At 36.8% G+C, this 144,179-nt stretch overlaps 2 long non-coding RNA genes across 9 annotated transcripts; one reads left to right on the forward strand and one right to left on the reverse strand.

Annotated features, from left to right (window-relative positions):
* The first annotated feature begins 3,749 nt into the window (after nucleotides 1–3,749).
* On the forward strand, nucleotides 3,750–85,045 carry LOC123594665. Of its 6 annotated transcripts, none has more exons than XR_006710829.1 (4): nucleotides 3,750–3,893; nucleotides 4,366–4,471; nucleotides 20,183–20,283; nucleotides 84,872–85,045. It is a non-coding gene; the product is annotated as an uncharacterized LOC123594665 (long non-coding RNA). The 6 variants fall into 6 exon arrangements; XR_006710830.1 differs by lacking the exon at nucleotides 84,872–85,045 and adding an exon at nucleotides 38,225–38,247; XR_006710828.1 differs by lacking the exon at nucleotides 84,872–85,045 and adding an exon at nucleotides 34,280–35,445 and having other exon boundaries at nucleotides 3,751–3,893.
* LOC123594666 lies at nucleotides 72,964–77,133 on the reverse strand. 3 transcript variants are annotated; one of them, XR_006710831.1, is made up of 3 exons: nucleotides 76,585–77,133; nucleotides 74,827–74,962; nucleotides 72,964–74,114 (listed from the first exon to the last, which is right to left on the reverse strand). It is a non-coding gene; the product is annotated as an uncharacterized LOC123594666 (long non-coding RNA). The 3 variants fall into 3 exon arrangements; XR_006710832.1 differs by lacking the exon at nucleotides 74,827–74,962; XR_006710833.1 differs by lacking the exons at nucleotides 74,827–74,962; nucleotides 76,585–77,133 and adding an exon at nucleotides 75,572–75,624.
* Nucleotides 85,046–144,179: the final 59,134 nt, after the last annotated feature.

Here is a 144,179-nt window from a genome sequence, read left to right on the forward strand (position 1 = left end):
TCTCTTTCCACACTCAAACATCACTTTTATTCCCACCTTGTACCGAGTATAGTGTCTGATACACAAATACTGCTTATAATTCTTTTAAAACCCCTTTTATTTTCTGCTTCCCAACTTGAACCTAATCTTCTTGAGGACCAATACTGGGTTTAATTCACATTTGTATTCTCTACCATCCTCTCTTGAATAGCCCTATTCTTTACATGCAAGTTCTGTTTTTTTTTTCTCTCTTCCCAGTTTTTATTTAAATTCAAGTTAGTGTAGTATTCACTACACTACACATACAGTGTAGTATTGGTTTCAGGAGTAGAACCCAGTGATTCATCACTTCCATATAACACCCAGTGCTCATCCCAGCAAGTGCCCTCCTTAACGCTCATCACCCATTTAGCCCACCCCTCCCACTTCCCCTCCAGCAGCCCTCAGTTCATTCTCTACAGTTAAGATTCTGTTATGGTTTGCTGCCTCCTCTGTTTTTATCTTATTTTATTTTTTCTTCCCTTCCCCTATGTTCATCTGTTTTGTTTCTTAAAATCCATGGGTCAAATCATATGGTTATTTGTCTTTCTCTGACTTATTTTGCTTAGCATAATACACTCTAGTTGCATCTATGTCATTACAAATGGCAAGATTTCATTCTTTTTGATGGCTGAGTAATATTCCAATACATGTGTGTATACATATACATATATATATCATATATCATATATCATATTTAAATCACCTTTTCTTTATCCATTCATAATTCAATGGATATTTGGGTTCTTTCCATAATTTGGCTATTGTTGATAGTGCTGCCATTAACATTGGGGTGCATGTGCCCCTTTAAATCAGTATTTTTATATTCTTTGGATAAATACCTAGTCAGGCAATTGCTGGGTCGTAGGGTAGTTCTATTTTTCACTTTTTGAGGAACCTATATACCGTATTCCAGAGTGGCTGCACCAGTTTGCATTCCCACCAACAGTGCAAGAGGGTTCCCCTTTTCTCTGCATCCTCACCAACATCTCATGTTTCCTGAGTTGTTAATTTTAGCCATTCTGACAGGTGTGAGGTGGTATCTCATTGTCATTTTGATTTGTATTTCCCTGATGATGAATGATGTTGAGCATTTTTTCATGTGTCTGTTAGCCATTTGTATGTCTTCTTTGGTGAAATGCCCATTCATGTCTTCTGCCCATTTTTTAACTGGATTATTTATTTTTTGGGTATTGAGTGTGATATGTTCTTTACAGATTTACATGTAAGTTCTTAATGAATGAATAAATTGTGTTATATCTGCTCTCCCGTTTGCCACATCAAATTTTACTTTTTCCCAACTCATGTTTTAAATGAATGTATTCTAGTCTAATTATGCATGCATCTATCATTTGGACTGTCATTATAGGTTCATGACTCATTTATTTGTCTTAAAAATAAATGCAAAGGTAAGAGAAACTCTTGTCCCAGGGATCATTGCCTGTGCAATTATCTTTGTAAATTCTCTGAGAGTTTGCCAAATATGGCTTAATGATGGTGAAATCCCAACTCTTCTTTTGTCTCTTTGGATTTTATATTGCGGGAGACAATTTTCTTACTTTTGAAACATTTACAATGAGAGAGGAAAACTGGGCTCTCACAGAGAATGGAATAGGAACTGACTGGACCAGGAGTCCAGGAAACCAACAGGATCAGCCTCGAAGAGCAGATATTGTAGCTTGGCCGTCAAACTCTGTCTCTGTTGTTTTCTGGAGGCATTTTTCTTGGGATCAAGGAAGTTAGACTAGGAGAAATGTGAATGGTAGAGGCAGGGATATGAAGTTTCTACCTTTGCTATCAATAGAGCTTTTCTCCGCTTAGGTCTCTGGGTCCAGCACCTCTCAATCTGAAACACCACTAAATAAAACAGTGCATCAGGTTTTCCCCCACTAAAATTGACTAGAAGCGTCACAAGCCTATTCTTCTAGTAGTTCTTCCTCCTGATTATTTATTTATATGTACTTCTTTAAAATCCAAATGGTCCTGGGGCACCTGGGTGGCTCAGTAGGTTAAGCGTCCAGCTTCGGCTCAGGTCATGTTCTCGCGGTTCAGGAGTTCAAGCCCCACGTTGGGCTCTGTGTTGACAGCTCAGAACCTGAAGTCTGTCCTGGATTCTGTGTCTACCTCTCTGCCTCTCCCATGCTTGCTCTCTCTTTCTCTCTCAAAAAGAAACATTAAAAAAATTAAAATCCAAATGGTCCTTTGTTCCAGGCATAAAAAGTCCTGAGAGTCATCAGAGCAAAACTGCAATAGATTTCACTCAATTTTCTCTACTTTTCTATTTACAATTAAATCACTGCAGAGAGATGTTGTGTACCTAGCTTAAAATAAATACACTTTGTTGTACAACCAAATCCCCTGCAATACTCAGAATTGATTCTCTATTTACCCTAGGTTGTCTGCCTGACTCCCTCCTATCTTAGGATAAGTAATTTCTCAAGAGGTCAGCAGTTCCTTCTGCAATTGACTTCTGGTGTCTGCCCTACCAGTTTCCAAGATGTGCTCAAACTTGTCTAAACTCCAGGCAATGACACACTTTAAGCTTAAGATAAGACCTCTTCATTTCACTACACAGGTTACTGACAAGACAGATTGGCTGTATGTAGTGTTTTACACAAGAATGGCCATAAATCAAGGCCCAGAAGTTTACACATTCTCTACCATTAACCTCTATTTGAAGGTAACAATTTTGAAAATAAAGAAAGGAAAAGTAATGATGCAAATAAATAGAATAAGAGGTGTTCTGTGCTGGGTTCTTGTAGAAAGCTAGAGATGACATTAGAATGTAGACAGAAATTATGCCTTTGGAAAGGGATTAGGACCTCTAAATTGTCTTTTCCTTACTTATGCAGCACAAACCTTCCCCTACTAATCTTTCACACCATTCATACACGATGCTTCACAAAGAAGTTTCAGCTCCTCCAAAAAATGTTTTGGGAGCTGGCATCCAGCTAGTGTATTTTTCCCTCATGGAGAGGGATAGAAAAAAAGATAAAGGTTCTGATAAACATAAAGGCTTCTTAAAGGAGTCACCACTTGAGCTGAGTCAAAAAAGAGGAAGGAGTTTTAGGATGGAGAAAAGCATCCCAACACCTTTATGAAGATGTTTTCTGTTACAGAATTAAACAAGGAAGCAGATTGTTTTGATTCCAGTTTTGTCACTGACTCAATGTGTGAATTTAGGCCCAAACTCTTCCTATTTCTGTCTTCAGTTTTCCCATCTTTTCAATTAGTTGAAGTACACCGTTATCTCTAGCAGCACGAGGCTCACTGGAGCAAAAAGAAATATGTTCTGTCCACTTTAACACCAGCTGTTGCAGCTTTTGGAATACTGGTTCACTATATATGGGCTTTGGTTTCCTCATTTATAAAATTGGGAAATTCAGTCCCCCAGCTTACCTTACAAAGTTGTAATAATTAGGTAAAATAACAGAAATACAGTTTTGTCTATTATAAAATTCTGTACACTTGTGAGGTAACTGATAGTCGAGGAGAACGAGACATCCAGAAATGTAGAAGTAAGAAAGGAGTGGAGGCAAAGGTAAAAGAAATCGAGGGGGGGGGGGAAGAAAGAAAAGGACGCAGAAAGCAGCAATTCCGTTGAAGATAAAGGCAGAGAGAGAGAAAGCGCAAGCTCTCTAGAAGCCTGGGGGACGGGCCACAGTGAGGCTGGGTCACGTTGCCGGCGGAGCCATTTGAGCAGTGCACGGCGGTTGGGCGCAGGACCTATTTGGCTGTGACGCTCACTCCAGGTTTTTAGCGCCCTATCCCCTAGGGCTCATCTAAGACCTAAGATGGCGGCGTTTGTACCGAGGGAAAGTCCCGACCAAGTACTGGGTGTGGAAAGCAGCTAATGGACAAATCTATTAAGGAAGGTACAGAAACCCGCTAATTTTTTGTTTTGTGGTGAGTGCTGAGTTTCACGTCAGCTAGAAAAATGTCCGTTAATAAGGCTGCATACTTGGGGATCGCGTGGCCTGCCTGAGTGGGGGAGGAGCTGGCCTGCTGTTCATTTTACTCTCTTGCCTCTGTAAAATATCGAAGAATAATTTCTCTATTTTTTTAGTCACTTACCACCACGGATGAAGTTAGACGGTTGCGGATACTAGCTCGTAGGGATTCTGAGCCGTTTTCCTCTCTTTTTAACTTGTTTAAATGGGTTTTTATTGACACCACGCCGACGCCAGAACGCTTTCAGGAACAGCCTAACCCGATGGACCTACCTTTCCTTATTTCCTTTGTGTTGCATTTCGCGTGCAAAGGTTGTTTTGATAAACTAATCAGTTTGTAGCATACTTATTATGGGCTAGATTTAATTTTTTTTTTTTTTTGGTATCCTTTGTATAGGTCTCAGATGAGGACTTCTGGGCATACATTTATTCTGGAAGCACATTGTTCTGTTCAGAAGTAGGGGTGTGTGTGTGTGTGTGTGTGTGTGTGTGTGTGTGTACAGGTAATCTCTTGAGGAATTGTTACATTATTTTGTGGATTATTACCTTGATGATTCACTAAGAAAAAGGCTAGATTTTTCATGTTCATATCTTTTGGTGAAAATATGTTTATGTTAAGCGTAGCATATTTGGGGAAGACTAAAACGTTTGCAGCTTTATTTTTATGAGGAGTAACTGAAAACAACCTGTATATCCATCTATAGTATGTTTGAATAAATTGTAGGACATTCATGTTATGAAATATTTTGCAGCTGTGGAAACAGATTTACCTCTTCACACACTTTTGATCTAGAGAATGATATAATGGATTGTTATGTGAGAAAAGCAAGTTACAGAATATCTAGTATGCTGTTTTTGGTGGGAGGAATGATGAGGGAATGTAAGATTAACTTTCTTTGTCTTTTTTGGGGGGGCTTTCCACATATGTTATGAAATACTTAAGATATACAAACATATAAAGAATAATACAATGAGAGATGCAAAAAAAAAAAAAAATACAGTGAACCTCTGTTTTCACCATCCAAACATAAAAATAAAATATTACCATCATAGTTGAAGTTCTGTGTACTCATCCCTGAATGTGTCCCTTTCTTCCTTCATCCCCAGAGGTAAGTAACTATTATTTTAAACAGTGATTATATTTCCCATGCATTTCTTAAACTTTTGTGACATGTGAACTTCTAGCATGGATTAGTTTTTTAAATAAGTTTTGAAGAGAAATTTTAAAAAGAAAAGTCAATAAAAAAGAGGAGTTTTAAAGTGCCTGTTACCTGGATTATAGTAACAGGGGCCATTTGAAATTTCTTTTAAGTTTAGGGCAGAATCTAATTTAAAAAAAAAACAAAAACAGGAAATAAATGTTGGTAAGGACTGGTGTACATTGTTTTGGGGATATATAATGGTGCAGCCACTGTGGAAAATAAAAATAGATTGCCAGTTTCTCTATAGGTTAAACACGGAATTACCATGCTTCCTTGCCAGCGCTTGTTATTTCCTGTTTTTGTTTTGTTTTGTTTTTTAATTCAACCATATTAGTGTGTTTGAAGTGGTGAGTCCTTATGGATTAGATCTGTGTTTTCCTAAAGACTGATTTGGGGTATGTTTTCATGTCCTTGTTGAACATTTGTATGTTTCTTTGCAGAAATGTCTATTCAAATCCTTTGCCCATTTTTTAATTTAGGTATTTTTTTTTTGTTGCTGTTGTTGAGTTGTAAGAATTCTTTATATATTTTGAACTGTTATATATTTGATTTGAAATGTCCCATTCTGTAGGTATTTTTCACGCTTTATTGATAATGTCGTTTGGCGTACAATTTTTTAAAAGTTTGAAGTCCAATTTGTTTTTTTCTCGTTTGTGCTTTTGGTGTCAAATCTAAGAATTCTTTGTCAAATCCAAAGTCATGAAGTCATACATCTCTATGTATTCTTTTAAATGTTTTATGGTTTTAACTCTTGTATTTATGTCATTGATCCATTTTGAGTTCATTTTTGTATATGATGTGAGGTCCAACTTCATTCTTTTATACGCACATAGCCAATTGACCCAGCACCATATGTTGAAGAGACTGTTTATTCCCTATTGAATGGTCTTGGCACCCTTGTTGATATCAATTAGCCATAGATGTGTAAGTTTATTTCAGGTCTTTCATATTCATTCCATTTGTCTCTGTATCTGTCCTTATGCTAGTACCACACTGTTTTGCTTACTATAGATTATAGTAAGTTTTAAAATTGCAAAGTGTCACTCCGCCAACTTTGTTCTTCTTTTTCAAAATTGTTTTGGCTATTCAGGGCCCCTTGCAATTCCATATGAATTTTAGGATCAGCTTGTCCATTTCTTTTTAAGTTATACAGAAAAAAAATAAGAGGAGCTACAAACCAAAAATACAATAATAATGGCATTTATGTTTACCTATGTAGTTATCTTTACCAATGTCTTTTATTTATTCATACACTTTTGAGTTAGTCTTTTATCCTTCTGTTTTAGCCTGAAGAACTCCCTTTGACAGTACGTGTAAGGGAAATCTATTAGCAACGAACTTCCTCAGATTTTCTTTATCTGGCAATGTCTTAATTTCTCTTTTCAGTTCTTTTGGTGTATATATTGAAATATAGTTCACACATCAATTACCTGCTTAAGGTGTATCGTTCATTGGTTTTCAGTATATGTGCAACCATCACTACAAACATTTTAGAATGTTTCATCACCCCAAGAAGTCCATGCACTTTAGCCATAACCCCATACCCCTTGAGCCCTACCTGCTCAGCCCTAGGCAACCACTAATCTACTTTTTGTCTCTACAGATTTCCCAGTTTTGAACATTCTGTATGGATGGAATCAGAATATGTAGTCTGTTGTGTTTGGCTTCTTTCACTTAGCATAATGCTTCAAGGTTTATCCATGTTGTAGCCTGTATCAATACTTCATTCCATTTATGACTGAATAATGTTCCACATTATGGATATACCACATTTTGTTTATGCATTCATTTATTAATGTATATTTAAGTTGTTACTGCCTTTGGCTATTAAGAATAATTCTGCTGAAATATTCATGTACAAATTTCTTTCTAGAAATGTTTTCATTTCTCTAGGTATATATTTAAGAGTGTTTTTGCTGGGTCATATGGTATCTATGTTTAATTGGGAAACTGTAGACTTTTTTCCAAAGTGGCGGCACCATTTTACATTCACAGCAGCGCGGTATATGAGGGCTCTAATTTGGCTACATTCTCACCAACCATGTCATCATCTGACTTCATCCAATTCTAGCCATCCTAGTGGGTGTGAAATGGTGTCTCATTGTAGTCTTCTTTCCCACAAGGTTAGTCCTCTGACGTTGGTCCTTAGGGAGGGGCAATTTGAATATGCCCCCAATCACCCTGGGATGGCTGGTTTTGTTAGGGCTGTCTTTCCCTGACCACACCCAGCAGCCAAGATCCACTTACTGGGAACTAATTAATTGTTTTCCACAATGCCCTGGAGCATAAACTACTTTGAAAGCAAATGCAGTCAAAAAGTGTGTCCTTTGAAGAAATAGTTTCTAAGCTTATTGTTTGATATTTGTTCTGACCCCAGGAGGGCCCCTCCCAGTTGTTTTAGTCTCTAGTTCTCTCCTGCAAACTGGTTTACCTACAGTTTAGCCTCTGTATTTTGAATGGGCTATTTGGCTTTTGCTACAACCTCACTTTTCTCACTACTCCTGTCGGCTTGACTTTCTCCAAGCTCTTACAAATGAAGTCAGTCCCTTTGGGAAGAAATTAAGAGCTATCTGTTTTAATATCTGCTTCTTCCCTCAAACAGAAGCTCTGAGCCTGGTCTCTGGAGGTGGGGTGGGAACAGTGGCAAGTTTCTGAGTGACAGTAGTACTTCTTGGAGGGGAGGGTGCAGCCACAGGTCATCTGGTTTTGCTTTTCTCTCCTCACAATCCAGGGCAAGGATGATTAGGGTCCCAGGCTTTTCCATGCACCACACCCAATAAAGTATACATTCTACCAGTGGGGGCTGGAAGGCCTGGAACCCCTGCCTCTCAAGCACACTTGTCTAGGACTCAGCCCTAGCAACAGGCAGCTGGGGGTTGGATGAGAAACTCTGTTCCTCCTGGGAAGAAAGCCCTCTGAATGAGACCTGTGGGGGTAGGGTGGGGACAGAACCCTGTGTTCTTGGTTGCAGGAGTCTTGAGTGGAGGTTCCCCTTCCTTGAGCTGGGATGGGAGAGGGAGGGAGTGGTCTTGGTTCAAATACAACTCATCTTTCTTAGTGAATTTTTGAAGTTGTTCTTGAATGTAGGTTTCTTCATTTGCCTTTCGTCTTTAGGTCAGTTTCCAGAGGCTTTAAATGGCTTAAAAAAGTAGTTTTCATCAGTTTCAGTGCAGAGCAACAGGTCACTTGAGCTCATGCTATCATGCCATAAATTGTTCTCTTTCCTTTATTTTTGAAAGACGTTTTTGTTAGAGATTTGTTGGTTGACAGCTTTTTTCTTTCAGCACTGTAAATATGTCATTGCACTGCTTTCTGGCCTCTGATGATGGGTTACTTTTCTTGCTTTTAGAATTCTGTCTTTTTTGGGGGAGTTTCAGCAGTTTGATTATACTACATCTCACTGCATCATTTTGGGTTTATTCTCTTTCGGGTTCATTGAATTTTTTTAAGATATGTAGATTGGCCACTGTTCAAATATTCTTTTTTTTTTTTCTTTTTTAAGTAGGCTTTATGCCCAGTGTGGAACCCAGCACAGAGCCCAACGCAGGGATTGAACTCATGACCCTGAGATCAAGACCTGAGCTGAGATCAAGACTTGGATGCTTAACCGACTGAGCCACCCAGGTGCTCCTGTTCACATATTTTCTGTGCCTCTTTCATTTTGTTCTGGACCTCTCATTTTGTATATGTTGGTATACTTGATGTCGTCACTTAGGCTCTTTCCATTTTTCTTCATTTTTTTTTTCTTTCTCCACTCCTCAGACTGGATAATCTTTTTTTTTTTTTTTTTTTTTTTTTTTTTTTTTAGTGTTTATTTTTGAGAGAGAGCAAACGCGTGAGTCAGTGGGGGGAGGGGCAGAGAGAAGGGAGACACAGAATCCAATGCAAGCTCTAGGCTCTGAGTGGTCAGCACAGAGTCTGATGTGGGGCTTGAACTCAGGAACTGTGAGATCATAACCTGAGCTGAAGTCAGAGGCTCAACCGACTGAGCCACCCAGGTGCCCCAGACTGGATAATCTTAACGTTTTTATTTATTTTTGAGACAGAGAGAGACAGAGCATGAACGGGGGAGGGTCAGAGAGAGAGGGAGACACAGAATCTGAAACAGGCTCCAGGCTCTGAGCCATCAGCACAGAGCCCGACGTGGGGCTTGAACTCACGGACCGTGAGATCGTGACCTGAGCCGAAGTCGGATGCTTAACTGACTGAGCCACCCAGGCGCCTCCAGACTGGATAATCTTAATTTACATATCTTCATGGTCATTTTTTCCTTTTTTGGCCTATTGAAATCTTATGTTGAACCCCTCTAAAATTCAGTGAATTTTGAATTTCAGTTATTGTGCTTGCCAGCAACAGGATTTGTATTTGGTTCCTTTTTGTAATTTTTGTCTCTTTTTTTAATTAAAATATTTTTTTTCCTATTATTTATTTTTGAGAGAGAGACAGAGTGTGAGCACGGGAGGGGCAAAGAGAGAGGGAGACACAGAATCCAAAGCAGGTACCAGGCTCTGAGCTGTCAGCACAGCCTGACATGAGGCTCGCTCGAACTTACAAGCTGTGAGATCATGACCTGAGCTCAAGTTGGACGCTTAGCCGACTGAGCCACCCAGGTGCCCCAGACTGGATAATCCTGATTTACTTACCTTCATGGTCATTTATTCATTTTTTTGGCCTATTGAAATCTTACGTTGAACCCCTCTAAAATTCAGTGAATTTTGAATTTCGGTTCTTTTGCTTTTCAGCAACAGGATTTGTATTTGTTCCTTTTTGTAATTTTTGTCTTTTTTTAAAAAAGTTTTTAAATTTTTTTTATTATTTAGTTTTGGGGGAGAGAGAGAGAGAGAGAGAGTGAGTGAGTGAGGAAGGGTCAGAGAGAGAGGGAGACACAGAATCTGAAGCAGGCTCCAGGCTCTGAACTGTCAGCACAGAGCCTGACATGGGGCTCGAACTCAAGTTGTGAGATCATGACCTGAGCCGAAGCTGGATGCTTAACCGACTGAGCCACCCAGGCGTCCCAGTAATTTTTGTCTCTTTATTGTTATTTTCTATTTATTGATACGCTGTTTCCTGGTTTTCTTTAGTTTTTGTCCATGGTTTCTGTTAGCTCTTTATCATATTTATGATAGTTGATTTTTCTAGTAAGTAATGTCTGGGCTTCCTCGGGGACTCTTTCTGTTAACTTTTTTTCTTTCTGTGAATGGGCCATACGTGTTTCTTTACATGCCTAATAATTTTTTAATGAAAGATTTTCTTGAAAAGTAGGTACTTTGCATCTTGAAGTATGGTGGCTCTGGAAATCAGAGTATTTCCCCCCTCCCCAGGGTTTGTGTTGTTCCATATTGTGGGTTGCAGCCATCTACTTGTTTAATGACTTTTCTAAATGATTTTTGCAGACTATATTCCTTGTTATATGTGAGGAGTAAAGTGTCCATTCCATTATCTTAGCTGTCAGGCAGAAGCCTGATAAGATTTCTTTAAATGACAGAATGGCAGCCCTTTTCTTCATTAAGCACTGTCCTGATTAGAGTAAGTTTCTGGTTAGGTTCTGGAGTTCTATAAAAGATTCTTACGTTTTTTGCTAGCTTAATAATTTCAGTGGAAGAATGGATCCTAGGAGTTCCATATTCTCCCATTTTTGGTGTTGTCCTCAAATGTCATACATTTTGGTTTGTGATTTCATTATAATTCAGTTCACAGTAATTTCTATTAATTTTGCTTCTGATTTCTTCTTAGTTTCATGGGTAATTTAGAAATGTAGTGTTTAATTTCCAAGTATTTGTGGAATCCTGAATTTTTGTTTTGATTTTGGATTTTAAAAATTCCACTGTGTTAGGGGTATCTGGGTGGCTCAGTTGGTTGAGTGTCTGACTTCAGCTCAGGTCGTGATCTTGTGGTTTGTGGGTTTGAGCCCTGCATCGGGCCCTGTGCCCTCAGCTCGGAGCCTGGAGCCTGCTTTGGATTCTATGGCTCCCTCTCTCTGTGCCCCTTCCCTGCTCGCTCTCTCTTTCTGTCTCTCAAAAAATAAATAACAGTAAAAAAAATTAAAGATAAAAATCTATCATGTTGGAGAACACACTCTGTATGATTTCAGTCCTAAAGTTCTTCAAGGTATGGTTTGTGGGTGAAATTGGCCTGTTGCCTGACTTTGTATGGCTGGTAAACTATGAGTAATTTTACGTTTTTAAGTGGTTTAAAAAATTTACAAGCAGAATCGTATTTCTTAACTCGTGAAAATCATGTAAAGTTCAAATTTCAGTGTCCATAAGTAGTTTTACTGGTATACGATTATACTTACCTGCATACATATTGTCTATGGATACTTTCATTCTACAAAAACAGAATTGAGTAATTAAGACAGTGTCCATGTGGCCTGCAAAGACTAAAATATTTACTGGCTCTTTAAAAAATAATTTTTTTATGTTTATTTTTGAGAGAGAGAGAGATAGAATGTGAGCAGGGGAGGGTCAGAGAGAGAGAGGGAGACACAAATCTGAAGCAGGCTCCAGGCTCTTAGCTGTCAGTTCAGAGCCTGACATGGGCCTTGAACTCAGGAATGGTGAGATCATGACCTGAGCTGAAGTTGGATGCTTAACCCACTGAGACACCCAGGTGCCCCTGACTCTTTTTTTAATGTTTATTTTTGAAAGAGGGAGAGAAGGGGGGGGGGGGTGGACAGAGAGGGGAGAGACAGGAGACAGAGGATCCAAAGGAGGCTCTGTGCTATCTGCAGAGGGCCCTACTGTGAGATCATGACCTGAGCCAAAATCAAGAGTTGGACACTTAACCAACTGAGCTACCCAGGCGCCCCTTACTGACTTGTAATGAAGGAGTTTGCTTACCCTTAGTTTATTTTTTTTAATGTTGATTTATTTTGAGAAAGAGAGACATAGCGAGCAGGGGTGGGGCAGAGAGAGAGGGAGACAGAGAATCCCAAGCAGGCTCCTCACTGCCAGCATGGAGCCTGATGTGGGGCTCAAACCCATGAATCTCGAGATCATGACCTGAGCCAAAACCAAGAGTCTGATGCTTAACCAACTGAGCCACCCAGGTTCTCCTACCCTTAGTTTAAACAAACATCCCTTGTACCTGTTACTCTATATTATGCTATCACCACAGTAGCACTCAACAATAATTGAGAAAAGATTTTATGCTATAGCATTTCTCTTAAACATGAGTAAATATATTCTTTCTGCATCTTACCATTTTGCCCATTTGAAAGGCAGAGATAAAAGCACACTGAACAAAAATACTGGTGACTGATATATGAGGAAAACTACAACTATCTTATGCAAATAATTTTTTTTGTATTAGAACTTTCTGTACATCTCTTCCATTCTGATTTCTTTCCAAACTTAAATATACCAAAGGTAATAAATATTAAACCATTTTTATTCAAACTAATCTGTCTTTACTAATGTACACATAAGTATTGTGTGTAGTTATAATCAATCTGTCTTAAAAATACCATTTTATATTTCACTTTTTAATGTTCTTTCTTATAGTGTTATTTTATATCTATCAATATGGGCCCCAGAGCTGTAGTTTCAAATAGGTTTTTAGTATTGAATTTCTTTTTTCTCTTTTTTACTCTTTGACCCCTTTGCCCATTTGTCCTCCCACTCCATTCCTCTGGCAACCACTAGTCTGTTCTCTGTATCTGTGAGCTTGGTTTTGTTGTTTTAGATTTTACATATAAGGGAACTCAATACAGAACTTGTCTTTCTCTGTCTGATTTATTTCATTTAGCATAATGCACTTGAGATCCATTCTTGTTGCAAATGGCAATATTCCATTCTTTTTTATGGCTGAATAATATTTTATTGTATAATATACACTACACTTTCTTTATTCATTCATCCATCAGTGGACACTTACATTGTTTCCATGTCTTGGCTGTTGTAAATAATGCTTCAGTGAACAGGGAAATTCATATGTCTCTTGGAGATCCTGATTTTAATTCTTTTGTATATATACCCATAAGGGGAATTGCTGGATCATATGGTAGTTCTATTTTTAATTTTTTGAGGAACCTCCGTACTGTTTTCAATAGTGGCTCTGCCAGTTTACATTCCCACAAACAGTGCACAAGAGTTCCTTTGTCTCTACACCCTCACAGACACTTGCCATTCCTTTTCTTTTTGATAAAAATCATTCTAATAGGTATGAGGTGATAATCTCATTGTGGTTAACATTGTTATTTGCATTTTCCTGATGATTAGCGATGTTGAGCATCTTTTCATGTACATGTTGGCCATCTGGATGTCTTTGGAAAAAAAGTCTATTCAGATCTTCTGCCCAATTTTTAAGTTGGATTTTTATCTATCTTATGACAGTAATTTTTGACTACCAATATGGTGGAAAAGAGTGGCAAGGTAACAAACGTTTTTACTTTGAAAAGTGAATAAAGTAGATTAAAAAAATAATATTACACTGGCATAGATCTGGAAAATATGAGGAGAGAAATCTATCAATTGAAGCTGACTCCAGAATGATATAGATGATGGAGTTAATGGTTTAAAGACTTTACAGTTATTATGAATATAGAGGAAAGACTGAAAATGTTAACTTGTATGAAAGATATAAAAAAGATTTCAACTTCTGAGAATTAAAAGTGTAATTTTTTAAATGTTTATTTAGAGAGAAGGAGAGAGACAGAGCACAAGTAGTGGAGGGGCAGAGAGAGAGGGAGACACAGAATCTGAAGCAGGCTCCAGGCTCTGAGCTGTCAGCACAGAGCCCGATGTGGGGCTCACACCCACAAACCACAGTTGGATGCCCAACTGACTGAGCCACCCAGGCACCCCTGGTTTTTAAATTTTAAGATGTCGAGAGAGTTTCTCATCATCTTCCTGTTATTAATTTCTAGATTAGTTATATTGCAGTTTGAGGTAATACTTTGTATACTTTCAATTTTTCTATGTGTATTAAGCTTTGCTTTATGTGAGTATTCTGTATGTACTTAAAAAGAATGTGAATCTTGCTGTTGTTGGATTGTTTATAACTACTGAAAACATTTCCTTGGTTGATAATCTTGTTCAGTCTCCTATACCCTTGCTGATTTTCTGCCTGTTAATTCTACTACTCACAGGAAAGTGTTGAAGTCTTTATACTTGTTGATTTGTATTTCTTTTGTCAGTTTTTTTTTCATGTATTATGAGGCTCTATTAGGTGCATATACGTTTAGCATTGCTGTGGCTTCTGGTTGAATTGACCCTTTTATCATATGTAATTCCCCTCATTTTCCCTGGTAATTTTCTTTGCTCTGAAATCTGTTTTTGCATTTAATGTATAAAATAGCCAGTCCTGTTGTTTGGTTGGTGTTTGCATGGTGTGTATTTTCATATTCCTTTACTTTCAGTCTTCCTGTATAAATATATCTGAAGTCTTTCTTGTAGATAGGATATTGTGTCATGGTTTAGGCTCTTTCTTTCTTTCTTTCTGTCATTCTCACAATTTCTGTGTTTGAGTTTTAGTGCTTAGGTAATTTATATTTAATGTAATATTGATATGTTATATTTGGATTTAGGTTTACTACTTTATTCTTTGTTTTTTCTTTGTTCCTTTTTTGTTTCCCTTTCTCCCCCCCACCCCCTTTGTGCCTTCTTTTGGGTTATTTGAATACTTTTTAGTTTTCCTTTTTAAGTATTTGTTTTAGGAATTATACAATACTTATTTAAGTTTTCACTGTCTTTTACCCTATAATTTGGAATGTAGAAACCTTAACATCTTTTAGGTTCCTTAACTCTCTTTCATGCTATAATGTCATGTATCGCATCAGCATACATTGAAAACTATCAGATGTTCATATTTTTTGTTTTCAACCCTAAAACGATTTTAAAGAATTCAAGAGAGATAAATAATCTATTGCATTATCCAGATAAATGTTTGTTGCTCTTTATTCTTGATGATTCAGAATTCCTTCTGGTGTTTCCCTTCTACATGAAGAACTTTTAGCAATTCTTTTAGATAAGATCTCAGGGGCTATACATGCTTAGTTTTCTATCATCTGAGAATGTCTTTTATTTTCATTCTTACAAGTAATTTTTCTGGATAGATTATTTTAGGCTAACATTCCCTTTCTTTCAGCCATTTAAACATGTGTACCACTTCCTTTGGCTTCCCTAGTTTCTGATGGGAAATCAGTTAATTGAATCATTATTTCTCTATGTGGTAACGTTTTATTTTTTTTCTTACTGCTTGTATAATATTTTATTTGGCTTCACTTTTTGGCAATTTTATTATGATATATCTGGCTGTGGATTTCTTTGTGCTTATCCCTTTTGAAGTTTTCTTAGTTACTTGAATCTGTAGGTCTATGTGTGTTGCAAACTTTAGAAAGTGTTCATGCATTAATTTTTTCAAATATTTTCAGTCCTACACGCTTTCTCTTACCTTCTGTTATTGTCTCATAGTTCCCTGAGCCTTTGTACATTTATGCTCATTTATGCTGTTAGCATTGGATGGTTTCTATTTATCTCTTTAAGTTCCTTTGTCATTTCCATTGTGCTTTTGAGTGTGTCCATTTATTTATTTTTTAATTTTAGTTATTATATTTTTAACTTTAAAATTTTCACTTTTTTTGATATCCTATTTATTGACAAGATTGTCACTTTCAATATTTGTTGCAAAATGTCTGTGGTTGCTTTTCTCAGCATTTTTATAATAGTTATTTTAAGGTCTTTATCAGATAGTTTCAAGAACTGTCGTCTTGTTGGCATTTTTCATGATTTAATTCATGTTATGCAGCCTTGGCAATAATGCAGTAGAAGCAGTGCTGTGCCATTCTCTGTGCATCATGTTGTACATGTTGTCAGTATATCTTAATACATGTGATGGTAACTTTCATCTCTTGGTTAAAGTGTACCAAAGTTATAAAGAAGATGTGATATATGTATACAGTGGAATATTACTCAGCCATAAAAAAGAATGGAATCATTCCATTTGTAACAACATGGGTGTATCTAGCAAGTATTATGCTAAGAGAAATAGTCAGAGAAAGACAAATACTGTATGATTTCACTTGCATGTGGAATTTAAGAAATAAAAGAAATGAACAACAGAAAAACAAACTGGGACACCGGGTGGCTCAGTCTGGTAAGTGTCTGCTTTGGCTCAGGTCATGATCTTGTGGTTCGTGGGTTCGAGCCCTGCATCGGGCTCTGCTGACAGCTTAGAGCTTGGAACCTGCTTCAGTTTCTGTGTCTCCCTCTCTCTGCCCCTCCCCGACTCGTGCTTGCATGCTCTCTCTCTCAAAAATAAATAAATATTTTTAAAATATGTAAAAAAGGAGACAAACCAAAAAACAGACTCTTAGCTATAGAAAACAAACTGATGGTTACCAGAGTGGAGATGGAATGGGGGGATGGGTGAAATTGGTGATGGGGATTAAGTGTACACTTATTTTGGTGAGTACTGAATGATACATAGAATTGTTCATTATATTGTATACCTGACAGTAATATAACACTGTGTGTTAACTATAATGGAATTAAAATTTTTAAAAAAGAACAGCAAAAAAATAAAGTGTTACCAACGTTTTCCACTGTAAAGTTGCTGCTTTTCCCTTTCAGTTTGATATGTTTCTTGTGGGGATCTACTTTGAGATTTTGCATATGTCATGTTTTTCATCTTACTTTCACCCACTGAAATTATCTATCCATGCCTCTTAACCTGCCACAATGATTATATTAGTGTTTATTTCAAGGTTATTCATTCTATGTTTAGTAATTAAAAGTCTGTAAGGAATAGCTGTGCCTTCTCTCCACTTTATTTAATTAAATATTTATTAATTAGTATAGACTCATTGATACTTCATTCTTTGGTTGTAATCTAATACTATCATTTTGTTGTAATGGCTCTGAGGTTTTGCCATTGGGCTTTTCTTTGGGTTAGCTCCTGTGTCCTTTTGATATGCCCCCATGGATTTTGAGTATTGCTCTACTTTCTCACATCACAATATGTATTAGGCATAACTTGTTTTTTTCCCACCCAACTCTGGAATCAACCATTTTGCTAAGGGATCTTGGTTCCTGTGCCCATTGTTATTGGGGTATCATTGTTTTTAGGTCCTCTCAGTCAACAGAATTAGGAAGTGTAAGTTTATAGTCACAAACATAGACATCCTTATTTCTGTAAGTATTCTACTATACATACGTGTTTGTGCGGTTGTGTGTATGTAAAACCATGAATTCGTATTTATATGTGTGATTCTAAATAAAAGCACAGGGTTCATTCTCTTCTAATCTTCCAATTTTTCTTTTCTTTTTTTTAAGTTACTAAATTTGTTTTGAGAGAGTCAGAGACAGTATGAGCAGGGTATGAGGAGAGAGAGAGGAAGAGAGAACACTAAGCAGGCTCTACATTGCCAGCACAGAGCCCAGCACAGGGCTTGAACTCACAGAACCGTGAGATCATGACCTGAGCCAAAACCAAGAGTTGGACACTTAAGCAACTGAGTCACCCGGGCACCCCTAATCTTCCCACTTAAAAAAAAAAATTTTTTTTAATGTTTATTTATTTTTGAGAGAGCATAAGTGGGGAAAGGGCAGAGAGAGGGAGATACAGAACCGAAGCAGGCTCCAGGCTCTGAGCTGTTCGCACAAAACCTGATGCGGTACTTGAACCCATGAACTGTGAGATCATGACCTAAGCTTGGTTTTAGCTCAGGTCATGATCTTGTGGTTTGTGGGATTGAGCCCCACATTGGGCTGTATGCTGACAGCATATAGCCTGCTTGGGATTTTCTCCCTCTCTCTCTGCCACTTCCCTGCTCATGCATGTGCATTCTCTCAAAATAAATAAACATTTTAAAAAAGTAAAATGGGGCACCTGGATGGCTCAGTTGGTTAAGCATCCGACTTCAGCTCAGACCATGACCTCACGTTTATGGGTTCAAGCCCTGCATCAGGGCTCTAAACTGACAGCATGGGGCCTGGAGCCTGCTTTGATTCTCTGCCTCCCTCTCTCTCAGCTCCTTCCCCACTTGTGCTCTCACGCTCTCTCTATCAAAAATAAACTTTAAAAATATTAAATAAAAAATAAAATCAGATCTTAATCTGTATAAATACGGTCTGTGTATTTTTTAAAAATTAAACTTTTATATTGAAATAATTGTAGATACACATTTAGTTGTAAGAAATAATACAGAGATAACCCATGTATTGTTTACTGAATTTTCCCCAATGGTAACATCTTGCAAAACTGTGCAAATGTAACAAGGAAATTGCTTTGATATGGTTCTCTAATCTTTTTTAGATTTCTGAATTTTCACATATTTTTTATTTTAATTTTTTCATTTTCAAATTTTTATTAAATTCCAGTTAGTTAACATAGTGTAATATTAGTTTCAAATGTAGGATTAGTGTCAGATGTAGAATTTAGTGATACATCACTTACATTAAACACTCAGTGCTCATCACAAGTACCCTCCTTAATACCCATCATCTACTTAACACACCCTATACCCACCAACTCTCCAGTAACTCTCATTTTGTTCTGTATATTTAAGAGTCTGTTTCTGGGGCATCTGGGTGGCTCAGTCGGTTAAGCATCTGACTCTTGATTTTATTTTGACTCAGGTCATAATCTCAAGATTTGTGAGATCAAGCCCCACCTCTGTCTCTGGGCTGACAGTGCAGAGCTTGCTTGGGATTCTCTTTCTCCTTCTTTCTCTTCCCCTCCCCTGCTCACTCACTCTCAAATTTAAAAAAATTAGAAAGATGGGGCACATCTGGTCCCCAACCCCCAAAAAGAGTCTGTTTGCAGGTTTGCCATTCTCTTTTTTTCACTTATGTTTATCTGTTTCGTTTCTTAATTTCCACATATGAGTGAAATCATACAGTATTTGTCTTTCTCTGACTTATTTTGCTTAGCGTAATACCCTCTAATTCCATCCATGTTGTTGCAAATGGCAAGACTTCATTCTTTTTTATGGGTAATATTCCATCTCTTTTTTATCCACTTATCAGTTGATGGACATTTGGGCTTTTTCCATAATTTGGCTCTTGTTGATAATGCTGTTATAAACATCAGCGTGCATGTATCCTTTTGAATCACTGCACAATACCTAATAGTGCAATTGGCTGGATCATAGGATGGTTCTATTTATATATATTTTTTTGTTTTAAGTTTATTTATTTATTTTGAGAGAGACAGCATGAGTGGAGGTGGGGTAGAGAGGGAGTGAGAGAATCCCAGGCAGGCTCCACACTGACAGCACAGAGCCCAATGCAAGGCTCAAACTCACAGAACCTGAGAGTTCATGACCTGAGCTGAAACCGAGAGTTGGACGCTCAACCAACTGAGCTACCCAGGCACCCCAAGATAGTTTTATTTTTAACTTTCTGAGGAACCTTCACACTGTTTTCCCAAGTGGCTATACCATTTTTCATTCCACAGTGTTAGAGGTTTCCCCTTTCTCTCCATCCTTGCCAACACCAGTTGTTACCTGTGTTGTTAATTTTAGCCTTTCTGACTGGCATGAGGTGATATCTCATCATAGTTTTGATTTCTGTTTCCCTGATGATGTGTGATTTTGAGCATCTTTTCATGTGTCTGTTAGTCATTTGTATGTCTTCTTTGGAAAGAATTTCTATTCAGGCCTTCTGCCCATTTTTTAACAGGATTATTTGTTTTCTTGGGTGTTGGGTTTTATAAGTTCTTTATATATTTTATTTTATTTTTAAAAAATATTTATTTTGGGGGAGAGCACAAGTCAGGAGAGGCAGAGAGAGGGGTACAGTGGATCCGGAGCGGGCTTTGCACTGACAGGCTGGCAGCAGCAAGCCTGATGTGGGGCTCAAACTCATGAATCGCGAGATCGTGACCTGAGCCGAAGTCGGACACTCAAGTGACTGAGCCACCCAGGTACCGCAGTTCTAACCCTTTATCAGGTATGTCATTTGCAAATACTGTATCTTCTCTCATTGCAGAGGTTTGTTTTGTTATGCAGAAGGTTTTTATCTTGATGAAGTCCCAACACTTTATTTTTGCTTTTGTTTTCCTTGCCTCAAGAGATGTATCTAGAAAGAAGTTGCTACAGCCTGGCCCCTGTCAGAGAGGTTACTGTTTGTATACTCCTCTAGGACTTTGATGGTTTCCTCTCCCACACAAAGGTAGGTCTTTCATCCATTTTGAATTTATTTTTTTGTATGGTATAAGAAAGTGGCCAGTGTCATTCTGCATGTTGCTGTCCAGTTTTCCCAACCCCATTTGTTGAAGAGAGTGTCTTATTCCCATGGGATATTCTTTCCAGCTTTGTGGAAGATCAGTTGACCATATAGTTGTGGGTTCATTTCTGGGTTTTCTATTGTTCCATTGATGTATGTGTCTATTTTTGTGCCAGTTCCATACTGTCTTGATCACTACAGGTTTCTAGTATAGCTTGAAGTCCAGAATTGTGATGCCTCGAGCTTAGCTTTTCTTTTTCAAGATTTCTTTGGCTATCTGGGGTCTTTTGTGGCTCTATATAAATTTAAGGATTGTTCTAGCTATGTGAAAAATGTTGGTGGTGTTTTGATAGGTGTTATATGAAATGTGTAGATTGCTTTGGGTAGTATAGACATTTTAACAATATTTGTTGTAATCCATGAGTGTGGAATGTTTTTTCATTTCTTTTTTTTTATTTTAAAAGGTTTCTTTCTTTTTTAATTTTTTTTTTAAATTTATTTTGAGAGAAACAGAGAGTGTGCCAGCAGGGGAGAGGGGCAGAGAGAGAATCTTAAGCAGGCTCAATGCTCAGCACCAAACCCAATGTGGGGCTCAATCCTACAACTGTGAGATCATGACCTGAGCAAAAATCAAGAGTTGGGCGCCCAGCTGACAGCCACCCAGGTGCTCCTGTTTTTTCATTTCTTTGTGTCATCTTCAGTTTCTTTCATCAGTGTTTTATAGTTTTCAGAGTACAGGTCTTTCACCTCTTTGGTTAGGTTGATTTCTGGGTATCTTATTATTTTTCGTGCAATTCTAAATGGGATTGGTTCCTTGATTTCTCTTTCTGCTGCTTTATTATTGATGAATAGAAGTGCAACAGATATCCGTATGTTGATTTTGTATCCTGTGACTTTACTGAATTCGTGTTATCAGTTCTAGTAATTTTTTGGAGTTTTTTGGGTTTTCCGCATAGAGTATCATGTCATCTGCAAATGGTGAAAATTTGACTTCTTTTCTTGCTGATTTGGATGATTTTTATTTCTTTTCTCTGATTGTTGTGTTTAGAACTTCCAGCACTATGTTAAATAACAGTGGTTAGATTGGACATCCTTGTCTTGCTTGTGACCATAGAGGAAAACCTCTTAGTTTTTGCACATTGAAGATGATATTAGCTGTGGGTACTTTGTAAATGACCTTTATTATGTTGAGGTGTGTTCCTTCTATCCCTACTTTCTTGAGGGTTTTTAAAAAGAAACGATGCTGTATTTTGTCAAATGCTAGGTTGACTAATTTGTTGGCATATAATTTTTCATAATATTTTCTTGTAGTTGTTTTTCTGTGGTGTTGGTTGTTCTTTTGCCTCTCTCATTTGTGATTTATTTATTTGGGTCCTCTTTTTGATAAATCTGGCTAGGGGTTTATTGATTTTATTAATGTTTTGAAGGAACCAGCTCCTGGTTTCATTAATCTGTTCTACTGTTTTTGTTAGTTTGTTTTTTAGTTTTTGTATCATTTATTTCTGCTCTACTTTTTATTTCTCTTCTGCTGTCTATATGCTTTGTTTTTTGTTCTTTTTCTTGCTCCTTCAGGTGTAAGGTTAGGTTGTGTATTAAGATTTTTCTTACTTCTTGAGGTAGGCCTGAATTGTTAAATACTTCCCTCTTATGACTGTTTTTGCTGTATCCGAAAGATTTTGGACCAGTATGATTTTATTTTCATTTGTTTCCACAATTTTTTAATTTCATTTTCCTGGTTGACCTATTGTCTACTCACATGTCGTTTAACCTCCATGTATTTGTGCTCTTTTCAAATTTTTTCCTTGTGCTTGACTTCAAGTTTCATAGTGTTGTGGTCAGGAAAGATGAATGGTATGATCTCAGTCTTTTTGTACTTTTTGAGGCCTGATTTGTGACCTAGTATGTGATCTATTCTGGAAAATATCTCATATGTACTTGTAAAGAATGTGTGTTTTGCTGCTTTAGGATGGAATGTTCTGAATATATCCATTAAGTCCATCTGGTCCAGTTTGTCATTCAGAGCCATTGTTTCCTTGTTGATTTTCTGCTTAGATGATTTGTCCATTGATGTAAGTGGGATGTTAAAGTCCACTGCTCTTATTATTATGAATGATGTTCCTTTATGCTTGTTAATTGTTTTATATATTTGGGTGGTTCCAAGTTAGTGGCATAAATATTTACAATTGTTAGATGTTCTGTTGGATAGACCCCTTTATTACAATATAGTGCCCTTTTTCATCTTATGTTACGATCTTTGGTTTCAAATCTAGTTTGTCTAGTAGAAGTATTGCTACTCTGGCTTTCTTTTGGCATCATCTGCATGGCAAATGTTTCTCCATTTCTTCACTTTCAATCTGTAAGTGTCCTTAGGTCTAAAATGAGTCTCTTGTAGGCAGCATATAGGTGGGTCTTGCTCTTATTTTATCCATTCTTACACCCTGTGTCTTTTGTTTGGAGCATTTAGTTCATTTACATTCAAAGTAATTATTGATAGATATGAATGTAGTGCCATTTTATTACTTTTTACATTGGTTTTGGAGATTTTATCTTTCTTTCTAATTTTTGTTGCTTTTGGTCTTCCTTTGTACATAAGAGTCCTCTTTAATATTTTTTTGCAGGGCTGGTTTAGTGGTCACAATGTTCTTTAGTTTTTGGTTGTCTAGGAAACTTTCTTTCTCCTTCTATTCTGAATGGTACCCTTGCTGGATAGAGTGTTCCTGGTTGCAGATTTTTCCCACTCAGCACATTGAAAAATCATGCCACTCCTTACTGGCTCACAAAGTTTCTTTGGAAAGATCTGCAGTTAACCTTATGGGTTTTCTTTTGTAAGTTAGGGACTTTTGTCTGGCTGCTTTTAGGATTTTTCCTTTATCACCATATTTTGCAAATTTAACTACAATATGTCTTGGTGTTGGCCTGCTTTTTTAAATTTTGTTGGGAGTTCTTTGTGTCTCCTGGATTTGGATGTCTGTTTCCTTCCCCAGATTGGGGACATTTTAAACTATTTCCTCAAATAAACTTTCTACCCTTTTTTTGTCTTCTTCTGGAGCTCCTATGATATGAATGTTACTATGTTTGATGGAGTCACTGAGTTCCCTGAGTCTACTCTCATGATCTGTCATCCATCTTTCTTTCATTCAGCTTCATTATTTTTCATAATTCTGTCTTCTGTATCACTTATTTGCTCCTCTGCTTCTTGCATCCTTGTGGTCATTACAACAGTTGCTTTCAAATGTCAGTTATATTGTTCATTTCTGCCTGATTTTTTAAATTCTTTTATCTATGTTGTAAGGATCTCCCCAATGTCCCCTATGGTTTTCTCAAGCTCAGCAAGTATCTTTATGATATTTGTTTTAAATTTTCTATTAGACATATTACTTATATCTGTTTTGATTAGATCTCTGTGACCTTTTCTGGTCTTTCTTTTGGGATGGATTTCTCCATCTTGGCATTTTGTCTAGGCCACTGTCTTCTGTGTGTTAGAAAAGCCTGTTATGTTTCCTGGTCCTGAAAATGATGGCTTTATGAAGAAAATGTCATGTAGTGTCCAGGGCCTGGCACTTTAGGGAATGTCTCTAGTAAATGCTGCATGCACTCTGGTGCTGTGTTTTGGCCGCTCTCTCCCTCAGGTCATTCTTCTGTAGTGGTTCTCCTTGCCTTCAGTGGGCAGTGTTTGGACCTTGGGCAGAGTGTGGTGGGTTTTAATTAGGTATGCTCTGGTCTTGTTAAATGAGCCCTGATGCTACTTCCACTAGAACTGAAGCCTTGCAGAACTCTGTGGTTGGTACACTTGGTGTGTTGGGAGTTTCTGTTGGACTTTTGGGATAGGAGCCTGCTGTACTGGTCATTAGGCCCACTTGTTGGAGTAAAACAGTACCAGCAGAGTGTGGGGGAGGGCAGGGGGATGGGTGGGACTTGGTATAAGCAGTTTAGGCAGCCAGTGTTGGTGCTGTGCTATTTACTGAAGTTGGTTCATGCTGATGGATGGGGGAGAGAAATGGCTCCAGCCAGCATTTTGTCCTCAGAGGGAGAGTTCGTGCTCGCTGCTCTAGGGAAGCACTCCAAAAAGAGCAAATAATTTTCCCTCCTGTGTTCCAAGTGTTTTTCAGATCACTGTTTTCACACTATCTTTAGGTTTGCCTGCCTGGAGCAGTGCAGTGCACTTTGGGCTCTATTACATGCAAGTCTGCTGACTTTTAAAACTCCAAACTTTAGGAACTTGGTGTGGCAGGGACATGTGCTGATCTTCTGGGGAAGGGTCTCTCCACACTGGGACTGATGAAGGTTTGACAGAGAAAGGCAGTCACACCAGAGTCCAAGGGTGTGGGATTTGGAGCAAAGCAGGCAGGCTCAGAGGTGTCTTTGCATCTATGCTGAAGGGCGGGGGAGGGAAATAGCGCCTGTTGGCTCTTTTGTCCCCTGAGAGGTAATGCCACCTCTCACAGATATGCTCTAAGAACAGCGAGACTGTGCACCATAGGTGATCCTCAGATAACACCGTGTGCCTGAGGGTTGCCTATCTGCCTTTTCTTCAGGAGTAGGGCAGTAAGATACCCTCAGGTCTCTGTCCCAGCCAAGTCCATGGACCTCTGAAACTCCATCCTTTAACCCCCACTGATTTCAAAAACTCATGAAAATCAGCCCCTTGGGTTTAGCAGCCAATAGCTTTGGAGAAGTGTTCTCCTTGTGCATATACCTGTGTACTCCACTCTTCTCTCACCTTCCTCCACAATCAGCACTCCCTCCCCTCTGTTGCACCCATGATCCGTTTCTCCCTAAAACTGGGTGTTGGCACTTCCTACTTTCCCCAGCATGGGCTCTTCTCTTTCTCTGGTTGTGCAATTTTTTCTGTCAGTTCTCAGGTCGATTTCTTGGGTATTCAGGATGATTTGATAATGATCTAGCTGAGTTCAAGGGATGAGGCAAGCCTAGGGTCCTCCTACAATGCTGCCATTTTAGCTTTTTCTTTTTCTTTTTTCCCAGTTTTCATATTTTAAAAATATTGCCAATCTGGTTGGTGAGGAGGAATGGCATTACAGTGTTTTTTAAATTTGTATTTTTAAAAATTTTGAGTTTAAAGTTTTTCTTATATTTAAGTATCATTTTTATAGGCTTTTCTTTTTCAAGTAATTGCTTCTTTTCCCATTTACCTGTTAGATTTTTGATACTTTTTCCTGCAATTTTAAAGATTTCTTTATATATTTAGTAGGATATAACCCTTTGTGGAGATAAATTGCAAATATTTTCCCTGGGTTTGTTAGTTACCTTTCTTCCTTTTTCTTTCAATTTAGATATAATTTACAAATAAATTAAAATTGACAGTAATTTATTCACTTGTTGAAGGGTTTTTTGGTGATGAATAAGGCCTCTGAATGTTTGCATACCAGTTTTGGTATAGATATTTATTTTTATTTTTGTCTTAGGTAAATACCTAAGAGTAGGATTACTGACTCCTATGGTAAGAGTATATCTAACTTTACAAGAGACTACCAAATGATTTTCTAAAAAAGCTTTACCGTTTTACATTCCCACCTGAAATGTATGAGTTTCCAGATGTTCTACATTCTCACCAGCACTTCATAGTGTTAAAAAAAGCCATGCTAATAGGTGTTTAGTAGTATCTTCTTGTTGTAGACTCTAAGTCTAAAGTTCTCTTTTGGCCAGCAAAAGAGCAGGATGCAGGATTAAAGCGATCGATGGCTAATGTCTGGAAAGCGACAAGAGCCCTGAATGAGGGTCCTTGCCCCGTATTTATTCAGATCAGAAGGCTTAGAAACGTGATGGACGTGCATAAAGAGACAAACTGGGAGCATTAACTTGGGGATGTGAGGGGAAAGGGGGGTTTTGAAGGTACACAGTGTTTGGAGTTTGGGTCAATATAAAGCAAAATCCTGGTGCTGGGCAGATGGGCGGGTCGTTGTTAACCGCAGACAGGAGGCCCCGTGTCTGTTTGACTTAGCTAGCCTATGAGACAGATAGGGGAAATGACCTCAGGGTTAACAAGGCACCTTGTCTTTTTTTAACCATCTCCACGCTGGGCTGCTTCACCTGCAGCACAGCCGTCTTTAGCCCAATTTGCCTGTTTACCTAACTTGGTCCTTTCTTCCTGTGAAAGCAGCTTTCTGCTATAGTACTAAATTTGGGGTGCTTCCACCCTGAATGTATAATCTTATTTATTTCATATACCTATGTATTGGACACCTTTGTGACCCTATATTTGGGCCTTTGCCCCTCCCTCTCTATTCGGGGGGCTCTGCACCCCTTTCTATTTTGGGGTGTCTTTGCATCCCCTCTCTATTCTGGGGTGCCTTTGCTCCTCCATGTTCTTGGGGTGCCAATCTGGTTTACCCAAACTGGGTGTGAGCATTCTATGGCTTTGTATTTCTTTATGCCTTGTTAACCCGTTGGTGTAAGCCTGGGGGATTCCTAAGCCTATCCCCCACATCTTGTCATTTTAATTTGCATTTCCCTAATAACTATGATGTTGAGTATTTTTTCATGTGTTTTTGACATTTATATCTTTGGTGAAATGCCTGGTCAGAATTTTTGTCCTTTTTAAATTGTGGTGCTTCTCTTAGTATTAAGATAGAATTTTTTTTTATATTTTCTAGATATAAATCCTTTGTCAGATGTATGTATTGTGAATATTTTCTCCCATTCCCTGGTGTGCCTTTTGGTTTACTTAAGTATGTTATTAAGAGATCAGAATCTTTCTGGTGAAATCTATTTCATAAATTTTTTTTCTTTTTGGTATGTACTTTATGTTTTTTATCTAAGGAGTATTTACTTATGCCAAAGTATGGAAAATACTGTATATTTTTTTTCTAGTTTTATCATTTTATTTCTTACATTTAGGTCTTTAAATCTATTAAAGGTAATTTAACTTTAATTTTACTCATAAAACAGTTTTCAACTTACAGAAAAATTGAGCAAATAGTACAGAGAGTTCCCATAATACTACTCCTCGCCCCCCCTCCCCCCATCATACACAGTTTGCCCATCTTCATTAGTGTGGTACATTTGTTACAGTAAATGAATTAATAGTCATATTATCATTAACTGTAGTCTGTAGTTTATATTAAGGTTCACTCTTTGTGTCCTACAGTTCTAAGGGTCTTGACAAATGTGTGATGTCATGTATCTAACATTGTAATATTACACGGAATAGTTTCCCCTCTGCACCATCTATTTATCCCTTCGTTTCCTCTGCCCTCACCCAAGTCTCTAGCAACCACTAATCCTTTTGTCTCTATAGTTTTTCCTTTTCCATATCATATTGTCTGAATTACATAGTACGTAGCCTTTTCAGATTGGTTTCTTTCACTTAGCAATGTGCTTTTATAGTCCCTCCATGTCTATTCATGGTTTGATTGCTCATTTCTTTTTAGTGCAGAATAATAATCCATTGTCTGGATGTACCATAGTTTCTACTGAAAAACATCTTAGTTCCTTCTAATTTTTGGCAATTGATGTATTATTAACTAAACCCGTACCTTTATGAATAAAACTGCTATAAACATCCTTGTGCAGGTTGGTGTGTAGACATAAATTTTCAGTTCTTTGGGATAAATACCAAGAAGTGTGATTGCTTAATTGTATGTTTAGTTTTGTAATAACTGCCAAACTATCTTCTATAGTGGCTGTGGTAATTTTGCATCTCACTAGCAATGAATGAGTTTCTGTTGCTCTTTGTCCTTGCTAGCATTTGGTATTACCAAGTTTTGTTTGTTTGTTTTGGGGGTTTTTTGATTTTTGTTTTTTGTTTTTGTATTTTAGCCATTTTGATAGGTGTGTAGTGGGGTTTCATTGTTTTAGTTTGCAGTTCTCTTATCACATATGTTGCACATCTTTTCATCTCCTTATTTTCTTTGGGTGACTATTCAGATTTTTTTTTTTTTTTGACTAGGTTTCTTATTTCCTAATTGTTGAATTTTATGAGTGTTTGCATATTTTGGATACAAGTCCTTTATCTGATATGTGTTTTGCAAAATTTTCTCTTAGTCTGTGGATTGTCTTTTCAGTTTCTTTTACAAAGCAGTATAACCTATCAGTTATTTCTTTCATGGATCAGGCTTTTGGTGTATCTAAATTGTACTTAAAGGAAATATTTAAGACAATTATGGTATATATGGGGGAGGGTGAAGGGTCATAAAGGAAGGGTGGTTTCTACACTTGATTTGAACTAGTAAAATGTTGACAGTAATAGTGATATATATAGAGAGTAGTCCCTAAAAAGCCATATAAAAAACATACTCAGAAACAGAAGAGATAAACCAGAATTCCAAAAGAAATGTTAAAGTAACCCACAGAGAGGCAGGTTAAAAGAAAAAAAAAAAAAAGAAAAAAAGAATACCAAGAGAACAAAGGAAAAATAAAATGCCAGATGTAAGCACTAATACATTAGATTTAAATGGTCTGACTGTACCACTAAGAAGAGACTGTCAAAATATTGTAATAGCTCTGACCCACTTATATGTGTTAATAAGAAACTCACTTCAAATATGATTATATAGGCAGATTGAGGGTACAAATGTAGGCAGAGATATGCCATGCAAACCTTAATCAAAGGAAAGCAGTAGTGACTATTTCTTAAAAAAAAATTTATTGTTAAGTAATCTCTACATCTAACATGCTGCTTTGAACTTATAACCCTGAGATCAAGAGTCACATGCTCTACTGACTGAGCCAGCCAGGTGCCCCAGTAGTAACTATTTTAATATTGATTAAGTAGGCTTTAGACAAAAAAAAAAAAAAAAAAAAAAAAAAAAAAAAATTGCTGAAGGGGAGGATACTTTGTAAAGATAAAATTCACTTAGATTATATGACAGTCCTAAAGTATGTGTACCAAGCAATAGAACTGTAAGACTTAAGCAATCTTTTCACAATTGGCAGAACAGTAAGGCAGAATATCAGTAAGTATATAGGAGAACTCAATAGTGTTGTTAACCAATAAGATTTAAGTGGCATTTATAGAATATTTTACCTAATAAATGAAGAATATACATTATTATTTTTTAATTAATAAGGGTTCATTTTTTTAAAGTTTTAAGTTTACAGAAAAATTGAGAAAATGCAGATGGTTCCTATATATCCTTCACAACCCCTCCCCCATAAAACCAGTTTTCTCTGTTACTATCGTGTATTGGTATAATACATTTATCACAATTGAACCAATATTGATGTATTATTAACTAAGATCTATAGGTTGCATTAGGGTTCACTCTACATTATACATTATATTTGTTTTTGTCAAATGTTAAATTATATCATATTACAGTATCACATAGAGTAGTCACACTACTGTAAAAATCCCCTGTACTCCCAACTTTTCATCCATCCCTCCCTTCAAACTCTAAACAACTACTGATATTTTACTCTCCTTATTTTTGTGACTTTTCCAGAATGTCATACAGTTGGAATCCTATATTATATAGCCTTTTCACTTTATTTCTTCACTTAGCAACATGCGTTTAAGGTTCCTCTATGTCTTCCTGGCTTGTTAGTTCATTTCTTTTTATTGCTGAATAGTAAATACAACTGTTTTGTAGTATTTTCTGTACTCTTTGGACCAAATATTAGCCATGAAACAAACCTCAACAAATTTGAAATAATTTAAATCATACTTAGTGTGTTCTGACTTTAATAGACTCAAACTGAAAATTCAAAGTAGAAAAACAACAAGGAACTTTCTAACTACTTGGATATTAAATGTCTCTTTTAAATAATCCATGGGTCAAAGATAAAGTCTCAAGGAGGAAAATTTTATATATATGCATCTGAAAGAAAATGTAAGCACAGCTACCAAAATATGTGAGACAAAGTATTAAAGCATGGTATGGAGAAGAATTTATATCACTAAATACTTTTGTTAGAAATGAGGAAAGTTCTCAATTCCATAATTTACTTCCCACTTCAAGAAAGTAAAAACTGGGGGGGGGAAGGAGTATAATTAATCCCAAACCAGCAAGACGAAGGAAATTAATGAATTTGAGAGTAGAAAACAATAGAGAAATCAGTGAAACAAAAAATAACGTTGGTAAACTTCTAGGAAGTATAACAAAGATAAAGAAGACAAGTCACAGTATCAGGAAAGATCCTATAGCCCTTGAAAAGATAGGGCATAATATGAATGAGTTTATACTCATAAATTAATCACCTTAGAACTTAAAGACCAGTTCTTCAAAATCAACAAACTACTTAATCTAAACCACAATTAAAAAAATGTTTTTGTTTTTTTTGAGAGAGTGAGAGAGAGACAGAGTGAGAGCAGGGGAGGAACAGAGAGAGAGGGAGACGCAGAATCTGAAGCAGGCTCCAGGCTCTGAGCTGTCAGCACAGAACCTGACGTAGGGCTCGAAACCACAAACCGTGAGATCATGACCTGAGCCGAAGTCGGACACCTAACCGACTGAGCCACCCAGTCACCCCTTTTTAAAAATGTTTTTTAAATCTTTATTTATTTTTGAGAGAATCTAAACCACAATTAAATGCACAACTTGAATAATCCCATAGCCATTAGGGAAATTGAATGTGTAATTTGAAAGATTCTAAATAGAAATCTTAAGACCCAGGTGATTTCAATGTTATATACTGCAAATTATTTAAGAATAATTAAAATCAACTTTACATAATCTCACTGAAAAAAATAGAACTCATTTTGACCCTAATATTACCCTAATATGAAAACCATTCAAAGTTAGTACAAAATCCCCACAAAAGTCCAGACCAATGTCTTTCACTACCTTAGACCCAAAATAGTTTTGACATATTAGCAAATTGAATCTAGTCCTGTATGAGTAGAATTATACACCATGACCAGTGGAATTTTCCCAGGTATGCAAGGCTGGTTTAGCATTTGAAAATCAATCAGTATAATGCACCTTAATAACAAATCATGTGATTATATTAATTGATGCCAAAAAGGCATATGACAAAATCAAATGCCTATTTGTGATAACTTTCAGAAAATCAGGAATATAGCGTAACTCTGTTGACTTGATAAAGAGCATCTATAAAAAAACCTACAGGTAACATCGTATATAATGATGAAAGATTGAATACATAACCCTTGGGTCAGGAAAACGGAAAGAATGTTACTCTTACCTCTCTTACTCAGCATAGTACCAAAAGTTCAAGCTGTAGGAAGGCAAGAAAATGAAATAAAAGGTATCCTAATTAAAAAGAAAGAAATTTGTCCCAGGGTGCCTGGGTGGCTCAATTGGCTGAGCGTCCGACTTCGGCTCAGGTCATGATCTCGCGGTTCATGAATTTGAGCCCCACATCGGGCTCTGTGCTGACAGCTCAGAGCCTGGAGCCTGCTTCAGATTCTGTGTCTCCCTCTCTCTCTGCCCCTTCCCTGCTCATGCTCTCTCAAAAATGAATAAATGTCAAAAAAAATTAAAAAAAAAAAAGAAATTTGTCCCTATTTGCAGATAATATGTATATGTAAAAATTTTCAGAGTCTACAAAAAAGCCCCCCAAACTCCTTAGAATTAGTGATTTTAGCAATGTCACAGGCTCTAAGATCAATACACAGAATCAGTCATATTTCTGTATATTATTGATTTATATATGAAAATCAAAATTTATAAATACAATTTATAGCTACTCTAAGGAAATATAATACTTAGATATAAACTTAATGAAACATGTATAGGATCTGTATTCCAGAAATTATATTTAAATCCTAGGGTGTTTTTGTAGATATAGACAAGCTTATTCTAAAATTTGTATGAAAAAGTAAAGACCCTAGAATAGTTAAAACAATCTTGAAAAAGACTAAATTGTTGGAATCATTCTACTCGTTATTAATGCCTACTGTATATCTAGAATAATCAAGGTAGTATTGTACTGGTAAAGGGATGGACACATATCAATGTAACAAAATTGAGAAATGAGAAATAGACACAATTATGCTCAACTGATTTTGACAAAAACAGAAAAAGTTCAGTAGGGAAAGAGAGCCTTTCAACAATGGTACTTGAGCAACTGGACATCCATAGGGGAGAAAAAAGACTCTTGACCTGAATTTCATACCTTATACAAAAATGAACTGAAAACAAATTATAGACTTCAGTATAAAATGTAAAACTTAAAACTGTAAAACTTCTAGAAGAAAACAGGAGAAATTCTTCAGAATCTTGGCGTAGACAAGGAGTTCATATACTTCAAAAGCATGACCCATAAAAGGAAAAATTGATGAATGAAACCTTGTGAAAATTAAAAACTCTTATTCTGCTGAAGACGCTGGCTAAGAGGTTATAAAGAGAAGCTACAGAGTGGCAGAATTTATTTGTAAACCATGTTATCTTGCATGTAAATACTAGCATTTACAATACATAAAAAAACTAGAGAATAGTAAAAAAAAAAAAAAAAACCAGACCACCAATCCAATTAGAACATGGACAAAAGATATGAAGGGATATTTCAAGGAAGAAGATATGCAGATGGCACATTAGAAAAGGAAGAGCTGTTTAACATCATTAGCCATGTTTGAAATACAAATTAAAACCACTGGGAAATATATCTACCTATTAATAAAATTAAAAATAGTGGTAACACCTAAGTATTGGTTAGGATGCAGAGAATCTGGATTACTCCTGCGTTTTTGATTGGAATGTAAAATGGTATAGCCGTTCTAGAAAAGTTTGGTGGTTTCTTATAAAAAAACCTGTAACTGCCCTGTAATCCAGCAGTTATACTCTTGAGTGTAAAAAATAAATCCCAGAGAGATGAAAACTTATGCTTACAGAAAAACCTGTGTATGAGTGTTCATAGCATCTTATTCATAATAGTAAGAATGGAGAAATGCCCAGATGTCTTTTAATAGTTAGATGCCTTAAACAAATTGTGGTGCATTAATTGCAAGTTGTTGTTACATTAACATTTGTTAAGTAGGGCCCCTTAGGATGTTTGATTGTGAGCCCAGGTTCTATAAGAGACCACAAGGGAAACTGAAATAAGAGTTTATTACTCACTGGTCCTTGGAAGGAAGTACACAGCACATCCTCAGGGGCCACATGAAGTCAAGGCAGGGTGCAGGCAGACAGCAGGTCAGGATTTGGGGTACATGCCTTTGTTAGGGTCTGTAGGTAGTACTTTGGGGTTTTGGGGCTGAGACTGGATTGATCAAACCAGAGAAAGCAAGGTTTTGGTAAGCTTTTCAGGGGTCTAATATAAGGAGTACACAAGGGAAAAGCCCTGGGAGGCAAGGGAAACTGTCACAAGGGCCATTGGGGAAGTTATATCAGGACTTAACATACAGTTGTGACTCTGCAGGCTATTAACTAGGGCATGTGCTTGCATGAAGAGCCAATGTCAGTTTAGGGCCCCTTCAGGCTTATTGGCCAAACAAAATGGATGCTGAGGTAGCAACACTATGGGGGAGCTTAGCTAAACTCTTGACACATGTAATACCACTTAGGAATAAAAAAGAATGAAGTTGATAAAACAACCTGGGCAAATCCTCACAGAATTCTGCCAAGTGAAAAAATCCAATTGTGAAAGATTACATATGATTTATATAATATTCTTAAAATGACAGAATTATGGCAATGGCAAATAGAGTAGTGGTTGTTAAGTTCAGGGATGGGGTTGGGTGCAGGAGGGTGATGGGTTATGAAAGATTACATGAAATATCTTTGTGTTAATGGAAATGTTCTGTATCTTGACTACCAATAAAGTATCTTGGTGGTGACGTTGTAATATGGTTTTGTAAGCTGTTGTTGGAGTAATGTGGTAAATAGTAAAAGGGTTATCTTTGTGTTATTACAACTGCATACGAATGTGTACATTTATCTTAAAATTGAAAATTTAATTAAGAATACTCTGGTCTTAAGTAACTGATTTATCAGACCTCTTTTTGTGTAGATTTCATGTTATCTGGGTAAGCCTTCATTGTCTTTTCTGTTTTTAGTTTTTGTTTACTTATTTTTTAAAGTAGGCTCAGGCTACATGCCCAGCGTGGAGTCCAACATGGGGCTTGAACTCACGACCCTGACATCAAGAACTGAGATGAGATCAAGAGTTGGATGCCTAACCACCTGAATCACCCAGGTGCCCCTAAGCCTTCATATTAAATGCAAGTACGATATCATCTTAATGTCTGGAACTCAACTGTTTAGCCAGTGAACATGTTTTGAACACAGCTCAGGAGTAGAATGAAAAGTATTTTGAATATCTAAAAGAGGTACAGCAGTGTCTGTACTAGAACTTACGTTGAATTCATTTCAGTGTATCTCTCACTTGAATAAGTACATAATTCTAATAAGTCTGGTTTCCAAGTCTATGACAGATTTAGAAGGTAGAAGAGGAGTGATAGCATGATATATTGATCGTTACTACAAATGCAGCTCATAACCTGACTGCAGGTGAGGAGACAAACATATAAAATAGAGTAGTCCGGGACAACTAGTAGAGGGCATCCAGAAAAGGTGAAGTTATATTCTCTGTTTGTCAGGCAGAAATGTATGTTATACATTTTAGGATTCTCTTCTAAAGTTAAAAAAAAGTTTGCATGTGGTGTAAACCCTCAGCTCATTGGGGAAACTCAGCTATTTAGAAGACAACAGTTTTTGTAGTTCCTGGGAGGGGTGGAAAATCCTTATTGATTTGGAAATGAAGTGTGGGTGTGTTGTTTTTTTTTTTTTGGGATCCCTTGTTTTCTACAAAACAGTAGGCTAAATGATAGTGAAGTTTTCATTGTTTAGATTGGTATCAATATCAGGGAAATACCAATATCTGTTGGGAAAGGGCAATAAGCTGAAATACAGTGGGAGCAGATCTAGGGGGACATATTTTCCTGAGGTGATGGCCAACAGTATAAAACAGTTTTCAGTGTGTGGGCTTCTCAGGGGAATTGCAAAGTGGAAAAATATTTTCAGAATAGTACTAAGTTGTTACTTTCACTTTTACTGTGTTGACATCTGTACTGATGGTGTCAAAGCAGCAGAAAATAAATCTGTTTCTGCCTGAGTACAGAGGTAGTGGTACCAAACTGTAGCAGTAGTCATTGTCTTCTTTACCATGCGCTTGTACTAAAAAAAAAAAAAAAAAAAAAAACCCACAATTTTTCTTAAAAAATGTTTTTGAGCAATAAATGTTACTAATTATATTAAACATAGACCCTTGAATACATGTCTTAATATAGTGTGATAAAAAGGGAAGTAAGCCCAAATAACTTCTGTAAACTGAGTTATGGTATTTGCCTTGAGAAACGTGACCTATAATACAAAAAACAGTGTTACTCGCTTTTTTCACTTACAACAGTAACTTAGCAGAATAACTGATAGACAAACAATGGTTTTTTATAATTGGATATTAGGCATATTTTTTTCCTAAATAAATAAGTGAGCTTATCCCTTCAAGGAAAACAACTGATAGTATTTGTTGCTCATTTAAAATTTTAGCTTACAAACAAATTTTAGAATGTTTCTAAACTTAAATCCACCTGTGTGAGCTTTATAGCTTTCACTGGTACTTAAAAGACTTTTATGATGACAACTTAATGAACATGATTTTTAAAATATTGTCCAATGAAATATGCCAATATTTTGAAGATCTACATTGCTCAGTGAACCAATATTTTTTTATATGAAATTTATTGTCAAATTGGTTTCCATACAACACCCAGTGCTCATCCCAAAAGGTGCCCTCCTCAATACCCATCACCCACCCTCTCCTCCCTCCCACCCCCCATCAACCCTCAGTTTGTTCTCAGTTTTTAACAGTCTCTTATGCTTTGGCTCTCTCCCACTCTAACCTCTTTTTTTTTTTTTCTTTTTTCCTCCCCCTCCCCCATGGGTTCCTGTTAAATTTCTCAGGATCCACATAAGAGTGAAACCATATGGTATCTGTCTTTCTCTGTATGGCTTATTTCACTTATCATCACACTCTCCAATTCCATCCACGTTGCTACAAAAGGCCATATTTCATTTTTTCTCATTGCCACGTAGTATTCCATTGTGTATATAAACCACAATTTCTTTATCCATTCATCAGTTGATGGACATTTAGGCTCTTTCCATAATTTGGCTATTGTTGAGAGTGCTGCTATAACCATTGGGGTACAAGTGCCCCTATGCATCAGCACTCCTGTATCCCTTGGGTGAATTCCTAGCAGTGCTACTGATGGGTCATAGAGTAGGTCTATTTTTATTTTTTTGAGGAACCTCCACACTGTTTTGCAGAGTAACTGCACCAATTTGCATTCCCACCAACAGTGCAGGAGGGTTCCCGTTTCTGCACATCCTCTCCAGCATCTATAGTCTCCTGATTTGTTCATTTTGGCCACTCTGACTGGCGTGAGGTGATATCTGAGTGTGGTTTTGATTTGTATTTCCCTGATATGGAGCGACGGTGAACATCTTTTCATGTGCCTGTTGGCCATCCAGATGTCTTTTTTAGAGAAGTGTCTCTTCAAGTTTTCTGCCCATTTCTTCACTGGATTATTTGTTTTTTGGGTGTGGAGTTTGGTGAGTTATTTATAGATTTTGGATACTAGCCCTTTGTCTGATATGTCATTTGCAAATATCTTTTCCCATTCCGTTGGTTGCCTTTTAGTTTTGTGGATTGTTTCCTTTGCTGTGCAGAAGCTTTTTATCTTCATGAGGTCCCAATAGTTCATTTTTGCTTTTAATTCCCTTGCCTTTGGGGATGTGTCAAGTAAGAAATTGCTGCGGCTGAGGTCAGAGAGATTTTTTCCTGCTTTCTCCTCTAGGGTTTGGATAGTTTTCTGTCTCACATTCAGGTCCTTTTTCCATTTTGAGTTTGTTCTTGTGAATGGTGTAGGAAAGGTGTCTAGTTTCATCCTTCTGCATGTTGCTGTCCAGTTCTCCCAGCACCATTTGTTAAAGAGGCTGTCTTTTTTCCATTGGATATTCTTTCCTGCTTTGTCAACGATTAGTTGGCCATACGTTTGTGGGTCTAGTTCTGGGGTTTCTACTCTAATCCATTGGTCTATGTGTCTGTTTTTGTGCCAATACCATGCTGTCGTGATGATTACAGCTTTGTAGTAGAAGCTAAAGTCTGGGATTGTGATGCCTCCTGCTTTGGTCTTCTTCTTCAAAATTACTTTGGCTATTCGGGGCCTTTTGAAGTTCCATACAAATTTTAGGATTGCTTGTTCTACCTTTGAGAAGAATGCTGGTGCAATTCTGATTGGGATTGCATTGAATGTGTAGGTAGCTTTGGGTAGTATTGACATTTTAACAATATTTATTCTCCCAATCCATGAGCACAGAATGTTTTTCCATTTCTGTATATCTTCTTCAATTTCCTTCATAAGCTTTCTATAGTTTTCAGCATACAGATCTTTTGCATCTTTGCTTAGGTTTATTCCTAGGTATTTTATGCATCTTGGTACAATTGTGAATGGGATCAGTTTCTTTATTTGTCTTTCTGTTGCTTCATTATTAGTGGATAAGAATGCAACTGATTTCTGTACATTGATTTTGTATCCTGCGACTTTGCTAAATTCATGTATCAGTTCTAGCAGGCTTTTGGTGGAGTCTATCGGGTTTTCCACATATAATATCATGTCATCTGGAAAAAGTGAAAGCTTAACCTCATCTTTGCCAATTTTGATGCCTTTGATTTCCTTTTGTTGTCTGATTGCTGATGCTAGCACTTCCAACACTATGTGAAACAACAGCGGTGAAAGTGGACATCCCTGATGTGTTCCTGATCTCAGGGAGAAAGCTCTCAGTTTTTCCCCATTGAGGATGATATTAGCAGTGGGCTTTTCATAAATGGCTTTTATGATGTTTAAGTATGTTCCTTCTATCCCGACTTTCTTGAAGGTTTTTATTAAGAAATGATGCTGAATTTTCTCAAATTCTCTTTCTGCATTGATTGACAGGATCATATGGTTCTTTTCTTTTATTAATAGGATGTATCACGTTGATTGATTTGCGAATGTTGAACCAGCGCTGCAGCCCAGGAATGAATCCCACTTGATCATGGTGAATAATTCTTTTTATAAGCTGTTGATTTTGATTTGCTAGTATCTTATTGAGAATTTTTGCATCCATATTCATCAGGGATATTGGCCTGTAGTTCTCTTTTTTTCTGGGTCTGTGTCTGGTTTAGGAATCAAAGGAAGGCTGGCTTCACAGAATGAGTCTGGAAGTTTTCCTTCCCTTTCTATTTTTTGGAATAGCTTGAGAAGGATAGGTATTATTTCTGCTTTAAAAGTCTGGTAGAATTCCCCTGGGAAGCCATCTGGTCCTGGACTCTTATTTGTTGGGAGAGTTTTGATAACTGATTCAATTTTTTTCGCTGTTAGGTCTGTTCAAGCTTTATATTTCTTCCTGTTAGAGTTTTGGAAGTCTGTGGGTGTTTATGAATTTGTCCATTTCTTCCAGGTTGTCCCGTTTGTTGGCATATAATTTTTCATAGTATTCCCTGATAATTGCTTGTATTTCTGAGGGAGGGGTGTAATAATTCCATTTTCATTCATGCTTTTATCTATTTGGGTCATCTCCCTTTTCTTTTTGAGAATCCTGGCTAGAGGTTTATCAATTCTGTTTATTTTTGCAAAAAACCAACTCTTGGTTTCATTGATCTGCTCTACAGTTTTTTTTTAGATTCTATATTGTTTATTTCTGCTCTGCTCTTTATTATTTCTCTTCTTCTGCTGGGTTTGGGGTGTCTTTGCTGTTCTGCTTCTATTTCCTTTAGGTGTGCTGTTAGATTTTGTATTTAGGATTTTTCTTGTTTCTTGAGATAGCCTGGATCGCAATGTATTTTCCTCTCAGGACTGCCTTCACTGCATCCCAAACAGTTTGGGTTGTTGTATTTTCCTTTTCATTTGTTTCCATATATTTTTTAATTTCTTCTCTAATTGCCTGGTTGACCCATAAATTCTTGAGTAGAGTGTTCTTTAACCTCCATGTTTTTGGAGGTTTTCCAGACTTTTTTCTGTGGTTGATTTCAAGCTTCATAGCATTGTGGTCTGAAAGTGCGCATGGTTTGATCTCAATTCTTGTATACTTATGAAGGGCTGTTTTGTGACCCAGTATATGATCTATCTTGGAGAATGTTCCATGTGCACTCTAGAGGAAAGCATATTCTGTTGCCTTGGGATGCAGAGTTCTAAATATATCTGTCAAGTCCATCTGATCCAATGTATCATTCAGGGCCCTTGCTTCTTTATCCTGTGTCTAGATGATCTATCCATTGTTGTAAGTGGAGTGTTAAAGTCCCCTGCAGTTACCACATTCTTATCAATAAGGTTGCTTATGTTTGTGAGTAATTGTTTTATATATTTGGGGGCTCCTGTATTCAGCGCATAGACATTTATAATTGTTAGCTCTTCCTGATGGATAGACCCTGTAATTGTTATATAATGCCCTTCTTCATCTCTTGTTATAGCCTTTAATTTAAAGTCTAGTTTGACTGATATAAGTATGGCTACTCCAGCTTTCTTTCGACTTCCAGTAGCATGATAAATAGTTCTCCATCCCCTCACTTTCAATCTGAAGGTGTCCTCAGGCCTAAAATGAGTCTCTTGTAGACAGCAAATAGATGGAGCTTGCTTTTTTATCCATTCTGATAGCCTATGTCTTTTGGTTGGAGCATTTATTCCATTTACATTCAGTGTTATTATAGAAAGATATGGGTTTAGGGTCCTTGTGATGTCTGTAGATTTCATGCTGCAGTGATGTCTCTGGTACTGTGTCTCACAGGATCCCCCTTAGGATCTCTTGTAGGGCTGGTTTAGTGGTGAGGAATTCCTTCAGTTTTTGTTTGTTTGGGAAGACCTTTATCTCTCCTTCTATTCTAAATGACAGACTTGCTGGATAAAGGATTCTCGGCTGCATATTTTTTTCTGTTCATCACATTGAAGATTTCCTGCCATTCCTTTCTGGCCTGCCAAGTTTCAGTAGATAGATCCATCACGAGTCTTATCAGTCTCCCTGTATATGTTAGAGCATGTTTATCCCTAGCTGCTTTCAGAATTTTCTTTATCCTTGTATTTTGCCAGTTCAGTATGATATGTCGTGCAGAAGATCGATACAAGTTACGTCTGAAGGGAGTTCTCTGTGCCTTGGATATCAATGCCTTTTTCCTTTCCCAGGTCAGGGAAGTTCTCAGGTATGATATCTTCAAGTACACCTTCAGCACCTTTCCCTCTCTCTTCCTCCTCTGAAATCCCAATTATGTGTATATTATTGTGTTTCATTGTGTCAGTTAGTTCTCTAATTTTCCCCTCCTACTCCTGGATTTTTTTATCTCTCTTGTTCTCAGCTTCTTCTTTTTCCATAATTTTATCTTATAATTCACGTATTCTCTCCTCTGCCTCTTCAATCTGAGCTGTGGTCTCCTCCATTATGTTTTGCAGCTCATTTATAACATTTTTTATCTCCTCCTGACTGTTTCTTAGTCCCTCGATCTCTGTAGTAATAGATTCTCTGCTGTCCTCTATACTGTTTTCAAGCCCAGCGATTAATTTTATGACTATTATTTTAAATTCATTTTCTGTTACATTGTTTAAATTGTTTTTGATCAGTTCGTTAGCTGTCGCTACTTCCTGGAGTTTCTTTTGAGGAGAATTCTTCCTTTTCATCATTTTGGATAGTCCCTGGAGTGGCACGGAACTGCAGGTCTCTTCCTCTGTGCTGTCTGGAGTAACTTGTGTTGGTGGGCAGGCCGCAGTTAGACCTGATGTCTACCCCAGCCCACTGCTGGGGCCACAGTCAGCCTGGTGTGTACCTTCTCTTCCCCTCTCCCAGAGGCAGGACTCCCTCTGGAGTGGTGTGTCCCCTGTCTGGGCTACTTGCACAGTGCCAGGCTTGTGGTGCTGCTTTGATGGGATCTGGCGTATTAGCCAGGGTGGATCTGCAAGGTGCACAGGGGCAGGAGGCAGACTCAGCTTGGTTTGCCTTCGGTGGTCCGCTTCTGGAGAGGCCCTGTGGCACCAGGAGGGAGGCAGACCCGTTGGAGGGATGGATCCACAGAAGCACTGTCTTGGGTGTTTGCGCTGTGCAAGCAAGTTCCATGACGGGAACTGGTTCCCTTTGGTATTTTGGCTGGGGGATGGGCGAGGGTGATGGCGCTTTCCAGTGCCTTTGTTCCCGCTAAGCTGGGCTGTGTCCTCCGGGCCTCAACAACTCTCCCTCCCATTGTCCTCTAGCCCTCCCGCTCTCGGAGCAGAGCTGTTGACCTATAACATTCCAGATGTTAAGTCCCGCTGGCTGTCAGAACACACTCCGTCCGGCCCCTCCGCTTTTGCAAGCCAGACTCGGGGCCTCTGCCTGGCCGGGTGGGCTGCCCCTCCACTGCCCCGGTTCCCTCCCACCAGTCCATGGAGTGCGCACCGCCTCTCCGCCCTTCCTACCCTCTGCCCTGGGCCTCTCGTCTACGCTTGGCTCTGGAGAGTCCATTCTGCTATTCTTCTGGTGGTTTTCTGGGTTATTTACGCAGATGTGGGTGGAATCTTAAGTGGTCAGCAGGATGTGATGAGCCCAGCGTCCTCTTACACCGCCATCTTCCTGAGCCAATATTTTCCAAATGATCCTTGTAGGATGTTCCATAATCATGCATGGATCAAATATTCATTGAAAGAGCAAGACAGACCAGTGGGTTTTAATATAACAGAGTATGAAAAGTTACGTTTTTAGATTCAACATTACAACTAATCTTTGGGAAACTACCACTTGTTGGGTTTTGGTATAGTACCATTGAAGAATATTCATAATTATTTGAAAGGATATTAATGTATTTATTTTTCAACTACATATCAGGCGGGATTTTATACATTTCCACCCAAGCAAAACATTTCATAATAGTTTGAATGCAGAAGCTTACATGAGGTCCAGTTCTCTTCTATTAAACTAAGGATTAAGGAGAATTGCAAGAATGTATAAATATATATAAAACAATGTCATTCATCACTAAGGTTATTTGGTTTTGAAAATATCATTTTCCACAACAATTTGTTATATATGTAATATATTAGGGTTAGGGTTATAAATAAATCATTAACCATTTTAATCAAAGTTAACTAATCAAATCATTAAATTGATTATATTATTAATAGGTATTTTAAACACGTATTTAAATTATTAAATTATTTTAGTAAGTAAATCAAATAAAGCTCTTTGGGTTCTCAATAGTTCTAAGAGTATAAACTCTTGAAAAGCTTTAAAACCACTGGTCTAAAGTGCATGTTTGGGATTGGGGACAAGGTATAAGTCGGATCTAGCCTGGCATTCAGAGGGATGGGATCCAAATTGGTAGGTAGAGCATTTCAGCAGAAAACTTCTAGGTAGGTATGTTACTCAGGCAGATAGATACTAGCACATTATCCTCCCTTGGTGGTTGGTTTAGATGGTGTAGGACCCAAACCAAAGGATTGAGGTACAGGGCAAGATTCCTAACAGTCATATCGGATTGAGAATAGGAGGTTAGAGGAAAGCTCCATTTTTGTGAAAGCATAGGTTGTCAGGGCTCACCTTTGTCATACTACATACCAGGTTTTTGTAGTTAAGTAGTTTCAGTCTTACCCATTGGTAAGAGGTAGAACTCCAGAATTCATCCTTTTGCAGTCAGTGCCAAGCCTCAGAGACTCCAGCTGATTAAGTTGCAATTTTATACTAGATGGTTACCTAAGCTGTTTATTTATAGTAATGTTTGGACTCAGGGAATGCACTATTCCTTTGTATTTAGAAGTCTCCCCATCCCCATCTTCTTGTGCATCTTTTAAATGATTCTTAACTTTATGTAAAATGTAATTTATAAGTTAACTAAACAATAGTTTAATGTACCAGTGAACTAATGGCACATATTCCAGATGTAGATGTACTTCTTATGATTTAAATTTAAAAATAAATTTAATAATTTAATCTGGGGTGCCTGAGTGGCTCAGTCGGTTAAGCATCTGACTTCAGCTCAGGTCGTGATCTCGCGGTTTGTGAGTTCAAGCCCCGCATCGGGCTCTGTGCTGACAGCTGAGAGCCTGGAGCCTACTTCAGATTCAGTGTCTACCTCACTCTCTGCCCCTCCCCTGCTCATGTGCTCTCTTGCTCTCTGTCTCTCTCAAAAATAACATTTAAAAAATTATTGAAAATAAAAGTTCTGCCATAGAGTTGTACAGTTTTATAAGGTTGTTTAAACAAAAAATACAGTTGTCTGATTTCCCCCACCCCTGAATTTTCCATTTTCAAAGGTAACCAGATGATGTTGAAATTTCAGTTGATTCTTCTGTTAGGTCTGCTTATCTAAATAATATGCTAGTAGAGTTTATTTTTAAGTTTTAGCCATTATCTATTGACTGACCACCCTGGATGATAAAGATTTAACTTCTTTCATACACATACCCTTCAATCCCCCACCCTGAATTCATCTATATTAATACATACTCAACTGCTGGTCCTTTCCATTATCTTAATATATTTATATCATGGTTTTTATTTTCCCACTATGCAGTGTCTAGTTTTTAAAATTTTATTTAAGTTTACTGAAGTGTAATTTAAATAATGTAAAATTCACCCTCTTTAGTTTTATACTTCTATGAGTTTTCACAAAGGGATTTCACAGTATAACTATCACTATAATCAAGGTATAGAATTGTTTCACAGCCTAAAAAATTTCTCTCCTGATCCTTTGTAGTTAGCCGTTTCCTCTCATTCTCTAATAATCCAGTAGTGTTTGTGAAAAGCCTGTTTTTTTCTTTGAACTCTTTTACATCAGTGCCACAAATTAATTGACCATATATGTGTGGGTCTATTTCTGGATATGGTATTTTGTTCCACTGATCTATGTGTCTGTCATTTTGCTAATATCGCATAATATGTTTTGAAATCAGTCTTGAAAACAGGTAGTGTGAGTGCTCCAACTTTAGTGTTTTTAGGGTTTTTTTTGGTGTGTGTGTGTGTGTGTGTGTGTGTGTGTGTGTTTCTCCCCCTTAGCCCCTGGCAACCACTGATCTTTTTATAGTCTCCATGGTTTTGTCTTTTCTAGAATGTCAGATAGATGGAATCATACAGTATGTAGTTTTTCAGATTGACTTCTTTCACTTAGTAATATGCATTTAAGGTTCCTATTTGTCTTTTCATGGCTTGATAACTCATCTCTTTTTAGTGCCGAATATTCCATTATTTCGTGTACCAATTCACTCACTTACAGAGGGACGTCTTGATTGCTTCCAAGTTTTGGCAATTAATGAATAAAGCTGCTATAAATATCTATGTACAGGTTATTGTGTGGATACAAGTTTTTAACTTCTTTAGGTAAATACCAAGAAGTATGATAATTGGATCATGTTATGAGAGTATGTTTAGTTTTGTAACAAACTGCCAAACTGTCTTATAAAGTGGTTGTACCATTTTGCATCCCCACTAGCAATGAATGAGAGTTCCTGTTGTTCCATACCCTCTCTAGCATTTGGTATTGTCAGAATTCCAGATTTTGATCATTGTAATAGGTATATAGTGGTATCTCATTGTTACTTTAATTTGTTTCCTGATGATATGTTGTGGAGCATCTTATACGATTATTTGCCATCTGTGTATCTTTGGTTAGGTGTGTCTGTTCAGGTGTTTTGCACATTTTTTAATTGGGTTTCCTTGTTGTGTTTTAAGTGTGTTTGTATATTTTGTATAACAGTCTTTTATCAATTAATGTCTTTACGGATATTTTTCCTTCACTTTTTTTTTTTGATAGTGTCTTTTGCAGAGCAGAAGTTTTGAATTTTAATGAAGTCCAACATATCAATTTTTTTGTCATGGATCTTACCTTTGGTGTTATATCTAGAAAGTCCTCACCATACAAAAGTTCATCTAGATTTTCCCATGTTGTAGGAATTTCATGGTTTCGCATTTTATATTTAGGTTTGTGATCCATTTTGAGTTAATTTTTGTGAATGCTGTGTCTAGATTAATTTTACTGCATGTGGATGTCCACTTATTTAGTCACCATTTATGGATAAGACTCTTTTTTCTTTATTACCTTTGCTTCTTTGTCAAAGTTCAATTGAATATATATGTGAGTCTATTTCTGGGCTTAGGCTCTCTATTCTGTTTTGTTGATCAATTTGTCTATTCCTTCACCAATAGCACAGTGTCTTCATTACGGTAGCTTTATAGCAAATCTTGAAGTCAGTGTCAGTCCTATATTTTTCTTTTTCAGTATTACATTGGCTATCTTGAACCTTTTACTTCTCCATATAAAAAATGTAATCAGTTTGTTGATATCCACAGAATAATTTTCTGGGATTCTGATTGGAATTACATTGAGTACGTTGAAACAAATTGGGAAGAACTGACATCTTGGCAATACAGATGATGCCCAAGTTATGATACCTCAACTTAGATTTTTCAGCTTCATGGTGGTGGAAAAGTGCAATTGTACTCCAGATTTTGAAATTTGATCTTTTTCCCGGCTAGCAGTATCCAGTATGATACTCTCTTGTGATGCTGGGCAGTGGCAGTGAGCTGTAGTGCCCAGTCAGCCATGAGATCATAAGTATAAACAACCAATACACTTAAAACCATTCTGTGCCCATACAGCCATTTTGTTTTTCATTTTCAGTACATTATTCAGTAAATTACATGAGATATTCAGCACTTCATTTTTTTTTAAGTTTATTTATTCTGAGAGAGAGAGAAAGAGAGAGAGAGAGAATCCCAAGCAGGCTCCATGTGCACCATCAGCGTGGCGCCCAGTGTGGGGCTCTAACTCTTGAATGCATGAGATCATGACCTGAGCTGAAATCAAAAGTCTGACACTTAACTGACTAAGCCACCAGCACCCCAGTATTCAGCACTTTAGTTATAAAATGGGCTTTGTGTTAGATGATTTTTGCCCAACTGTAGGCTAGTATAAGTGTTCTGAGCATGTTTAAAGTAGACTAGGCTAAGGAATAATGTTCAGTAGGCTAGATGTATTAAATGTATTTTCAACTTATATTTTCAATTTACGATGGGGTTTTTTGGGACATAACCTCGTCATGAGCTGAGAAAGATTCGCATTTAGACTTCCTATCTATGAACATGGAATGTGTTTCCATTTTTTAGTCCTTTGATTTCTGTCATCAGGGTTTTGTAGTTTTCCTCATATAAATCTTGTATATATTTTATTAGATTTATACCTAAGTATTTAATTTTGGGGGGTGTAAATGTAAACAGTATTGTGTTTTTAACTTCAGATTCCACTATTTATTGCTGGTATGTAGGAAAACCATTGATTTTTGTATATTAATCCTATTTCCTGCAACCTTGGTATAATTGCTTATTAGTTCCACTTTGGGTTTTTGTTTTTGTTTTTTATTTTCATTCAAGTTAGTTAACATACAGTGTAGTCTGGCTTTAGGAGTAGAAACCAGTGATTCATCTCTTACGTATGACACCCAGTGCTAATCCTGAAAGGTGACCTCCTTAATGTCCATCATCCATTTAACTCATTCCCCCACTCACCACCCCTCCAGCAACTCTCAGTTTGTTTTCTGCAATTAAGAGTCTCTTATGGTTTGCCTCCCTCTTTGTTCTTATCTTATTTTTCCTTCCCTTCCTCTATGTTCTTCCATTGAATTTCTCAAATTCCACATATGAGTGAAATCATATAATTTTGTTTTTCTCTGACTTATTTTGCTTAACATAATACCCTCTAGTTTCATCCATGTTGTTGCAAATGGCAAGATTTCATTATTTTTCATCTCCAAGTAGTATTCCATTGTATATATATACCACATCTTTTATCCATTCATCATCTGATTAACACTTGGGCTCTTTCTGTAATTAGGTTATTGTTGATAGTGCTGCTACAAACATTGGTGTGTGTGCCACTTTGAATCAGCATTTTTGTATCCTTTGGATATATTCCTAGTAGTGCAATTGCTAGCTCGTAAGGTAGCTCTATTTTTAATTATTTGAGGAACCTCCATACTGTTTTCCAGAGTGGCTGAACCAGTTTGCATTTGCATCAGAGGTGCAAAAGGGTTCCCTTTCTCTGCATCCTCACCAACATCTCATGTTTCCTGAGTTTTAATTTTAGCCATTCTGACAGGTGTGAAGTGGTATCTCATTATGGTTTTGATTTGTATTTCTCTAATGATGAGCGATATTGAGCATCTTTCCTTGTGTCTGATAGCTATCTGGATTTTTTCCTTAGAAAACGGTCTATTCATGTCTTCTCTCCATTTCTTCACTAGATTATTTGTGTTTGGGGGTATTGAGTTTGGTAAGTTAATAGATTTTGGATACTAACCCTTTATCTGATATGTCATTTGCAAATATCTTTTCCCATTCCGGAGGTTGCCTTTTAGTTTTGTTGATTGTTTCCTTCAGTGTGCAGAAGCTTTTTATCTTGATGAGGTCCCAATAGTTCATTTTTGCTATTATTTCCCTTGCCTCCAAAGACACGTTAAGTAAGAAGTTGCTGCAGCTGAGGTCAGAGAGGTTGCTGTGTGATTTCTTCTGTAAGATTTTGATGGTTTCCTGTCTCACATTTAGGTCTTTCATCCATTTTGCATTTATTTTTGTGTATGGTATAAGAAAGTGGTCCAGTTTCATTCTTCTGCATGTTGCTGTCCAGTTCTCCCGACACCATTTGCTGAAGAGACTTTTTTCCATTGGATACTCTTTCCTGCTTTGTTGAAGGTTAGTTGGGTTCTCTATTCTATTAGTCTGTGTGTCTGTTTTTGTGCCAATACCATACTGTCTTGATGATTACAGCTTTGTAATACAGGCTAAAGTCTGGGATTGTGATGCCTCCTCCAGCTTTGGTTCTCTCCTTCAACATTACTTTGATTATTCAGGGTCTTTTTGGTTCTATACAAATTTTAGGGTTCTTTGTTCTAGCTCTGTGAAGAATGCTGGTGATATTTCAATAAAGATTGCATGGCATGTTGTAGGTTGCTTTGGTAGCATTGACATTTTAACAATATTTGTTCTTCCAGTCCATGAGCATGGAATGTTTTTCCATTTCTTTGTGTCTTCAATTTCTTTCATAAGCTTTCTGTAGTTTTCAGCGTACAGATCTTCTACCTCTTTGGTTAGGCTTATTCCTGGGTATCTTCTGGTTTTTGGTTGTAAGGGATTATATGGGATTGGTTCCTTGATTTCTCTTTCTGCTGCTTCATTATTGGTATATAGAAATGCAGCCAATTTCAGTACATTGATTTTATATCCAGTGACTTTCCTGAATTCATGTATCAACTCTCACAGATTTTTGGTGGAGTCTTTTGGGTTTTCCATGTAGAGTATCATGTCATCTGTGAAGAGTGAAAGTTTGACTTCTTCCTTGCCTATTTGGATGCCTTTTAATTCTTTTTGTTGTCTGATGCTGAAGCTGCGACTTCTACCACTAGGTTGCCCCTGTCTTGTTCCTAATCTTAGGGGGAAAGCTCTCAGTTTTCCCCATTGAGGATGATATTAGCTGTGTGCCTTTCACATATGGCTTATATGATATTGAGGTACATTCCTTCTATCCCTACTTTCTTGAGCGTTTTTATTAAGAAAGGATGCTGTATTTTGTCAAATGCATTTTCTGCATCTATTGACAGAATCCTATGGTTCTTACACTTTTTTCTATTGTGATGTATCATGTTGATTGATTTGCAAATATGGAACCAGCCCTGCAGCCCAGGAATGAATCCTACTTGATCATGGTGAATAATTCTTTTAATATACTGTTGAATTTGATTTGCTAGTATCTTGCTGAGACATTTTGCATCCATGTTCATCAGGGATATTGGCCTATAATTCTTTTTAGTGGGGTCTTTGTCTGGTTTGGGAATCAAGGTAATGTTGTCTTCATAGAATGAGTCTAGAAGCTTTCTTTCTGTTTATATTTTTTGAAACAGAATGAGAAGAATAGGAGTTAACTCTTCTTTAAATGTCTGATAGAATTCCCCTAGGAAGCCATCTGGTCCAGAACTCTTACTTGTTGGGAGTTTTTTGATAACTGATTCAATTTCTTCACTGGGTCTGTTCAAATTTTCTACTTCTTCCTGTTTGAGTTTTGGTAGTGTGTGTCTAGGAATTTGTCCATTTCTTTCAGATTGTCCAGTTTGTTGGCATATAATTTTTCATAGCATTCTCTAATAATTGTTTGCATTTCTTTGGTGTTGGTTGTGGCCTCTCCTCTTTTATTCTTGTTTTTATCTATTTGGGTCCTCTCTTCTTTTTGAGAAGTCTGGCTAGGGGTGTATCAATTTTGTTCTTTCAAAAAACCAGCTCTTAGTTTCATTGATCTGGATTACATATTGATTTGGATTATATATTGTTTATTTCTGCTCTAATCATTATTTCCCTTATTTTGCTGGCTTTGGGCTTTATTTGCTGCTTTCTAACTCCTTTTGGTATAAGGTTAGGTTGAGAATTTGAGATCTTTCTTGCTTCTTGAGATAGGCCTGAATTATTGCGCAATATGCTTCCCTCTTAGGACTGTGTTTGCTGCATCCCAGAGAGTTTGGACTGTCTTGTTTTCATTTTAATTTGCTTCCATGTATTTTTTAAATTCTTTAATTTCCTGGTTAACCCATTCATTCTTTAGTAGGATGTTCTTTAACTTCCATGTGTTTGAGGACTTTCCAAATTTTTTCTTGTGGTTAGTTTCAAGTTTCATAGAATTGTGATCTAAAAATATGTATGGTATGACCTCAGTCTTTTTGCACCTGTTGAGGACTGCTTTATGATCCAATATGTGATCTAATCTAGGGAATGTTTCATCTGCACTTGAAGAGAATGTGTATTCTGCTGCTTTAGGATGAAATGTTCTGAGTAAATCTGTTAAGTCCGTATGGTTGAATGTGTCATTCAGATCCATTGTTTCCTTGTTGATTTACTGCTTAGATGATCTGTCCATTGTTGTAAGTGGAGTATTAATGTTTCCTACAATTATGGTATTATTATCAATAAGTTTGCTTACATTTGTGATTAATTGATTTGTATATTGGGGGTCCCAAGTGGGGGCATAAATATTTATAATTGTTAGCTCTTCTTGATGGATAGACCCCTTAGTTATGATATAATGCCCTTCTTTATCTCTTTATAGTTTTGTTTTAAAATGTACTTTGATATAAGTATGGCTACTCCAGCTTTTTTTGACGTCTAGTAGCATATTAGGTGGTTTTCCATCCCCTCACTTTCAATGTGCAGGTGTCCTCAGGTCTAAAATGAGTCTCTTGTAGACAGTATATAGATGGATCTTGTGTGTGTGTGTGTGTGTGTGTGTGTGTGTGTGTGTGTGTGTGTGAGTTTTAATCCATTCTGATACCCTGTGTCTTTTGATTGGGGCATTTAGTCCATTTACATTCAGAGTGATTATTGAAAGATATGGACTTCATGCCAATGTGTTGTCTGTAGGTTTCATGTTTGTGGTGATGTTTTCTGGTTCTTTGTAGTCTTTGCTGCTTTTCACTTACAGAGTCCCTCTTAGAAAAAAAAAAATAGTGGTCTGTTGGTACTTGGGGCTGGTGGCTGTGCTGGTCTGGAGGAGAGGCCAGCTACATTTGGTCTGTCAGTCTTACTCCAGAAAGTAAGCAGTTGCCAGGCATGGAGGGGCACGGTTTGGTGTAAGCAGGTCCCACCGCTACTGGGGGCTGCTGTGCTCCTCTCTGAAGTCCCACTGTTTGATGTTGGGGGGGAAATGGTGTCACCACATTCTTTCCTCTCTGGACTGGGAATCTCAATCCACCCTGTTCAGGCAGCCCTAACAGAATAGCAAGGGTGGTCAGCTTGCCCTGTGCCACAGTTCTCCTGAGCCGCCTTCTTGATGCTTGCCTGGGATTCAAAACCCCATTTCTTAAGGGCCCTGGCACCACATGGATCTACTCCCCTGCTCCGGAGTAGAGCCTCTCCACCCTACTGATGAAAGGTCTGTGGCTGACCTGCAGAGTCTTTTGTCCTTGGGGAGGCAATAAACCCTCTTCCCAAAGTACACCAGGAAGTGTACTGTTCTCTCCCATTGCGACCTGGAGATCACTACACTACACTGTGCACTCCGGAACCAACTTCCTCCCCAACAAGGAGTGAATGCCAAGTCTCTCTTCTGGGTTTTGTTTTAGCTAGCCTCTAGTTTTCCTAAATGACTATGGCACCTTCAGGTTAAGTTTTTCCTTTGTGCTATGTGTCAGAGAATGTTTCTTTCAACATTAGTGTTCCTCTCATCTATAAAAATATCTTTAAAAAATCTTAAAAAGAGCTTGCTGGGATTTTGATTGGAATGGCATTGAATCTATAGATGAAATTGGGGAGATTTGATATCTTATTGAGTCTTCTAATTCATAGGCATAGTATTTCTCCCTGTTTATTTAGATCTATTTTTTATTTATTTCTTTAATATTTTGTTTCCACATACAGTTATTGCATACATTTTGTTAGATTTATACATAAGAACTTTACTTTTGGAGGTGCTATTATAAATTTTATTGTTTTTTTCATTTCAAATTCCATTTATAGCCACATATAGGAATATGATTGACTTGTCTATTGACCTTATATTCTGCTACCTTGCTGAACTCACTTTTTCATTCTAAGAGGGGTTTTTTTTTTTTTTTTTTTTTTTTTTTGAGGGCACAAGTGAGTGAGGGGCAGAGAGAGAGAGAGAGAGAGAGAGAGAGAGAGAGAGAGAGAATCCCAGGAGGGGCAGAGAGAGAGAGGGAAGCAGGGCTCACCTGAAGCGGATCTCGTGTTTTACCTGAAGCGGGACTCAAGCTCACCCGAAGTGAGGTTCGAGCTTACCCGAAGTAGGGCTCAAACTCATGAACCATGAGATCATGACCTGAGCCGAAGTCAGATGCTTAACAACTGAGCCACCCAGTCACCCTAAGAGGGCCTTTTATTTTGATAGATTATTTTAGATTTTTCAGATAGACAGTAATCTTTCTTGCAACTTAAATAAATTTTTTCTCTTCCAACACATGTGCCTTATAATAAGTTTTCTTGCTTTATTGAACTGGTATGCCTTCCAGTACAATATGCCATAGGATAGAGAGGGCATATTTTCCTTTCTTTCCAGACTTTGGTAACTGTAGGTCTTTTGTAGGTACCCTTTATTAGGTTAAGCACCACTCTATTTTTAGTGTTCTGGGAGTTTTTATCATGAAAGTATGTTGAATTTCTTAAGAGTCTTTTTCTGAATGTATTGAGATGATTTTATGGTCTTCTTCAAGTCGTTGATATAGAAATTCATTGATTTTTGAATGTTGAACTAACTTTATATTTCTTGAATGAAACTCACATGATTGTGATATATATTTTTCATATTACACCATTTTATTTGCTAACATTCTGTGAAAAATTTTTAAATCTACATTTATTAGAGATACTGATTTGTAATTTTCTTTTCTGGTAGTATTTCTCTCTGGATTTGTAAACAGGGTAATACTGGCTTCATAACTGAGACATGTTCTCTTTTTCTTTTTAATGGAGTTGGTTGTATAGAATTGGTTTGACTTCTTACTTGTTTGGTAGAATTTAGGCATGAAGTTTTCTTCTTTATGAAACCTTTGCAACCTTTGCAAGTTTGTAACTTGCAATCCAATATTATTTACTGGGTATAGGGCTATTTGTTTTCTTGAGCGAGTTTTGGTGGTCTTTCAAATAATTGTTCATTTCATGTTATTTATCAAATTCATGAGCAGATTTTTTTTGTAGTATTTCTGCATTTTACTGTTAATGTCTTTGGCATTATTTGTGATACTAATGATTTATACCCCCTCTCCCCCACCTTTGGTCATCTGGCTATAGGTTTATCAATTATATTAATGTTTACAAATAACTAGCTTTTTGTTTTAGTGATTTTTTTTTGGTATTGTTTTTGTTTTCAATACCTGCTGTTAATCTTTATTTCTTTTCTTTTGCTTGCTTTAGATTTGATTTCTTCTTTCTCTAGTTTTTTTAATACACGCTTTAGTTATACTGATTTTAGTTGTTATTATCTAATATATTGATTTAATGCTATAGATTTTCCTGTTAGTACTGCTTTACTTGCATCCCACAGATTTTGATATATTGTATTTTCATTGTCTTTTTGTGTAATCCATGTTTGTATTTCCCTTAAGACTTTCTCTTTGATCTGTGTACTATTTAGAGGTTAGTTGTTTAATTTCCAATTATTTGGGAATTTTTCAGATACCTCTCTTTGTTGATTTCTAGTTTAATTTTATGTTCTGTGAATGCTCTTTGCATTATTATTATTTTTCTAATTCACTGAAATTTGTTTTATAGACCAGAACATGATCTTTTTTGTTGAATGTTACACATCTGTATTCTAGAAGAATATGTATTCTGTTGTTTGGAGTATTCTGTAAGCATATCCAGTTGGTTGATAGTATTATACAGGACTTCCATATCTTTTAGGATTCTTCCAACTCTGTGTTACTCATTTTTGAGAGAGCAGTGTTGATATCTCAAACTCATTATGGATTTACCTGTTTATCTTTTCACATCTATAATATATTTTCTTATACATTATGAAAATCTTGCTAGGTACATGTGCACATGGAATTATTATGGCCTTGCCAGATGTTACCTCTTTATTTTTTCAAAGTATTCCTCTTTATCCTCTGATATTATTTTTGGTTTTGACGTTGATGTTGTTTCAAATTAATACAGGTTCTCAACCTTTTTCTTTGGTTAATGTTACCATGTTATATCTTTCTTCATCTTTCTAGTTTTTTAAAAAAATGTTTATTTTTGTGAGAGAGACAGAAAGAGGGAGTGCATTAGCGGAGGTGGGGTGGGGGAGGGGGGCGGACAAAGGATCTGAAGTAGGCTCTGTGCTGACAGCAGAGAGCCCGATGTGAGGCTTGAACTCATGAACCGTGAAATGATGACCTGAGCCGAAGTGGGACACTTAACTGACTGAACTACCCACGTGCCCCATTCATCTTTCTACTTTTAATCTTTGTGTGTTTGTATAGCTTGTGTGTGTGTGTGTGTGTGTGTGTGTGTTTGTATTTCTCAGTAAGTAGGTTGGTAGTTGGATTTTTAGGTCAGATAAAATAGGTAGATGGTTTGGCTTGTGTTTCACTTCATATGACAATGTTTGTCTTTTTACTGGTGATGGTTAGAAGATTCTAATTTTTAAAAACGTTTTACAGATAAAACTTTAACATACTATGTAATTTACTTATTTAAAGTATACAATTAAACAGTTTTTGGTAAGTTTAATAAGTTCTGCAACCATCACCATAAAACAGTTTTATAATATTTTCACCACCCTTGTAAGATTTTCATACTGGTTTATATTTCATCTGCATTCCCACCCTCAACCCCAGGCAGACACTAATGTACCTTTGTTTCTGTAGATTTGTCTTTTCTAGACCTTTCATGCAATTGGGATTATATGATATATAGTCTTTTATGTTTGAGTTCTTTTACATAGGTTAATTAATTTGAGGTTTATCCATATTATTATATGTATCACTATTTCATTTTTATTTGTGAATAATGTTCAATTATATGAATATACACCACTCTTTGTTTCCCCATTAAACAGTTGATGGGAATTTGTTTTCTGTTTTATTGGCTATTAAAAATTATGCTTCTAAGGACATTCACTTGGAAATGTTTGTGGGTTTTTTCCATTTGTATATGAATTGTTAGTCATTTGTATATTTTCTTTGGTAAAATGTCTGTTTAAATATTTTACCCAATTTTTAAGTGGATTGTTTGCCTTCTTACTGAGCTGTAACGGTTTGTGGTGTATTCTAGATAGTAGTCTCTTACCAGATGTGATTTGCAAGTATTCTCTTTTAGTATAGTATATACCTTGTATTTTTCATTATCTTATTAGTGTCTTATGAAACAAAAGGTTTTGGTTTTTGATGAGTCTAATTTTCAGCTGGTTTTTTTTAGGGTTAATCTTTTGGTACCATATCTAGCAAACCTTTGCCTACCCCACTGACTCAAGGATTTACTTATGTGTTTATAGTCTATTCTTTTACAGTTAGATTTCTGTATATACTGTGAGATAATGTTTATGTATGTTGTGAAATAGGGGCCTAAGTTCATCTTATTGTTTGTGGATATACAATATTTCCATCACCATAATTTGAAAAGACTGTTATTTCCCCATTGAATTTGCTTGGTACCTTTGTTGAAAACAAATTGTCCATAATGATAAAGGTTTACTTCTGTAATCAGTTCTGTTGCTTTGAACAATATCTGTGTCCTTATTCCAGTAGCACATTGTCTAGATAATTGTAATAATTTCTGAAATAAACTTTTTTTTTCCCTCTGGAAAAGGCCTGATGTAATTTTGATAGCAATTGTAATTGAATCTATAGATCAGTTTTGGGAGAATTGTTATTTTAATCATAATGCACCTTAAACATGAAGTATCCATCCATTTATTTAGATCTTTTAATTTTCTTCAGTAGCATTGTGTAATTTTCATTGTACAAGTCTTGCAAGGTTTTTGTTGAATTGTTTTTATTTTTTTATTTTTGAGAGATAGAGATTGATCAGGGGAGGGGCAACTAGAGAGGGAGAGAGGAAATGTTAAACAGGTTCCATGCCCAGGGCAATGCCTGACTCAAGGCCAGTCTAACAATTGTGAAATCATGAGCTGAGCCGAAATCAAGTCAGATTCTTAACCAACTGAACCACCTAGGTATCCCTATTGAATTATTTTTGAATACTTAATCTTTTTGATCCTGTTGTGTATGGGATTGATTTCTTAATTTCATTTTTGGTCTGTTCATTGCTAGTATGTAGGGAAACAGTTTATTACTGTATATGGATTTTGTATCGTATAGGCAGCTCTCTCAGCTGACAGGGAAAGAAATATACATATGCATACTAACAAATATGTATACACATTATCTAAAAATATTTTCTTAAGTTTATTTATTTATTTTGAGAGAGACAGAGAGAGAGCATGAGCAGGATAGTGGCAGAGAGAAAGAGGGAGAGAGAGAATCCCAAGCAGGCTCCATGCTCATTGTGGATCCCGACATGGGGCTCAATCTTGCTACCGTGAGATCATGATCTGAGCCGAAATTAAGAGTTGGTCACTTAATCAACTGAGCCACCCTGGCGCCCATCTATACATATTTTTTATTTATTCATCTGTATTTATCTTAAGCTAAACATGCATTCATATTGATGTCTTCAACTCTAATCTGTTAGCACATGAGTAATTATAGTCCTCTCCCCTTTGTCTATTAATCTCCCACTCCTGCAGGGAGTAATCTGGCTCCTAGTATTTGCTGTCCATTAAACTTAATTGTTTGATTCAGTTATGTATATATAGCAGTTTAAAAACTTCGAAAAGATTTTTACCCCTGTGGGAAATAGTCTTATCCACTGGAGTATAGTATTTATGGATAGTTCCTTTTGCCTTTAGTCTTACAGACTAGACCCAACTCATTAATGGTGAGAGTCTGGTTACTTTCCCCCTTGGATCAGTAACATGGTAAGCATATCCTTTTTTGCCATCCTACTCAAAATCATACTGGAAGTCTTAGCTAGTTCATAGTTCAATAAGATAAGAAAAAGAAATTAAAATGTTTATTGGAAAAGAAATAAAACTATTTTTCTTTGTTGATTATAAGATTATGTAGAAAATTTCAGAGCATCTCCAAAAACCTAGAACTAATAAGGATAAGGATGCATGACACCTGTTGCATATGCAGAAGTGGATGGTTTTCTTATAAGCCAACAGTAAACAATTAGAGTGTATAATTTTAAAAATACCATTTCCAGTTGCACCAAGTGAAGTTGAAATACTTGTATATAAATCTAACAATATATGTACAGGATCTATTGTTGGAAAATTAGAAAGCACTGATAAAAGATGTCAAAGAAGATCTAAATGTATTTTGTGTTCAGGGATTGGAAGACTGAATATTATTAAAATGTCTGTTTTTCCCATCTTGATCTACAAATTGAATGCAGTTTCCATCAAAATTCCACCAAAAAGGGGTGCCTTGGTGGCTCAGTCGCTTAAGCATCTGTCTTTGGCTTAGGTCATGATCTCACAGCTTGTGAGTTCGAGCCTCATATCAGGCTCTGTGCTGACAGCTCAGAGCCTAGAGTCTGCTTCAGATTCTGGTCTCCCTTTCTGTCTAAGCCCTTCCCCAACTTGTGCTCTCTTTCCCCCTCAAAAATAAATAAACATTAAAAAAATTAAAAAACAATTCCACCAAAAAAAAATTCCACCAAAATATGTTGTAGCCACTGATAAGCTGATTCTGAGCTTTATATGGAAAGGTGGATACTCTGTAACAAGTAATGTAGTGGGAAAGAAGCACAAAGTTGAAGGACTCAAAAGTCGAAGGACTCAGACCACTTGGTTTTCAAGACTTAGTGTGGAACTACAGTTATGAAGATAGCATGCTACTGGTAAAGGGACAGATCTGTAGATCAATAGAACAGATTAAAGAGCTCAGAAATAGGGGCGCCTGGGTGGTGCAGTCGGTTGAGCGTCCGACTTCAGCTGGGTCACGATCTCGCGGTCCGGGAGTTCGAGCCCCGCGTCAGGCTCTGGGCTGATGGCTCAGAGCCTGGAGCCTGTTTCCGATTCTGTGTCTCCCTCTCTCTCTGCCCCTCCCCCGTTCATGCTCTGTCTCTCTCTGTCCCAAAAATAAATAAACGTTGAAAAAAAAATTAAAAAAAAAAAAAAGAGCTCAGAAATAGGCTCACGCAAATATAACAAACTGATCTTTGTCAAAGGCAGAGAGACTGCTCGGTGGTGAAAGGATAGTCTTTCCAAATAGTGTTGGAACAATGTATGTTCACAGGTTTAAAAAAAAAAAAAAGTGAACTTACTTAGAGACCTTACACTTTAACAAAAATTCACTCAAAATGTATCACAGACCTTAAATATAAAATGGAAAACTGTAAGACTTCTAAAAGTAAATACAAAATAATATGTGACCTTGGGTTTGGGTAGTGAGTTTCAGATACAACATCAAAAGCCATTAATTCATCGAGCACCTGGGTGGCTATGTCAGTTAAGCATCTGACTCCTGATTTTGGCTCTGGTCGTAATATCATGGTCATGAGATCGAGCCCCACATTGGGCTCCATCCTGGGCATGGAGACTGCTTAAGATTCTCTCCCTCTTCCTGTGCTCCTCCCCCCATGTCTCTCTCAAAAAGCATAATTCATGAAAGAAGAAATTGATAAGTAGGACTTCATTAAAATTACAAATGTTTGCTCTGAAAAAAGTGTCAATAGAATGAAAAGACAAACCACAGACTAGAAGAAAATTTTGCAAAACCCATATCCAGTGAAAGACTTTAATATACAAAGAACTCTTAAAATACAGTAATAAGAATACAACCCAAATAGAAATAGTGCAAAAGGTCTGAACATACACCTCACCAAAGAATATACAGAGATGGCAAATGAGCAAATGGAAAGAAGCTCATTTGCAATTAGAGAAAGTAAATTTAAAAAAATGAAAAATCCCCGTACCCAAATTAGAATGATTAAAATTTTTAAAAAACTCAAAATACCAAAAGACAGTAATATTAATAGATTATTTTTGCTATTGTTTTCCTTGCCTCAGGAGACATATCTAGTAAGAAGTTGGTACAGCCCATATCAAAGAAGTTACTGACTGTGTTCTCTTCTAGGACTTTTATGGTTTCAGGTCTCACATTTAGGTCTTTACTCCATTTTGAATTTATTTTTGTTATGTGGTCTACGAAAGTGGCCAGTTTCATTCTTTTGCATGTAGCTGTCCAATTTTCCCAATACCATTTGTTGAAAAAGCTTTTTTGCATTGGGTATTCTTTCTTGCTTTGTCAAAGATTAATTGACCATAAAATTGTGGGTTTATCACTGGATTTTCTATTCTGTTCTCTTGATCTGTGTCTGTTTTTGTGCCACTTCCATACTGTTTTGATCACTACAGCTTTGTAATATTACTTGGAAGTCTGGAATTGTGATGCCTCCAGCTTTGCTTTTCTTTTTCACAATTACTTTGGCTATTCGGGGTCTTTTGTGGTTCCATACAAATTTTAGGATTGTTTGCTATTGGTATTTTGATAGGGATTGCATTAAATGTGTAGATTGTTTTGAGTAGTATAGACATTTTAACAGTTTGTTCCTCCAATCCCTGAGCATGGAATGTCTTTCCATTTTTTTATGTTGTCTTCAATTTCTATCATCAATGTTTTATAGTTTTCAGAGTACAGACCTTTCACCTCTTTGGTTCAGTCTATTCCTGGGTATCTTATTATTTTTAGTACAGTTGTAAATGGAATTGATTCTTTAATTTCTCTTTCTGCTGTTTCATTATTGCTGTATAGAAATGCAACAGATTTCTGTATGCTGATTTTGTATCTTTCCACTTTACTGAATCCGTTTATCAGGTCTAGCAGGTTTTAGCAGTTCTAGGAGTCTTGGGTTTTCCATATAGAGTATCATGTCATCTGCAAATAGTGAAAGTTTGGCTTCTTCCTTGCTAATTTGGATGCTTTTTATTTCTTTCTGTTGCGTCTACTTTTCTGGCTAGGACTTTCAGTACTACATTGAATAAAAGTGGTCAGAGTGGGCATCCATGTCTTCTTCATAAACTTAGGGGAAAAGCTCTCAGTTTTTCTCCATTAAGGATGATGTTAACTGTGGGTTTTCTTTTTTAACTTTTAAATTTTTATTTATTTATTTTGAGAGACAGAGGTACAAGTAAACAAGGGACAGAAGAGAGGGAGAGAGAGAGAGAAGCAGGACTCACCCGAAGTAGGGCTCGTGTTCACCTGAAACGGGGCTCATGCTCACCTAAAGTGGGGCTTGAGCTCACCTGATGTGGGGCTCAAACTTGGGAACCATGAGGTCATGACCTGAGCCAAAGTTGGATGCTTAACCAACTGAGCCACCCAGGAGCTCCTGGAGAGTATTATTTTAAAGGTATCAACTTAAACTGCAAGGATGTCCATTAAATCTCACTATTAAACATGGCAATAGGGAAGCCTTGTTGTCAAAATGCCCACTTAACCCAGCCAAGCATCTCAAACCCACCCTTTGCTGACCTTCTGTAATCCCATTTTTTAAAGTTTTCCTTTAAAAAAACTTTTTTAAAAAACTTAAAAAAAATTTTTTTTTAATGTTTATTTTCGAGAGAGATAGAGCATGAGTGGGGAAGGGGCAGAGAGAGAGACACAAATACGAAGCAGGCTCCAGGCTCTGAACTATCAGCATAGAGCCTGACGTGGGGCCTGAACCCATGAACCACGAGATCATGACCTGAGCTAAAGTCGGACACTTAACCGACTGAGCCATCCAGGCGCCCCTCTTATTTTTTTAAATAATTTTTTTAAATAATTGAAAGTAGAGGGATACATGTTGGTAAATGCTAACTGTCCATATTCACATAGAGATACTGTGTGATCTCTGAGCCCAAAATATAGAAAAAGGAGGAAAAAAGCTAAAATTCTATGCACTGCTGTACAGGGGCACAGCACCCTCCAGCTTCTAGCAAGTGAGGGAGCAGAGCTCTTTTTCCCACAGAGCACAGTGGTGTTGATTCTATACTGTTTTTGTTGAGACAGGAATCAATAAAAATGAATTTAGAACAGAAAGGGATATTCTTTTCCCACTGTGTTCTCAAGGTATTCTCCTCCCTCAGATAAGTTGAGGACCATGTTATAAAGGGAGAAAAAAGAGACTTCAAAAAACAGGGCAAGGGGTGCCTGGGTGGCTGAGTTGGTTAAGTGTCTGACTTTGGCTCAGGTCATGATCTTATGGTTAGTGAGTTCAAGACCCATGTTGGCCTCTGCGCTGCTGGTGCAGAGCCTGCTTGGGATTCTTGCTCTCTTCTTGCTCTCTGCCCCTCCCCCACTTGTGCTTTCTCTCCCTCTCAAATAAACAAATTAAAAAAAAAAAAAACGGTAAATGAGCACAAGAGGAGGGAAAAAAAAAGTGTACGGCTTGCTCTTAGGGACCAGAGAAAGTTTTAAAAAGGAAGATTGGAATCCATCAGTGTTCCATTAGGTATCTTCTCCTTCATCCTCCTGTCCTTCCTCCTTCTCCTCCTCTTCACCACCTCTTCTTCACCTTCATCCTTATGTCCTTTTTCATCTTCCAGTCCTTCATTGTCATCTTCTTCCCCTTCCTCTTCATCGTCCATATCAGGAGCCAAGTAGGACTGTAATAGATTTGGCCAAATATCATCCTTGCTGACCTCTCCTAACTCATCTGCACCAGCCCCTCTGGTTTTTAAAGCTGACATTATGGGGTTAATCTTCCCTGTGTGAGTTCCTGATGTAAGGGCCCATTTCTCTCCCTCCTGTGGGCAGCCTTTCTTTGCCTTTCTGACCTTCCTAACCTTTCAGATGCAGCTTCTTCTCTATATTTACTTGGTGGAGTTTGTTATGTCAATCTTCAAACTGTTCTCCAGTTTATTGACTCGGATGTGGATGATATCTAGTTGTAAAACATGGGTTGGGGTGAGCTCAGGGTCCTCCTTATCTGCCATCTTCCTGCAACCTCCTGAGGTAAATATTTTTTATTCTTTGAGGAAAGTACACCTTTCCTTTCTCTAGGCCCTTCATGTAGAATTTTGTGTCAAACTAGAATTGGGCTGGCTTTAGAGTTTTGTTACTATGGTTTCTCTCTACACCAGAGACTTAGAACCGTGTAAAGATGCTTTGTTGTTGTGTCCCTGCTTGGTTTTGGGTTTCCTCCTTTGTACTGCTCGCAGGACAGGATCTTTCTTACTCAGCTTTCCCTGTGTGTGATTCTAATTTCACTCAGTGCTTGTGAGGGTAGAATAGGGGAGAGTATTCTCCAATGTTTGGATTAAGACTTAGTCTTTTTTTTTTTTTTTAATGTTTATTTTGAGAAAGACACACACACACACACACACACACACACACACACACACACACACACCGCAAGAGGGGGAGGGGTAGAAGAGCATCCCAAGCAGGCTCTATGCTCTCAGTGCAGAGCCTGATGTGGGGCTCCATCTCACAGACTATGAGATTATGACCTGAGCCAAAATCAGGAGTTGGACATTTAACCAATTGAGCCACCAAGGTGCCCCCCCCAACACTTTTTTCTCTCTGAATGATAGGCAGAAATATGCAAAAGATCACTAAATTTCAAGCCTGTTTTTGATGATAGTGTTGGTAGTAATTTATTGCTTTTTTATTTCTACTTTCCTGTCTTTCTCTCTTGTTCAGCAATAGAGCAGATGCAGAAATGTAAACAAGAGGGGCACCTGGGTGGCTCAGTTGGTTAAGTGTCTGACTTCGGCTCAGGTCACGATCTCGTGGTCCATGAGTTTGAGCCCCGCGGACAGCTCAGGGCCTGGAGCCTGCTTCTGATACTATGTCTCCCTCTCTCTCTGCCCCTTCCCTACTCATGCTCTGTCTCTCTCTCTCTCAAAAATGAATAAATGTTAAAAAAAAATTTTTAAAGTAAACAAGAGAGGCTAATGTCCAGGAAGTGACAAGAGCCCAGAGTAAGGGGCCTTTCTCTGTATTTATTAGAATCAGAAGGCCTGCATACATGATGGACATGTAGAAACAATAAAATAGTAATCATTAATCTATGTGTGTGAGAAAAGGGGTTTCGAAGGTAGGCAGTGTTAGGGGTTAGGGTCAAGACAAATCAGCATAGCATCTCAGTGCTTTTACTTCAGGCACTTTACTTAAAGCAGGCACCATATTTGTTTATTTTATCTTAACTTTTCTAGGGATTAAGGTAACTGGGGCATGCCACCTTAAGGTTAACGAGGCATTTTTCTTGCTAGCTAGCCTTGGGCTTTTTCACCCTGCAGCTGCTTTCAGCTCTATCCTTTTTTTTTTACTTAACGACTAGCCTTGGGCACTTTCTACCTGTGGCAGCTTTCCTCCCCTACCTGTTACTGTGGAAGCAGAAGCGGCTTTCTGCTCTAAGCCCATTGGTGTAAGCCTAGAGAATTCTTAAACTTATTCCCCACAGTTCCCTCTTGTTTTTCTTGGTTCTTCTGGTCTTGTGTGAGAGGACTGTCCATGACGAGCTCTTGGTCCTTGTTTTGCTGTCGGGTGGCTTGGAGGGTGATTCTGCAAAGATATAAAAAGAGACACAGAGTTATCCAGAATTTGAGATGGATGCTGGCTATAAATGAGAAAGGATTTAGGTTATGCTACATTGCCCAGGAATCAGCCCATTCATTTCTGAGTTGGTCTTCTGCATATTGTACTTGTTGGTGCAAGGTCACATCTAAGTTTTCTATATTGTTACAAAGGTTGGAAGAAAAAACACTGCGAAGGTGTGTCTAGACAGCATCCCAAGATTGAGAGTGATTATAAGGAACGCCAGTCACGCAAATATGTTGGTAGTTAGGGTCGCAGGTTAGTTTAGAGTGGAGGATCAAGGCGTCCTGTCTTTTCTCAATAAATTCCACTGCAGTCTCAAGAGCTTCAAGGTGGGCCAGAACTTGTCTATCAATAGAAGTTTGGCATATTAATTCTTCAATAGCGTTAACTGTAAATGTATTAAGGACATGGCTGTTTGGATAGTATAATGTAGACTGGTTCCAGTGACAGTGGCAGAGGCGATAATGCCTACTGCTGCTAAGATACCCATGATCAACAGGCCAACAAATCATTTTTGTCTTATAGTTGAGTGCCAGTGTTGAACAAGCTTGGAAAGAGCACCTAGTCCCAATGGATGCATATAGGGCTCAGAGCTGTTAACAGGAACCCAGGCCGAGACACGCCAAGTACTAATACTTGTACTAAGTACTATTGTTTGTATCTGTAACAGGGTTATACGAGGTGGAGAGTGAGTGGTAGGTGATAAGATAGACATAGTTTGGGGCTAGAGTGTACAGAACCCACAAGGTTTTCCTTGGTAATTTGCACTTCATTGTGGTGAAAACAACAAGCCATCTGAAGATTTTAAATACAGTTTTTTAGATGAAATATTTCAGACAGAAAATACTGGAAATGACATACCGAACACTTCTTACCACTATTCTGCTTTAACAAATCTTACACTTTACCATGTTTGTTTTAGATTTTTAAAAAATTTAAATAACATAGGTACAGTTGAAGTCCCTTTTGTACTTCTCCATTCCACATAAGTAAGTCCTGTTCTGAAGGTGTATATCCTTACTATGCATTTTTATACTTTGTGCAGTTATAGATTAATGGTATTTTGATGTACTTAAACTGTAAAATTTATATCATTTTATTTATCCCACCATTTGATTTTTTTCACTCATGTGTTTGGACATATAGGGTAATGAGCAAGTATGGACTTCTGTATCCATAGTAGTTATTTACAGCCCATGTCCTTTCTGATTAATACCTATACTAGTTTTTAAATTTTTTAGTATTTCACCATTGGATTTATCTGATTTGATAAATGTATTGATCTAGTCAATTTATTTCAATTACTGTGTCATATTCCACTTGGTGAAAATACAGTAGATCTATTATTCTATCGATGGACTTTTAGGTTGTTTCTAGTTACTGACTTAAAATGCAGTGAAATATATGAGTTCTTATGAACATCTATGAGAATTTCTTTAGTTTTTAAAGTTAAAATTGCATTGTATTTAAAGTGAAATGTGTGTTACTCTCCAGATTGATTGTCCTAATTTATACTTTCACCAAAGGGTCTGAGAATATTGGTTTCTCTATATCATTTTCTTTCTTTCCTGTCTATATCCCTTCCCCCCCACCCCCACTTGTTCTTTTCAGCAGTTTGTTGTTATTTGTTTTTAAAAATTTGCCAGTATAATGGATATAAAATGGTATCTTGTGCTTATGCCAAGATCTTTTCATAGCCTTATTACTGATTGCTTTTTTATTTTCTGAAGTTTCTGTTCATGTCATTTACTGTTATCTGTTGGCTTGTTTTATTTTTTAATTTTGTTAATTGATTTGTGACTTTTAATATTCTGGATTCTGTTTTACGTTAGTTTTTTTTTTTTTAATGTTGTAGATACTCTTCCTAAAAATTTGTTTGAAAACAATTTCATACTTCAACGATTTACCAAAAAATAATACAATGAACACATTTATTCCCTTATCAAGATTTGTCTTTTGTTCACATTTTACATCACTTGTTTTATCTTTTGTGCTCCTCCTCTTCCACTGTGAATAGTTTTTTTCTAGACTGTTTGGTCCTTTACTTATAAATACTTAAGTGGATACTTCCTAAGAATTGGAATTTTTTTTATAAACATAGTAAATTTGTCAACCTCATTTTTCTAAACTACCCTTCATATTACATAGCCATGTTTTCTTAATAGCATTTTTACCCCTTCTAAGTTTGCATTCAGTCTAGGTACAAGTATTGCATTTACTTGTCATGTCTTTTTAGCCTTCTTTAATCTGCAGCATTTCTACAGCCTTGAAAAACTGTAGTACAGTATGGCAACCTGAATATTCATGTTGTTGCAGTCTAGAATACACAACAATTCCATCAAAATGTAGTGAGACATTTATGATCAGGAAAATATTCTCCCTATCAAACATGTCTCCTTGTACTTAGCCTTTTACCTTGCCCATTATTTACCATGATTGTTTTGTAACTCTGGTACTCTCTCTAGATTTATCAGTCAGGCCTCAGCATAATACCATAAGCACAAAACCTACCTTCTCTCTGATTTATTTATTAATTATCATGAGGGATTCGAATTCTTAGCTGTTTTTCAATGGCTTATAATTTATCATATTTATTTTTGTGATCAAAATGATCTAGATTTTTTGGACAGTGTGAGCCCCTTCAAACTGTCTTTTTGTGTTTTTGTGATATATCCCCAACACATATTTGAGTACGTCCTTACTTTTGTCGTTGTAAGACTCATCTTGTACCTATCCTGCCTCATCTTACAATTATACATTTTTTTTAGGAACCTTTTAGTGGAGGAATAGTATTTAGAAACCGAGATCTAGGCAGTAGGTTGCTCATTGCTCCTGGGGTTTTTGCCCTTTCAGCTAGGAAGTACATGTGTACATATACACAGATACACAAATATATATAAACAAAAACACATATATTTAAGAAGTCTGGACAGCTTCTATACAACAAAGGATAGAGAGGGATAACCTAGAGAATGGTAGGAGAGACACACTAATGATGGGAAACCTATTCCTGATGCTTAAAACTGCAGTAGGGAAGGACAGTACTGAGGGACCAGAAGCAGATTCATCTGCCCTGGGGCACAGAAAAATTGTAGTTGGAAAAGGCAACTAAAATATAAAGGAACTACTCTTCTGCCAAATGGTAGGTGGCCTGCTGGAATTCTCTCCAGGGTTGGGGGGGGGGGGCTGATAGACACTAATGTTTACATTTCCTTCCACTTTGGTAGTGCAGACAATAGCAGGGTCTGGACACCCTAACAGGCCTGCTGTCTCAGTAAGCCCTAGCCCCCTAGGTCAGTTTCATTCTTTTACATGTAACTGTCCTGAAACTGGGCCACTTTCTTACACCATACACCAAAATAAACTCACAAGGGATTAAAGACCTAAATGTGAGCCCTGAAACCATAAAACTTCTAGAAGAGAACACAGGAAGTAATCTCCTAGATATTAGCCTTAGCAACATTTTTCTAGCTATGTCTTCTAAGGCAAGGGAAACTAAAGCAAAAATAAACTATTGAAACTACACCAAAATAAAAAACCTTGCACAGCAAAGCAAACCATCAACATAATAAAAAGGCAACCTACTTGATGGGAGAACATTTGCAAATGATATATCTGAGAAAGGGTTAATATCCAAAATATATAAAGAACTATACAACTCAACACCAACAAAACAATCCAGTAAAAAAATGGGCAGAGGACCTGAATAGATATTTTTCAAAAGACATACAGATAGCAAGTGACACATGAGGGTGTGCTCAGCATTGCTAATCATTAGGGAAATGCAAATAAAAACCACAATGAGATACTACCTCACATCAGTCACAATGGCTAGTATCAATAAGCCAATAAATAACAAATGTTTATGAGGATTTGGGAAGTAGGGAAACCTCGTGCACTGGTGGTTAGGAATGTAAACTGGTATAGCCAGTGTGGAAAACAGTATAGAGCCTCCTCAAAAAATTAAAAATAGAAATATCATATGATCCCATAATCCCATCACTGGGTATTTACTCAAAGAAAGCAAAAAACACTAACTTAAACAGATAACATGCACCCCTGTGTTTAGTGTAGTGTTATTTATAATAGCAAAGTTACGGAAACAACCCAAATGTCTATCAGTAGGTAAATGGATAAAGATGTGTGTGGGTGTGTATAAGTAATATAATGGAATATTACTCGGTCATTAAAAATAATGAGATCTTGCCATTTGTGACAACATGGATGGACATAGAGGGTATTATGTTAAGTGAAATAAGTCAGCCAAAGAAAAATAATTACCATATGATTTTACTTGCAGGAAAAGCATTTCACAAAATCCAACACCCATTTGTGATAAAAAGTTACAGTAAACTAGGAATAGAGGGGAATTCCCTCATCTCATAAAGATGATCTATCCATAGACAACCTACAGCTAACATTATGCTTAATGGTGAGAAACTAGAAGCTTTCTCATTAAAATCAGGTAAAAGCGAGGATGTCACCTCTTACCACTTCTTTTCAACATTGTACTGGAAATTCTAGCTAATGCAATAGGGCAAAAAATAGAACTTAAAGGAATACAGATTGGGAAGGAAAAAGTATAACTGTCTTTGCAGATGATGTGATTGTGTAGAAAATCCAAATTGACACACACACAAACTGGAACTAAAATGATTGTGGCAAGGTTGTGAGATACAAGGTTTTTGTCAATTGCTTTTTTGTATACCACCACTAAAAAGTGGAATTTATTTTTTTTTTTTTTTAAATTTTTTTTCAACGTTTTATTTTTATTTTTTGGGACACAGAGAGACAGAGCATGAACGGGGGAGGGGCAGTGAGAGAGGGAGACACAGAATCGGAAACAGGCTCCAGGCTCTGAGCCATCAGCCCAGAGCCTGATGCGGGGCTCGAACTCCCGGACCGCGAGATCGTGACCTGGCTGAAGTCGGACGCTTAACCGACTGCGCCACCCAGGCGCCCCTAAAAAGTGGAATTTAAAGTTAAAATGCAATACCATTTACATTGACACCTCCCAAAATGAAATACGTAAGTAGAAATTTAATAAAATATATACCAGATCTATTTGAGGAAAATTATAAAATTCTGATGGTAGAAATCAAGATTTAAATAAATGGAGAGATACTCCTGTTTGTGGATAAGGAAGACTCAGTATCTTTAAGATGTATGTTCTTTCCTACTTGATTGATAGATTCAATGTAATCCTAATCAAAATCTCAGGAACTTATTTTGTGGATATCAACGAACTGCTTCTAAAGTTTATATGGAGGGACAAAAAGACCCCACATTTCCAACCACATTATTCTAGGAGAAGGACAAACTTAGAGGACTGATACTATTGTACATCAAGACTTACTTTAAAGATACAGTAATCAAAATACTGTGGTATTATCCAACAAATAAATATATCAGTGAAATAGGATAGCCAGAAATAGACCCAAATAAATATTGCCAACTGACCTATGACAAAGGAACAATGTCAATACAATGAAAGCAAAAGTAATCTTTCTAACAAACAGTGTTAGAACTAACAGGAACTACTAGATATGCATATGGGAAAAATGAATCTAGACACAAACCTTACACTCTTTGTAAAAATTAACTCCAAATGAATCCCAGGCATTTTACAGTATATTTAAAATGCAAATTTAAAGTCCTACAAGATAATAGAAAACCTAAGTGACCTTGGTATGCCAATAACTCTTTAGATACACCAAAGGCACAGTCTATGAAAGAAATAGTTGATAAGCTAGACTTCATTAAATTAAAAATCTCTGCTTCGTGAAAGACAATGTCCCGAGATTGTCAGGACAAGCTACACATTGGGAGAAAATATTTGCTTAAGACATATCTGATAAAGAGCTGTTAATCTAGTATATACAATGAATTTTTTAAATTTTTTTTAATTTTTATTTTTTTCAAGATATTTTATTTTAATTTACATCCAAATTAGCATATAGTGCAACAATGATTTTAGGAGTACATTCCTTAATGCCCCTTACCCATTTAGGCCATCCCCCACCCCCCACAGCCCCTAAGAATTTTTAAAGTGGGTCAAAGTCCTTAACAGACACCTCACCAAAGAAAATATACAGATATGTTGTAAACATAAGGGAAATGTAAATTTAAAAACATCAATGAGATACCTCTACATACCTATGAGATGGCCAAATTCTGAAACATTGACAATACCATGTGCTGACAAGAATGTGGAACATCAGTAACTCTCCTTCATTGCTGGTAGAGATTCAAAATGGCTCTTACAAGAGTAAACAGACTCTTATCATACAATCCAGCAATCATGCTCTTTGATATTTACCCAAAAAAGTTGAAAACTTATGTCTACACAGTCTGCACATGAATGTTTATAGCAGTTGTATTCATAATTGCCCAGGTGGAAGTAAAAAAGATGTCCTTTAGTAGGTGAATGGATGAATAACCTGTGGTACATCCAGAAAATGGATGCATTTTAAAATGCACATAAGCACAATAGATGATATAAAGCACTTGACAAAATCCAACACGTGTTCATGTTAAGGAATGGAAGATCACTTTCTCAACCGGATAATGGGTATTTAGGAATAATCTCCAGCTAAGAAACTTAATGTGTGTTTTTAAAAAAAATTTTTTTTAATGTTTATTTTTGAGAGAGGGAGAGACAGAGCGCAAGCTGGGGAGGGACAGAGAGAGAGAGAGGGAGACAAAGAATCCAAAGCAGGCTCCAGGCTCCGAGCTGTCTGCACAGAGCCCAACATGGGGCTTGAACTCACGAACTGTGAGATCATGACCTGAGCCGAAGTCAGACGCTCAACTGACTGAACCACCCAGGCTCCCCAAGAAACTTAATGTTTAATGACTCAATACTTTCCCCTTGAGATCAGGAGCAAGACATGAATGTCTGCTTTTACTACTTCTTTTTGACATTATACTAGAAATTTCATTCAGGTCGTTCAAGGCAAGAGAAACAAATTGCATCTAGATTGGAAAGGAAGAAGAAAAATTGTATTCACAGATGAAATGATCTTGTATGTAGAAAATCCTAGGTAACCCACATAACATGATTAGATCTAATAAATGATTTCAGGAAGATTGCCAGATAGAAGAAAAAATAGAAAATAAGTTGTATTTCTGTATAGTAGCAATGAACAGTTTGAAAATGAAACTATGAAAATTCCATTTACAATAGTGCTGAAGTTTTGGGGTGATGGTGGGAGTTCGTGGGGTCCAGAGTCTACAACAGCCAAGGAAGAATTCTTGAAGATGTCTTTGGTACAAAAAGGTGATTTTATTAAAGCATGGGGACTGGACCCTTGGGCAGAAAGAAGTGCACTGGGGTTGTGAAGAGTGGTTCAGTATATACTTTGAGGTTGGGGGAGGTAAAGTCAAAAGGGAGGCCTCCAGAGGGACTTTGATATGCTAAAGAGGACTCTGAGATACCTGAGGCCTTGCTATTGTCAAGCTAAGGTTGTTTTTCCCTCTAGCAAAGCATTAACATGAAGACAGTAGGGAGTTCCTGGAGAAATGTTTTCCTCTGCCAGCCTCAATTATCTGTCAATGGGCTGCAGGTTGTAAGGAAATTTAATTTTACCTGCCATTTCCTTTTGCCTTTGTTTCCCCATATCACTATTGAGGGGTGATGTTGGGGCTCCAGAAAACTGAGCCTATAGGTTTCTGGAGATTAGGCTACTGATAAGATTGCCTTTTTCTTGTAATTTACTAAGATATTTACAAACTGATGGAGACCCATGGACAGTCAGGAGTGCCTGAGGAATATCACACATATCCCACCTAGGGTTGGGGGAAGTGTTTGCAGCCTGTCAGCTTACCTTATGTTTCCCCATCAATAGTATCCAAAAGAATAAAATACTTAGGCATAAATTGAACAAAAGAAGTGTGTAAGAGTTTTACACTGACAACTAGGAAAACCACATTACAAGAAATTTAAGAGCTAAACACCTTGTTCATGAATTGGAAAAATTTGTAATGTTAAGATGGTGTCCTGGGTTGAACTATGTACCCCTAAAAGATATTATTAAATTCTAATCTCTGTTTCCTATGAATTTGATCTTATTTGGAAATAGGGGCTTTGCAAATGTCATCAAGTTAATATGAGGTTATTTTGGAGGAGGTTGGGGCTTTTATCCAATGGGACTGGTGTTCCTGTAAGGAGAGGACACAAAAGAAAGAGATATACAGGGAAAATGGCATATGATTACAAAGGCAGAGATTGATGTTTCTACATGATCAAGAACACTAAGGATTGCTAGCTACACTAAAAGCTTAGAGAAATATGGAAAAGCCTTCAGAAGAAGCACGGCTGTGAATATTTTGATTTCAGATTTCTGTCCTCCAGAATTGTGAGAGAATTAATTTCACTTGCTTTAAGCTGACAATTTCATTTCTGTCTTCTAGTCTCCAGAACTGTGGAAGAACCAGTTTTTCTTGTTTTAAGCTTTCCAGTGGTAGTTTGTTAGGCAGCTCTAGGAAATGAATACGATTGGCAGTATTCCCCAAATTGATCCAGAGATTTAGTACAGTCTCATCAATGTTCTAACTGGCTTTTTTTGTAGAAATTGGCAAGCTGATTCTAAAATTCACGTGGAAATACAGCTACAGAATGGACAAAGCAATCTGAAAAAGGACTGCAGTGCAGAACTTACATTTTACTTTTTTAAAAGTTAGTACAAAAATCCAGTACATAAGAATAGTAATATTGTAAGGATAGACCTATAGGTTAGGTTACAAAGGCATATGGAAGGATAGAATTGAAAGTCCACAAATATATCTATATGATTAATTGATTTCCTGAAAAGGGTGTCAAGACAGTGCAGTGGAGAACAATAATCTTTTCAACAAATAATATTGGGATACGTGGATATCCCCATTCCAAACACAAGAAGTTTGTCCAAGGATTTAACACTGCAAAAATGATGACAACATGAATCAAAGACCTAAATTTAAGAGCTGAAATAACCAAAGCAGTTGTACATCTTCGTGACCTTGGATTTGATATGATATGTAAAGTACAAGCAGCCAAAGACAACCTGTACATAAAATTCATCAAAATTAATAACTTTCATGCTTAAAGAGACACTGCCAAAAAAGTGAAATAAATTATAATAAAAAGAATAAAGTACTATGACTTCACTCATATGAGGACTTAAGAGACAAAACAGATGAACATAAGGGAAGGGAAACAAAAATAATATAAAAATAGGCAAGGGGACAAAACAAGAGACTCATAAATATGGAGAACAAACTGAAGGTTACTGGAGGGGTTGTGGGAGGGGGGATGGGTTAAGTGGGTAAGGGGCACTAAAAAATCTACTCCTGAAATCTTTGTTGCACTATATACTAATTTGGATGTAAATTTAAAAAAATAGAAAATAAAAAAATAATGAAAGTGATCCCCTATTGATAAAAAAAAAAAAATTCTACAATGAAAAAAAAAATAGAGTACTGATGCTTGGTACAATATGGATGAATTTGAAAATATTATGCAAATGATAGAAGTCAGACACAAAATGCCATTTATTATGTGATAGAGCAGAAGTAAAGAGTAGTTTTCAGAGACTAGAAGGAATGATAAGTGGGTAGTGAAAAGGGTTAATTTTGTAGTATATGAATTATATCACAATTAAGTGTACAAAAGATGGAAATATATTTTTTGTTAATACACAAGCAAATAGAAAAATAGCATCCATTTGTCATTAAGGAAATGGTGATTAAAATCACCATGACGTCACTAAACATCTTGAATGGCTGAATAAGAAAAACCAACATTTTAAAGTGCTGCTAAAGATACAGAATAAATGGAATTCCTATGCATTCCTTATCAAATGAGACAGGTACTTTGTAAAAGCAGTTTGTCAGTTTCTTATAAAATTAAATGTACATCTATTATATGGCCAAGCAGTTACTCTTAAAGGTATTTATCCAAGTTGAAATAATAATCTGTGTTCTAACATAGAACTGTGCATTAATGTTGTGCACCATCAAAACATAGTAGCTTTTTTTTTTTTTTTTTTGTCAGCCCAAACTGGAAAAAAACCTGAATGACCCTCAAATAGAGTATTGGATGAATAAAATGTGCTACATCCATATAATGTAAAACTAAACAATAATGCAGAATGAACTATTGATACATGAGCAATATAGATGAATTTCAAATGGGTTTTGGTAGGTGAAAGAATCCATATTCAAAATTCCTATATACAGATGATGTTTTGGTAAAAGCAAAGTATAGTAACACAGAATAAGTTGTTTTCCTGAGGTTAAGTATGAGAGTAGACAAGTTATTTTGTTGGTTATAGAAGTTTTTGCTTCGTGTTGTTTAGATGAATCTATGCATTTTAAAATAACAGTATGCAGTAAGGAAAGGGTTTATTTGAGAGGCAGCCAGACGAGACAGGAGGGCAAGCCTCAAATCCAATTCCGCAAAGGTGGAGAGAACAAGTTTTTTATAACCATAGGAGTTGAGATTACATACATATTGAAGAAAAGAGTGGGGAAACTTGTGACTATTCATGAGGAAAGGTGGAACATGCTCATTGAGCAAACATATATGTAAATACATTCCTTGTTCACTTTGGGGTGGAAAGTTAACATAAAAATGAGGCAAAATTCAGTCCCTGATGTCAGAAGGTTATCTTAGGACAAGAAGAAGGAGCTACTTGCATGCTCTCAGAACTGGCATAAACTGAATGGAACTTTGCTTCTTCATAGGCTGGAACCATATTAGTTGACCTTGAGTCCAGGCTTCTGCAGAGACAGCTAGTGGATTTATTGGTGGGTTCTGAAAAGATACAATGGCTGATTAGGGGGAAACAGTTCTCTGAAACACAAGTTTTAAATTTTCTGCTAGTTTGAACCTCATTAACCCTACGGGCACAGTTTCAGACATAATAACAGAATCAGGAAAGTTAAAGGGTTAAAAATCACATAAAATTAATTGCATTTCTATAGCTAATTACAGTGTGAAAAATTAACATAATTCCATGCATACAAAAGAAAATACCTAGGGATAAATTTAACCTGAGAGGTAAAATACATGTTCAGTGAAAACTGCAAAACTTTGCTGGAATACATTAGAGAACATGTAAATAAATGGCAAAACATCCTGTGTTCATGTAATGTAATACAATGTTCTTAAGATGTTGGTGCAACCCATAGTGATCTACACATTCAATGCAATCTCTTTGAAAATCTGAACAGCATTTTATGCAGAAGTGAAAAAGCTAATCCAGAAATTCATATAAAATTGCTAGGGTTTCTGAATACCCAAATCAATCTTGAAAAAGAATAAAGTCGAAGGACTCAAGTTTTTATTTCAAAGCTTAATAGAATCTGGAATAGAATTGAGGTTCCAGAAATAAATCCATACATCTGTACCCAGTTGATTATTGATGAGGGTTCCAAGATGATTTACAGGAATGAACAGTCCCTTCAACAAATAGTGCTTGGACAGCTGGATTTCCACATGCAAAGAAATGAAGATGGACTCCTACCTTCCACCTTCTACGGAATTAACTCAAAATGTATCAGCATCCCAAATACAAGAGTTAAATCTCTATAACTTTCAGTAGAAAATAGGAATAAATCTTCATGACCTTGGATTTGATGATAGAATCTTAAATGTGATTCCTAAAGCAGAAGCAAAAACAAATAATATATTCAATTTATCAAAAATTAATACTTCCATGCATCCAGAGACATTACCAAGAAAATAAAATGACAATATGCAGACGATGAGAAAATATTTACAAAGCATATATTAAATAAAGGTCTGGTATCAAGAATATGTTATGTATTTTTTAAAAACCTGGTCACATCTCAATAACAAATTGACAATTAAAATGCAAAATCTTGAAAAGACATTTTTTCAAAGAAAATGTACAAATGGACAAAAAACACATGAAACATTCTTTACATTAGACATAAGTGAAGTGCAGATCAGAACCACAGTGAGATCATTTCACATCCACTAGTTTGCTTGTAATTTAAAAAGCGTGAAAGGGGCGCCAGGGTGGCTTGAAGTCGGTTAAGTGTCCGACTTCGGCTCAGGTCATGATCTCACGGTTCATGGGTGCAAGCCCCACGTGGGGTTCTGTGCTGACAGTTCAGAGCCTGGAGCCTGCTTTGGATTCTGTGTCTCCCTCTCTCTCTGCCCCTTCCCCACTCATGCTCTGCCTGTCTCACTCTCAAAAATGACTAAGTGTGAAAAATATTTTTAAGCATGAAGAATAGGGGCACGTGGGTGGCTCAGTCAGTTAAGCATCCGACTCTTACTTTTGGCTCAGGTCATGATCTCACAGTTCATGGGATAGAGCCCCACGTTGGGGCTCTGTGCTGATAGCGTGGAGTCTGCTTGGGATTCTTCCTCTCCTCTCTCTGCCCTTCCCCTGCTTGTGTGCTCTCTTTCAAAATAAACATGGTTTTTAAAAAGCATGAAAAATAATAAGTCTTGGCAAGAATGTGCATAAATTGAAATGTCAACATAACTGCTATTTAAAATGGTTTAGCCGTAGTAGAATACAGTGCAAATGTCCAAAGTAATAAAATTTTGGTATATGCATAAAATGGAGTATTATTCAGGCATGAAAAGTCATGAATTACTGATACATGCTATAGTGTCGATGAACTTAACAAAACATTATGCGAAGTGAATGAAAGTAGACACAAAGGTTGCATGTATGATTCCATACATATAGATAATTCCTTTGAAAAAGAATTTTGATTGGTAGCTGCCACGAGCTCGGAGAGGCAATGTGGAGAAACTGTTTAATGACTATAGTGTTTTGAGTGAGGTGAACATTTTGCAGGTAGATCACGTGAATGGGATTTAATGCTACTAAGCTGTTTACTTTAAAATTGTTACTTTGATGTTATATGGATTTCATATCAGGAAATTGTGTTTTAAAAAATGACCTGACAAAAGAATAGCCTAGTACCAAATTGTTCCACTGGTGAGTTCTTTCAGAAATTAAAGAATTAATACCACTCTTCAACCTCTTTCAGAAAATAGAATTGAGAAAACACTCCAACTCATTTTGAGACATTTCCCTTGTACCAGTGTCAAACACAACCTATATATACCTTATCTATAAATGCCAAAAACCTTAATAAAGTACTAGTAAATCAAATGTAGCAACATGTTAACAAACTCCACACCCTTTCACAATGTACAAAGCTCTACAAACTAAGAATAGAATGGAATTTCCTCAACAGGATGAAAAGCATTTGTGAAAAACAGCTAACATACTTACTGTGAAAAGTCTGTCTTCCCTTTGTTATCACAAATAAAACTATGATGCCACTCGTATTTAGCTTTGTGCTACAAGTTCTAGCCAGAGCAGTCAGGCAAGAAAAAGAATAAAATACACTGAAATTGGAATGGATGAAGTAAAGCTGTCTTAATCTCAGATGACATGATCTTACATGTAGGAAGTCCTAAAGAATCTGCGTGAAAAACCAGTAGAGCTTGTAAGAAATTCAGCAAGGTTTCAGAACATTTGCAAAATACACAAAAGTCAGTTGTATTTTTTTACAGTAGCTATGTACAATGCAAAAGGAAAAATAAGGAAACAATTCCATCTATAATATTAGCATAAAGAATAAAATAGGGTACATTTATTCAAGTAGGTGGGAGGCTTGTAAATTTAAGTCTATAAAACTTCGCTGAGAGAAATGAAAGAAAACCTAAACAAATGGAAAGGCATCCTGCGTTCATTTACTGGAAAGCATATTTTAGCATGTTGTCAGCCCTTAAAGTGATATACAGATTGAATGCAATCCTTATCAAAATCTCAACTGTCATTTTTTTTTTTTAATTTTTTTTTTTTCTTTTCAACGTTTATTTTTATTTTTGGGACAGAGAGAGACAGAGCACGAACGGGGGAGGGGCAGAGAGAGAGGGAGACACAGAATCGGAAACAGGCTCCAGGCTCTGAGCCATCAGCCCAGAGCCCGACGCGGGGCTCGAACTCACGGACCGCGAGATCGTGACCTGGCTGAAGTCGGACGCTTAACCGACTGCACCACCCAGGCGCCCCATCAACTGTCATTTTTATAGAAATGGAAAAGCTGATCCTAAAATAGATACAGAATTACAAAGGGCCCTGGATAGCCTAAACAATCTTGAGAAACACAAATCTAGATGATGGACACTTCCTTTTTTCAAACCTTACAACAAAGTTATAGTAATCTAAACAATGTGGTATTTTTATAAGGATAGACATATCAGCCAATGGAATAGAAAAGAGAGTCCAGAAATACTCCCATACATCTATGGCTAATTGATTTTTAGAAGGTTGCCAAGATGATTCAATTATGAAAGAATAATCTCTTCAACAGATGGTCCTTCAACAACTGGAGAGCAACTTAGAAAAGAATGTAGTTGGACCTTTACTTCATACCCTTTACAAAAATGAACTCAAAATCAATGAAAAGCTAAATGTATGAGCTAACACTATAAAAACTTTAATAGAAAATATAGTTAAATTTTCCTGACCTTTAATTTGGCAGTTGATTCTTAGGTATAACACTGAAATTAAAATCACGAAAAGAAAATAAATTGGACTTCCATCAAACATAAACTTTTATACCATAGGACATTGTCAGGAAAGTGAAAAGACAACCCACAAAACTGGAAATACTTGGAAAAAATATATTTAAGAAAGTACTAGCATGTGGGGTGACTGGATGGCTCAATTGGTTAAGCATCTGACTTCAGCTCAGGTCATGATCTTGCGGTTCAGGGGTTTGATCCCCGCGTCAGACTCTGTGCTGATGGCTCAGAGCCTGGAGCCTGCTTGGGATTCTGTGTCTCCCTTTCTATCTGCTTCTCCCCCCTGCTTGCATTCTGTCTCTCAAAAATCAAATAAAAACATTAATTTTTTTTAAAAAGAAAGTACTAGCATGCAGAATATATAAAGAACACTTCCAATTAAAAAACAGAAACAAAACCCAATTTATAATGCACCAAGAGGGGCACCTGGGTGGTTTAGTTGGTTAAGCATCAGACTTTTGATCAGGTCATGATCTCACAGTGTGAGTTCAAACCCTTCTTCCAGTCCCATGTCAAATCCCACATCAAGCCCTACATCAGACTCCATGCTGACAGTGCAAAACCTGCTTGGGATTCTCCTCTCCCTCTCTGTTCCTCTGCTCTCTCTCTCTGTCTTCCTTTCTCTTTCACTCTCTCTCTCTCAAAATAAATAAACTCAAAACCAAATACACCAAGAGCTTAAATAAGACATTTCTCCAAAGTTGATACATCAGCAGCCATAAGTACATGAAAATATTTTGAACATTTTTATTTGAGAAATTCCATCCAATCTGTTGAGGGCCTCAATAGAACAAAAAGGCAAAGGAATTCTCTTTCCTATCAGACATTGGAGTTCCTGGTTCTCAGGCTTCAGACTCCAGGACTTATAGCAGCACCTCTCTCCTCCCGTAGGCTTTCAATCTTGACTAAGTTACACCATTGACTCCCCTAGTTCCCAGAACTTCAGACTCAGACTGAATTATACCACCAGATTTTCTGATTGTCCAGTTTACAGTCAGCAGATCGTGGGACTTAGCCTTCATAATTACATGATTTAATTCCTATAATAAATTTCTATAATATATGTATATGTATGTGTATGTGTGTGTGTATGTATATATATATATACATCTCCCCTATTGGTTCTATTTCTATTTATCTGGAGAACCCTAACTAATACAACTACTTTATGTGTGTGAAGTGAAGTAATAAGAAACAACAGTTTCTTTTTTCTTTGTTTTTATTTATTTATTGTCAAGTTAACTAACTTGGCTTCAAGAGTAGATTCCTGTGATTCATCACTTATATACAACACTCAATGCTCATCCCAACAAGTGCTCTCCTCAGTGCCCTTCACCCAGGTTCCCCACTTCCCCAGCCCTCCACCCCCATCAACCCTCAGTCTGTTTTCTCTAATTAAGAGTCTCTTAGGGCTTGCCCCTGTCTCTGTATCTTATTTTTCCTTCCCTTTCTCTATGGTCATCTGTTAGGTGTCTCAAATTCCACATATGAGTGAAATCATACAATGTTTGTCTTTCTCTTATTTAAGCTTACCATAATACCCTCCAGTTGTATCCATGTTGTTGCAAATGGCAGTATTTCTTTTTCATTGCTGAATAGTATTCCATTGTGTATATATACCACATCTTCTTTATCCATTCATCAATTGATGGACATTTGGACTCTTTCCATAGTTTGGCTATTGTTGATAGTGCTGCTATAAACATTGGGGTGCATGTGCCCCTATGAATCAGCACTGCTGTATCCTTTGGACAAATTCTGAGTAGTGCTATTGCTGGGGTGTAGGGTAATTCTTTTTTAATTTTTTTGAGGAACCTCCACACTTTTCCAGAGTGGCTGCACCAGTTTGCATTCCCACCAACAGTTTAGGAGTGTTCCTTTTTTCCACATCCTTGCCAACATCTGTTGTTTCCTGAGTTGTTAATTTTAGCCACTCTGAGCAGCTTGTTTTCATTTGTATTTCCCTGAAGATGACTGATGTTGAGCATCTTTTCATTGTGTCTGTTTGCCTTTGGATGTCTTCTTTGGAAAAGAGACTATTCATCTCTCCTGCCCATTTCTTTACTGGATTATTTGTTTTTTGGGTGTTGAGTTTGGTAAGTTCTTTATAGATTTTTGATTCTAACCCTTTATCCAATATGTTATTTGCAAATATATTCTCCCATTTTGTTGGTTGCCTTTTAGTTTTGTTGATTGTTTCTTTTCTTGTGCAGAAGGTTTTTATTTTGATGACATCCCAATATTTCATTTGTGGTTTTACTTCCCTTACCTTCAGAGACCTGTCAAGTAAATTGCTGTGGCAAAGGTCCAAGAGGTTGCTGCTTGTTATCTTCTCGAGGATTTTGATGGCTTCCTATCTCACATTTAGGTCTTTCATCCATTTTGAGTTTATTTTTGTGTATGGTGTAAAAAAAGTGGTCCAGTTTCATTCTTATACATGTTGTTGTCCAGTTCTCCCAGCACCATTTGCTAAAGAGACTGTCTTTTTTCCAATGGATACTCTTTCCTGGTTTGTTGAAGATTAGTTGGCCATATGTTTGTGGGTCCATTTCTGGGTTTCGTATTCTGTTGCATTGGCCTAGTGTCTGTTTTTGTGCCAATACCATACTGTCTCAATTACAGCTTTGTAATACAGGCTAAAGTCTGGGATTATGATGCCTCCAGCTTTGGTTTTCTTTTTAAACATTACTTTGGGGGGCGCCTGGGTGGCGCAGTCGGTTAAGCGTCCGACTTCAGCCAGGTCACGATCTCGCGGTCCGTGAGTTCGAGCCCCGCGTCGGGCTCTGGGCTGATGGCTCAGAGCCTGGAGCCTGTTTCCGATTCTGTGTCTCCCTCTCTCTCTGCCCCTCCCCCGTTCATGCTCCGTCTCTCTCTGTCCCAAAAATAAATAAACGTTGAAAAAAAAAAAATTTAAAAAAAAAAAAAATAAATAAACATTACTTTGGTTATTCAGGGTCTTTTCTGGTTCCATACAAATTTTAAGATTGTTTGTTCTATCTCTGTGAAGAATGCTGGTGCTATTTTGATTGGAATTGCATTGCATCTGTAGATTGCTTTGGGTAGTATCGACATTTTGACAATATTTGTTCTTCTGATCCAAATCTTCTGATTCGATTTCTTTGTGTCTTCAATTTCTTTCATAAACTTTCTATAGTTTTCAACATACAGATCTTTCACCTCTTTGGTTAGGTTTATTCCTAGGTATTTTTATAGTTCTTGGTGCAATTCTAAATGCGATCGATACCTTGATATCTTTCTGTTGCTTCATTATTGGTGTATAGAAATGCAACTGATTTCTGTACATTAATTGTATATCCTGCGACTTTGCTGAATTCATGTATCAGCTCTACCAGTTTTTTTGGTGGAATCTTTCGGGTTTCCCATGTAGAGTATTGTGTTATCTACGAAGAGTGAAAGTTTGACTTCTTTGCTAATTTGGATGCCTTGTGTTTCATTTTGTTGTCTGATTGCTGACAACAGTGGTGAGAGTAGACATCTCTGTCGTGTTCCTGATCTCAGGAGGAAAGCTCTCTGTTGTCCCTTATTGAGGATGATATTAGCTGTGGGCTTTTCATATATGGCTTTTATGATGTTTAGGTGTGTTCCTTCTATCCCCACTTTCTTGAGGGTTTTAATTAAGAAAGGATGCTGTATTTTGTCAAATGTGTTTTCTGCTTCTATTGACAGGATCCTATGGTTCTTATCCTTTCTTCTATTAATGTGATGTATCACATTGATTGATTTGCAATTATTGACCCAACCCTGCAGCCCAGGAATGAATCCCACTTGATCATGGTGAATAATTCGTTTAATATACAGTTGAATTAGATTTGCTAGTATCTTGTTGAGAATATTTGCATGCATGTTCATCAGGGATATTGGCCTGTAATTCTCCTTATTAGTGGGGTCTTTGTCTGGATTGGGAATCAAGGTAATGCTGACTTCCTAGAATGAGTCTGAAAGCTTTTTTTCCATTTATATTTTTTGAAAAAACTTGAGGAGAATAGGAGTTAACTGCTTTAAATGTCTGGTAGAATTCCCCAGGGAAGCCATCTAGTCCAGGACTCTTACTTGGGAGTTTTTTGATAACTGATTCAGTTTCTTCACTGGATATGGGTGTATTCAAATTTTCTATTTCTTCCCATTTGAGTTTTGGTAGCGTGTGAGTGTCTAGGAATTTGCCCATTTCTTCCAGATTGTCCAGTTTGTTGACATATGATTTTTCATAGTGTTGTCTAATAATTGTATTTCTTTGGTGTTAGTTGTCATCTCTCCTCTTTCATTTGTGATTTTATCTATTTGGGTACTCTCTTCTTTTTAAGAAGTCTAGTTAGGGGTTTAACAATTTGGTTTATTCTTTCAAAAAGGCAGCTCTTAGATTCATTGATCTACTTTTTTTTTTTTTTTTTTAGATTCTATATTGTTTATTTCTGCTCTAATCATTATTATTTCTTTTCTTTTGGCTTTGTGCTTTCTTTGCTGCTGCCCTTCTGGTTCCTTTAGGTGTGAGGTTAGGTTGTATATTTGGGACCTTTCTTGCTTCTTGAGATAGGCCTGAATGGCAATGTATTTTCCTCTTAGGACTGCCTTTGCTGTATCCCACAGGGTTTGGACTGTTGTGTTTTCATTTTCATTTGCTTCCATATATTTTTAAATTTCTTCTTTAATTTCTTGGTTAACCCATTCATTCTTTAGTAGGATATTCCTTAACCTCCATGTATTTGAGACTTTCCAAATTTTTTCTCGTGGTTGATTTCAAGTTTCATAGTGCTGTGATCTGAAAATATGCATGGTATGATCTCAATTCTTATATTTATTGAGGGCTGTTTTCTGACCCAATGTGTGATCTATTTTAGAGAATGTTCCATGTACACTTGAGAAGAATGTGTATTCTGCTGCTTTTGGATGAAAAGTTCTTAATATATCTGTTAAGTCCATTTGGTCCAATGTGTCATTCAGAGCCATTGTTTCCTTATTGATTTTCTTCCGCCGATGATCTGTGCATTGCTATGAGTGGAGTATTAAGGTCCCCTACAATCATGGTATTATTATCTATACATTTATTTATGTCTGTGATTTATATATTTGGTTATTCCATGTTGGGGGCATAAACATGTATAATTGTTAGCTCTTCTTGATGGATAGTCCACTTAATTATGATACAGTGCCCTTCATCTCTTGTTACAGTCTTTTTAAAGAATATAGTTTGTCTGATGTAAGTATGACTACTCTACCTTTCTTTTGATGTCTGGTAGCATATTAGGTGGTTCACCATCCCCTCACTTTCAATCTGCAGGTGTCCTCAGGTCTAAAATGAATCTCTTGTAGGCAGCATATACATGGATCTTTTTTTTTTTTTTTTTTCTTTTTAACCCATTCTGATACCCTATGTCTTTTTATTGGGGCATTTAGTCCATTTACATTCAGAGTGCTTATTGAAAGATGTGGATTTAGTGTCATTGTGATATCTGTAGGTTTCATGCTTGTGGTGGTGTTTCTGGTTCTTTGTTATCTTTGCTGCTTTCCAGTCACAGAGTCCCTCTTAGAATTTCCTGCGTGAACTCCTTTAGTTTTTGTCTTGGAAAACCTTTATCTCTCCTTCTATTCTGAATGATAGCCTTGCTGGATAAGGGATTCTTGGCTGCATATTTTTCCTGTTCAGCACATTGAATGTTTCCTGACACTTCCTTCTGGCCTTCCAAGTTTCAATGGACAGGTCTGCTACTACCCTTATGTGTCCACCCTTGTGGTTTAATACCTGTTTGTCCCTAACTGCTTTCAGAATTCTGTCTTCATCTTTGTATTTTGCCAGTTTCACGATGGTATGTCGTGGTGTTTACCTGTTCTTGTTGATTTTGAAGGGAGTTCTCTGTGCCTCTTGGACTTGGATGCCTGTTTCCTTCCCCAGATTAGAGACATTCTCAGCTATCATTTGTTCAAATAAACCTTCTCTCTTCTGGAATTCCTATGATATAGGTATTATTTCATTTCATTGAATCACTTAGGTCTTGAATTCTCTCCTTATGGTCTAGTCATTTATTTTCCCTCTTTTTTTCATCATTTTCCATAATTTTATCTTTGATTTCACCTATTCTCTCCTCCATCCTCACTGTCACTGCATCTAGTTTATTATTTTGCATCTCATTTATAGCATTCCTTAATTCATTGTGACTATTTCTTAGGTCTCTGATCTCTGTAGTAATAGATTCTCTGCTATCTTCTATCCTTTTTTTTTTTTTTTTTTTTTTTTTTAAAGCCAGGCTATTAGTCTTTTGACTGTTATTCTAAATTCTTGTTCAGATACATTGTTTGTCTCTGTTTTGAGCAATTCTCTGGCTGTCATTTCTTCCTGGAATTTCTTTTGAGGAGAATTCTTCTGAAGAAACAACACTTTCAAATTTACATCTCAGAGCTTAGATTGCTCAAATTAATTTTGGAAGACTGATTTTTAAGCATTAGATTAAAATTCTCATTTCTCTTTCATAATATTTTCAAATGTTAACCTTAAAAGGTTAGAGCAATTATAATTAGAAAACTTTACCTGTAGAGCAATTATAACTCACTCTGGCAAATTTATTTGAGAACCAGTTTATAACCGCTTATCGGTGTTCTTAAGTTGGGCTATATTTATGATACTTTATTCCAAAAATAAAATATTTTCTCATATATTCAGAAGTGTCTGTCATCAAGATTTTTGTAGGCTAATGGAAACAAAATTAATGTTTGTTGTGTTTTTTACTATCACAATATTAGCTACGGCAATTGTAAAAGAGTAAATTGCAGCTAATAGTAAAAACATGGGAAAGAAAGTAATCTATTTTATATACATACAGAATTCATAGTAATTTGTTATCTTCTTAAGTCTGAGAAATATCATGCCTAGGTAACATGATATTTCTCTCGGTCCCTGTCATTTTTTAAATTTTAACCTCTCTTGGTCCTGTCATTTTTTAAATTTTAATTTAAAAATTTTTAAATTATTTCAGCAACCTGAATGAACTTGGAAATATATTCTTCCCCATTTATTTTTCCAGATGAGAATGCAGCCCAGCTAACACCTTGGTTACAGTCTTGTGAGACCCTAAACAGAGGATACAAGTAAACTGTCACAAATCCTTGGCCTGCAGAAAACACGATGTAATAAATGTATTTTATTTAAAGCTGTTAAGTTTGTGGCAATTTTTAGACAAATGTAGAAAACACATACAAAGCTTAATATGAATCTTAGTTGGTTCTCTGTAAGTCACCTATGTTTCAAAAAAATATTTTCCCAAGGTAAATATTTTCTTTAAGTTTGTTTACTTAGAGAAGGGTGAGGGGCACAGAGAGAGGGAGAGAATCTCAAGCAGGCCCTGTACTGACACCACGGAGCCCAGTGCAGAGCTCGATCTCACAGCCATGAGAATCTGACTTGAGTCAAAATCAGGAGTCAGACGCTTAACCAACTGAGCCACCCAGGAGCCCCAACCCAAGGTAAATATTTAATTCTGATTTACCCTCTAGAGAACCAGCGAATTCCCATGGCATACAATGGGAAGAGGCTATTTTGTCTTGAATGACATTTTAAAAATATTAACATACCTACAAAGACCTGTATATCATTGAAGACTGTCTTCATATTAAGTGGCATGGGAAGTTGTTATATAAATAAGCCAAAAATTAAATAAATAAGCCAAAGACGGCTCTTGTATATTGGCCCTATATTGTTTCCTTCTTCACAGCAGGCCCACCAGTGACAAACTCAATTTTTTACACATTTTACAAATTTGTACAATTTTTAACAAATGTAGACATTGTATGCATTTACTTTAAATGTAGCCCCTATAAGGATTTGCTTAGCCATTTTGGGTTTGCCTGGTTTGCATGCTTTATAAAACTGTACTTGTAAATCTGCTGGTGACAAGGTAAATTCTGGTGCTATAAATGACCTCAAGCCCCTGTTGCCTTGTGGAGCTCCCTGACCCAGAGTCCCCATCTTGCTGCTGAGTGATACCACCTAGACAGTAAGACCCTTTCTTATTTCCCTTCTTTCACTGAAGTTTCTTTGCCTCCTCGTCTTCTAAGTTGTGAGACTCTGTAAGGTCCCATGCTGTAAGGAATTCCCCCATCCCCCGTTCTTCACACAAATTTATTAAAGTACCATCTGAATAAAACTCATGGTATGCTACTGCCACCTGGTGGTCACATTTTTCCTAGGCCACGTCAGAAATTTCCAAATTCACTACAAAAAACTGGCCCTCAGCTTATATATTTCTCTCATTTTCTTTAGAGATCATTTCAGAGGTATAACAGACAACCTGTCAAGAACTATATCTAGAGGGGCGCCTGGGTGGCTCAGTCGATTAAGCGTCCGACTTCAGCTCAGGTCACGATCTCGTGGTATGTGAGTTCGAGCCTCACGTCGGGCTCTGTGCTGACTGCTCAGAGCCTGGAGCCTGTTTCAGATTCTGTGTCTCCCTCTCTCTCTCACCCTCCCCCATTCATGCTCTGTCTCTCTCTGTCTCAAAAATAAATAAACGTTAAAAAAATTAAAAAAAAAAAGAACTATATCTAGAATCTATTTTAATAGGCTTTTACCTTTTCTAATATTTGATTAGCACTGGAAAAGATTATCATCTAATATATTTTTCAGGACTGCTCTTAAAACAGACAAATTCTGTGTCTCCCTCTCTGTCTGCCCCTCTTCTGTCTCTCTGTCTCTCAAAAATGAATAAACATTAACAATTTTTTTTAATTTAAAGAATGAATACTAGAGAGTTTGTAGACGTATTTTTAAACCATTATAGGAGAGATGTCAGCAATTGTGACAGTAAAAGACTCATAATCTTACCTCTCCACAAAACCAATGAACAAATGGACAAAAATAGTCAAAATCAACTTTTTTTTTGATCTCTGGAAGTTAACCAAAGTCTTGAATCAACCTGGGCAATGCTTATTCCAAAAACTGTAATTGATTCTCAATGAGAACCACAAATTGTGCCATTTTAATTTATCTCAGTATTATTCTCCAATCCTTGGCTAGTAGTGAAAATACCAGCCTAGATGCCTGGAACTGACATTATAAATAAATGTAATTAATTATTTGTTTTTACCTGTCTTATGGCTACCTGGGAGACTGATTCAGAATTTTATCTTTATTAAGATATCTTTAACTCAGAACTGATCTAGTGATAAAGATGTTTCTCAGGAGGCATTTATGGAAAATATGTGTAAGATAATGTCTTAGGTGTCTGCTGCCTGAAGCAATAGGGAACGGGGCATATAATACATTAACAAAACAGTTTGAGAGGTAAGTCTGGGGAATGATATATCTGAAAGGGCTTTGAAAACCTCTGTGAAATTTCTGGAAATCTAAAAGGCCACATGCTTACTCATGGCTGTGTGTATATGTAGAAAAAATCTGAGTAGACCCTAAGTCTCTCACTTTCTACTTCTGTGAGTGAAATGATGGTATTTAGACTCTACCACGTAAAGGATGAATATTAGAGAACTGGTAGATGTATTTTTGAACCATTATAGTAATGTTGTCAGCAATAATGACAGAGTAAAATACTCAAAATTTGATGTCCTCCCCATAAATTCAGTGAACAAATAGACAAAAACTGTCAGAATCAACATTTTTTAGAACTCTGGAAATTAACCAAAGGCTTGAATCAACTTGGGCACTACTTATTCCAAAAGGGGTAGCTATGGAGGCAAGAAATGAAGACAAAGGCAGAAGTGTAAACTGTCTGGACTCAGTTTTGGAGATGTGCCCCAACACAGAGCCCATGGTCAAAGATGAAGATTTTTTGTCTTCAAATGTTTAAGGAAATCTCTGTGCAATTATTAGGGGACAGAATAGAGACTTCAGAAGCCAAAATAACAAGGAGTACGGGATTAGTGTTAAAGTCTCTAAATAGGGTGGGAGGGGGGAATTGGATGACAGTGATCAAAAGGTACAAATTTACAGTTATAAATACTGAAGATGTACAACACGGTGACTATATTTAATACTGCTGTATAGTATATTTGAAAGTTGTTAAGAGTAGATCCTAATGTTACCAAGTCCAGGCTCATTCTGCTCACTGCATTGACAGGCCTGTAAGTCATAAGGCAGGATTTGGGATATGGAAAGTGACTATTCAGTAAGCCATCAAACCAAGGAGATTACAGGCTGTTGTCCCAAAGAACCATCTCCCCTTGACATAAAATTCAAGTTTCTTTTATGTTAGCAAAAGGGGAAAGCAGGAGAGGCTAGGGGTCAAAAGGTTACTGATGTCTGTAGACACCCCAGGAAGGTCATGTAACTTCTTTGTCCTTGGTCAGTTGAACTTTGTGTACAGAAATCTGGTCATGTCATTACTGTAAATTTCAAACATAGCATAGTCATTTTGTACATACTTCTTTATCTCCTTGGATAAGGTAGATTTTAAGTAAAAAGCAGTTTTTGCAAATCTTACCTGTAACATGCATATGTTCAGGGCTAAGCTGAAGCTTCTAAGCTATAGGTAACAGCAGCAAGGGAAATAGAAGCTGCAAGGGGCCATACATGTTAAATTTCCTCCCTGTTACACTAAAAGTTCTTACCACAAGAAAAGAAATCATTTTTTTCTTTTTTTATTATCTATACGAAATAATGGATGTTAACTAAACATATTGTAGTGATTATTTCACAGTATGCGTAAGTCAAAACATTATGCTGTATACCTTAAACTTATACCATGCTGTATGGCAATTATAGTGCAATAAAACTGGGGAAAAAAATTTCCCTTTGAGAATAAAAAGGTCATTTAAGGGGAGTTCAGGGAAGATGGTAGAGTAGGAAGATCCTGAGCTCACTGTCTCCCATGTGCACACTGAGATAACAGCTACATCCGTGAAACTGACTGGACTCTGAAAATAACCTGAAGACTGGTAAAACAGACCTTCCACGGTTAATTGTAGAAAGGAGGCCACATCAAAAAAGCTAGGAGGGGCAGAGATGTGGTTGGGAAACAAACCCCTAACAAGACTAGTCACAAACAGGAGGGACACCACAAGAACAAAGAAGCAAGAAGATCAAATCCCATACCAGTCACCCTAGGCACTGGGGACTTACACTCAGAAGATGAATCCCCATAACATCTGGCTTTGAAAACCAGTGGGGCAAACCCCATTGAGTTTGAGCCCCACATTAGACTGTGCTGACAGCTCAAGAGCCTGGGGCCTGCTTCAGATTCTGTGTCTCCCTCTCTCTCTGCCCCTCCCCTGCTCAAGCTCTGTCTCTCAAAAATAAATAAAACATTAAAAAATTTTTAGAATGTATTCAGATTTAAGGAACCATCAACTTAATATAGACTGCTACACATATTTTGTTATATATGAGCCTAATGGTAACCACAAATCAAAAACCTATAATACATACACAAAAAAAGAATGGAATCCAAGTATAATAAAGCTGTCATCCACAAGAGAGCAAGAGAAGAAGAAAGGAAGAAAGAACAACTATAAAAATATCCAAAACAATTAACAAAATGCCAGTAAATACATGCTATGAGTTATTTTAATGCAAATGGTCTAAATACTCCAATCAAAAGACATAGAATAATGGAATGGATTAAAAAAAGAGCGTGTGAAGATGGTGGGGGAGTAGGAGGACACTAGGCTTATCTTGTCTCACAAATACAACTAGATCACTATCAAATCACCCTAATTATCCCAGAAATCAACCTGAAGACTGACAGAATGAACTGCATAACTAAAAGGACAGAAGAGGTCACATTGAAGAAAGTAGGAAGTGTGGAGACTCGGTTTAGGAGAGAAACCCATCATGGGTGCTGTGGAGGAGAGGGAGCCATGGTTGTGGAGAGAAGAGTAAGAAAGCACACATGGGAACACATAAGGAGAAGGTTTCCCCCAAAGACATTGGCTGGGAAAAAAAGAGGGGCTGATTTCCTGAGTTCTTGTAACTAGCAGGGTTTAAAGCCTTGAGTTTTAAAGGTCAGCAGGCTTGGCTGGGATAGAGCCCTGAGGGCAAGGCCCTGTCCTGGAAGGAAGGCAAGCAAACCACCTGGGGGTAGACTGCATGGAAACAGTGATCTGAAGAATGCCTGGGGCACACAGGGAGTAGATTATTTACTCTTCTCCCAGTGCATTCCTAAGAGGCAGTGTTTACAGAGACATCTCTCCAGGGACAAAGGAGCTGGGTGTTGCCATTTCTCTCCCCCCCCCCACCCTTCAACATTAACACAGAGCCCTCTGTGTGAAGCAGCACAGTGCCAATACTGGCTGCCTAACTTGCTTACACCAAACCCATATCCCTGCACTCTGGTGGGACTGTCCTCCACTGCTTCAGACCCAGTGTGACAGGACCCTTCCCCAGAAGACCAGCACAAGCCCCTGACCACAACACATTTCCCTACTAAAGAGTTCTGCATGGCTTTAGTTCTAGTGGAAGTAGTATCAGGTCTCATTTCACAAGCAGACCAGAGCACATCTAGTTAAAACTTGCCACAGTAAAACCAAGGACTGCCCACTACAGGCAAGGAGAGCCTATGCAGATGACTGGACTGAAGAATAGAGCAAACAAAACACAACACCAGAGTGCACACAGACACTAGAGACACTCTCTGAAGCACCAGGACCTGGACACTACAGGATCTCTAAATAAAGCCATTATTTTCAGGAGCAGGAAACATAACTCGCTTTTCTAACACAAAATGCCAAAATGGAAAAATTCACCCGAAATGAAAGAAGAAGATAAGGTCATGGCCAGAGATCTAGGCAAAACAGATACAAGTAACATGCCTGATGGGGAATTTAAAGCATAACGATACTCACTAGGCTTGAGAAAGAATGGAAGACATCAGGGAAACCCTTACCACAGAGATAAAAAAGTTAAAAAAAGAATCAGAAATGAGTGCAAAAAAAAAAAAAAAAAAAGCACTGGAAACATAATTCAATGAACAGCAGTCTGGAGAAGCAGAGGAATGAATTAGTGACCTAGTAAACAATATAATGGAAAATAATGAACCTGAACAAAAGAGAGAAAGAAGAATTATAGACCATGAGAATTGACTTAGGGAACACAGGGATTCCATCAAACATAGTAACATTCATATTTTAGGAGTCCCAAAAGAAAAGAGAGAGAAGAGGGAGCAGAAAATTTATTTGAGGAAATTGTAACTGAAAATTTCCCTAATCTGTGGAAGGAAACACATATAGATCTAGGAGGCACAGAGAACTCCTCAGTATCAACAAAAGTGGGGTGCCTGGGTGGCTCAGTCGGTTAAGCATCTGACTTCAGCTCAGGTCATGATATAGTTCATGAGTTCAAGCCCCGCATCGGGCTCTGTGCTCTCAGCTCAGAGCCTGGAGCCTACTTTAGATTCTGTGCCTCCCTCTCTCTCTGCCCCTGTCCCACTCATGCTCTCTCTCTCCCTCCCTCTCAAAAATAAAAACAGTAAAAAAAATTTAAAAATATCAACACAGGTATGCCAACACCAAAAACTATTGGAATTAAATTGGCAAAATATAGTGATAAAGAAAAAAAAGTCTTAAAAGCAGCAAGAGAAAAGAAGTCCTTAACTTACAAGGGAAGACTTATAAAACTAGCTAGGGATTTCTCAACATAAACAGGGATTTCTGTCAAAGCCAGAAGTCAGTGACATGATACATTCAAAGTGCTGAATTAGAAAAGTCTACAGACAATATTCAGCAAGGCTATCATTCAGAATACAAGGAGAGATAAGGAGTTTCCCAGACAAAAACTACAAGAATTCATGACCACTAAACCAGCCCTGCAAGAAATATTAAAGGGAACTTCATTGAGTGGAACTGAATGACCAAAAATGACAAAGAAAGGATCAGAGAAAATCTCCTGAAGCAACATCAACAACAACAACAAAAACAAGTAGCAACATAGCACTAAATACATATCTATCAATAATTACCGTGAATGTAAATGGACTAAATGTGCCAATCAAAGGACATAGGGTGTCAGAATGGATAAAAAACAAGACCCATCTATATGCTGCCTACAAGAGACTCTTTTTAGACCTAAAGACACCTGCAGATTGAAAGAGGATGGAGAAAATTTTATCACGCAAAAGAATGTCAAAAGAAAGCCAGAGTAGCAATACTCATATTGGACAAATTAGAATTTAAAACAAAGACTGTAACAAGAGATTTAAAAAAAAGCCACTATAATATACTAAACTGGACAATCCAACAAAAAGGTCTAACAATTGTAAATATGTATGTACCCAACATGAAAGCACCTAAATATATAAAATGATTAATAACAAGCATAAAGGAACTCATTCATAATACAATAATAGTAGATGACTTTAACACCCTACTATCGTCAATAGACAGATCATCTGAATGGAAAATCTTTGAATTTTCCAGGAAACAGTATCTTTGAATGACACACAGGACCAGATGGACTTAACAGGTATATTCAGAACATGCCATCCTAGAACAGAAGAATACACATTCTTTTCAAGTGCACAGGGGACATTTTCCAGAATACATCACATATTAGGTCACAAATCAGACCTCAAAAAATACAAAAAGATTAAGATCATACCATGCATGTTTTCTGACTAGAGCACTATGAAACTTGAAGTCAACCAGAAGAAAAAATTTGGAAAGACCACAAATACATGAAAGATAAAGAACATGCTACTAAAGAATAAATGGGTCAACCAGGAAATCAAAGAAGAAAGTTAAAAAATACATGGAAACAAATTAAAGTAAAAACACAGTGGCCAAAACCTGTGGGATGTAGCAAAAGCAGTCTAAAGAGGGAAGTATATAGCAATACAGAAGTAACTCAAGAAACAAGAAAAAAATCTCAGAAAACAACCTAACCCTACACCTAAAGGAGCTAGATAAAGAACAACAAACTAAGTGTAAAGCCAGCAGAAGAAAGGAAACAATAAAGATTAGAGCAGAAATAAATGATATAGAAACTAAAAACAATAGAACAGATCAATGAAACCAGGAGCTGGTACATAGAAAAAATTAATAAAATTGATAAACATTTAGCTAGACTTATCAGCAAGAAAAGAGAAAGGACCCAAATAATAAAATCATAAATGAGAGAGGAGAAAGAACAACTAGCGCCACAGAAATACAAAAAAAAATTAGAATATTATGGAAAACTATATGCCAACAAATTGGACAACCTGGAATAAATGGATAAATTCAAGACACATAAAATACCTAAAGTGAAATAGGAAGAAGTAGAAAATTTGAAGAGACTGATAATTGGCAAAGAAATCGAATCAGTAATACCAAATCTCCCTGTAAACAAAGTCTAGGGCCAGATGGCTTCACAGGTGAATTCTACCAAATATTTCAAGAACAGTAACTATTCTCAAACTATTCCCCCAAATAGGTAAGGAGGTAAAATTCTGAATTCATCTATATGGCCATCATTACCCTGATACCAAAACCAGATAAAAACGTGCCTAGCTGGCTGTGTTGGAAGAGCATGCAACTCTTGATCTCAGGGTCATGAGTTTGAGCCCATGTTGGATGTAGAGAGTACTAAAAACAACAACAGCAACAACAACAACAACAACAAACAGATAAAGTCTGCACTAAAAAAAAGAACTACAACCAATATTCCTGAGCATGGATACAAAAACTCTCACTGAAATACTAGCAAACTGAATTCAATAATACATTAAAAGAGTCATTCACCAGTATTAAGTAGCCTTTACTCCTGTCTTGCAAGGGTGGTTCAGTATTTGCAAATCAATCAATGTGATATACCACATTAATAAAAGGGTAAGAACCATCTGATCCTTTGAATAGGTGCAAGAAAAAGCATTTGACAAAGTACAACATCTTCAACAAAGTAGGTTTAGAGGGAACATACCTCTATATAATGGCCATCTATGGAAAACCCACAGCTAAGAAAGGCCATCTATGAAAAACCCCATCATCTTCAAGGAGGAAAAACTGAGAGCTTTTCCTTTATGATCAGGAATAAGACAGGGTTGTCCACTCTCAACACTGTTATTTAACATAGTACTGGAAGTACTAGCCACAACAATCAGGAAACAAAGAAATAAAAGGCATCTGATTCAGTAAGGAAGAAGCAAAACTCTATTTACAGATACATGACAGTCTACTATGCAAAACCTGGTGGAGGAGTTAACATGTCAGAGTAATAAGGGGGTCCTGGGCTTGTCTCATCCCTCAAAGACAGCTAGATCAACATCAAACCATTTTGAACACCTAGGAAATCAATCTGAGGATTAACAGAACAATTTGCCTAATTTGAGGGAGAAAATGTGGCAGCTTCTCTTAAGAAGACCAAAACACATCTAGTATCTAGCTTCCTTTGTTTGATTTTTTAAACATTTTTGAATTTTTCATTCTATCGTTGTTGTTTCTTCCTCCAAATGACAAGATGGAGAAATTCAACTCGAAAGAACAGGAAGAAATGACAGCCAGGGATTTAGTCAATGCAAATATAAGTAAGATGTCTGAACTAGAATTTAAAACAATGATTATAAGTATAATAGTTGGGCTTGAAAAAAGCATAGAAACACCAGAGAATTCTTCTGCAGAGATGAAAGAACTGAAATAAAATCAGGAGCAAATAAAAAATGCTAAAACCACATGCAAACTCAAACGATGGCCATAAAAACGAGGACGGATGAGGCAGAGGAGCAAATTAGCAATATAGAAGATAATATTATGGAAAATAATGAAGTTGAAAAGAAGAGGGAAAACAAAGGTCAGGGATCATGAAGGCAGACTTAGGGAACTCAGCAATTTATTAAAATGTAATAACATTCCTATCACAGGAGTCCCAGAAGATGAAGGGAGAGAAAAAGTGACAGAAGGTTTATGTGAACAAATTATAGCTGAAAACCTCCCTAATCTGGGGAAGGACACTGACATCAAAATCCAAGAAGTAGAGAGAACCATTAAATTCAATACAAGCTGGCCATCACCAAAACATATCATAGTTAAATGCACAAAATACACAGACAAGGGAAGAATACTGAAAACAGCAAGGGAAAATAATCCTTAACCTACAAGTCAAGACTGATCAGGTTCACAGCAGATCTTTCCACAGAAAATTGACAGGCCAGAAAGGAATGGCAAGATATATTCAATGTGCTGAATGGGAAAAAATGCAGCCAAAATATTTTATCCAGCAAAGCTGTCATTAAAAATAGAAGGAAAGATAAAGAGTTTCCCAGACAAACAAAAGCTAAAGGAATTTGTGACCATTAAGACACCCCTGGAATGGGAATGCAAGCTGGTGCAGCCACTCTGGAAAACAGTATGGAGGTTCCTCAAAAAACTAAAAATAGAACTACTGTACGACCCAGCAATTGCACTACTAGGCATTTGTCCACGGGATACAGGTGTGCTGTTTTCGAAGGGACACATGCACCCCCATGTTTATAGCAGCACTATCAACAATAGCCAAAGTATGGAAAGCGCCCAAATGTCCATCGATGGATGAATGGATAAAGAAAATGTGGTATATATATACAATAGAGTATTACTCGGCAATCAAAAAGAATGAAATCTTGCCATTTGCAACTACATGGATGGAACTGGAGGGTATTATGCTAAGTGAAATTAGAGAAAGACAAAAATCATGACTTCACTCATATGAGGACTTTAAGAGACAAAACAGATGAACATAGGGAAGGGAAACAAAAATAATATAAAAACAGGGAGGGGGACAAAACAGAAGAGACTCATAAATATGGAGAACAAACTGAGGGTTACTGGAGGGGCTGTGGGAGGGGGGATGGGCTAAATGGGTAAGGGGCACTAAGGAATCTACTGAAATCATTGTTGCACTATATGGTAACTAATTTGTATGTAAATTTTAAAAAATAAAATAAAGGTGAAAAAAAAGACACCCCTGGAAGAAATTTTAAGGGGGACTCTTTGAGTGGAGGGGGAACAAAGACCAAAAGCAAGAAAGACTAGAAAGGACCAGAGAGCATCACCAGAAACACCAACTCTAAAGGTAACACAATGGCACTACATTCATATCTTTCAATAATCACTGTGAATGTAAATGGACTAAATGTTCCAATCAAAAGACAGGGTATCGAATGGATTAAAAACAAGGGGTGCCTGAGTGGCTCAGTCAGTTGAGTGTCTGACTTTGGCTCAGGTCGTCATCTCACAGTTTGTGGGTTCTAGCCCCGTGTCAGGCTCTGCACTGACAGCTCAGTGCCTGGAGCCTGCTTTGGATTCTGTATCTCCCTCCCTCTCTGCCTCTCCCCCACTCACGCTCTTTCTCTCTCAAAAATAAATAAATGTTAAAAAATTTTTAGAAAATAAGATCCATCTATATGTTGCCTAAAAGAGACGCATTTTAGATCTAAAGACACCTGCAGATTGAAATGAGGGGATGGAGAAACACCTATCATGCTAATGGATGTCAAAAGAAACCTGAAATAGCCATATTTATATCATACAAACTAGACTTAAAACAAAAACTGTAACAAAAGATGTAGAAGGGCATTATATCATAATTAAAGGGTCTATCCATCAAGAAGGTCTAAGAATTGTAAATATTTATGCTCCCAACCTGGAGGCACTCAAATATATAAATCAATTTATCACAAACATAAAGTTATGGATAATAATACAATAATAGTAGGGAAATTTAACATCCCACTTACAACAATGGACAGATCACCTAAGCAGAAAATCAACAAGGAAAAAATGGCTTTGAATGATACACTGAACCAGATGGACTTAACAGGTATATTCAGAACATTTCATTCTAAAGCAGGAGAATACACATTCTTTTTGAGTGCACATGGAACATTCTCCAAAATACGTCACATACTGGGTCGCAAATCAGGCCTCAACAAGTACAAAATTGTTGAGATCATACCATGCATATCTTCAGATCACAGTGGGAAGCCAATCACAAGAAAAATTTTGGAAAGCCCTCAAATACATAGAGGCTAAAGAACATCCTACTAAAGAATGAATGGGTTACCAGGAAATTAAAGAGGAATTAACAAAAAATAAATCTAAACAAATGAAAATGAAAACATGACAGTCCAAACCTTTTGGGATGCATCAAAGACAGTCCTAACAAGGTAGCATATTGCAATTCAGGCCTATCTCAAGAAGCAAGAAAGGTCCCCAGTACACAACCTAACTTTACACCAAAAGGAGCTAGCAAAGGAACAGCAAATAAAGCCTAAAGACAGCAGAAGAAGGGAAATAGTGAAGATTAGAGCAGAAATAAATGATAGAGAAACAAACAAACAAACCAGTAGTACAGATCAACAAAACTAAAAGCTGACTCTGTGAAAGAATTAACAAAATTGATAAACCCCTATCCAGACTTATCAAAAAGAAGAGAGATGACCCACATAGATAAAATCACAAATGAAAGAGGAGAGAACACAACCAACACCACTGAAATACAAACAATTATAAGAAATTCTTTGAAAAGAATTATGAAAAATCCTTTGCCAACAAACTTGTTTATCTGGAAGATATGGGCAAATTCTTAGAAACTCACGTACTACCAAAACTGAAACAGGAAGAACAGCAAAGAAACCGACTCAGTAATAAAAAATCTCCCACCAAACAAAAGTCCAGAGCCATGTGGTTTTCCAGAGGAATTTTACCAGACATTTAAAGAAGAATTAATACTGGGGCACCTGGGTTGCTCAATCTGTTAAACGTCCGACTTTGGCTTAGGTCATGGTCTCACGGTTCATGAGTTTGAGCCCCACATCAGGCTCTGTGTTGCCAGCTCGGAGCCTGGAGCCTGCTTCAGAGTCTGTGTCTCTTTCTCTCTCTGCCCCTTCCCAGCTCATGGTCTGTGTCTCCCTCTGTCTCAAAAATAAATAATAAAAACACTTAAACAAAAAAAAACAAACTAAAGAAGAGTTAATACCTATTCTTCTCAAACTGTTCCAAAAAATAGAAATAGAAGGAAAACTTTCAAACTAATTCTATGAAGCCAAGCATTATCTTGATTCCAAAACCACACAAAGACACCACGAAAAAGGAGAACTACAGGCCAATAGCCCTGATGAACATGGATGCAAAAATTCTCAACAAGATATTAGCAAATCAAATTCAATAGTACATTTAAAGAATTGTTCTTCAGGGCACCTGGGTGATTCAGTCATGCATCTGATTCTTGACTTCAGCTCATGACTTCATGATCTCATGGTTCATGAATTTGAGCCCTGTGTCAGACTGTGCAGTGCATGGCGCTTGATTAGGATTCTCTGTCTCCCTCACTCTCTGCCCTTCCCCTGCTCTCTGTCTTTCAATAAATACATAAATGTAAAAAAGAAGAATTATTCTTCATGATCAAGTGGGATTTATTCCTGGGCTGCCAGGTTGGTTCAATATCACAAATCAATCAATGTGATATACCCCATTAATATAAGAAATAATAAGAACCATATGATCCTGTCAATAGATGCAGAGAAAGCATTTGACACTATACAGCATCCATTCTTCATAAAAAACCCTCAACAAAGTAGGGATAGATGGAACATACCTCAACATCATAAAGGCCATATACAAAAGACCCACATCTAATATCATCCTCAATGTGAAAAATCTGAGAGCTTTCCCCTACAGTCAGGAAAAAGACAAGGATGTCCACTCTTACCATTACTATTTAACATAGTACTGGAAGTCTTAGCCTCAGGAATCAGAAAGCAAAAAGAAATGAAAAGCATCCAAAATGGCAAGGAAAAAGTCAAACTTTCACTATTTGCAGACAACATGATATGCTATGTACAAAACCTGAAAAACTCCACCAAAAAGTGCTTGAACTAATACGTGAATTCAGCAAAGTTGTAGGATATAAAATCAACATGCAGAAATTTGTTGCATTTTTATAAATCAATAACAAAGCAGCATAAAGAGAAATCAAGGAATTGATCTCATTTGCAATTGCACCCAAAAACAATAAGATACCTAGGAATAAACCTAACTAAAGAGTTAAAAGATATATACTCTGGAAACTATACAATACTTATAAAAGAAATTGAAGAGAACACAAATAAATAGAAAAACGTTCCATGCTCATGGATTAGAAGTACAAACATTGTTAAAATGTCTATACTACCCAAAGCAATCTACATATTTATTGCAATCTGCAATCCTTATCAAAAATACCATCAGTATTTTTCGCAGAGCTAAAACCATGCTAAAATTGTTATGGAACCACAAAAGACCCTGAATAGTCAAAGCAACCCTGAAAACGAAAACAAAAGTGGTGGCATCACGATTTAAGATTTCAAGCTATATTACAAAGCTATACTCATCAAGAAAGTATGGTTCTGTCACAAAAACAGACACACAGATCAGTGGAACAGAAAAGAAAACCCAGAAATGGACCCACAGCTATATGGTCACCTCATAAAATGTGAGACAGGAAACCATCAAAATCCTTGAGGAGAACACCAGCAGCAACCTCTTTGTCCTTGGCGAGAGCAACTTCTTACTAGATACGTTGCCAAAGGTAATGGAAACGAAAGCAAACATGAACTATTGGAACCTCATCAAGATAAAAAGCTTCTGCACAGCAAAGGAAACAATCAACAAAACTAAAAGGCAGCCTATGGAATGTGAGAAGATATTTGCAAATGACATATCTGATAAAGGATTCGTATCCAAACTCAACACCCAAAAAACCAGCTAAGAAATGGGCAGAAGACATGAATAGACCCTTTTCCAAAGAAGTTATCCAGATGGCTAACAGACACATGAAAAGATGCTCAACGTCATTCATCATCAGGGAAATACAAATCAAAATGACAATGAGATACCACCTCACACCTATCAGAATGGGTAAAATTAAGAACACAAGAAACAACAGGTATTGGCAAGGATGCAGAGAAAGGGGAACCCTCTTACACTGTTGGTGGGAATGCAAACTGGTACAGCCATTCTGGAGAACAGTATGGAGGTTCCTCAAGAAACTGAAAATAGAACTACCCAAGATCCAGCAATTTCACTATTAGGTAGTTACCCAAAGGATACAAAAATACAGATTTGAAGGGGTACATGCACCCTGATGTTTATAGCAGTATTATCAGCAATAGGCAAACTATGGAGAGAGCCCAAATGTCCATCGACTGATGAATGGATGAGGAAGATGTGACACACACACACAACACAACACACACACACACACAATGTAATATTACTCAGCCATCAAAAAGAATGAAATCTTTTCATTTTCAAAGACATTGATGGAGCTAGAATGCATTATGCTAAGTGAAATAATTCAATCAGAGAAAGATAAATCCCATATGATTTCACTCATATGTGTAATTTAAGAAACAAGACAGATGAACATATGGAAAGTGGGGAAAAAGAGGAGAGAGGGGAAACAAACCACAAGAGACTCTTAATGATAGAGAGCAAACTGAGGGTTGAATGAAGAAGTTGGATTGGATGGACTAGATAGATGATGGGTGTTAAAGAGGGCACTTGTTATGATGAGCACTAGGTGTTGTATGTAAGTGATGAATCACTGAATTCTACTCCTGGAACCAATATTGCACAGTATGTTAACTAAAATTTAAATAAAAAGTTAAAAAAATATATAAAAAATGAAAAAATGAAAGATGTGTTCTATATATAATGGACTATTACACAACCATAAAAATGGATGAGATTATTCCATTTTCTACATAGATGGATAAAGTTTATTATGCTAAGTGAACTAAGTCAACCAGAGAACAACAAATACCATATGATTTCACTTATATGTGTATTCTGAAAACAAAAACAAGTGAATAAATAAATGAAAGGCAGAATCAGTTCTGTAAATACAGAGAACAAAGTGATGGTTGCTAGAGGGCAGCATAGTGGGGGAATGGGCAAAATAGGTGAAGGGAGGTGGAAGATATAGGCTTGTAGTTACAGAATCAATAAGACATTGAAATAGATGGAATGGCAGATGGAAAATAGTCAATGATATTGCAATAGCCTTGTATGGTAAGAGATGGTAGCAACAATTATGGTGAGTATAGTATAATGTATAAACTCGTTGAAACACTATGTTGTACATCTGAAAGTAATGTAACATTGTGTGTCAGCTACACTCAAGTTAAAAAAAATATAATCTCAAGAGGTGCAGAAAAAACATTTCACAAAATAAAACATACATTTATGATAAAAACTCTCAACAAAGTGGGCTTAGAGGAAAAATACCTCAACATAATAAATGCCATATATGAAAAAACCACAGCTAACTTACTGAAGTACTGACAGTTTCTCTTCTAAGATCAAGGACAAGCCAAGAATGTCCTTTCTCATCACTTTCATTCAACATAATACTGGAAGTCCTAGCCACAGAAATCAGAAAATAAAAAGAAATAAAACACATCCAAATTGCCAAGGAAGAAATTAAACCATCATTCTTTGTAAATGACATAATACCATATATAGAAAACCATAAAGACCACATAAAAAAACTATTAAAACTGATGGCACAGTAGGAGGACCCTAAGCTCACCTCATCCCATGTATACACCTAAATAACAGTCACATCAGTACAACTAACCAAAAAATTATGTGAAGACTGGAAGAACAGACACTCCACAATTAAACAGAGACAGGAGACCACATCAAAAACGGTAGGAGGGGTAGAGACCTGGTCTGAAATGAAACTCCCAGCAAGACTAATCACAAACAGGAGTGACACCACGAGCACAGATAAAGGAGAGGAACAGTCCTCCCACCAGGCACCCCAGACATGGGGCACCTGCACTGGGAAGATGAGTACCCATAATATTTTGCTTTGAAAATCAATGGGGCTTAATTCTGTAATTTTTTGAATTGGTGGAGCTTAACTCCAGTTACTTTAAAAATTAGGAGGTTCAGCTCTGGAAGATACTGAGGGAGATAGGGAACTGTGTCCCCACCCTTAAAGAGATAACATAACAAACAACCTCACCAAGATATAGCATAGAAGCATCAGTTTGAAAGGCACTTAAGGTATACAGGAAGGATATTTATTTAGAAAATTCAGAAAGTGTGCCAGAGAGACAGGAATACTTAGGAAAATTCTCCAAGAAAAAAGGCTGGCTGGCACCATTTCTCCAGACACCTGCTGAAGCCAGAATGAACACTCTCCACACATGTTAACACAGCATACCCAGGCTCATCTTGTCCTGTAGATATACCACATCCAACCTGACCTACTCAGCAGGAATCCCTCCAAAGTGGCACCTGACCTGTCTCATTCTGCAAGCAGCTGAGATAGTGACCAGCAACACTCCAAAGTGACTCTTGCCCTGTTGAGAGTGGAAGATAATTACACAACAGCTCAACTGCAGTCCCAGTAGTGGGCTGGAGGCAGACATATGATCAGACTTCTGGCTTTGCCAACCAACAAAAACCTCACAAAGGGCAGTACGAGGAGAAAGCCCTATAGTTCATGGTCACTGCAAACCCAACAGATAGACTGTGGGCAGATATCTGATACTGCAGGCCCCACTCACAAATTAGAGCCTCTCAGGGATATCACAGGGAGAGTGCCCTGCAGTTCAGGGCACTCACAACATTGGCAGTGGGCTGAGGGAAGGCATCTGATTCAATTCAATTAAAAGACAAAGGTGAGGTTTTCGGGTTAGGATGGCAGAGTAGTGGGGTGCCTGGGTGGCTCAGTTGGTTAAGCATCCGACTTCAGCTCAGGTTGTGATCTCACAATTTGTGAGTTTGAGCTCTGATTTGGGTGAGTGCCATTTCTCTCTCCTTCTCTCTCTGCCTCTTGCTCACTTTCACCCTCTCTCTCTCAAAAAGAAAAAAAATAATGAAACATAAAAAAAAAAAAAAAAAGGATGACAGAGTAGTATGGAGTCCCTGAACTTATTTTGTCCCTGAAACGCAGGTAGGTCAGCATCAAACCATTTTGAACACTTAGGAAATTGATCTGAGGATTAAAGCAACAATCTGCATAATTTGAGCCACAGAACTTGGCAGGTACATGGTGTGGAGAGGGGAACTGGGGAAGAGCCATGGAGCCATGGAGGGTGGGAAGCTGTTCTCTTGGAGAAAGAGAGAAAAAGAGAAAGGGGGAGAGTGCAGTGCTTCATTATCGTCCAAGAAAAACGCTCTCCCTGCCAAAAGTAGCTGGAGAGAAAGAGGAAGAGTGAAAACATTTGCAGGGGACTGGACAAGAAATCTGTTCTCCAAAACCATTGACAGGGAGAAAGGAGAGGGTTTCAATACCACCAGGATTCTATAAACAGTGGAACAGAGACTGAAGGTTCAGAGCTCAGTGTCTGGCAGTGCTCTGGTGAGGATGTAGGGCAAATCTCAGGAGCAGGGAGCATGGTCTGTGTGGTCTATGTGCCACATGGGGAGAAGTGGTTCCCCTGATTGGAGTTCATTTAGTAGAGGCCATATGGCCTCCCCATGGGCAAAGGTCCCAGTGGACCCTGGAGAAGGGCCATGTTTGCTGGTATTGGGACAAAGCCGCCAGAGTGTGGCAAAACCTGGCACTGGCTGTGTTGTGATTTGCCATAAACTCTGAACTTCTGCCACTGCATGATCCCACAAACATTTTCTGAGACAAGCTAGCACTTGGCCGTTTCTGGGTGAGACTCTGCCCAAGAGACTCACCATAGGTTCGGGCCACACGGGTCTCTGAAGTGTGGGGTTTTGAAATACAGCCCAATCTAAGATAAAACTCTGGAGGGAGGTGCCACCTGGCAGGCAGACAGCTTGGACACAGACAAGGTAGAGGCAGGGAGCCGATGGAGGCCTGAGACAAAGGAGGGGTGTTTGATCACAGCATGGTGAGAGTGAAAAGTTCCTGGGCCAGATACCAGGGAGCTGGGTGGTGAAGCCATTTTCACTTCGAGTCCATGCATGCAGACATGTGCGGGCACACACACAGATCCACCCCAGTAAGCTAAGCAGTGCCACCAAGTGGAGAATGGAACTGTTACACCAAGCCTCACCCAAATGTACCCTCCAGGCACATCCCCCAGAAGACGAGGACAAATCCCTCCACCTACTTAGTCTATGGATTATAGTGTGCTTCAGAGGTTCAGTGCTAGGGAATACTGAATGTAACCTCATTTGGGTTTCATTTTGTTTGCTGGTTCATTTGTTTTCTTTGCTTCTGTTTTTGCTTAAATTGTTTTCCCGTTTTCTTTCATTCTTTTCTTTCTCTTTCTTGGATACAGAAACAGCAAATCTTTTTTTATTTTTTTTAACTTTTTACTCTTATTTTCTTTATTTTAAAAAATTCTTTTTTTTGCTTTTTCTTTTTCCTCTATTCTATCAAGCTTGTTTTTTTAAAGAGATGATTTTATTTTTCTAAATTTTTAATGTTTGAGAGACAATTTGTGAGTTGGGGAGGGGCAGAGAGAGAGGGAGACACAGAATCCAAAGCAGGTTCCAGGTTCTGAGCTGTCAGCACAGCTCCTGATGCCAGGCTCAAACCCATGATCTGTGAGATCATGACCTGAGCTGAAGTCAGAAGCTTAACCAACTAAGCAACCCAGGTGCCCCTCTATCAAGCTTCTTTCAACAAGCGGACCAAAACACACTTAGGATCTAGCTTCCTTTATTTGATTTTTTTGTTTTGTTTTTAATTTTCATTTTTTATTTTATTATTTTTTTCTTTCTTCAAAATGACAACACGGAAGAATTGTCAAAGGATAGAACAAGAAGAAATGATGGCCAGGGATTTAATCAACACAAATATAAATAAGATGTATGAAATATAATTTAAAACCACGATGATAATACTAGCTGGGGTAAAAAAAAAACATAGAAGTCACCAAAGAATCCCTTTCTGCAGAGATAAAAGAAGTAAAATTTAGTCAGGCAAAAATTAAAAATGCTGTTAACTGAGATGCAATCTCGAATGAACGCCATGAGGGCAAGGATGGACAAAGTAGAGCACTGAATCAGTGATATAGACGATAAAATTATGGAGAAGGAAACAGAAAAAAAAAGAGGGAAACAAAAGCAAAAGATAATGATGCAAGACTTAGAGAACTCAGTAACTTATTAAAGAGGAATAACATTTGAATCATAAGAGTCCCAGAAGATGAAGAGAGAGAAAAAGGGGAAAAAGGTTTATGTGAGCAAATTATAGCTGAAAACTTCCTTAATCTGGGGAAGGACATAGACATCAAAATCCAAAAAGTACAAAGAACTCCCATCAGATTCAATAAAAACCAACCATCACCAAGGCATTTCATAGTCAAATTCACAAAATACACAGAGAAGGAAAGAATTATTAAAGCAGCAGGAGAAAATATGTCCTTAATGTACAAGGGAAAACAGATCACTTTAGCAGCAGATCTGTCCAAAGAAACTTGGCAGGCCAGAAGGGAGTGGCAGGATATATTCAATGTGCTGAATCAGAAAAATATGCAGCCAAGAATTCTTTATCCAGCAAAGCTCTCATTCAAAAGAGAAGGAAGATAAAGAGTTTCCCAGATAAACAAAAACTAAAGGAGTTCGTGACCACTTAACCAGCCCTTCAAGAAATTTTAAGGGGGAACCTTTGGAGTAAAAACAAAACAAAACAAAAAAGAGCAAAAGCAACAAAGACTAGAAAAGACCAGAGAACATCACCAGAAACACCAACCCTAGAAGCAACAGAATGGCACTAAATTTATATCTTTAAATAATCACTCTAAATGTAATCAAAAGACATAAGGTATCAGAGTGGATAAAAAAAACCACCAAGACCCATCTCTATGCTACCCTCAAGAGACTCATTTTAGACCTAAAGTTGCCTGCAGATTGAAAATGAGGGGATGGATAACCACTTATCACTCTAATGGATATCAAAAGAAAGCCAGAGTAGCCATACTTATATCAAACTAGATTTTAAGTGTAAACTGTAACAAGAGATGAAAGAGGACACTATATCATAATTAAGAGGTCTAGCCACCAAGAAGATCTAACAATGGTAAATATAAATAAAATGGTAAATGGTAAATGCCCCCGACGTGGAAAACCTGAATATATAAATCAATTAATCACAAATAGAAAGAAACTCATTGATAATGACACCAAAATAGTAGGACTTTAATACCCCCACGTGTAGCAATGGACAGATCATCTAAGCTGAAAATCAACAAGGAAACAATGGCTTTGAATGACACATTGGACCAGAATGACTTAACAGATATATACAGAACATATCATCCCAAAGCAGCAGAGCTGCATTTTACTCAATGCAGCAGAGCTGCATTTTACTCAAGTGCACATGGAACATTCTCCAGAATAGATCATATACTGGGTCACAAATCAGTTTTCAACAAGTACAAAATAGTCAAGATCATACCATACATATTTTTGGACCACAATGCTATGAAACTTGAAATCAACTGCAAGAAAATTTTTGGAAAGACCACAAGTACTTGGAGATTAAAGGACATCCTACTGGGACACCTGGGTGGATCAGTCAGTTGAGTGTCTAACTTCAGCTCAGGTCATGATCTTGCAGTACGTGACTTCAAGCCCCATGCTCTCAGTGCACAGCATTCTTTGTATCTTCTGTCCCCCATCTCTCTGTTCCTGCTCTGCTTGTGTTCTCTCTCTCAAAAATAAACAAAACATTAAAAAACTAAAAAAAAAAAAACCCATCCTATTAGAGAATTAATGGTTTAATCAAGAAATTAAAGAGCAAATTAAAAAGTACATGGAAGCCAATGAAAATGAAAACACGACAACTCCAATCTCTGGGATGAAGCAAAGGTGGTCATCAGAGGGAAGTATATAGCAATCCATGCCTTCCTAAAGAAGGTACAAGGGTCTCAAATACACAACCTAACCTTACACCTAAAGGAGCTGGAAAAAACAGCAAATAAAGCCCAAGCCAGCAGAAGAAGGGAAATAAGATTAGAGCAGAGATCAGTGATATCAAAATTAAAAAACAAACAAACAAACAAACAAAAAAAAAAACACAGTAGAAGATATCAACAGAAACAGGAGCTGGTTCTTTGAAAGAAAACAAAATTGATAACCCCCTGGCCAGATTTATCAAAAAGGAAAAGGAAAAGACCCACATAAATAAAATCAGGAATTAAAGAGGAGAGTCACAACAAACACCACAGAAATACAAACAATAATAAGAGAATATTGTGAGCAATTATATACCAACCAGTTGGGCAATCTGGAAGAAATGAAAAAATTCCTAGAAACATATAAACTACCAAAACTGAAACAGGGAGAAATAGATTTGAACAGACTCATAACCAGAAAGGAAACTGAGTCAAGAATCAGAAATCTCCCAAGAATCAAGACTCCAAGGCCAGATGGCTTTCCAGGGGGAATTCTACCAAACATTTAAAGAAGAGTTAATACCTGTTCTTTTGAAGATATTCCAAAATATAGAAAGGAAAGGAAAACTTTCAAACTCATTCTATGAGGCCAGCATTACATTGATTCCACAACCAGACAACGACCTCACTAAAAAGGAGAACTACAGACTAATTTCCCTGATGGCACATGGATGCAAAAATTCGCAACAAGATACTAGCAAACTGAATCCGACAATACATTAAAAGAATTATTAACCATGATCAAGTGGGATTTATTCCTGGGCTATAGGGCTGGTTCAATATCTACAAACCAATCATCGTTATACATCACATTAACAAAAGAAAGGATAAGAACCACATGATCCTCTCAATAGATACAGAAAAAGCATTTGACAAAATACAGCATCCTTTCTTGATAAAAAGCCTTAAGTAAGTAGGGACAGAAGGAACATACCTGAAGATCATAAAGGTCATATAGGAAAGACCCACAGCTAATATCATCCTCAATGGGGAAAAACTGAGAGTTTTCTCCCTAAGGTCAGGTATATGACAGGGATGTCACTCTCACCAATGTTATTCAACATATGTTGGAGATCTTAGCCCCAGCAATCAGACAAAAAACATAAATAAAAGACATCCAAATCCTCAAGAAAAAAGTCAAACATTCACTATTTGCAGATGACAGGATATTTTATGTGGAAAACCTGAAAGATTACACACACACACACACACACACACACACACACACACACACAAACTGCTAGAACTGATGCATGAATTCAGCCAAGTCACAAGATGTAAAACCAACGTGCAGAAATTGGTTACATTTCTATACACCTATAATGAAGCAGCAGAAAAAATAAAGCTACCCTATGACCCAACAATTAAGGACTCGATCCCATTTACAGTTGCACCAAAAACCATAAGATACCTAGGAATAAGCCTAACAAAAGAAGTAAAAGATCTACACACTGAAAACTAGAGAAAGTTTATGAAAGAATTTGAAGAAAGGCACAAAGAAATGGAAAAACATTAAATGTTCATGGATTGGAAGAACAAATATTGTTAAAATGTTGATACGACCCAAAGCAATGTACACATTCAATGCAATTGCTATCAAATAGCACAAGCATTCTTCACAGAGTTAGAACAAACAATCCTAAAATTTGTATGGAACCAGAAAAGATCCTGTTGGAAAATAAAACCAAAGCTGGAGGGATCACAATTCTAGACTTCAAGCTATATCACAAATCTGTAATCATCAAGACAGTATAGTACTGGCACAACAACAGACACATAGATCATGGAACAGAATAGAGAACCCAGAAATGAACCCAAAAATGTATGGCTAACTAATCTTTGACAAAGCAGGGAAGAGTATCCAACAGGAAAAAACAAAACAAAACAGTCTCTTCAGCAAATGATGTTTGGAAAACTAGACAACGATATGCAAAAGAATGAACCTTGACCACTTTCTTACCATACACAAAAATAAACTCGAAATGGATAAAAGACCTAAGTGTAGGACAGGAAACCATAAAAATCCTAGAGGAGAAAACAGGCATACAACCTCTTTAACATAGGCTGCAGTAACTTCTTACTAGACATGTCTCCGAGGTAAGGGAAACAAAAGCAAAAATGAACTATTGGGACCTCATCAAGATAAAAAGCTTCTGCACGGTGAAGGAAACAATCAACAAAACTAAAAAGCAACAGACAGAATGGGAGAAGATATTTGCAAATGACATATCAGATAAAGGCTTAGTATCCAAAAGCTATAAAGAACTTAAACTCAACACCCAAAAAATGAATAACCCAGTAAAAAAATGGGCAAAAGACATGAATAGACCCTTCTCCAAAGAAGACATCCAGATGGCTAACAGACACATGAAAAAATGCTCACCATCACTCATCATCCGGGAAATACAAATCAAAACAACAATGAGATACCACCTCACACCTGTCAGAACCTGCTAAAATTAACAACTCACTAAACATGAGATGTTGGTGAGGATGCAGAGAGAGGGGATCAATTTTACACTGTTGGTGGGAATGCAAACTGGTGCAGCCACTCTGGAAAACAGTGTGGAAGTTCCTCAAAAAATTAAAAATAGAGTACCCTATGACCCAGCAATTGCACAACTAGGTATTTATCCAAAGGATATAAAAATGCTGATTCCAAGGGGCACATGCACTGCAATGTTTATATCAGTGCTATCAACAGTAGCGAAATTATGGAAAGAGCCCAAATGTCCATTGACTGACAAATAAAGAAGATGTGGTATATATACACAATGAAATATTACTCGGGGATCAAAAAGAATGAAGTCTTGCCATTTGCAACAACATGGATGGAACTAGAGTGTATTATGCTAAGTGAAATTAGTTAATCAGAGAAAGATAAATATATGATTTCACTCATATGTGGAATTAAGGAAACAAATGAACGCAGGGAAGGGAAGGAAAAATAAGGTAAAAACAGGGAGGCAAACCATAAGAGATGCTTAAATACAGAGAGGAAACTGAGGGTTGCTGGAGGGGTGTTGGGTGGGGGATGGGCTAAATGAGTGATGGCCCCTAAGGAGAGTACATGTTGAGATAAGCACTTGGTATTATATGTAAGTGATGAATCACTAAATCCTACTCCTGAAACCATTAAAAAAAGATTAAAATAAACATAAGTGGTTGGTATAAATAAGAGGTTCTAGATTGGTTAATAATCATCTGCCATGGATAGGTGAAGGTAAATTGACCAATAGCGCTGAATTTTATGCTAATTATCAGTTTTTATTCTTTTGTGTTTGACTTTTCAGCTCTCTCAATTTTTTTTAACTTCTTCATATATTAATATGATAAATTTCTATTATCTGAATTAGGTTTTAGATGACCTGGCAACCCAATGGAACTTTAAAATGCATGCACAGATCATATAAGGTGCAATTATCTGTTTTTTAAAGGCTAGAAAGATATCAATGTTATTTTATTCCATATCTTTATTTGGATGTAATTTTTGAATTTTCAACATTTTTTATAGTTTTCTATTTATTCATAGTTTCTCTTTCTTCAGTCAATTTTGTCTTTTATATGTTTAGGAAAATCATTATCTTTTTGAGATTTCAAATTAATTAGCCTGTATATAGACATAGTATTTCCTTAAGATATTACAAATCTCCTTTACATATGTTGGAAATGTTCATACATGTACTTTTTTTTAAGTTAAAGCATTGTAAGATTTGGAGAAAAAAAAAGACCAAGGTGATGTCAGACTAGACTGTTAACAGCACAGGTATCCCCAAAATAGGCCAAAGGGGTTATGGAAACTGACTGTACTGAAGCCATACGTGGTTCAATCACAACAATAGGGTGCACAAAACACACAACACACACACCTGAAGGCCTAGTTCTGGTGAACATGGGACATTGCACCACAGGACCTCTTCATAAGGCACTAATTACAGGATCACGAGATGTAGCTCACTTTCCTAATATATACAAATAAAGAGGGTTATACAAAATGAGACCAATGTATATGTCCCAAATGAAGAATAGGACAAAATCACAGCAAGGAGTTAAATGAAATGAAGATAAGCAATATGCCTTATAGAGAATTCAAAATAAATAGTCACAAAAATGCTCAATGAACTTGAGAAAATAGTGGAAAATCTCAGTGAAAACTTCAATAAAGAGATAGAAAATATTACAAAATAACCAATCATAGATGAAAAACTCAATAACTGAAATTAAAAATACACTAGAGAAAATAAATATTTGACTAGAGAAAGCAGAAGAATGCATCAGTATCCTGGGAAACAAAGTAATGGAAACCAAGCTGAAAAAGCAAAAAGAATAATAAAAAAATGAGAATAGGTTAAGAGAACTCAAGAACATCATCATGCATAATAATTTTTTGCATCATAAGAATGCCAGAGGGAGAAGAAAGAGAAAGAGGGGCAGAAAAGTTATTTGAAGAAATAATAGCTACAACATCCTTAATCTGATATAGGAAACAACACCAGATCTAGGAGGCACAGAGAATCCCCAACAAAATCAACCCAAGGAGGTCAACAATGAGACACATAATATTTAAAATTTAAAAAGTACTGATAAAGAGAGAAATTTAAAAGTAGCAATAGAAAACAGTTATGTATAAGGGAAATCACATAAGGCTCTCAGGAAATTTTTCAGCAGAAACTTTGCAGGCCAGAAGACAATAGCATGAGATATTAGTCAAAGTGCTAAAAAGAAAAAATCTGCAGCCAAAAATACTTTATCCAGCAAGGCTATCATTCAGAATAGAAGGAGAGACAGAGTTTCTCAGATAAACAAAAGCTAAAGGAGTTCATGACTACTAAAAAAACCATACAAGAAATGGTAAAGGGTAATCTTAGAGTGGAAAAGAAAAACCATAAGTAAAAGAAAAGTAGGAAGCACAAAAGCAGTAAAATTAAGTATATCTGTAACAATAAATCAAGAAACTAGCAAAATCAAAGGATGTGAAATATGACACCATATACTTAAAACATGGGGAGGAGAAAAGTAAAGAATGGGTTCAAACTTAAGTGACCATCAACTTAATATAGACTGCTATATGCTGAAGTTGTTATATACAAACCATAGTAATGATGACCATAAGTCAAAACCAGTTATAGAGATATAAAAAATAAAGAGAAAGGACTACATCACTAAACAAAGCCAACCTATGATGAAAGAAGAGAGCAAAGGAAGAAAGGAACAGAGAAGAACTACAAAACCAACGAAAACCAAATCAAATAGCAATAAATACACACCTATCAATAATTACTTAGAATGTAAAAGGACTAAATGTTTCAATAAAAGACATAGGTTGACTGATTGGATAAAAAAAAACTAATTTATGTACTGTCTAAAGAGATTAATTTCTGACTTAAAGACACATGTAGATTGAAAGTGAGGGGATGCAGAAACATTTATAATGCAAATGGATGTGAAAAGAAAGCCAGATACCAATATTTATATCAAACAAAATATACTTTACAACAAACTATATTTTATTTATTTATTTATTTATTTATTTATTTTTTCAACGTTTATTTATTTTTGGGACAGAGAGAGACAGAGCATGAACGGGGGAGGGGCAGAGAGAGAGGGAGACACAGAATCGGAAACAGGCTCCAGGCTCTGAGCCATCAGCCCAGAGCCTGACGCGGGGCTCGAACTCACGGAGCGCGAGATCGTGACCTGGCTGAAGTCGGACGCTTAACCGACTGCGCCACCCAGGCGCCCCAACAAACTATATTTTAAAACAAGAGTTTTAGGGGCACCTGGGTGGCTCAGTCAGTTAAGCATCTGATTTTGGCTTGGGTCATGATCTTGCAGTCTGTGGGTTGGGGCCTCATGTCAGGCTCTGTGCTGATGGCTCAGAACCTGGAACCTGTTTCAGATTCTGTGTTTCCCCTTCTCTCTCTTCCCTTCCCCCACTCATGCTCTGTCTCTCTCGCTCTCACAAATAAATAAAACATAAAAAAATTTTAAACGAGTTTTAAATCATATTTTAAATTAAGATTTTGTATCAAGAGACAAAGAAGGAAACTAATAATAATAAAGGAAACAATCCAAGAAGAAGATATAACAATTGTAAATATTTATGCACACAACATGAAAGCACCCAAATACATAAAACAGTTAATAGCAAACATAAAGGAACTAACAGTAATATAATAATAGTTGGGGACTTTAACATCCAACTTACATCAGTGGACAGATCATCTAAACAGAAAATCAGCAAGGAAACAGTGGCTTTGAATGACATACTGGACCAGATGGACATAACCAATATATTCAGAACATTCCATCCTAAATCAGCAGAATACACATTTTTTTTTACAAGTGCACATAGAACATTGTTCAGAATATATCATATATTATCCCACAAAACAAGTCTCAACAAATTCAGAATATCACTAAACAATGAATGTTTCAACCAGAAAATCAAAGAAGAAGAAAAAAAAAACCCCAAGGAGACAAATGAAAATGAAAACAAAAATGTCCAAAATCTTTGGGATGCAGCAAAAGCTGTTCAAAGAAGGAAGTTTACAGAAATACAGGCCTGCCTCAAGAACCATGAAAAATCTCAAATAAACATCATAATATTACACCTAAAGGATATAGAAAAATAAACAAAACCCCAACCAGCAGAAGGAAGGAAATAATAAAGATTAGAGTAGAAATAAATGATATAGAAACTAAAAAAATCAAAATAAGAGATCAATGAAACCAGAAGCTGGTTCTTTGAAAAGACAAACAAAACTGATAAACATCTAGAAAGATTCATAAAAAGATGAGAGAGGACTCGAATAAACAAAATCAGAAATTATGAGGAGAAATAACAACTGACAACACATAAAAACAAAAGATTTGAAGAGAATATTATGAAAAAGTATATGCCAAAAAATTAGACAACCTAGAAGAAATAGATAATTTACTAGAAACATACAACATACCAAAACTGAAGCAGGAAGAAAGAGAAAATTTTAAGGGACAGATTACCAGCAATGAAATTGAATTAGAAATTAAAAAAGAAAAGAAAAACTCCCAACAAAAAAAGTCCAGGATCAGCTTCACAGGTGAATTCTAAAAAACATTTAAGGGGCACCTGGGTGGCTCAGTCGGTTAAGCGTCCGACTTCAGCTCAGGTCACGATCTCGCGCTCCGTGAGTTCGAGCCCCGCGTCGGGCTCTGGGCTGATGGCTCAGAGCCTGGAGCCTGTTTCTGATTCTGTGTCTCCCTCTCTCTTTGCCCCTCCCCCGTTCATGCTCCCTCTCTGTCTCAAAAATAAATAAACATTTAAAAGAATATTTAAAAAAAAATAAATAAAAAACATTTAAGGAAGAGTTAATACCAAAAAACTAAATAAATAAAGAAGAGTTAATACGTATTCTTCTCAAACTTTTCCAAAAATTAGAAAAAGGAAAACCTGCAAATTCATTCTATCAGGCCAGCATTACCCTGATACCAAAACCAAATAAAGACACCACAATAAAAGAGAACTCCAGGCCAATATCACTGATGAACACACATGCACAAATCAACATAATATTAGGAAACTGAATCCAACAATACATGAAAAACATTACTCACCATAATCAAGTGGGATTTATTTTCAGGATGTGTGTATGGTTCAATATTCACAAATCAATCAATGTGATACATCATATCAATAAAGGAGAGGATAAAAACCATATGATCATTTCAATAAATGCAGAAAAGGCTTTTGACAAATACAACATCCATTCATGATAAAAACCCACAATAAAGTAGATTTAGAGGAAACATACCTTGACATAATAAAGGCCATATATGAAAAGCCCACAGCTAGCATAAAAATAAATGGTGAAAACTAAGAACATTCTAAGGTCAGGAACAAGACAAAGAACATCACTCTTGGAACTTCTACTTAACATCGTGCTGGAAGTCTTAGCCACACCAAACAGGCAAGAAAAAGAAATAAAAGACATCTAAATTGTTAAGAAAGAAGTAAAATTGTCACTATTTGCAAATGATATGATACTATATTCAGGAAAATCCTAAAGGCTCCACCTAAAAACTATTAGAATTAATAAATAAATTCAGTAAAGCCACAAGGTACAAAATCAATATACAGAAAATCACTGTATTTCTATACACTAATAATGAATCAACAGAAAGAGAATTAAGAAACTATCCCTTTTACAATTGCACGAAAAAAATATATACCTAGGAATAAGCTTAACCATGGAGGTTAAAGACCTGAACTCTGAAAACTATAAAATATTGATAAAATATATTGAAGATGACACCAACAAATGGAAAGACATTTCATGCTCATGGATTGGAAGAATAAATATTGTTAAAATATCTATACTATCCAAAGCAATCTACACACTTAATGAAATCCCCATCAAAATACAAACAGCATTTTTCACAGAACTAGAAAAACAATCCTAAAATTTGTATGGAATCACAAGTACCCCAAATAGCCAGAGCAATCTTGAAAAAGAAAAACACAACTGGAGGTATAATAATTTTAGATTTCAACTTATATAACAAAGCTGTAATAATCAAAAGAATGTGGTACTGGCACAAAATAGATTGATAGATCAATGGAATAGAATAGAGATACCAGGAGTAAACCAGTGATTATATGGTTAATTCATCTTCAACAAAGGAGTAAAAAATATGCAATGAGAAAATGACAGTCTTTTCAACAAAAGGTGCTGGGAAAACTGGACAGCAACACAAAAGAATGAAACTGGACTACTTTCTTTCTTTTTTTTTTTTTTTTAAATTTTTTTTTTTTCAACGTTTATTTATTTTTGGGACAGAGAGAGACAGAGCATGAACGGGGGAGGGGCAGAGAGAGAGGGAGACACAGAATCGGAAACAGGCTCCAGGCTCTGAGCCATCAGCCCAGAGCCCGATGCGGGGCTCGAACTCACGGACCGAGAGATCGTGACCTGAGCTGAAGTCGGACGCTTAACCGACTGCGCCACCCAGGCGCCCCTGGACTACTTTCTTATAGCATACACAAAATTAAACTCAAAATGAATCCCACTATGATGGGAATGCAAACTTGTGTGCCACTATAGATAGCAGTATGAAGTCTTCTCAATAAGTTAAAAATAGTATTACCATATGATCCAGTAATTGCATTACTAGATTTTCCACCATATACCTAAAAAGTGGGGGAAGGGGGAAATAAAAATTAAATGCTTTCAGAATGGGTTTAAAATTTAGCAACCATCAATTTAATATAGACTGCTGTATGCATAGGATATTAAAAATAAATCTAATGATAACCATAGATCAAAAACCTGTAATACATATGCAAAAAATAAACAGAAAGAGATCCAAGCATATCACTAAAAAACCGCATTCAAACCACAAGGTAAGAGATGTAGAGAAAAAAGGAACAGAGAAGAGCTACAAAAACAACCATTAAAAATGTAACAAAATGGCAATAAGTACATATTTACCAATAGTTACTTTGAATATAGTTGAACAAAAAGCCCTAATCAAAAGACACAGCATCACTGAATGGATAAAATGCAGACCCATATTTATGCTGCCTACAAGAAACTCACTTCAGACATAAAGACACATTCTGAAAGTAAAGGAATGGAAAAATATTTATCATGCAAATGGATGTGAAAAGAAGGTAGGGTGACAATACTTATATCAGACAGAGTAAGCTTTAAAACAAAGACTGCAACAAGAGACAAAGAAGGACACCACATAATGATAAAGGGGACAATCCAAAAAGAAAATGAAACAATTGTATTTATGCACCCAATATGGAACAACAAAATATATAAAGCAACCATTAACAGACATAAAGGAAAACATCAATAGTAATATAATGATAGTAAAGGGCTTTAATACTCCATTTACATAAATGGATAGATCATCCAGACAGAAAATCAACAAGAAAACAGTGACTTTGAATGACACATTGGAACAGATGGATCTAACATATATATTCAGAACACTCCAGCAAAAAACAATGGAATACATTCTTTTCAGGTACACATGGAATATGCTGTAGAATAGATCATGTTAGGACACAAAAGAAGCCTCAATTTTTTTTTAATTTGAAATCATATCCTGTATCTTTCCCAAACACAATGGTATGAAACTAGAAGTCAATACCAAGAAAAAATCTGGAAAGGACACAAGTACACAGAGGTTAAATAACATGCTACTAAACAATTAATTAGTCAACCAAGAAATTAAAGAAGTTTGTAAACACATGGGAACAAATGAAAACGAAATACAGCAGTCCAAAATCTTTGGAATGCAGCAAAGGCTGTTCTAAGAGAAGATTACAGCAATACAGGTCTACCTCAGGAAGCAAGAAAAATATCAAATAAACAACTTAACATTACACCTCAAGGAGCTAGAAAAAGAAGAATGAACAAAACCCAAAGCCAGTAGAAGGAAGGAAATAATAAAGACTAGAGGAGAAATAAATGAAATAGAGGCAAAACGAATTACAAAAATTCTATCTATTCAGTAGAATAGATCAATGAAACCAGGAGCTGGTCCTTTGAATAGATCAACAAATTTGATAAACCTTCAGCCAAACTCAACAACAACAAAGCAACAACAAAAACAACAATAACAACAACAACAACAAAGGAGATAGAAAAAGAGAGAGCGTACACTCAAATAAAATAAGATATAAGAGAAATAACAACTGACGTGATAGAAATAAAAAGATTATAAGTGAATATTATACAAAATTATATACGAACAAATTGGACAACTTAGAAGGAATGGAGGAATTTGTAGAAACATATAACTTTACAAAACTGAATAAAGGAGAAATACAAAATTTGAACAGACCAATTACTAGCAATGAAGTTGGATCAGTAAAGAAAAACTCCCAATAAACAAAATTTCACGACCAAACATTTAAAAGAATTAATACCTATTGTTGTCACACTATTCCAAAAAATACAAGAGGAAAGAAAGCTCCCAAATTCATTCTATGGGTCCAGCATTGCCCTGATACCAAACCCTGATAAAGATACCACTAAGAAAGAAAACTACACTCCAATATTTCTGATGAACCAAATTCTCAACAAAATATTAACAAACAAAATCCAACAACACATTAAAAAAATCATTCACCATAATCAAGTGTGATTTATTTCCACAATGCAAGGGTAGTTCAACATCTGCAAACCAATTAAAGTGATACATCACATTCACAAGAGAAAGGCTACAAACCATATGACCATTTCAATAGATGAAGAAAAAGCATTTGACAAAGTACAATATCCATTCATGATAAACACTCTCAACAATGTAGGTTTAGAGGGGACATATCTCAAAATAATAAAGGCCATAAATGAAAAACCCACAGCTGACATCATACTTAATGGTGAAAAACAGAGCTTTCCCCTAAGGTCAGGAACAAGACAAGGATGTCCTCTCTCACCACTTTTATTCAACATAGTACTGGAAGTCTTAACCATAGCAATTAGACAACCAAGAGAAATAAAAGATATCCAAATCGGTAAGGAAGAAGTAAAACTTCCACTGTTTGCAGATGACATGATACTCTGTAGAAATCCTAAAAGGCTCCACCAAAAATTGCTAGAACTGATACAGTTCTAAATATGAATTCAGTAAAATTGCAGGATACAAAATCAAAGTACAGAAATCTGTTGCATTTCTGTAACCTAATAATGAAGTAGCAGAAAATAGAAAGCAATCCCATTTACAACTGCACCAAAGAGAATAAAATACCCAGGAATAAACTTAACAACAAGGAGGTGAAAGACAGGAACTCTGAACACTATAAAACTTTGATTAAAGAAATTGAAGATGACACAAAGAAATAGAGGGATGTTTAATGTTTATGGGTTGGGGGAAACTATTTTTTAAATGTCCACACTATTCAAAACAATCTACAGATTTATCAAATCCCTGTCAAAATAACAACAGCATTATTCAAAGAAGTAGAATAAATAATCCTAAAATTTGTTTGGGACCACATAAGTCCCCAAATAGTCAAAGAAATATTGAAAAAGAACAAAACTGAAAGTATCATAGTTCCAGATTTCAAGATATGCCACAAAGCTGTAGTAATCAAAACAGTACGGTACTGGAAGAAAATTAGGCACATAGATCAATGGAACAGAATACAGAGTTCAGAAATAAACCGATGCTTGTATGGTCAATTAAAATCTAACAAAGAAGGCAAGAATATATAAAGGGAAAAAAGACAGTCTCTTCTAGAAATAGTGTTGGGAAAACTGGATAGCTACATGCAAAAGAATGAAACTGGATCATTTTATTACACCATACATAAAAATAAACTCAAAATGAATTAAATATCTAAATGTGAGGGGTGGCTGGGTGGCTCAGTTGGTTAAGCGTCCAATTCTTGATTTTGGCTCACATGATCTCATGGTTCATGAGTTTGAGCTCTGCACTGGGCTCTGCACTGACAGTGTGAAGCCTATTTGAGATTCTCTCTTTCCCTCTCTGCCTCTTCCTCTCTTTCTGTCTCTCTCCATCTCTCAAAAATAAGTAAATAAACTTAAAAAAAATACCTAAATGTGAGACCTGAAACCATGAAATTCCAAGAAGAAAATATAGGCAGTAATTTTTTGACATCTGCCATAGAAACATTTTTCTATATATGTTTTATAGATATAAAGGAAGCAACAGAATTAAAGTATTGGGACTACACCAAAGTAAAAAGCTTTTGCACAGTGAAGAAAACCATCAAGAAAGCAAAAAGGCAACCTACTGATAGGAGAAGATATTTGTAAATTACATATTTGATAATGGGTTAATATGCAAAATATATAAAAAGCTTATACAACTTAGAATCAAAACACAAAGTCCCATCTTAGCTATAGACAACAGATGGTTACCAGAGCGGAAGGGGGTAAGGGGATGCATGAAATAGGTGAAGGGATTAAGAGTATACTTATCTTGATGAGCATTGAGTAATATATGAAACTGTTGAATCACTATATTGTACACCCAAAACTAATATCACAGTGTATGTTAACTACACTGGAATTTAAAAACAAACAAAAGAGCATCATGGCACTAAAAAAAATTGACTTGAATAATGCCATTAAAATGGTCAGAGGACATAAACATTTTCCCAAAGATGACATAGAGATAACGAACAGACACATGAAAAGATGCTCAACAACACTGATCAGGGAAATGTAAATCAAAACCAGAGTGAGAAATCACCTCACACCAGTCGCATGGCTAGTATTGAAAAGACAAGAAAAACAAGTCTGGCGAGGATATGGAGAAAAAGGAATCCTCCTGCACATTGGTGAGAATGCAAACTTGTGCAGCCATTGTGGAAAACAGTATAGAAGTTAATCTAAAAATTAAAAATAAAATTACAATATTATCCAGTAATTTCCACACTGGATATTTACCCCACCCCCCCAATAAAATCATTAATCAAAACAATGTATGCACTCCAATGTTTACTGCATTGTTATTTACCACAGCTAAAATATGGAAGCAATCCAAGTGACCATCAATAGATGAGCAGATTAAAAAATGGTATATATGTGTGTGTATATATATATACATATACACACACACGATGGAATATCACTCAGCCATGAAAAAGAATAAAATCTACCCATTTACAATAACATGAATGGGCATAGAGAGTATAATTGCTAAGTGAAATAAGTGAAATAACATATGAATTCACTCATGTGGAATTTAAAAAACACAACATATGAACCAACAATGAAAAAAAAAGAGACAAAGAAAAAGACAGACTCTTAAATAGGGAGAACACACTGGTGGTTGCCAGAGTGGGGGTCGGTGGGGAGATGGGTGAAATAGGTAAATGGGACTAAGAGTACACTTAACTTGATGAGCACTGAGAAATGTATAGAAGTGTTGAATCATTGTGTCATACACCTGAAACTATATAGCACTGAGAATCAATTATACCTCAATAAAATAAAGAGAAATAAGAAAATGGTCCAATTGTACCAAACAGAATAAAATATCTAAGAATAAATTTAACCAAGGAGGTGAGAGAAATTGGGGATGACACAAATGTAAGCCTACACCATGCTCATACTTTAGAATAATTAATATTGTTAAAACATTCATATGATGTAAAGCAATCTACAAATTCAATGCAATCCCTTTCAAAATACCAGTACCATTTTTTTCCTTTGCAGAACTAGAACAGATAATTCTAAAATTTGTATGAAACCACAGAAGACTTTGAATAGTGAAAACAATCTTAAGAAAGAAGAATAAAGCTGGAGGTATCATAATCCTAGATTTCATGATATACTACAAATCTGTAATAATCAAAACAGTATGGTACAGACACAAAAGTAGACACATAGGTCAACAGAACAGAATATAGAGCCCAGAAATAAACCCACATCTATATAGTAAAACCCACATCTTTGTGACAAAGGAGATGAAATTATACAATGAGGAAAAGACAGTTTTTCCATAAAAGAATAAAATTGGTTCACTCTCTTCTATCAAATGCAAAAATAAACCCAAATGGATTAAAGAATTAAATATGAGACCTAAGAGTATAAAAATTTTAAAAGAAAACATAGGCAGGAAACTTTTGGCTATCAACCTTAGCAATATATTTATGGATATATTTCCTCAGACCAAAGACAAAAGCAAACATAAACTATTGGGATGACACCATAATAAAAAAGCTTTCACACAGCAAAGGAATCCAATAGCAAAAGAAGTGTAAGAAAGTGATCTAGTTTCATTCTTTTGCATGTTGCTGTCCAGTTTTCCCAACACAATTTGTTGAAGAGACTTTTTTCCATTGGATATTCTTTCCTGCTTTGTAGAAAATTAACTGACCATATAGTTGTGGGTTCATTTCTGGGTTTCCTATTCTGTTCCATTGATCTATGTGTCTATTTTTGTGCCAGTACTATACTGTTTTGATTATTACAGCTTTGCAATATAACTTGAAGTCTGGAATTGTAATGCCTCCAGCTTTGTTTTTTCTTTTTCAAGGTTGCTTTGGCTCTTTGGGGGTCTTTTGTGGTTCCATAGAAATTTTAGGATTCAAAATGGTTTAAAGACTTAAATGTGAGACATGAAAACATAAAAATCCTAGAGGAGAACACAGGCAGTAACTTCTTTGACATCAGCTGTAGCAACTGCTTTCTAGATATGTTACCTGAGTCAAGGGAAACAAAAGGAAATATAAACTATTGGAACTTCATTAAAATTAAAAGCTTCTATACTGCACAACGAAGGAAACAATAAAACTAAAAGGCAACCTACAGAGTGGGAGAAGATATTTGCAAATGACATATCTGCTAAAGGGTTATTATCCAAAATATGTAAAGAATTTAAAACTCAACACCTCTAAAATGAATAATCCAATTAAAAATGGGTAGAAGACATGAACACACATTTTTTTCCAAAGAAGACATACAGATGAAAAGATGCTTAACATCACTCATCATCCCAGAAATACAAATCAAAACTACAGGAAGCTATCACCTCACACCTATCAGAATGGCTAAAATCAATAGCACAGAAAATAATAGGTGTTGGTGAGGATGTGGAGAAAGGGGATCCCTTGTATGCTGTTGATGGGAATGCAAACAGGCTCAGACACTGTGGAAAAGAGTATGGAGGTTTCTCAAAAAGTTTAAAAATTAGAACTACCCTACAGTCCAGTAATTGCACTACTAGAATTTTACCCAAAGAATACAAAAATACTAATTCAAAGGGATGCATGCATCCTGATGTTTATACCAGCATTATCTGCAATAGCCAAATTATGGAAACAGCCCAAATGTCCAATGAATGGATAAAGAAGATGTGATATACATATATACACAATGGAGTATTACTCAGCCATAAAAAAGAATGAAATCTAACCATTTGCAATGACTTATATGGAGCTAGAGAGTATTATGCTAAGCAAAATAAGTCAATCAGAAAAAGTCAAATACCATATGATTTCACTCATATGTGGAATTTAAGAAATAAAACAAATGAGCAAAGGGCGAAAAAAAAGAGAGAGAGAAACCAAGAAACAGACTCTTAACTAGAGAGAACAAAGTGATGGTTACCAGAGGGGAGGTGGGTGAGGGGATGGGTTAAATAGGTGATGGGGATTAAGGAGTACAGTTGGCTGTGAATAGCATTGTGTGTAGTATGTAAGTGTTGAATCACTAAATTGTACACTTGAAATTAATATTACACTGTATGTTAACTAACTGGAATTTAAATAAAAACTTTAAAAAATTTGCTACCATCTATCCTCATATAATACTATTAAAATATCATTGAATATATTCCCTATGCTGTAACTTGTGTGTGTGTGTGTGTGTGTGTGTGTGTGTGTGTGTGTGTCTACCACATCTTCCACTTGGATTACTTCCATATCTTGACTATTATAAACAATGCTGCAATAAACAGAGGGTGTCTGTATATATCTTTTCAAATTAGTTTTTTAATTTTATTTGGGTAAATACCCAGTAGTGGTATTATTGGATCATATGGTATTTCTATTATTAACTTTTTAAGGAATTTCCATACTGTTTTCCACAGTGGCTGTACTAATTGACATTTCCATTAGGGGTTCTTTTTTTTCTTCGTCCTTGCAACATTATTTCTCGTCTGTTTGATTCTGGACATTCTGGTAGGTATGAGGCAATATCTCATTGTGGTTTTGATTTGCGTTTCCCTGATGATTAGTGATGCTGAACATCTTTTCATGTGTCTGTTGGCGATCTGTATGAGGAGGAGATAATAATTATAAACAATTACCCTCCTAATAACCAATCCTCAAAATACATGAAACAAAAATGAACAGAATTGAAGGGAGACACAGACAGTTCTTCAATAAGAAGTGGGAGGCCTCAATACTCTATTTTCTATCATGGATTGAGTAACCAAACAGAAAATAAGTAAAGAAAGCGAGGACTCGAACAACCCAATGGACCAAATAAGCCTAAAAGACATATGAAGTACACTCTACTCAAGAATAGGAGAATAAACATTCTCTCACATGTACATGGAACATTCTGCAGGATAGAGTACATATTAAGTCACAAAACAAGTCTCATTTTATATAAAAAGATGGATATTATACAAAATATATTAACTGACCACAACAGGATAAAGTTATATATCCACAACAGGATAAACCAATAACAGAAGGAACTAGAATATTCACAAATATATTAAAATTAAACAACACGCTTAAACAACCAGTGGATCAAAGAAGGAATCCCAAGGGAAATTAGAAGACACCTAAAGACAAGTGTAAATGAAAACACAACATATCAAAATAATGGGATGAGAGAACACAGTTCTCAGGGAAATTTATAGTTGTAAATGTCTACATCAAAAAAGAATAGAGATCTCAAATCAATAACCTAACTTCAACCCTGAAGGAACCAGAAAAGTAAGAGTGAACTACCCCAAAACTAAAAAAAAGGAAATAATAAAGATTAAAGTGGTGATAAACAAAATAAAGACTAAGCAAACAATAAAGAAAATCAATGAAATAAAAAATTATTCTTTGAAAGAAAAGCAAAATCACCAAATGGTTAGCTAGACTGAGAAAAAGAAGAGAAGACATAAATAATTAATTGAGAAATGAAAGTGGTAACATTACTACTGACTTTAACAAAGTTATTGTAAGAAAATAGTATGACAAATTGTACACCAATAAATTAGAAAACAGAAAAATGGACAAATTCCTTGAAATACACAACCTACCTAAACTAACTCAAGAAATAGAAAATTTCAATAGACCTATAACAAGTAAAGAGATGGAGTAACTAATATAACCCCCCAACAAAATAAAATCCTGAATTATTACAATTATAATTTACAAATCAATATCCGTTATGAATATAGATGCAAAAGTATTCAACAAAATATTAGCAAACCAAATCCAGTAGCATATTAAAGGATCATTCACTATGACCAAGTGGAATTTATCTCAGATATGCAAGACCCATCTATTTTCTGTCTACAAGAGACTCATTTCAGACCTGAGGACACCTTCGGATTGAAAGTGAGGGGATGGAGAACTATCTATCATGCTACTGGAAGTCAAAAGAAAGCTGGAGTAACCATGCTTATTTCAGACAAACTAAACTTTAAATTAAAGGCTGTAACAAGAGATGAAGAAGGACATTATATAATAATTATAGGGCCTATCTATCAGGAAGAACTAGCAATTATAAATGTCTATGCACCGAGTTCGGGAGCACCCAAATATATAAAACAATCACAAACATAAGCAATCTTATTGATAAGAATGTGGTAATTGCAGGGGACTTTAATACTCCACTTACAACAATGGACAGATCATCTAGACAGAAAATCAAAAAGAAACAATGGCCCTGAATGATACATTGGACCAGATGGACTTGACAGATATATTTAGAACTCTACATCCCAAAGCAGCAGAATATACTTTCTTCTCGAGTGCACACAGAGAATTCTCTAAGACAGATCACATACTGGGGTCACAAAACAGCCCTCAATAAATATAAAAGAATTGAGATCATACCATGTACACTTTCAGACCACAATGTTATGAAACTTGAAATCAACCGCAGGAAAAAGTCTGGAAAACCTCCAAAAGCATGGAGGTTAAAGAACATCCTACTGAAGAACGAATGGGTCAACCAGGCAATTAGAGAAGAAATTTAAAAATATATGGAAACAAATGAAAATGAAAATACAACAACCCAAACTCTTTGGGATGCAGCAAAGGCAGTCCTAAGAGGAAAATACATTGCCATCCAGGCCTATCTCAAGAAACAAGAAAAATCCCAACTACAAAATCTAACAGCACACGTAAAGGAACTAGAAACAGAACAGCAAAGACACCCCAAACCCAGCAGAAGAAGAGAAATAATAAAGATGACAGCAGAAATAAACAATATAGAATTAAAAAAAAAAGTAGAACAGATCAATGACACGAAGAATTTTTTTTTTTTAAATAAACAAAATTGATAAACCTCTAGCCAGGCTCCTCAGAAAGAAAAGAGAGTGGACGCAAATAGATAAAATCATGAATGAAAATGGATATATTACAACCAATCCCTCAGAAATACAAGCAATTATCAGGGAATACTAGGAAAAATTTTATGCCAACAAACTGGACAACCTGGAAGAAATGGACACATTTATAAACACCCACACACTACCAAAACTCAAATGGGAAGAAATGCAAAATTTGAACAGACCCATAACTGGTGAAGAAATTGAATCAGTTATCAAAATTCTCCCAACAAATAAGAGTTCTGGACCACATGGCTTCCCTGGGGAATTCTACCAGACATTTAAAGAAGAAATAATACCTACCCCTCTCAAGCTGTTCCAAAAAATAGAAAGGGAAGGAAAACTTCCAGACTCATTCTATGAAGCCAGCATTACTTGGATTCCCAAACCAGACAGAGACCCAGCAATAAAAGAGAACTACAGGGCAATATCCCTTATGAATATGGATGCAAAAATTCTCAACAAGATACTAGCAAATTGAATTCAACAGAATATAAAAAGAATTATTCACCATGATCAAGTGGGATTCATTCCTGGGCTGCAGGGTAGGTTCAGTATTTGCAAATCAATCAATGTGATATCAGTATTTGCAAATCAATCAATGTGATACAATAACATTAATAAAACAAAGGATAAGAACCATAGGATCCTGTCAATAGATGCAGAAAAAGCATTTGACAAAATACAGCATCTTTTCTTAATAATAGCCCTCAAAAAAGTCTGGATAGAAGGAACATACTTAAACATCATAAAAGCCATTTATGCAAAGCCCACAGCTAATATCATCCTCAATGGGGAAAAACTGAGAGCTTTCTCCCTGAGATCAGGAACACCACAGGGATGTCCACTGTCACCGCTGTTGTTTGACATAGTTTTGGAAGTCCTAGCATCAGCAATCAGACAACAAAATGAAATCAAAGGCATCAAAATTGGCAAGGAAGAAATCAAACTTTAACTTTTCATAGATGACATGATATTATACATAGAAAACCCGATATTATACATGGAAACCCACCAAAACCCTGCTAGAACTGATACATGAATTCAGCAAAGTCTCAGGGTACAAAATCAATGTACAGAAATTGGTTGCATTTTTATACACCAATAATGAAGCACCAGAAAGAGAAATAAAGAAACTGATCCCATTCACAATTGTACCAAGAAACATAAAATACCTAGGAATAAATCTAACCGAAGATGTAAAAGATCTGTATGCTGAAAACTATAGAAAGCTTATGAGGGAAATTGAAGAAGACAAAGAAATGGAAAAACATTCCATGCTCATGGATTGGAAGAATAGATATTGTTAAAATGTCTATACTACCCAAAACAATCTACACATTCAATGCAATTCCAATCAAAATTGCACCAGCATTCTTCTCAAAACTAGAACAAACAATCCTAAAATTTGTATGGAACCACACAAGACCCCGAATAGTCAAAGTGATATTGAAGAAGAAGACCAAAACAGAAGGCATCACAATCCCTGTCTTTAGCCTGTGTTACAAAGCTGTAATCAAGACAGTATAGTTTTGGCACAAAAACAGACACATAGACTAATGGAATAGAATAGAGAATCCAGAATTGGACCCACAAATGTATGGCCAACTAATCTTTGACAAAGCAGGAAAGAGTATCCAATGGAAAAAAGACCATCTCTTTAACAAATGGTGCTGGGAGAACTGGACAGCAACATGCAGAAGAATGAAACTAGATCACTTTCTTACACCATACACAAAAATAAACTCAAAATGGATGAAAGACCTGAATGTGAGACAGGAAACCATCAAAACGCTAGAGGAGAAAGCAGGCAACAATCTCTTTGACCTCAGCTGCAGCAATTTCTTACTTGACACATCTCCAAAGGCAAGGGATAAAATCTATAAAGAACTCACCGAACTCCACACCCAAAAAACAAATAACCCAGTGAAGAAATGGGCAGAAGACATGAATAGACACTTCTGCAAAGAAGACATCCAGATGACCAACAGACACATGAAAAGATGCTCAACGTCACTCATCATCAGGGAAATACAAATCAAAGCCACACTGAGATACCACCTCACGCCAGTCAGAGTGGCTAAAATGAACAAATCAGGAGACTATAGATGCTGGCGAGGATGCGGAGAAATGGGAACCCTCTTGCACTGTTGATGGGAATGCTAACTGGTGCAGCCACTCTGGAAACCAGTGTGGAGGTTCCTCAAAAATTTAAAAACAGAACTACCCTATGATCCAGCAATAGCTCTGCTAGGAATTTATCCAAGGGATACAGGAGTGCTGGTGCATGGGGGCACATATACCCCAATGTTTATAGCAGCACTTTCAATGATAACCAAATTATGGAAAGAGTCTAAATATACATCAACTGATCAATGGAGAAAGAAGATGTGGTTTTTATATACAATGGAATACTACTTGGCAACGAGAAAGAATGAAATCTAGCCATTTGCAGCAATGTGGATGGATCTGGAGGGTATTATGCTAAGTGAAATAAGTCAGTCAGAGAAAGACAGATACCATATGTTTTCACTCATATGTGGCTCTTGAGAAACTTAAGACCATGGGGGAGGGGGAGGGGGAAAAGTTACAAACAGGGTTGATTGGGATTGGGGGAGAGGTGAAAGTGGGTGATGGGCATCGAGGATGGCACTTGTTGGGATGAGCACCAGATGTTGTATGGAAACCAATTTGAGGATAAATTATGTTAAAATAAATTCTAGTTAGTTAACATATAGTGTATATTGGTTTCAGGAATAGAATTTAATGATTCATCACTTACATATAACATCCAGTGCTTATCACAAATGACCTCCTCAATACCCATCACCCATTTCGCTCATCCCTGCCCACCTCCCCTCCAGGAACCTGCAGTTTGTTCTCTAGAGTTAATAGTCTTTTATGTTTTGTTTTCTTCTTTTTTCCTTCTATGTTCATCTGTTTTGTTTCTTAAATTTCCATATGAGTGAAATCATATGGTGTTTGTCTTTCTCTTACTGACTTATTTCGTGTAGCATAATTCTAACTCCATCTGAATCATTGCAAATGGTAATATTCCATTCTGTTTGATGGCTGAGTAATAGTCCATTGTGTGTGTGTGTGTGTGTGTGTGTTTGTGTGTGTGTGTCTGTGTGTGCGTGTGTGTGTGTATTATATCTTTATCCATTTATCAACTGATAGACATTTGGGGTCTTTCTATAATTTGGCTATTGATAATACAGTTATAAACATTGTGGTGCATGTGCCCCTTTGGATCAGTATTTTTGTATCCTTTGGATAAATACCTAGTAGTGCAATTGCTGGATCATAGGGTAGTTCTATTTTTAGTTTCTTGAGGAACCTCCATACTGTTCACCAGAGTGGCCACACTAGCTTGCATTCCCAACAATATTGCAAGAGGGTTCCCCTTTCTCTGCATCCTCACCAACACCTGTTGTTTCTTGTGTTGTTAATATTTGCCATTCTGACAGGTGTGAGGTGGTATCTCATTGTCGTTTTGTTTTGTATTTCCCTGATGATGAATGATGTTGAGCATTTTTGCATGTGTCTGTTAGCCGTCTCTATGTCTTCTTTGGGAAAATGTCTATTCATGTCTTATGCCCCTTTTTTAAACTAGATTATTTGGGGAGGTGTTGAGTTTGGTAAGTTCTTCATGGATTTGGGGTACTAACCCTTTATCTGATATGTCATTTGCATATACTCACATTCTATAACTTGCCTTTTTCATTTTGTTAATTGTTTCCTTCACTGTGCAGAAGCTTTTTATCTTGATGAGGTCCCAATGGTACATATTTTGGTTGTGTTTCCCTTGTCTCAGGAGACATATCTAGTAAGAACTTGCTATGGCCAAGGTCAAAGAGGTTGATTTTTGTGTTCTCCTCTAGGATTTTATTGGTGTTTTGTTTAAAATTTAGGTCTTTCATCCATTTTGAATTTATTTTTGTGTATGGTATAAGAAAGTGGTCCAGCTAAGTAGGTTTTGAGGGTTCAAAGTCCTTTTTTTCCCCTTTTTTGTGGTGTTTCTGTCCTTGTCAGTAAATTTGGTGATATGTTTGGAAACATAATTCTTTCAAAATTATTTTTGATATTCTATGAAGAAACACCAATCCCCGAAATCTCTTTCATTAAGCCCCGTTTCACCCTGGCCTTCTTTTGGGAGTTTTGTATAATAGTCTTTACATTTCTTAAAAGCCCTATTGTGTGATGAAGATACTCTCCCAGGCACACCCTTAAACTTTTTAAAGTGCCTTTGTCCAGCTTAATATTCTGAGGCACAACATTTTGTCTTTCTCATACTTTAACAAAGAATTTTAGCACCATAGCTTCAGCTTCACCTTGAGACCATATTTTCCTGGAAGGATCTTGGATTTTCTCTTTACTCGGAAGACATAACTTAAACATAGTTGACCTTCAGGAGATGCTAAAACATTTCTAAACCATTAGGTCTAAACTCCTTTATGATTAATACTCCTTTTAGTTTCTCTTTTCACATTTCATTATAAGCATCAAAAAACCAGGCAACAACTTTAGCACCTTACACATTTTCTTCTTTCTTTGTTATTTCAGTCACCAATGTTGATAAATTGTTATTTTAATTAGGATACAAGTTCTTGACATTTTTTTCCCTTTAGTGGTGCTTTCTTTAATGCCAGAATTCGCATAGGTATTAACATAATTGATAGGTAGAATTGACATAGAACAAAGTGTACATGTTCAAAATGTACAATTTGATAAGTTTTTACATATGCAAGACTATCATATTCAAGATAATAAGCACATCTATTATCAGGAAAAGTGTTCTCTTGTGCATTTGTAATGCCTTCAACAACACCCCCACATATCCACTGGTAACCATTGACCCATTTCTGATCAGTATAGAATAGTTCTCATTTAAAAAATTATATGATTAGAAAACAATGTACCCAAAGAAAATAAAAGCTCTAATTTGAAAAGATATATGCAGTCCTATGTTTCTTGCAGCATTATTTATAATAGCCAAGATATGGAAGCAACCTAGGTTAAGATGTGGTATATATATATATATATATATATATATATATATATATATATAGGAATATTACTCAGTCATAAGAAAGAATGAATATCTTGCCATTTGTAACAACACGGATGGATCTGCAGGGTACAATGCTAAGTGAAATAAGTCAGTCAGAAAGACAAATACCATATGATTTCACTCACAAGTGGAGTTTAAGAAAAAAAACACAAATGAACAAAGGAAAAAAGAGAAACAGGGGCGCCTGGGTTAATCAGTTGGTTAAGCGTCCGACTCTTGATCTCAGGGTCATGGGTTCACCCTGCTTTGGGGTGATTGATGGTCATGAAGCCTACTTAAAGAGACAGAGAGAGACAGAGAAAGAAAGAGGAGAAACAAAATACCAGACTCTTATATATAGAATAAATTGGTGGTTGCCCAAGGGGAGGTGGTTGGGTCAATAGGTGAAGAGGATTAAGAGAACACTTATGATGAGCACTAAGTAATCTGTAGAATTGTTGAATCATTATATTGTACACCTGAAACTGATATAACATTGTATGCTAATTATGAATGAGTGAATGAATGAATGAATGAATAAATGGAATAGTACAGATATATTCATTTTTCATTCGGCTCTTTTTAAAAATTCTTTTCTTAAACATTTAAATCCAAGTTAGTTAACATATAGTATAATAATGGTTTTAGGAATAGAATTTAGTGGTTCATCACTTAAATATAACACCCAGTGCTCATTGCAACAAATGTCCTCCTTAATGCCCCTTGCCCATTTATCTCATCCCCCCACCTAACACCCATCCAGCAATCCTCAATTTGTTCTCTGTATTTAAGAGACTCTTACGGTTGACCTCTCTCTCTTTTTTTGTATTATTTTTACTTCTCTTCCCTTATGTTAATGTTTCATATCTTAAATTCCATATGAGTGACATCATATGCTATTTGTCTTTCTCTGACTGACTTATTTCGCTTAGCACAATACACTCTAGTTCTATCCATGTAGTTGCAATTGTCAAGATTTTATTCTTTTTGATTGCTTAGTAATATTCCATTGTGTATACATACCAATTCTTCTTTATCCATTCATCAGTCGATGGACATTTGGTCACTTTCCATACTTTGGCAATTGTTGATAGTGCTGCCATAAACATTGGGGTGCATGTGTCCCTTCGAAACAGCACACCTGTATCCCTTGGATAAATACCTAGTAGTGCAATTGTTGGGTCATAGGGTAGTTCTATTTGTAGTTTCTTGAGGAACCTCCTGACTGTTCTCTAGAGTAGCTGCATCAGTTTGCATTCCCATTAGCAGTGTAAAAGGGTTCCCTTTCTCCACATCCTCACCAACATCTGTTGTTGCCTGAGTTGTTAATTTTAGTCACTCTGACAGGTGTGAGGTGGTATCTCATAGTGGTTTTGCTTTGTATTTCCCTAAAGATGAGTGATGTTGAGCATTTTTCATGTGTCTGTTAGTCATCTGGATGTTTTCTTTAGAGAAGCATCTATTCATGTCGTTACCCATTTCTTCAGTGGAGTATTTGTTTTTTGGATGTTGAGCTTGGTAAGTTTATTTTTAGATTTTGGATACTAACCCTTTATCTGATATGTCATTTGCAAATGTCTTCTCCCATTCTGTTGGTTGCCTTTTAGTTTTGCTGATTGTATCCTTTACTGTGCAGAAGCTTTTTATCTAGATGAGGCTCCAATAGTTCATTTTTGCTTTTGTTTCCCTTGCCTCTAAAGACATGTCAAGTAAGAAGTTGATGTCGCTGAGGTCAAAGAGGTTGTTGCCTGTTTTCTCTAGGATTTTAATGGCTTCTTGTCTCATGTTTGGGTCTGTCATCCATTTTGAGTTTATTTTTGTGTATGTTTTAAGAAAGTGGTCCAGGTTCATTCCTCTAAGTGTCACTGTCCAGTTTTCCCAGCACCATTTCCTGAAGAGACTGTCCTATTTCCATTGGATATTCTTTCCCAATTTATCAAAGATTTGTTGGTCTTACATTTGTGGGTCCATTTCTGGGTTCCCTATTCTGTTTCACTGATCTGTTTTGTGTCAATACCATACTGTCTTGATGGTTACAGCTTTGTAATACAGCTTGAAGTCCAGAATTATGATGCCTCCAGCTTTGGTTTTCTTTTTCAGGATTTCTTTGGCCATTCAACGTCTTTTCTGGTTCCATATAAATTTTAGAATTATTTGTTCTAGCTCTGTGAAGAATTCTACTGTTATTTTAATAGGAATTCATTGAATACATAGATTGCTTTGAGTAGTATCTACATTTTAACAATATTTGTTCTTCCAATCCATGAGCAGGGAATATTTTTCCATTTTTTGGTGTCTTCATTTCTTTCATAACCTTTCTATAGTTTTCAGCATATAGCTTTTTTACCTCTTCAATTAGGTTTATTTCTAGGTATTTTATGGGTTTTGGTGCAACTGTAAATGGGATCAATTCCTTGATTTCCCTCTCTGTTGCTTCATTATTGGTGTATAGAAATGCACCTGATTTCTCTACATTGATTTTATATCCTGCAACCTTGCTGAATTCATTTATCTGTTCTAGCAAGTTTTTGGTGGAGTCTTTTGTGTTTTCCATATAGAGTATCATGTCATCTGTGAAGAATGAAAGTTTGACTTCCTCGTTGTTGATTTGGATGCCTTTTATTTATTTGTGTTGTCTGCTCAGGATAGGACTTCCAACACTATGTTGAATAATAGCAGTGAGCATGGACATCCCTGTCATGTTCCTGACCTTAATGGAAAAGCTCTCAACTTTTCCCCATTGAGGATGATACTAGCTCCAGGTCTTTTGTATATGTTTTTTTTGCATATGGCTTTTATGATCTTGGGATATGATCCCTCTATCTCTACTTTCTTGAGGGTTTTTGTTAATAAAGAATGCTGTATTTTGTCAATTGCTTTCTCTGCAACTGTTGAGAGGATCATGTGGTTCTTATCCTTTCTTTTATTCATGTGATGTATCACATTGATTTGCAGATATTGAAACAGCTCTGCATGACAGGAATAAATCCCACTGGATCATGGTGAATAATTCTTTTAATGTATTGTTGGATCCGGTTTGCTAGTATCTTGTTGAGCATTTTTGCATCCATGTTCATCAGGGAAATTGTTCTGTAGTTCTCCTTTTTAGTGGGGTCTTTGGTTTTGGAACCAAAGTAATACTGGACTCATAGAATGAGTTTGTTTTGGAACAGCTGCAAAAGACTAGGTGTTACTCTTTCTTAAATGTTTGGTAGAAATCCCCTGGAAAGCCACCCGGCTCTGGTCTCCTATTTTTGGGGAGATTTTTGATTACTGATTCAATTTCTTTACTGATTATGGGTCTGTTCAAATTTTCTATTTCTTTCTGTTTCAATTTTGGTAGTTTATATGTTCTAGGAATTTGTGCATTTCTTCCAGATTCCCCAACTTCTTGGCATATAATTTCTCATAATATTCTCTTATTGTTGTTTGTATTTCTGTGGTGTTTGTTGTGATCTCTCCTCTTTCATTTGTGATTTTATTACTTTGGGTCCTTTCCTTTTTCTTTTTGATCAATCTGGCCAGGGCTTTGTCCATTTTGTTAATTCTTTCAAAAAACCAGCTCCTAGTTTCATTGATCTGTTCTGTTTTTGTGATTTTGATATCATTGATTTCTGCTCTTATCCTTATTATTTCCCTTCTTCTGTTGGTTTGGGGCTTTATTTGCTGTTCTTTACCCAGCTCTTTTAGGTCTAAGGTTAGGTTATGTATTTGAGACTTTTCTTCCTTCTTTAGGAAGGGCTGGATTGCTATATACTTCCCTCTTCTGACCACCTTTGCCACATCCCTGAGCTTTTGGGCTGTCGTGGTTTCCTTTTCATTGGCTTCCATGTACTTTTTAATGTCCTCTTTAATTTATTGATTGACCCATTCATTCTTTAGTAGGATGTTGTTTAATCTACAAGTATTCATTGTCTTTCCAAATTTTTTCTTGTGGTTGATTTCAAGTTTCATAGTGTTGTGGTCTGAAAATATGCATGGTATGATCTTGACCTTTTTGTATTATTGAGGGCTGATTTGTGTCCCAGTATGTGATCTATTCTGGAGAATGTCCCATGTGCACTCGAGTAAAATTTGTATTCTGCTTCTTTAGGATGAAGTGTTCTGAATTTATCTGTTAAGTCCATCGAGTCAGTATGTTATTCAAAGCCATGTCTCCTTGTTGATTTTCTGCTTAGATGATCTGTTCATTGTTGCAAGTGGGGTGTTGAAGTCTCTTACTAATGATGGTATTATTATCAATGAGTTTCTTTATGTTTGTAATTAATGATTTATATATTCAGGGGCTTTCAGTTGAGGGCATAAATATTTACCATTGTTAGATCTTCTTGGTGTATAGACCCCGTGATTATGATATAATGCCCTTCTTCATCACTTGTTAAAGCCTTTGCTTTAAAATATAGTTTGTCTGATATAGGTATGGCTAATCCAGCTTTCTTTTGACAATCATTAGCATGATAGATGGTTCTCCACCCCCTTACTTTCAATCTACAGGTGTCTTTAGGTTTAAAATGGGTCTATTGTAAGCAGCATATAGATGGGTCTTGTTTTCTTATCCATTCTGATACCCTATGTCTTTTGATTGGAGCGTTTAGTACATTGACATTTAGAGCGAGTACTGAAAGTTATGAATTTAGTGCCATTGTGTTGCCTGTAGTGGTTTTGACTTTTTTGTTTTGTTTTGTCTTTTCTCCACTCAAAGAGTCCCCCTTAAAATTTTTTGCAGGGCTAGTTAAGTGGTCATGAACTCCTTTAGTTTTTGTTTAATGGGAAACACTTTATCTCCTTCTATTTTGAATGACAGCCCTGCTGTATAAAGAATTCTTGGCTGCACATTTTCCTGATTCAGCATGTTGAATATATCCTGCCACTCCTTTCTGGCCTGCCAAGTTTCTATGGATAGGTCTGCTGTGAACGTGAACTGTCTTCCCTTATAGGTTAAGGATTTTTTTCCTTTTTTTTTTAAATTTTTAACTGTTTATTTACTTTTGAGAGCGAGAGAGAGACATAGAGTGCGACTGGTGGAGGGGCAGAGAGAGAGAGATACAGAAACCGAAGCAGGCTCCAGGCTCTGAGCTGTCAGCACAGAGCCCGATGCAGGGTTCGAACTCATAGACCAGAAGATCATGATCTGAGCTGAAGTCGGATGCTTAACTGACTGAGCCACCTGGGCACCCTTCCCTTGTTGGTTTTATAATTCTTTCCTTGTCTATGTATTTTGTGAATTTGACTATGATATGCCTTTTTGATGGTCGGTTTTTGTTTAATCTAATGGGAGTTCTCTGTGATTCTTGGATTTTGATGTCTGTGTCCTTCCCCAGATTAGAAAAGATTTCTGCTATAATTTGCTCACTGACCCTTTTTCTTTCTCCTCAACTCCTATGCTCCTATGATTTGGATGTTATTCCTTTTTAATAAGTCACTGAGTTCTCTAAGTCTTGTATTGTGCTCTTTGCCTTTGTTTCCCTCTTTTTCCTGCTTCATTATTTTCCACAATTTTTTCTTTATAGCTGATTCGCTGCTCTGCTTCGTCCATTCTTGTCATCTTGGCATCCACTCAAGATTGCATCTCGGTTATAGCAATTTTACTTTCGTCCTGACTAGATTTACTTCTTTTATCTCCGCAGAAAAGGTTTCTAGGCTTTCTTCAACTCCAGCTAGTATTCTTTTTTTTTTATATGAAATTTATTGTCAAATTGATTTCCATACAACACCCAGTGCTCATCCCAAAAGGTGCCCTCCTCAATACCCATCACCCACCCTCTCCTCCCTCCCACCCCCCATCAACCCTCAGTTTGTTCTCAGTTTTTAACAGTCTCTTATGCTTTGGCTCTCTCCCACTCTAACCTCTTTTTTTCTTTTTTCCTCCCCCTCCCCCATGGGTTCCTGCCAAGTTTCTCAGGATCCACATAAGAGTGAAACCATATGGTATCTGTATTTCTCTGTATGGCTTATTTCACTTAGCATCACACTCTCCAGTTCCATCCACGTTGCTACAAAAGACCATATTTCATTTTTTCTCATTGCCACGTAGTATTCCATTGTGTATATAAACCACAATTTCTTTATCCATTCATCAATTGATGGACATTTAGGCTGTTTCCATAATTTGGCTATTGTTGAGAGTGCTGCTATGAACATTGGGGTACAAGTGCCCCTATGCATCAGTACTCCTGTATCCCTCGGATAAATTCCTAGCAGTGCTATTGCTGGATCATAGGGTAGGTCTATTTTTAATTTTCTGAGGAACCTCCACACTGCTTTCCAGAGCGGCTGCACCAATTTGCATTCCCACCAACAGTGCAAGAGGGTTCCCGTTTCTCCACATCCTCTCCAGCATCTATAGTCTCCTGATTTGTTCATTTTGGCCACTCTGACTGGCGTGAGGTGATACCTGAGTGTGGTTTTGATTTGTATTTCCCTGATAAGGAGCGACGCTGAACATCTTTTCATGTGCCTGTTGGCCATCCGGATGTCTTCTTTAGAGAAGTGTCTATTCATGTCTTCTGCCCATTTCTTCCCTGGGTTATTTGTTTTTCGGGTGTGGAGTTTGGTGAGCTCTTTATAGATTTTGGATACTAGCCCTTTGTCCGATATGTCATTTGCAAATATCTTTTCCCATTCTGTTGGTTGCCTTTTAGTTTTGTGGATTGTTTCCTTTGCTGTGCAGAAGCTTTTTATCTTCATAAGGTCCCAGTAATTCACTTTTGCTTTTAATTCCCTTGCCTTTGGGGATGTGTCGAGTAAGAGATTGCTACGGCTGAGGTCAGAGAGGTCTTTTCCTGCTTTCTCCTCTAAGGTTTTCATGGTTTCCTGTCTCACATTCAGGTCCTTTATCCATTTTGAGTTTATTTTTGTGAATGGTGTGAGAAAGTGGTCTAGTTTCAACCTTCTGCATGTTGCTGTCCAGTTCTCCCAGCACCATTTGTTAAAGAGGCTGTCTTTTTTCCATCGGATGTTCTTTCCTGCTTTGTCAAAGATGAGTTGGCCATACGTTTGTGGGTCTAGTTCTGGGGTTTCTATTCTGTTCCATTGGTCTATGTGTCTGTTTTTGTGCCAATACCATGCTGTCTTGATGATGACAGCTTTGTAGTAGAGGCTAAAGTCTGGGATTGTGATGCCTCCTGCTTTGGTCTTCTTCTTCAAAATTGCTTTGGCTATTCGGGGCCTTTTGTGGTTCCATATGAATTTTAGGATTGCTTGTTCTAGTTTCGAGAAGAATGCTGGTGCAATTTTGATTGGGATTGCATTGAATGTGTAGATAGCTTTGGGTAGTATTGACATTTTGACAATATTTATTTTTCCAATCCATGAGCAGGGAATGTCTTTCCATTTCTTTAAATCTTCTTCAATTACCTTCATAAGCTTTCTATAGTTTTCAGCATACAGATCCTTTACATCTTTGGTTAGATTTATTCCTAGGTATTTTATGCTTCTTGGTGCAATTGTGAATGGGATCAGTTTCTTTATTTGTCTTTCTGTTGCTTCATTGTTAGTGTATAAGAATGCAACTGATTTCTGTACATTGATTTTGTATCCTGCAACTTTGCTGAATTCATGTATCAATTCTAGCAGACTTTAGGTGGAGTCTATCGGATTTTCCATGTATAATATCATGTCATCTGCAAAGAGCGAAAGCTTGACTTCATCTTTGCCAATTTTGATGCCTTTGATTTCCTTTTGTTGTCTGATTGCTGATGCTAGAACTTCCAGCACTATGTTAAACAACAGCGGTGAGAGTGGGCATCCCTGTCGTGTTCCTGATCTCAGGGAAAAAGCTCTCAGTTTTTCCCCGTTGAGGATGATGTTAGCTGTGGGCTTTTCATAAATGGCTTTTATGATCTTTAAGTATGTTCCTTCTATCCCGACTTTCTCAAGGGTTTTTATTAAGAAAGGGTGCTGGATTTTGTCGAAGGCCTTTTCTGCATCGATTGACAGGATCATATGGTTCTTCTCTTTTTTTTTGTTAATGTGATGTATCACGTTGATTGATTTGCGAATGTTGAACCAGCCCTGCATCCCAGGAATGAATCCCACTTGATCATGGTGAATAATTCTTTTTATATGCCGTTGAATTCGATTTGCTAGTGTCTTATTGAGAATTTTTGCATCCATATTCATTAGGGATATTGGCCGGTAGTTCTCTTTTTTTACTGGGTCTCTGTCTGGTTTAGGGATCAAAGTAATACTGGCTTCATAGAATGAGTCTGGAAGTTTTCCTTCCCTTTCTATTTCTTGGAATAGCTTGAGAAGGATAGGTATTATCTCTGCTTTAAACGTCTGGTAGAACTCCCCTGGGAAGCCATCTGGTCCTGGACTCTTATTTGTTGGGAGATTTTTGATAACCGATTCAATTTCTTCGCTGGTTATGGGTCTGTTCAAGCTTTCTATTTCCTCCTGATTGAGTTTTGGAAGAGTGTGGGTGTTCAGGAATTTGTCCATTTCTTCCAGGTTGTCCAATTTGTTGGCATATAATTTTTCATAGTATTCCCTGATAATTGTTTGTATCTCTGAGGGATTGGTTGTAATCATTCCATTTTCATTCATGATTTTATCTATTTGGGTCATCTCCCTTTTCTTTTTGAGAAGCCTGGCTAGAGGTTTGTCAATTTTGTTTATTTTTTCAAAAAACCAACTCTTGGTTTCGTTGATCTGCTCTACAGTTTTTTTAGACTCTATATTGTTTATTTCTGCTCTGATCTTTATTATTTCTCTTCTTCTGCTGGGTTTGGGGTGTCTTTGCTGTTCTGCTTCTATTTCCTTTAGGTGTGCTGTTAGATTTTGTATTTGGGATTTTTCTTGTTTCTTGAGATAGGCCTGGATTGCAATGTATTTTCCTCTCAGGACTGCCTTCGCTGCGTCCCAAAGCGTTTGGATTGTTGTATTTTCATTTTCGTTTGTTTCCATATATTTTTTAATTTCTTCTCTAATTGCCTGGTTGACCCACTCATTCGTTAGTAGGGTGTTCTTTAACCTCCATGCTTTTGGAGGTTTTCCAGACTTTTTTCTGTGGTTGATTTTCCAGCTAGTATTCTTAGTATCGTGGTTCTAAATTCTACTTCAGACATCTTGCTTACATCTGTGTTCATTAAGCTGCTGGCTGTCTATTCTTCCTGTTCTTTCTTTTGGGGTGAATTCCTTCATTTCGTCATTTTGGAGGAAGAAAAATATTAATAAAATTAAAACTTAAAATTAATAAATTAAAAGCCAAACAAAAAATCAAATAAAGGAAACTATAACCTAGGTGTGTTTTTGTCCGATTGTTGAAAGAGGTTTGATAGAGTAGAGAAAAATGGGAAAGAAAATAAAAAGAAAAAAAGTAAGAAAAAATAAAAAATAAAAAATATTTATATAACAATATAGAATAAAATGTAATAAAATGAAATAGAAGAAGACATTTAAGAGAAACAAAGAATAAAGTAAAAAATAATAGAAAAAAATTTTAAAAATTAAAAAAAAAAATTAAAAAATTTCCCTTTCTGTATCCATGAAAAAGAAAAGAAAGAAAAAACAACAAAAACAATTTAAACAAAAATAGAAACAAAAAAACATGGAATGGGGGTGCCTGGGTGGCTCAGTCAGTTGAGTGTCTGACTTCAGGTCATGGTCTCACAGTTCATGGGTTCGAGCCCCATGTCGGGCTCTGTGCTGGCAGCTCAGAGCCTGGAGTCTGCTTCAGATTCTGTGTCTCCCTCTCTCTGTCCCTCTCCCATTCATACTCTGTCTCAAAAATAAACATTAAAACAATTTTTTTAAATGGAATAAATGAACCAGCAAACAGAATGAAATCCAAATGAAGTTACATACAGTTTCCCCTTGAACTCAAACTATGAAGCACTCTGTACACTAAGCAGGTGGAGGGACTCATGCTGGTCTTCTAGGGGATGTGCCTGGAGGGCACAATTGGGCGGGGCTTGGTGTAATGGCTCTATTCTCCACTAGGTGGCGCTGCTTACCTTACTGGGGTGGATCAGTCTGGTGTGCATGCACGTGCGTGGGAGAGGTGGAAGTGGCTTCACCCAACTCCCTGTCTGACACAGGAACTTTGGGTTTTTAGCGACCCACAATCAATCACCCTCTGTCTCGCATCCATTCATTCCCTGCCTCTACCCTGTCCCTGTCCAAGCCGCCCACCAGCCTGGCAGCACCTCCCTCCAGAGTTTTATGTCAGATGGGGTTGTGTTTCAAGACCCCACACTTCAGAGACCCCTGTGGCTTGGACCTGTGATGACTCTCTGGCGAAGGGTCTCATTGAGCAATGGTTGGGTGCCAGCTTGTCACAGAAAGTCTTCATGCTATCACGTAGCAGCAGAGGTTCAGAGATTATGCCAAATCACAACTCACAGCCAGTGCCAGGGTTCACTGTCCTCTAGTGTCCTTGTCCCATTATCAGCAAAATTGGCTGCTCTCCGTGGTCCACTTAGATCTTTGCCTATGGGGAGGCCATATGGCCTCTACCAAATGCTCTTCATAAGGGGAATCTCTTCTCCCCGTGTGGCACTCAGACCCTCAGACTCCGCTGCCTGCTCATGGGGATTCACCCTATTTCTTCACCAAAGCACTGCCAGGCATTGAGCTCTGGAAATTCAGACTCTGCACTCCCTGTTTATAGAATCCTGGTGGTAGTGAAACCCTCTCCTTTCTTCCTGTCCCTGGTTTTGGGGAACAGATTTCTTGTTCAGTCCCCTGTGAGTGTTTTCACTCTTTCTATCTCTTTCTTTCCAGCTACTTTCAGGGGAGTGTTTTTCCTGCCCTCTCCCGATATGCCCTACTCTCTTCCTTTCTCTGTTCTCTCTCCGCAAAAACAGCTCCCTACCCTCTGAGGCTTTTCTCTCCCCCAGTTCACCTCTCTGCACTGCATACCTGCTGAGTTCTGTGGCTCAAGTTACGCAAATTGTTGTATTAATCCTCAGATTAATTTTCTATGTGTGCAAAATGGTTTGGTGCTGATCTAGCTGCATTTCAGGGACAAGACAAGCTGAGGGTCTCCATGCTGCTCCACCACCTTCTCTTCTCCTTCATTCAGCTCTTCTACTTTTTATTTTCATAGATTTTAAATTACAGTTAGTTAACATACAGTGTACCATTTAGTCATTCAACACTTACATAGGACACTTGGTCCTCATCACAATAAGGACCCACATCACCTATTTATCATCTTCCCATCCACCTCTCCATCACTTTGTTCTCTATAGTTAAGAGTCTGTTTCATGGTTTCTCTCTTTCCCTCCCCTATGATTGATTTTTTTTTTTAATTCCAGGTATGAGTGAAATCATATATTTGTCTTTCTCTGACTTATTTCACTTAGCATAATTTATCATTCCAAATGGCAAGATTTCATTTTTTTCATTGGTAATATTCCATTGTATAACACATCTTCTTCATCCATTCATCAACCGGTGGACATTTGGGCTCTTTCCATAATTTGGCTATCGTTGATAATGCTGCTGTAAACATCAAATTAGTATTTTTGTATCCTTTAGGTAAATATCTAGCAGTGTAATTGCTGGATCATAGTGTCGCTCTATTTTTAACTTTTTGAGGAACCTCCATACTATTTTCCACAGTGGCTGCACCAGTTTGTATTCCCAAAAGTGCAAGAGGGTTCCCCTTTCTTTCTTTTTTGGGGGGGGTTCCCCTTTCTTGAAATCCTCACCAACACCTGTTGTGTCTTTTGTTGTTGATTTTAGCCATTATGACTACTGTGAGGTGATATCTACTTGTAGTTTTGGTTTGTCCTACCCTGATGATGAGTGATTTGAGCATCTTTTCATGTATCTGTTAGCCATCTCTGTGTCTTTGGGAAAATGTCTGTTCATGTCTTCTGACCATTTTAAGCTCGATTCTTTGTTTTTTGGGTGTTGAGTTTGATAAGTTCTTTATATTTTTTGGGTACTTACACTTCTTCAGATATTTCATTTGCAGATACCTACTCCCATTCCATAGGTTGCCTTTTAGTTTTGTCGTTTTTTTTCACTGTGCAGAAGCTTTTTATTTGATATTGTCTCAATAGTTTATTTTTGTTTTTATTTACCTTGCCTCAGGATACATGTCAAGTAAGAAGTTGCTGTAGGCAGTGTCAAAGAGGTTACTGCCTATGTTCTCCTTTTGGATTTTAATGGTTTCCTGTCTCACATTTAGGTCTTTAATCCATCTTGAATTTATTTTTGTGTATGGTGTAAGAGAGTGATCCAGTTTCATTCTTTCAAATGTTGCTGTCCAGTTTTCCCAATACCATTTATTGAAGGGACTGTCTTTTTTCCATTGGATATTCTTTTCTGCTTTGTGGAAGATTAATTGACCATATAGTTGTGGGCTCATTTTGGGGTTTTCTATTCTGTTCTATTGATCAATGTGTCTATTTTTGTGCCAGTACAATATTGTTTTGGTCACCTCAGCTTTGTAATATAACTTGAGGTTCAGAATTGTGTTGCCTCCAGCTTTGTTTTCCAAGTTTGCTTTGGCTATTTGGCATCTTTTGTGATTCCATACAAATTTTAGAGTTGTTTGTTCTAGCTCTGTGGAAAATGCTGTTGGTATTATCAGAGGGATTGCATTAAATGTATAGATTGATTTGGGTAATATAGACATTTTTAACACTATTTGTTCTTCCAATCCATTAGCATAGAATGTTTTTCCATTTCTTTGTGTCATCTTCAATTCCTTTCATGAATGTTTTATAGTTTTCAGAGTACACATCTTTCACCTATTTGGTTAGGTTTATTCCTAGGTATTTTTTGGTGCAATTATAAATGGTATTGATTCCTTGATTTATCTTTCTGCTGCTTAATTATTGGTGTATAGAAACACAACAGAATTTTTAAAAATATTTTTAAGTTTATTTACTTATTTTGAGAGAGAGAGAGTGTGTCTGTGCCTGAGGGGCAGAGAGAGGGAGAGAGAGAGAATCTCATGCAGGCTCCATACTGTCAGAGAGGAGTTTGACATGGGGCTCAAACTCAAGAATTGTGAAATCATGACCTGAGCCAAAACCAGGAGTTCAATGCTTAACTGACCAAACCACCCAGGCACCCCATAATGATGCAATAGATTTCTGTGCATTTATTTTGTATCCTGTGACTTTACTGAATTCATTTATAAGTTTTTGACGGAGTCTTTCAGGTTTTCTATGTATAGTATCATGTCGTCTGCAAATAGTGCAAGTTTTACTTCTTCCTTGCTAATTTGGATGTATTTTATTTCTTTTTGTTGTCTGATTGCTGAGACTAGGTCTTCCAGTACTATGTTGAATAAAAGTGGTGAGAGTGGACAACACCATCTTGCTCCTGACCATAGAGGAAAAGCTTTCAGTTTTTCCCCATTTAGGATGATATTAGCTGTGAGTTTTTCATATATGGTCTTCATTATGTTGAAGTAATTTCCCTCTAAAATCTACTTTGTTGAGGCTTTTTATCATGAATGGA

Source organism: Leopardus geoffroyi, chromosome X (assembly GCF_018350155.1).
Source record: "Leopardus geoffroyi isolate Oge1 chromosome X, O.geoffroyi_Oge1_pat1.0, whole genome shotgun sequence".
Taxonomy (NCBI): Eukaryota; Metazoa; Chordata; class Mammalia; order Carnivora; family Felidae; genus Leopardus; species Leopardus geoffroyi.